At 33.1% G+C, this 121,896-nt stretch overlaps 1 protein-coding gene across 5 annotated transcripts; it reads right to left on the bottom strand.

Moving 5' to 3' along the window:
* Positions 1–40,913: 40,913 nt before the first annotated feature.
* Positions 40,914–117,458, bottom strand: LOC113176334 (transmembrane protein 182-like). Of its 5 annotated transcripts, XR_003300056.1 has the most exons (7): positions 117,224–117,458; positions 112,406–112,526; positions 89,725–89,823; positions 84,273–84,410; positions 69,543–69,625; positions 65,438–65,475; positions 40,914–42,781 (listed from the first exon to the last, which is right to left on the bottom strand). XR_003300056.1 is itself a non-coding variant. In XM_026380799.1 (6 exons), exons 1-6 carry the CDS (start codon positions 117,377–117,379, stop codon positions 41,988–41,990), a joined length of 633 nt encoding a protein of 210 aa, XP_026236584.1. In that variant the 5' UTR covers positions 117,380–117,458; the 3' UTR covers positions 40,914–41,987. The 5 variants fall into 5 exon arrangements, 4 of the variants coding, with proteins under 4 accessions (XP_026236584.1, XP_026236586.1, XP_026236583.1 ...); XM_026380799.1 differs by lacking the exons at positions 65,438–65,475; positions 69,543–69,625 and having other exon boundaries at positions 40,914–42,012; positions 42,688–42,781; XM_026380801.1 differs by lacking the exon at positions 65,438–65,475.
* Between the last annotated feature and the right edge of the window lie 4,438 nt (positions 117,459–121,896).

Raw genomic sequence — 121,896 nt, forward strand, 5'->3', positions numbered from 1 at the left:
CTAGAAGAGGTAATAGCTGCAACAGATGGAATGTCAGACAAAGAATTCAGGATATACATGCTTCAGATGATCTGGAGTCTCAAGGAAGACATGAGACAGCAAAATCAGACAATGAAAGATCACTTTGACAAGGAACTACATAAACAAATCCAGGAAGTAAAAGATCAATTTCACAGGGAGTTAGAGGTAATAAAAAACAAATAGAAATCCTAGAAATGCAGGAAGCAATAAACCAACTTAAAAACTCAATTGAGAATACTACCAGCAGAGTGGATCACTTAGAAGATAGAACATCAGACAATGAAGACAAAGTATTTCAACTTGAAAAGAACATAGACAGCTCAGCAAGTCTGCTAAGAAACCATGAGCAGAACATCCAAGAATTATGGGATAATATTAAAAGACCAAACTTAAGGGTCATTGGGATACAGGAAGGCACAGAGCTCCAAACCAAAGGAATAAACACCCTATTCAGTGAAATAATACGAGAAAACTTCCCAGACTTGAAGAATGAGACAGATTCCCAAATCCTAGAAGCCTACAGGACGCCGAACGTGCAAAACCATAAGAGATCCACACCTAGACACATTATAATGAAGATGCCCAACATAGAGAATAAGGAGAGAATTTTAAAACCTACAAGAGAAAGGAAGCAGATTACATTTAGGGGTAAACCAATCAGGATAACAGCTGATCTTTCAACACAGACTCTGAAAGCTAGAAGATCCTGGAATAACATATTTCAAACGCTAAAAGAAAATGGCTTCCAACCAAGAATCGTGTATCCAGCAAAACTAAGCTTCAGGATGGAGGATGAAATTAAAACCTTCCACGACAAACAAAAGTTAAAAGAATTTGCAGCTAGAAAACCATCTCTTCAAAAAATCCTTGGCAAAACAGTACAGGAAGAGGAAATGGAAAATAACAATGAAAACCAACAGTGGGAAGTAGGACAGTAAAGGGGGGAAAATAATCAAAGAGGAAAACAAATCAGGTTTAGTAACATTAATAAACAAATATGGCTGGAAGAACAAACCATATCTCAATAATAACCCTAAATGTTAATGGCTTAAACTCACCAATTAAGAGACACAGGCTAGTTGAATGGATCACAAAACAAGACCCAACAATATGCTGCCTACAGGAGACGCATTTGATAGGAAAAGATATACATAGACTGAAGGTGAAAGGTTGGGAAAAATCATACCACTCATATGGACTGCGGAAACAAGCAGGAGTGTCCATACTCATATCAAATAAAATAGATTTCAAGCCAAAGTTAATCAAAAGGGATAAAGAGGGACACTACATACTGCTCAAGGGAACCATACACCAACAAGACATAACAATCATAAATATATATGCCCCAATCAACGGTGCTGCTATGTTCATCAAGCAAACTCTTTTCAAGTTCAAGAGTCTAATAGACCACCACACAATAATCATGGGAGACTTCAACACACCTCTCTCACCACTGGGCAGATCTTCCAAACAAAAGTTGAATAAGGAAACTATAGAACTCAATAACACAATTTACAACCTAGACTTAATTGACATATATAGAATATACCACCCAGCATCAAGCAGTTACACTTTTTTCTCAGCAACACATGGATCCTTCTCAAAAATAGATCATATATTATGTCACAGGGAAACTCTTCGACAATATAAAGGAGTAGAGATAATACCATGCATCTTATCTGATCATAATGGAATGAAACTGAAAATCAACGATAAAAGAAGGAAGGAAAAATCAGGCATCACTTGGAGAATGAACAATAGGTTACTGAATGATCAATGGGTTTTAGAAGACATCAAGGAGGAAATTAAAAACTTCCTAGAGTTAAATGAAAACACAGACACAACATATCGGAATCTATGGGACACATTGAAAGCAGTTCTAAGAGGAAAATCCTACCGCTTGAGCCACATCCCCAGCCCAACAATCATTCTTAACAATGCCATTTGTGGAACCATTTATATGAAAGGGACACTATCGTGACTAATTTAATGTTTGAATGAAAACTTTTCATGAGATTTTTCTTTGTTTATATTCTCAGAATACCCAGAAGGTTATGGAAAGTACAAAGGCAGTCATAAAAAAACTGGAATGGGATTTTCTTAAATATACATGAATGTTCCATAATGCCAATAATTCAATAACAGATAATTTACAAGCTTAATTCATTATTAATAGCAAATTCCATTTTAGGAAGGTAAGAAAATAGGAATATAAGTCTTTCATGATGCTAAGTATTCCATACACCTAAAGGTGTGGTAATAAGAGGGGTGTAGTTCTCTTTATAGAAAAACTAGCTCAAAGAAGGAGATGAATTTCACCACGGTTACTGCAATCACTTTTTTGTCCCTTACCTCAAATATAAATACATTCTGACATCACATCGTGTCCTTGATGATAGAAATTTGAATACAATTTTATAATAACTTCCATGAATTATGCTGCAATCATATCTTCATTAACAAGAGAAGTGACATTTGAGGCCATTTAATGTCTAAAACAAATGATAGGCAAATTCAGATCAGACAAGTCTCTTGGAAGACCTACAGATGAAAGCTGTCCACTACCTCTTACATTTCATGAAATGGTCAATGTCTCTCTAAAGGGACAATTTTTGAAAAGAGGAGGAAAATAGGAAGATGGAGACTATTTGATAATGCCTGCACATTGTTGCAAAATTACAGTTATTGTTTTCCCCCACCCAACAAACACTTCACATAGCTTTATACAGTCCATGCCACAAAACATACCAAGCAAACAACTGACACATTAGTTAAAAGGCCTTCCATTTTACTTTGACAGTTCACAATAATGGAATTTAATTGTGGAAAAAACAGAATAATTTTAGCTGAATGTCATTTGGTTCATTCAAACTGGGAATCAGGGACATTTCTAACAAAGGTTTTGAAACTTCTTTTGAAATCAGGAAGCTGCTATGCACAGATAAGAGGAGAGGTTTGAGGATTCTCTATCAGAAATTTCAAGGTTTTTTCCATCTGCTTTTTCACATTAACTGGTAATTATCCAGAAAGGCACATAATAGTGCAGAAATGACAGAAGCCAACAAAGGTTTTCCTAAGATATGTAAATTGTCAGTGATCGGCAAGGTGCAACAGAAAGGCTTTCTACAGCACAATTATTTATGCCAGTTCAGTTTGCTTTTAGGTAACAGTGACGGCCTGCTATAGAGCAGCTCCTTATCACGGGTGCTGCATATTAGCTTCAACTGGTTACTAAGAAAATGTGGCAGAAAGGTTTCTTTAAAGGCTGGAAGTTGTTCCTTATTTAGGGATTGTTTATGAAAGAGATATTTTGATGATCAGGCTGTCACACTAAACAATAAAAATTCCTTTAATTTTCAAGCATGTCATATTTATTTTAGAATTCCCAAGTATGTGCATCCATGTATACGTGTGAGTATGAATGTGTGTGTGTGTGTGTGTGTGTGTGTGTGTGTGTGTATTTTCATCACTCTATCTATGTGGATCTTGTCAGGACCCTATAGATAATCAAACAATGTATGCTCAAGGGTAACTCATTCCGGTTTTATGGGACCTCCATAATGTATAACCCACTTTAACTTCTTTACAGAGCCTTTTCTGACCAATACAATGTTCTTAGAGTTCACAAAAGAAATATCTCAGTAAATCTGACCTATGTAGAGGTCTGACTTCTTTCAATTCATAAATGGTTTGGTCTCTTAATTAGGCTAAGTCTTAGTGTATGCATATATACAATATGTATGTATATATTTACTACACCCATGTGACCCCACTATACCAGTCCTCATGGACTTATGGACTGGTAGAGCAGGGTCATATGTGTGGTTCTATTCATAATTTTTGAGAAACTTCCATATTTGTTCCCCTAGTGTTGCACTAATTTACAATCTCAAAATCAGAGTATGCATATTCCTTGTATTTTTGCCAGCATGTACTTTTAATTGTATTCTCCTTTATATTATTTTATTGATACATTATAATTATAGATAATAATGAGATAAATTATGCCATATTCACCCATGCATATAGCATAATTTGATCAATTTCATTTCCCAGGACCTTCTCTTTGCCTTCCCTCCTGCTTCCCTTGATCTGCTTACTCTACTCTATGGATCACTTATTATTATTACTATTATCACTAATTTATGTAGTGATGATTGCCACTCTCATTGGAGTATTATAAAATCTCAGTATAGTTTTGATTACCATTTTCATGATTGTTAAATATACTGAATATTTTCTATATTTTTTTGGTTATTTGTATTTCTTCTTTTGAGAAGTATCTTTTTACTTCATATGCCCATTTATTGATTGGTTTATGTTTTTTACTGTTAAGTTTTCTGAACTCCTTAGGTATATGAAATATTAACCCTCTTTTGGAAGTGCAACTTGCCAAGCTTTTCTCCCATATGTAGGGTCTCTCTTTGCACTCTTGGTTGTTTCTTTTCTGTGCATAAGCATTTCGTTAGCTGCCATCTTATTTATTAATTCTGTTTTTTTCATGTTTTCATTGTTGCATTATACTTGTACATAAAGGTGGAATTTGTTGTTACATATTAGTACATATGGGCAATATTACAATATAATTTGGTCAATCTCTCTCCCCAGCGCTTCACCTCTCCCTCCCTTCCTCCCATCCACTGTTCTCTTTCCTAAATTCTACTCATCTCCCTGTGCTTTTCATGCAAATACTCCCAAAATTTAGTTTCTTTTTTTTATTCCTCTAACTTTCAAAAATGAGAGAAAACATAGAACCCTTGTCCTTCTGAGTTTTGCTTATTATGTTGAACAGAATTATCTCAAGTTCCATCCAGTTTCTTGTATCCCAATCTTTAGGAGTCCCATTGACAAAAAAAAAGGTTACCATCAACTATGTTTTGAAGTCTTGCCCTTATGTTTTCTTCTAACAATTAGAATAATTATAGTCTAATTTCTATATCTTGTGTTCATTTTGTCTTTACTTTTGTCCAGTGTGAGATATAGGGATCTAATTTCATTCTTACACATAAAATATGCAGTTTTCCAAGCACCATTTCTTGAAAAAGCTGTCTTTTCTCCAATATATATTTTTGGCATGTTATTCAAGGTTCAGATGACAGCATGAGTGTGGGTTTGTCTCTGTACTTTCTGTACTATTTCATTGGTTTATGTGTTTGTTTTTAAGCCAGTACCACACTATTTTTATTTCTATTACTCTAATAATATTTGAAATTAGTTCTTGTGATTAGTCCTTTATTCATCCATATGAATTTTATGGCCACTTTTTCTTGTATTGAGAAAATTGTAGTTGATATTTATTCCATTCTTTCCTTCACTCATTACGTTCCAGTAACACTGGTCAGCTTTCAATTTCTCATATGCTTAAAATTTCTTTCTCTTTTTTGAGACTTCTTATATGCCTGGAATATCACCTTTGTCCTCTCCTGACACCATCCCTTTCATAAGGTAATAACTACACAGAAATTGCACAAATAAAATAATGAGAGAACAATAACAGTACGATGGCAGACCAAGAGGGCCCAGCACTTCTTTCACTCAGAGAAACAACAACAAACAATAAACAATTATATGTACTAAAGAATACAGATACAGGAAAGTTCAGACTATTGCAAAGAAACACAAGAAACCCTGTGATGGACAAGAACAAAGGGTGTATAGAAAATAATATAAAGCAATGTATTTGTATCATCAAATCCCACACAATAAAGCATACTGGAACTCAGAGTGATCCCCAAAAAGAGATTTCCTACCTTATACATAAAAAGAACATGGTGACTTCAGGATTCTTCATCAGCTACCAAGATCTTCTACAGCTTTAACTCTCAATAACATGTGCAATCTTGATCATTTCTGTGATAAGCTGAAAAACATGTCTAGAATCCTTGATTCAGTGCTGTTTCTAGAGAATTAGCCACTGCTGTGTTCTCTGCTTGGGCTTGGAGCCAGTGAGCCTTCCACCCAGTAACCTGACATACTGCTATACACTTTCATAGTTCAAACCTCCACAGTCTATCACTACCTACAGTATTGGAACTACATCTTCCTAAATCCCATACCCTAGGTCAAAAATTTTGGCTGTGACCAACACTAGGATTATCTCATTCATCCTACCCTCTGGATACTTAACCATGGCATTGATCCATTAACAATAGGGCTGCACTGCCACTGCTCTCGGTTCCACTTCCAGGGTCCTGAGTGGTGGCATTGATTCATCATTTTAGGAGTCTTATTATCACTGCTTTATGCCAAACTTCCAGAATCTTGATTTATGGTTTTGCCCTGGGATATGCTGTTGCTGCTGCTCTGAGTTCCATCCTGGCATCTTGAGTTACATGTGTATAGCCAATGATCTGAACCCCACCCATCCATTTGTAATAAGTCGACCTTGGCATGTCAAAAATGAGCCATACTACTAATACTTTTTAATCTACTCCCTGTTGCCCAAGCTAGAGTCTGATCTTCAATGCCTGAGAGCTTAGGCCACTACTGCATCCTGCTGTTCAAAGGTTTGTGATGTCCATGCAGTGTTGAACAGGCTGACTTCATCATGGCATGACTTAAATACTTGGATCCTAACTCCACATGTGATCACCACATACCTAGGAATATGAAAATGGTGTGACTACAGCATCAAGTTTTTCCATACATCAGGACCCATGCACCATGAAAATACCTGCTAAGCTACTAAGCATTAAGTTTGCCTCCACTGCTGTTCTGAATGCCTGGACCCACAAACACTGGTAAAACTGCCATCACAGATGAATCTCTGCCCAAATTTCAACCCTGCTGCAGATATGTACAGGCAAGTCCACCATACAAAGAACCAAGAGGTGTATCCCTGACAAGAATTCACTTCATTATAGAAAAGGATAACAGAAGAATCCTAGTAACATTTACCACTAAAAAATCTCAACAGTTCTAACAGCCACTTCAGATTTGGGCACTAAAAACCCTGGCAGTCCTGTTTAACCATGTCATCACCTAACAAAACCAGATGGAACCATGTGGCTGAAAACTTCTGGAACCCAAAATGCTTAACATTACCCACACAGTGACTTAACTGCCATGTGGAGGTGAAAATATTTCCCAACTGAAACCAGTACAAAAGACTGGGAAAAATGACTCTTCCATCAAATGTGTAGACCTTAACACAAGACTACTACAAGTGCAGAAAGCAAAAAAAAAAAAAAATGTGCTTCCACCAAAGTAACACAATAATTTTCCAATAACTGACCTCTAAGAAATGAAGACATATTATTTACCTGAAAAAATATAAAATAAACATTTGAAGGAAACTCAGAGAGTTTCAGATAAACTACAGATAAACTACTGAATGAGTTCAGGAAAACAATGCATAAATAAAACAAAAACATTCAACCAAGAGGTGACAATAAGTAAAAAGAATCAAAATAAATTCCCAAGTTTAGGAATACCAGGAATTAAATTTTAAAAAAGCAATACCTTTAATAACAAACCAAATCTGCAACTTTGAAAACAGATGATTTGAAAGTATCCAACCAAAAGAGAGAAAGAAATAACCAAAAAAAGAGTGGTTAAAGTCTATTGAATATGTAGACATAGATAAATATCACATGAAAGTGAACCAGTTCATCCATTATGTATATTACAAAGGAAAATTAAATAAGGTAGAAAGATTATTTAAATAAATAATGACTGAGGACTTCCAAAATCTTGGAAGAGATATGAACAACCAGATACATGAAACTCAAAGGTCCACAGAACAAATTAAATTGAAGGAGGACTTTACTATGACACCCAATAATCAAACTGTGAAATGTCAGAAGCAAAGAAAATCTTTAGAAGCATTAGGAGAAAAGCAACTTAGCACATACAAGAGAGTGCTGATGAGACTTCCGGTGCTATTCTTATCAGAGACCTTGCAAGCAAGAACTGAATGGGATGGTATATTCAGATGCTGACAGAAAAGAAAAATGGAAACTAAAAATATTTTATGTGGAAAAGTTTTCTTTTAGAAAAGAAGATAAAACTTTACCAAACAAAATACTGAAGGAGTTAATTGAGATTCCATCTGCTTTATAAAAGGTGATAAAAGAAGGCAAGTCATGTGATGTACACCTACAATCCAAACTACTTGGGAGGCTGAGACAGCAAAAGCCCAAGTTCAAAACCAGCCTGGGAAACAGCCACAAATTTTCTCAAAATATTTTTTCTAATAAGTTTGGGACATCCCAAATTCAAACCCTACTACCACAAAAATAAGTAAATAAATAAATAAAAAGAAAAAATAATTATAAAATGATTTATTCAAGCATAAAAAAGATGTTAACATGGAAATATAAGACTCTTTGGTAAAGATATATCAACAGTATAAATTCTGTGCTGGGAGCATAAAAGAGTAGAATTTTGTATATAATCAAAGTTGTCAGCCAAAGTAAACATTTATAACTTTAAGACGTTATATGCAAGCCTCATGGTATCCAAAAATCAAAATCCTTTGGGAGATAAACAAAAGTTTTAAAAAGTCAAAGTATGACACTATCAAATTTTGTAAATTCACATGGGAATATTAAAAGTAAAGAAGAAAAAGTTTAAAACTACCAATAATTCAGAAAGCAATTAACAAAATGGTATAGAAAGTGTTATCTAATGTGGTGAGCCGTTTCTGTGAACTGTGGCCGCCATTACAAGATGGCGCTGGTTTCTGCTGTAGTCTGTGACAAACAACTCCTTATCAGAATGAGTTGGCGCGCTGTGACTTGGCACCCTATGAGAAAAGTCCACGTGGCAGTTGTGCATTGGGGCTTGATGTGCTTTATCAAGGCTGGGGCTCTCGGGTGAGGTAGTAGTAGTAGGAGTAGTAGTAGTAGTAGTAGTAGTAGTAGAAGCTAGAAGACATGTCAAAATAAAGGCCTGAATAAACTGCTGAAGGAAGAATCCTGTGTCGCGTCTTCCTTTGTCGGCTAGGGGTCGTGGCAATCTAACAATAATTATTTTAAATGTAAAGGTTTACATTTATCAATCAAAGACATAGGTAGATAAATGGGTAGAAAAAAGAGTAACTATTTACACATGTTAAATTTAAAGACACTAATAGACTGAACACAAAGAGATGGAAAGGTATATCCTAGCAAACAAAAAACAAGGAAATTCAGTGGAAGCTATAAATATATGAAAAAATTACATCTTGTGACAATAAAAATTGTCACAAGAGATAAAGAAAGTCATTAAATAATAATAAATGGGTCAATGAATAAAGGAGAAATACCAATTATAAATACATAAAAAACATCATTAAGGATATCTAAATATACAAATCAAATATTAAAAGAATGGAAGGAAGATATAGGAAAGAATACAATAATAGTATGGGTCTTTAGTACCTCCAATTTCAGCAATGGATGAATCATTCAGACAGAAAATCAGTAAAGTAACATTGGACCTGGAATATACTTATAGATCAGATGACTTGAAAGACATGAAAATATTTCAATTATCAGCAGAATAATGCACATTCTTTTTAAGAGCACAAAATATCTTCTCTAAATAAGACATATATTTGATCATAATGCATGTCTTATCAAAGTTAAGAGGGTAGAAATCATATTCATTATATTTTCTAATCATAATGTTATGAAACTCTGAGTAATAGGAGAAAAATTAGTAAACAAAAATATGTGAAAATTAGTCAATGTGTATCTTGAACAACAATTGAGATCAAAGAATAAAATGGTAAATTATAAAATATACTGAGACAAATAAAAATAGAAGCATAACATGTTAAAAACTTCTGGAATGCAGCTAAAACAGTTTTAAGAATGAGGAGGAAGAAGGTTCAAGGAATTAGAAAAGGAAGAATAAACTAAGCACAAAGTTATCAGAAGAAAGAAAACAATGATATCAGAGCAAAAATAAATGAAACTGTGACTAGAAAAACAATTTTAAACATCAATGAAAGTACTAGATACCTTTTGACAAAATAAACAAAAGTCATAAACGTCTATGTAAAGAAAAAAAAGATAATTCAAACAAAATTAGAAATGCAAGAGGATATATTACAACAGATTCCAAAAAAAAAAAAATACAGAGTAACTGGGCATGGTGGCACTCACCTATAATTCCAGTAACTAGGGAGACTGAGACAGGCAGATTACAAGTTCAAACTCAGCCTCAGCAATTTAGCAAGGCCCTAAGCAAATTAGTGATAACCTGAAAATTTAACAAAAATAAAAAGTGCTGGGGATGTGACTAAGGAGTAAAGCACAACTAAGTTATCCAATTTCTTCAGAGAAGTCTGTTCGGTTATTCTGGATTTGTTTTGATAGATAAATTCCTACAGGTATACAACTAACAAACACTAAATGAGGGAAAAAATAGAAAAGTAAAACAGACCAATGATTAGTAAGGAGATAGAATCCATAGTGGAAAAAAAATCCAAACCAAGAAAGACTACAGGACCATATGACTTTTCCGGCAAATTCTACAAAACATTTGAAGAATACTGAAATTTCCTAAACTTGTCCAAGAAATTGAAGAAAAAAAAAACACTTTCAAACTTACTTTTAAAAGGCCAGCATTACTTTGATAGGAAAGTAAAACAAAGACATTAAGAGAAGAGTTTATACACCAGTATCCATCAGAAATAGATATAAAAAGCACCAAAAATATTAGAATATTCATAGCAGATTACAAGGTCCATACAACATGATTAAGTGGGACTTATACCTGAGATATAACTATGGCCCAACATATGCAAATAAATAAATGTGATGCAATACATTAACATGAAACATTAAAATCATAATTCTCTCAACATTAGGAAAAATCATTCGGAAAAATTCAACACACATTCATATTAGAAACATTAAAATGATAAAAATTGAAGAAAATCTCATCATCATTAAAATCCAAAGGTAACATAACAATCAGTGATAAAAACTGAATGCTTTTCCCTTGACATTAGGAAAATTACAAGGATGCCCACTCCATATCCTTTGAACACTTAACGAAAGTCCAAGGCAGAGTAATTAAGTAAAAATAAATAGATAAAAAAGTAAAATAAGGATCTTTAAATTGAAACAAGTTTAATTGATGCTGATCGAAAGAACTATGATCACATATACAGAAAATCATAAATGCTTCGTCAAAAAAGCTGTCAGAAACAATAAATGAAATCAGTACAGTTGCAGAATTTTAAAAAATCAACCTCAAATATCAGTTGCTTTTATGTTTTACCGACAAGAAACTATTCAGAAAGGATATTAAGAAAATAATTTTATTAACAATATATAAATACGAATAAAATACAAATAAATAAATTTACCCAAAGCAGTGGCATTTCTGTAACACTAAGGACACTGATGAAAGCATTGAATCAGGTGACCAGAAGATGGCAGAGTGGAGCTAGGCAGCATCGGCGACCCTGCCACAGTGTGGAAAGAAGCAGTCAAAGCACAACTGACCAGAGAGAACATTACTACAATTTTATACCTGGATTAGAGTTACTTGATTGTAGTAAATGGGGTTTAATGTCTTCTCTCAAAATGGTGCTGATACCCATTCCCCACCCCACCCCCAAAAATGATGCTAATGTTGGAAAGCGAACAGAACATGTGTTACTTGAAAGTATCAGTATCTGGATATTTGCCCAGCATAGGACCCTTAACAGTATGAAAAAGTAAGGGGGGGAAAAAAAACACCTCAGCCTACAACACTTCAAAAACTGATCCCATTGACACCACAGTAGAGGGAATGTTGGAGAACTAATTTTGAATGACTACAGTTAAAATCTTAAATTAGGTAAAAGAAGAAGTAAGGAATAAACTTAGACCATAATTAGAGGTAAGACAATTTGGATCTCAACTAATTTCTCAACTCAGACCATAAAAGCCAGGAAAAGTGTGGAAAATATGTACCAAGGTATGAAAGAAACGATGTGTCAACCAAGTTTACTATATTCAGCAAAATGATCCTCATAATAGCATATAAAATAAAGTCTTCAGGATAAACATAAAATAAAAGAATTTATAACCAATAAGCCTGCACTACAAAACATTTTCAATGAAGCCCAGAATAACCAAAGCAATCCTCAGTGAGGCAGGAGGCATCACCATACCAGATCTTAAATTATACCACAGAACTATAGTAACAAAAATAGCATTGTATTGGCACCAAAACAGACATGAGGATCAATGGTACAAAATAGAAGAAACAGAGACAAACCCACGTAAATACAGTTACCTCATACTAGAAAAAGTTGCTATAAACATGCATTGGAGAAAACATAGCCTCTTCAACAGATGGTGTGGGGAAAACTAGAAATCCATATGTAGCAAAATGAAATTAAACCCCTATCTCTCACCATGCACAAAACTCAACTCAAGGTGGACCAAGAATTTAGAAACTAGGACTGGGATTGTGGCTCAGTGGTAGAGTGCTTGCCTTGCACAGGTGGGACCCAGGTTTGATCCTCAGCACCACATAAAAATAAAGGCATTCTGTTGTGTCCATCTATACCTAAAAAAATAAATATTTTTTAAAAAAAGAACTTAGGAATTAGATCAGAGATAAAATAGGCCCAGATGTCCATCCTGTCAGCCCAGGAACTGAATTCCTCAACAAGGCTCCTAAAGTACAAGAAGTAAAATCAAGAATCAATAAATGGGGGTAATAAAGACCAGAGTTACTATGAATATTCTTATTCATGTTTCCTAGTGTTCTTATGCACACGTATAAATGGAATTGTTAGATCATATAATATGCATATTTTCAGCATCTTCCAGATAGTGTCAAGCTGCTTTCCAAAGTGGCCATTCCCATTTCAAATACTATCATTAACTTATGAGAGTTCATTACATCACATTTAAACCAACATTTTATGTTTTCAACTTTAAAATTCTGCAAAGTTGTAAAGTGATATTTATGGTATTTTGTTGTGTTGCTGTTTTTACATTTTTAATTATTTTTCCACAACAGTTATATATTTGATTACATTTTCTACAATATTGGAAGTTTAAGTGATGGTAACACATAGCCTTCTATTTTCTCACCAACAAGGAAATGCTTCCTAGGTTTTACTTGTTAAATAAAAATCTTTCTATAAGTTTTCTGTAAGATATATTTTATTAAATTAAAATTCTTTTATTTTCCTAATAAAATAAATCAATAAATGAGATAGGATCAACTGAAAAAGCTTCTTTATAGTAAAGGAAACAAGAAAGAGAGATCCTTCACAAGGGGAGAAAATCTTTGCCAGCTGCACCTCAGATTAATCTCCAGAACATTAATCTCCAGGATATATGAAGAACTCCAAAAGCTTAACACCAAAAAAAAAGAAAGAAAAATAAAAAGAACACAATAAATAAATGAGCAAAGGAACTGAATAGACACTTCACAGAAGAACTATGAATGGTCAACAAATATATTAAATAATGTTCAACATCTCTGGCAATTAGAGAAATGAAAATTAAAAGTGCACTAAAAATTCATCTCAATATAGTCAGAATGGTAACTATCAAGAATACAAGCAAAAATAAATGTTGGCAAGGACATTACTGGTGAGACTGCAAATTGGTGTAACCACCATGCAAAACAATATGGAGATTTCTCAGAAAACTTGGAATGGAACCATTATTTGACCCAGCTATCCCACTCTTCAGTTTATACCCAAAGGACTTAAAATCAGCATACTACACCTAAATGACCACATCTATGTTTAGAGCAACTCAATTCACAATAGCTAAACTATTGTTCCAACCTAGATGCCTTCAACAGATGAATGGGTAAAGAAAATGTGATATGTACACACAATAGAATATTAGTCAGTCAAAAAGAAGAATGAAATTATGGCATTTATTTGTAAATTGATGGAACTGGAAACTATCCTGCTAAATGAAATAAGCCAAACCCCCAAATCCAAAGGCCAGATGTTATCTCTGATATGTGGATGCTAACACACAATACGGGATGGGGTTGGGAGAAGAGAAGTTCATTTGATTAGACAAAGGCAAATGAAGGGAAGGGAGGGGGACTGGGAATAGGAAGACAGTAGAATGAATCAGACATAACTTTTCTATGTTCATATATGAATATGCGACCAGTGTAACACTCCATCATGCACAACCACAAGAATGGGAAGTTATACTCCATTTGTGTATAATATGTCAAAATACAAATACATTCTACTCTCATGTAAAACTAAAAAAAAAACACATAAAAATTTTAATAAAGCAAAATATACCTAATTAAATATTTTTGCATAAAAAATAAAAATGAAAAGCAACATAGGACTGAATCTAGCTAAAGTAATAATCAGTTGAAGAAAAATCAAATCTGAGGGCTGTGGATGTGACTCAAGCGGTAGCGCGCTTGCCTGGCATGCGTGCGGCCCGGGTTCGATCCTCAGCACCACATACAAACAAAGATGTTGTGTCTGCCGAGAACTAAAAAATAAATATTAAAAATTCTCTCTCTCTCTCTCTCTCCTCTCTCACTCTCTTTAAAAAAAATAAAATCTGAAATAAGCATTAGAAATAAATCAAAATGGAAGCAAATAAAATTTTACTTTCTACAATATCCCTGAATGTAAATGGTTTAAACTCTTCAATAAAGATATAAGTTTGTAGATTGGATTAAAAAGCAAAGCCCAACCATACATTTTATACAAGAGACTCACCACACAGTCAAAGGCATTTGCACTGGAGATGAAAGAATTGAATTAGATATTCTACACAAATAGAGACCAAAAGCATGCAGGAATAGTCCTTTCTATTTTCTTAAGATCCATTTATTTATTTATTTTTTAAATTTTACAGTGAATTTTATAAAAGTGTTTTACAAAATTCTTTAAAAAATTGTACAATGAAGAAAGAAATGCATGCCATTTTCTCTTTCACAGTAACAATCATGAAAATTCAGGGACATAATCCAATCCCAATGTTCTCTTTGTGAGCACTTAAACCATCAAAATTTAGACATTCAGAAACTTCCCACATACCACCCTCACCTCTCTGATGTGAAAATTTATTAATCTTCAGCACAGCACTCTGGGGAATTTTTAAAAAGACATCTTTAACAAATGGATATGTAGTTAAATCTCTGTACTGAATATTCTAAAACAGAAGTATGACTCTTACTCATTTTTAATACATTTGACTTACTAATGTCAAATTAACAATGATTCAATATGCATTTACAGACCCTATTCTCTCTTTGATCAAAAAAGTATCTACCAAGTCATTCGAGATATGCAAGGCTTCAAAATTATTCATGTAAATGCAGCACTAGATAAAGGGAACATTTGATTTTTTATTCCTTAATTCTCTCTAGCTTCCACATAAGGGAGAGAAAATATGACCTATGATTTTCTGAGTTTGGCTTATTTCACTTAACATGATGTTCTCCAATTTCATCGCAAATTGTGCTACGGAGCTACAGTAACAAAAAAAAACCATCACATTTACACAAAAACAGAGATAAAAGAACAATAGAATACATGACACAGAGACCAGTCCAGCTGGATACAGTCATCTGATTCTTGGCAAAAGTGACAAGAATATATGCTGAAGAAAAGATAGCCTTTTAAACAAATGGTGCTAAGAAAAGTGGATAAACATATATAGAAGAATGAAAGTAAAATCCTATCTTTTTATCAACACAGAAATCAACTCAAAATGCACCAGACACCTAGGAATTAGACCAGAAAATTGCAAACTGTTAGAAGAAAATAAATTAAAAGACTTCTATACAGCAAATGAACAAGATCCTGAAGAAAAAAAACCTATAGAATGGAGAAAAAAAAACATTGCTATGCTTCAGACCAAGGATTAATATAAACCTCCTCCTAAAAAATAATAGCCCAAACAATAAATGGGCAAAAGATCTAAATAGACATTTCTCAGAAGAAGAAATAGAAATGGCCAACAAATACATGAAAAATATTAAATATATTTAGCAATCAGGGAAATAAAAGTCAAAACTACATTGAGCCAGGTGTGGTGGCATATTCCTGGCTGAGGCAATTTGGAGGTGAGCCTTAGAAAATTAGTGAGGACCTAAGCAATTTAGCAAGTACCTGTCTCAAAATAAATAATAAAAGATCTGGGTTGTTACTCAGTGGTTAAGCATCCCTAGGTTTCATCCCTGGTACCAAAAAAAAAAAAGAAGAAGAAGAAGAAGAAGAAATTTCATCTCATTAGAATTAGAATGACAACAATAGAAAAAAATAATTGTGAAGGTATGGAGTAAATAATGAACTCAATCTCTTTGTAAAACAGAATGGTGATCACTCAAAAGCTAGGAGTGGAATCACTATATGTCCTAGTTTTCCCACTTCTTGGTATTTATCCTAAAGGACTAAAATAGGTTCACCATAATGATATATATCAAAATATCATTATACTTCACATTATATATCAGTATATAACACTATTATGATATGTACTAATAAAATATATACCAATGTTTATAGTAATAGAATTCACAATGGCCAAGGTTCCCATTAACAGACAAATATGTAAATATAATCAGGTATGCTGATTATACACACACACACACACACACACACACACACACAAGAGTTTTATCTAATCATAATGAGGAATGAAATGATGGCATTTACTGGTAAATGAATTGATTTGTATTTCCCTGATGACTAGTGATGTTGAACATTTGTTTTTATGTCATTGTGTGCCATTTGATCTTCTTCAGGGAAGGATTTGTTTAGCTCATTTGCCAATTTAATGATTGGATTTTTGCTCTTTTAAGGTCGAAATATTTTTAATTCTTTATTCTGGATATTAACATTTGTTAGGGAAGTATCAAGGAAAGGTTTTTGTTTGTTTGTTTTCCAATTCTATCAGTTGTCTCTTCACTCTGTTGTCTCCTTTGCTGTGCAGAATCTTTTTGATTTGACACGATCTCATTTGTTGATTCGTGTTATTGTTTCCTATATTAGTGGAGCCCTGTTCAAGAAGTCATCATGTATGCCTATATCTTGAATTTATTTTACCATATTTTATTTCACTATTTTATTAGTATAAAACATTTTTTGTTGTATGTTGGCATTTATTTTCTTGGATTGTTGTCCATGCCAGACAGATAGTTTTCTTACTGTGTCAACAACAATGCATAACTATTAGAGGTAGGACTTGCTTTGTTGTGGAAATGAATGTGCCACTGAAGAATATTTACGTTCAACCAATAGAAGAATATATTACTGAAATTGTCATCTGACCAGAGTTTCCTTCTCTCAGCTTCTTATGAAAGTTGTTTGCAGCTTCATCTTCCTTCAGCCTCTCAGCTGACTCTGTGATTCTTCATACACTAGGTATGTTTACCTATATTAATCATTTCTTCTGATAAGAAGTTATATTTTCTGTTTTTAAATGTTGTTTTTGTTCAATTATGTAAGAAAAATAAAATAAAATAAAAAGAGGCTTTCACACTGCCACAAGTTCTAGGAGCAACCAGTACATTTAGATGCTTTCACAGGTGGTAGATTCTGTCCCTAATTGTCTTCACTGAGACACATATTTCCATTGAGTAATAATAAGGATTCTTGCAGTTCAATATCCCATTTGCCTTCATCTACTGCATTGACAGTTGATATGGCAAAAATCCTAGGCTGACTGAGGCATAACTACTAAACAGTGAAGGGGAAAACATATTCTGAAATCCTTTTTTTTTTCATTAATTTTATTTGTTTTTTTCCATTAATTTTATTTGTTTTTTTTTTATTGTTGGTCGTTCAAAACGTTACATAGTTCTTAATACATCATATTTCCCAGTTTGATTCAAGTGGGTTATGAACTCCCAATTTTACCCCGTATACAGATTGCTGTATCACATCAGTTACCCTTCCATTGATTTACATATTGCCTTTCTAGTGTCTGATGTATTCTGCTGTCTGTCCTATTCTCTACTATCCCCCCTCCCCTCCCCTCCCCTCCCCTCCCCTTTTCTCTCTCTACCCCTTCTACTGTAAATCATTTCTTCCATTTGTATTGTCTTGTCTTACCCCTCCTTTCCTCTTATATGCCATTTTGTATAACCCTGAATCTTCAAGACCCTAATTATTAAGTTTTCAATATATTAAAATGGACTTCATGTAAGGATTATTTCAAAAATAACAAGTAAAAATACATGTCCACAATCTTATTCATGGAATAGCCCCATGTGCAATGGCCTTTTTTCAATATAGAGACAAGAATGGAACTGAAGACTAAATATCCACTACCAAGGTGGTTTCTCAGCAAAATTTCAGCAGGCATGTCCAACCTTCTGGTAACTACATCATGTACCTACAAAAACAGGAAGCAAATAAAGTGCTCAAGTCCTACCTCCAAACATAAACATTTTAAACTTCCATGTACTAAAGTTCCAAATTGCCTATTTATTTTTTCTTTCTACACTCCCATCATTTTCCCTGTTATCTATATAAGTTTTCCTTACAGTATGCAGAAACACCAACTAATAGAATTCTTCTCAATTAAATCATATTTAATCATCTTCTACTCCTAATTTTCAGCAGAGTTTGACATTTTGTAGGAAAACTGAGCATGAACAAATCTCCCAACCTATTATTTCCATGTCTAAAAACATACCCTAGAGAAAATTCTGCATGGATATTCCTGGATCCATGAGCAATAATGTGTTATGACAGCTTTGTTCATAATAGAATATAAGTTCTATCATTTGTTAGACACATTCATTTTCTGCTTCATTCATTGTATATCCCTAGTGTATTTAAAAATATCCAGTATGTTAGGTATTCAGAAAATGTTTTTAAATAAATTATAGCCAGAAAAGTGTGAAAAGTCAAACTCTGACCAAAACATAACAATATGAAAATTTTCTTGTGTTCATATGACCTAATAATCTTAAGCAGCTAAAATGATTGAAATAAATCTCCACTGATAAATATCAGTGACTCTCAGAAACAAATGTTAACTAAAATTATCCTGACTCCAAAGAGGGCTAATAATTTAATTCAGTTAATATAGGTAAATAATAACTCATCTAAAGGATATATTAAATACATTGTGTATAACATAAAAACTGTAAAAATGGTAAAATAATACTTCTACATTAAACTCAAAATGGGAATTTGCTCAATGAGTAAGAACATGGAGACAAGTAAAGAGAGATACAGAAGATTCAGGAAATGTCAATGATATTCTACGAAAATGCTTTCTGTTTCTATGTTAACTACTAAATGCTTTTCGTTTCTATCAATTTTCCAATTAAGGACATTTTATATAAATAAAATTGTACAAAATTTGCAGGTATTTTTGTTCTGTCTACTTCTTGTTTTCAAGTTGATCTATATTATAACACACATCAAGCCTTCATTCTTTTCCATAGCTGAATAATATTCCATTTCATGAATACTGTATTATAATTATCTGTTTTTGTTGTTTTTGGAAGAATTATCAAGAAAGTATGCTAGAGTTTATCAAATGATTTTGTTGCAACTGATGATATTATAAGTTTTTTTTTCATTTTTTCTAATCTATTCTATTCTATTCTATTGATGTGGGGGATTAGATTGACTGATTTCATTATGTTGAGAAACTCTGCATTACTTAAATAATTTTTTATCATCATGTATAATCCTTTTAATATACCCCTGGATTCATATATAGCATGTTTTAATCAGAGAAGAATCAAGAAATTATTTTCGTTTTAAAAATTATAAGATTTGTTTTGTATTTTTATCTGTAGTTTATTTTGGGAAAAGTTCCATGTGCTAATTAAAATAGTGCACATTCTGCCCCTGTTGGATGTAATATTCAGGTCTGTTAAGTGCATATTTTAATGTAGTTTTGATGTTTCTTTGTTGACTTTTTCTGGATGATTTATCTATTGATGAAGATAAGATATTGGAATATTGAAGTTACCCACTATCATTTTATTGTGGCCTATTTTCCTGTTTATGTCTAGACATATTTGTATTTGTTTTATAAAGTTTGAATATTGCAATATATATATATATATATATATATATACACACACACACATTTGTTTTATTTTTCTGATGTTTCATTTCCTTGTATGAATATATAGTGAACTTCTTTGTTTCTTCAGATTTTGTCTTAAAATCTACTTTCTTAGATAAAAATAAAGGTACTTACTTTCTGATTCCATTTGCTTAAAATAATGTTTTCCATCCTTTAACTTTCCCTCTGGGTAAATATTTGCCACTGATACATGTTTCTTGTATGCATAATATTGTGGGGTTTTGTTTTATAATCCATTCAGTCAGTCTACTATGTAACGGGAGAATTAGAAACACATCCATTCAGAGTTATTATTGAAAGATGTGCAACACGGGGAAATGTACACCAATCAATACAAGGCCATTTCAGAGCTTGGAGTAGTAGCTGTCCTTGGAGTATGGGAAGAGATGGGCAAACTAACATCCTGCCCTGGTGGTGTGAAAAATCCACATGATCTGCATTAGGCAGTGTGGAGGGTGTTATGCTACATCAGTGTCCAGACATTCCAGAGAAAACCTTTACAAACAGGCTTCACCATCAAAAACAGTCACCAGATACTCAGGCATGGGATGAGCCACTTCCAACAAGCCCAAGTTGAGCAGCACAGATATTCAGTGACTTAGAGCAGTCAGCAAAATTCTTGTGCCCAGAACCCCCACACCCAAAAGAAACAGATGTCCCTGTCACAAAGCACATGTAAATCTGTGGGCTGATGCCCAAGAATTACTAACTGCTAGTGCAGAAACCACAGCAAACAGGACAGAGACTCTGGTGCCTTACATGCATAACACCTCTTGGAGGATCCACAGTCATGGGACTCATATCTGTGAGTAGACACCACATGGAGCACATTCAGACATGAACTCATGGAAGGTATTTCCCAGGGCCACCCAAAATCAGTGGAACCACCAACAGCCAGTGGAGAAACTTAAGCATAGGCAATGTAGCACAACTCACAAAATAATTCTATAGTGTAATATCCCGAAGATATCAGGCACCCCCCAGTGTACCCAGATACAAGACCACTGACTTGTACACTCCAGTGAGGCAGCAACCCTGCACCTCCCACAGGAACACCAACAGCATTTCAGCCACATTACTTCAACTCTACCTTAGACCACCACAACCCAAAACCTTTGAAATATGATGTGAGCCCACACATGTGTGAGCCCACACTCAACTGACAGCTCAGGGTGGCTGATGCTTTTCTTAAAGACAGTACACAAGACTAAATGCCAAAACAGGAAGAAACCTGACTGCCAGACAATTAAAAGCTCTTTCCTCAGATACATTTAAAAGCTAGTACGTGCCTAGCCATAACAAAGAATGGAGAGGACTTCCTAAAATATATCAGCGGTATTCTGATAAGATCACTTATACCCAAAGAAATTTAGAGAAATAGCTGAGAATATGTAAAGCTGAGGATGAGTGGACAATTGAAATTTGTAAACATATGAAATCCAAATCAGGAAGACACCAATAAAAAATCTCCTCAGTCCTCCACACGCCAGACTTGCCAGAGACCAGATAGGGATGCCCCATCATGCGCCACACCTTCTGGAGACCAGAGAGGGGCCACTGCTGTGCCCTCTCAGAGTGGACTGCACCACACTTTGATTCCCTATCAACCAACTCGTGGCTCCACCCAAAACACCTCCATCTTGGAACACTGCAACCACTCCATAGCCCACTCCATGTGGTAATCTCTACCTTGGGATAGGGACAGGGGTGAGAAGCAGCTGCCTGCTGCAGTACCACATGCTACAGTGCAGCATCACCAAAAAAAGCCACTCAATACCATCACACAGCCCATCCTTCCAGCCCCATCTCTGAAAGCAGTTGCTTCTATCTTGGGACACCTCCACCAGCATCTTGGGTTACCTTTGCTGCTGCCTCGTCCATCTTTAATTGGGGGAGCTTCCATCTTGGGACACTGACTGGGGCCTGGAATCCCAACATCAAGGTGCCTACAGGCTGGATGCTACTGTCACCACCAACTAGGGACATGGCCACTTCCATCTAGGGACAACATCCAGGAACTGGAAGACCATCACCAAGGTCCTTGTGGGCCCAATTGCACCAATTTGCTAAAAGTCGCCATCCTCTTGCAGAGGAAAAAAGGAGCCTTGCATGGTTCTCTTTCTTTTTTTTTCTCCTGCTAACAGCCAACTTCTTTTGCTTCCCCTTTCACTCTTCCTGTAATCTAATACCCCTATATTCTCACATCCTACCTTACAAACATCACATCCTACTCCCTACCCCCATCTCTCTCTGTCCATCATTAGAAATTGTAAACCCTTACGCAAACCTATTGGCTATATGGTAGATGATAACTGAATTCATAATTTCTGTTTATACTGACAAAACTGTAAATGTCTAAATATGATCTAATAGATTTTGGGTGGCATATTGTTTGCACTGGGTGCTGTAAACATTGATCTCCCTTTTAAATGTGAGGTATAGGTAACCTGCAGGGACAACACAAGATCATAGGGTAGAAACTGCAATACCTCAGATCTGCACTGCAAGAAAGGAAGACACATAAACAACATGAAAAAACAAGGGAAGAAAGTGCCCCAAACAAATCAAGATACTATAGTCATAGAATTAATTGATAGTGTAGTTGATGAAATGTCAGAGAAGGAGTTCAGAATATACATAGTTAAAATGATCTGGGAAATAAAGAATGACTTGTGTGAGCAGATACAGGCAAAAATCAATCACTCCAACAAAGAGATAAGAGAACAAATACAGAAAGAGAGATTCTGAAAAAAAATTCAGAATTCTATGAAACAAAGGAAACAGTAAACGAAATAAAAAAAAAACTCAATACAAAACATCATCAACAGATTAGACCACTTGGAAGACAGAACCTCAGATAATAAAGACAAAATATACAATCTTGAAAATAAAGTTAACCACACAGTGAAGATGGTAAGAAACCATAAAAAAGACATCAAAGAATTATAGCATAACATCAAAAGACCAAATCTAAGATTTATCAGGATAGAGGAAGGCACAGAGATGCAAACCAAAAGAATGCATAATCTCTTCAATGAAATAATATCAGAAAATTTCCCAAACATGAAGAAAGAATTGGAAAATCCAAAACAAGAGGTTTACAAGACACCAATTGTACAAAATTACACAGATCTACACCAAAATGCATTAAAATGAAAATGCCCAACATACAGAATACGGAAAGAATTTTAAAGGCTGCAAGAGAGAAGAATTAGATTACATATAGGAGAAGACCAACTTGGATCTTAGCAGACTTTTCAAGCCAGACCCTCAAAGCCACAGAATCCTGAAACAAAATATATCAAGCTCTGAAAGAAAATGGATGCCAACCAATGATCTTATACTCATCAAAATTAATCTTCACATTTGATGAGGAAATAAAAACCTTCCATGATAAACAAAAGTTAAAATAATTTACAGCAAGAAAGCCTGCACTACAGAACATGCCTAGCAAAATATTCCATGAGGAGGAAATGGAAAAGAACAATGAAGATCTGTAAAAGGTAAATTGTGGTATAAAGGTGTATTAAGAATTGCAATGCAAAACAATTATGAATGTAATGCACTCCTCTATTGTGATGTATGTAAGAAATAATGAAAACTAAATAAAAAATAGTTTTAATGCAAAAAAATGATGAATGTAATGCACTCCTCTATTGTGTAGTATGTAAGAAATAATTAAAAAATCAAAAAGTATATAAAAAACTTTAAAAAATCAGTAAAAGGAGGAACTACACTAAAGGAAAAGCCAATCAAAGGAGAACTGAAGTATAATTAAAAACCAAAAGTAAACCAAAATTACCTGGAATTCAAAACATATTTCAATAATAACCCTGAATGAAAATGAAATGAACTAATCAATACATAGACTGGCAGGTTGAATTAAAAAAATAATAACATGCTACCTTCAAGAGACTCATCTCACAGGAAAATACAACCACAGAATAAAGGCTAAAGGATGGGGAAAAAAACGTATCACTCACATGGACCATGTAAACAAGCAGGGGTTTCCTTTCTCATATAAGAAAAAGTGGATTTCAAACCAAAATTAGTGAAAAGGGATAAAGAAGAATATTTCATACTGCTTAAGGTGATCATACATCAACAACACATAACGACCATAAATATTTATGCCTCAAGCAATGGGGCATCTATGTATATCAAATAAACCCTTCTCAACTTCAAGAATCAAACAGACCACAACACAATAATACTGGGTAATGTTAACATACCTCTCTCATCATCTGATGATACATCTTCCAAACAAAAACTAAAAAAAACCATAGAACTCAATAAACCAATCCATAACTTAGACTTAAAAGACATATATAGAATATTCCACCCATCAACGAGTGAATAAACTTTTTTCTCAGAAGCACATGGATCCTTCTCCACAATAGATCATATGTTATGCCACAAAGCAAGTCTTAGCAAATACAGAAATAGAGAGAGACAATATCCAGCATTCTATCTGACCATAATTAAATGGAATTATAAATCATTGATAAAAAATAGAAGCTACTTCAATACCTGGAGGATAAATAATATGCTATTGAAAGATGCATGGATAACAGAAGATATCAGTGAGGAGATAAAAAATTTCTTAGAGGTAAATGAGAATTCTGCTACAACATATCAAAATATCTGTGACACTATGAAAGCAGTCCTAAGAGGAAAGTTCATTGCATTAAACTCACTCATTACAAGAATTAAAAGTAAATAAATGCACAACATATTATGATAGCTCAAAGCCCTAGAAAAGAAAAAACAAAAACCAAAAGTAGAAGGAAGGAAGTAATTAAACTCAGGGATGAAGTCAATGAAATTGTGACAAAAGAAACAATTTTTAAAAAATGACAAAACAAAAAGGTGGTCCTTTGGAAAAATAAATAAAATTGACAAACCCTTAACCACCTCAAGGAGAGAGAAAATGTAAATTACTAAAATTCATGATGTAGAAATATCACAACAGACACTAGTTAATTACAGAAGATAATTAGAAACTCTTTTGAAAATGTATTCTCCAGTAAAATAAAAAATCTTGAAGACATGGACATACTTCTAGAGACATATGGTCTACCCAAACTGAATCAGGAAGACATACACAATTTAAACAGATTAATTTTAAGCAAAGAAAGAGAGGACACCATAAAAAGCTTACCGACCAAGAAAAGCCCCAGACCAGACAGATTCACAGCCAAGTACTATGAGACCTACAAAGAAGAATTAATACCAATAACCTCAAATTATTCCATGAAAAAGAAGAGGAGGGAATTCTTCTAAACTCATTTTATGTGGTTAGTATCATCCTGATACCAAAACCAAGAAAAAGACAAATCAAGGAAAAAAATTTTTCAGGCCAATATCCTTGATAAACATAGATGCAAAATTTCTCAAAACCAACATGGCAAATCACATAAAAAAACATACTTAAAAAATAGTGCACCATTATCAAGTGAGGTTCATTTCAGATATGCAAGTTTGGTTCAACATATGGAAATCAATAAACATAATTCATCACATCAATAGAATTAAAGATAAAAATTATATGATTATACCAGTTGATGCAGAAAAAGCATTTGAAAAAATACAACACCTTTTCATTCTCAAAACACTAGAAAAACTAGAGATAGTAGGAACATACTTCAACATTGAAAAAGCTATCTTTGGATTAGATAACTGTGAATGAAGAAAAGGGAGGGAGAATGGGAATATGAAAAATAGTTGAATGAATCTTACATTACTATCTTATGTGCATATATGATTACACAACCAATGTAATTCTACATCTTGTACAACCAGAATAGTGAGAAGTTATACTCAATATATGTATAATATATGAAAATACATTTTACTATCGTATACACTTAATTGGAACAAATAAAAAAAAATTAAAGTACATCAAGAAAACTATTCCTAAGAATGTCTTAATTCATTATTCTTTGATCTTTTTCTGTAGCATACATTTGGAATAAGATTAACTCCAAATGAATACCCTTCTATGAATCTGATTGCAATAATTAACCCTATAGAACTAATAATATTTTTTTCTTTTTTATTGAGATTATAAAAAGACTTTCTTGTAGCACAGAACATCATAGGTCCTATATATCTATAGAGGTTTGAAAGATTTGGAGAATCAAAGAAAAGATATGACCATGGATGGTAATATCCCACAAGTTTTATTGGCCATTGTTTGGGCAAGGATGCATGAGATGGGAAGTCCTTCATAGTATGTGACCATCCAAAATTTTATATGTATGCACATTTTATAAAGAAATTTGTGGTATTGTTCAGATACTAATTTCTTTAATATTTTAATAGAAAGTTCTCAAATGTAAATAAGAAAATAAATAAATGTATCAGGTTCTTTAATATAAGTAGATTCCTATCTGGAAAAAGAATAAATAAAACATTATTAATCACAAATTTGAATATATAAAAGATCATATTCTACACATTATGTATTAGAAAAAATTAATAAGCTAATAAATTAATTCAATAAATTGAATACAATAAGCATATAAAATCATGACTTCTAATTCCTAGAGATAAACAAGTATAAAATAAAACTTCAAAAGATAATACTTAGAATTACATAAAATACATTATATTTTATTTTCTGTTATACCACAACTTAAAACTTCCAAAATTTTTTGAAAATTAATGATCTCCATAAGGTTTCCTTTTATTTTCTATTGTTGTTATCACTGATATAATTAGTTTGCATCATTTTAAAACTACATAAGACTTCTTGCAGAGTGGCAGAGCTTATAATCCCAGTGACACATGAGGCTGAGTCAGGAGGACTGCAGGTTCAAAACTAGCCTTAGCATCTTAACAAGGCCCTAAGCAACTTAGGGTGAACCTACCTCAAAAATAAAAGAATAAAAATGGGCTAGGGATGTGGCTCATTGGATAAGCATCCCTGGGTTTAATCTAAAGAAAGAAAGAAAGAGAATGAGAAAGGAATAAAGGAAGGAAGGAACAAATGAATGAACAAATGAAGAAAGAAAGAAAGCTAAAGGAAAGGAAAGGAAGGAAGAAAGGAAAGGAAGAAAAGAAAAACCCTACATGCAAAACAGGAAACAAATATAATCAAATCAAATAGTTCCTAGGCTATACTTAAAGTAATATAGTTTAGTTGATCCTTCATAGATATTGAAGGATATAGCTTGATGTTAGAGTGATTTCCTACTATGATCAAAGCCATGGTTTGTACCTCAGTATTACCAATAGCAGTGATAACAAATATAATAATAATAGAAGAAATAAATAATGTGATTCTATTCATGCATTTGCTTATGGACCATTAAATTAGAAAATATTATTATACTGAAATACTTTTAAACAGGAAAAGCTAGTAACTAATGTAATTAAAAAGTGTGAAATTCTAATATGTATTCAAAATTATACTTCATTACTGAAATAAATGAAAGAAAATCAATATAAATGGAAGAACATATCATGGTCATGGATTTGAAGTTTCAATATTATAAAGATGTTAATTAATTAAGCTACAGATTGAGTGTAATTCCCCATCTATTATACCAGCATGTTTTTATAATAATTAATAAACTTAACATAAAGTTTGGATTAAATGCAAAGAGCCAAAAATCGGCAACATAATCTTGAAGAATATGTATCAGTTATTCTAAGTGACTATAATTAAAATTATAAGATACTGGTCCAAGAAAATACAGTTACATAAACTAATGGAAAATAACAGTGGGCCCAGAAAAAAGGCAAGAATTTGAAGTCCCTTGTAATTAAATTGTGCCTTCTACTTATTGTTTCTCCCCAGAGAAGGCTAGTCTCACCACTTTCCTCATTTCTTTCTTTCAAATGTTATTTTCTTAGAGATAATTTCAAAAGACATTATATATTTTATATTCCCCAACAATTCATCTTTTCTCAACTTTATTTCCTTTCTTGTTGTATAATAACATTTCCTTTCTTATTATATAACATTTACTTTCTTGTTATATAACATTATGTTTTAATGATGTCTGTGTGTATTTTATGGCCCACACACTTTTCTACCCCCCCATACTTTGCTTTTGTTGAAGCTGGCTTTGAACTCACCATTCTCCTGCCTCAGCCACCTAAGCCGCTGGGATTACAGGAGTGCACCACTGTGCCCAGCGAGAAATGAGCTCTTAATCTTATTAAAGCATTTCATTTACTTGACATATTAAATACTCTGAGTAAAAGAGCACCTAAAAGGAGATATAACAGATATATATATATATATATATATATATATATATATATATATATATATATATATTCTGTTCCTGGAATCTCCATCCATCAACAATTGTAGTACTAAACAGAACCAGCAGTATGATCTGGTGGGGGCAGTACTGATAGGCAAGATGCAACAGTAAGAACTGAAGTGATGGAATAGGAAAACATTCTTTAAAATGAAAGTACATACTGTTATAATATCTGAACATATGAGATACATATCTCTCCAAAGTCTGTGACTGAATTCATGACTTCAAGAAAAAAGTGAGGCCCTAAAATATAACAAGATAAAGCTGTCTGAGAAAAAAAAAAGCTCAAACACTATATTTGAGCTCTTAGTATAGCTCTTATTTTTAAACATGAGTTATCTAATTTAATCTTCACAATAACCTCTCATCACTTTCCTCATATGCATAGACATGCATATGCCATTTTACATGTGAGAAAACTTACCAATGGTAGTGTCATAGCTAAAATTTCAACCTGTGTGGACTGACACTAAATTATCTCAGCTTAACCTTTATTCCCTAGTGTAATAATTATTTAGAGCCATCCCTTTTTTCAGTTATGTGTATTTTGACAGATGTGAGGACAATCTCTACTCCTTAATCCAGGATTGAGAAAATACTAAGGTAATGGTAGCTGGAATTTCAGAAATATCACTTACACCTTGAACTTCATCCTGCCTTGAAATTTCAGAATGACCATAGGCACATGGTAAGATTAGGCCAGACACAAATACATCTCCTCCATTTGTGGTATGACATCCTATATATCCTTTCATACAATAAGTATGTGTTACTGCTCCTATAAGATCTATGTTGTGTGCTTAAATACTCTTAAAATTACTAGAATTCTTCAAGAGATAATGAGTTTAGGAAAAGGGATACAACTTGAGTCTAGGAATGCAGGTATTATGGTTGGTAGTATCATTTATTTATTTTTTACCCCAGGCTAGTGTTGCTTTCTAATTGCAACAAAAAATTGGACCCCAATGTTATTAGATCTGAGAGTCTCTATTTTGCCCAAGAAGTGAGCTTCAATTTATGGAACAGATTCCTCAGACTAAAATCAGACTTTTTTCCCCATCTATACATCTATGCATGTATACCTATATACCTATACACATCATCTCCTTATGAATCTTTTTTCACACATTCTTACTATTACATTGTTGATTGTTAAGGTATTTCCAAGCTTATATATGTGACTAACATAAACTTATTAATCTAAAAATCTTGCATTGTATCCCTGTAAGCAAATATTTGGCAGCAAGATATGTAGATTGTTGAGTCTTGGATAAGTTGTATATGCCTATTCAAAATATCTGTGACTGGAACATGAAGGATACATAGAATTTATACACATTGTCCCTTTGTGAGGAGACAAAGAATGGTAACTATCTGACCTCACTGCCTGCATGATAGCATAAGGGTATTAAACCATGGTAGTGAAGCTATAGAACAATAATTTGATAGTATCACCAGTATCTCATTTTTTCTAATTTTTTGTACAATACACATATTTAATTTATCATTAAATACACATATATAGAGTATAATTTAAAAATGGCATATCTTAAAAGGTGAAACAAGTGAATTGAAAATTTTGAACGCTTACACAGGATCTCCCGTGCCCCAAAGAATGCATATTCACTTTCTTCTAGTGTTTTGAATTTTTTGTTCTGCTTTGTTTTGTTTTTTGGTACCATCAATTGAACCCAAGGGCACTTGACCACTGAGCCACATCCCAGCCCTATTTTGTATTTTATTTAGAGACAGGGTCTCACTGAGTTGCTTAGCACTTAGCTTTTGTTGAAGCTGGCTTTGAACTCACCATCCTCCTGCCTCAGCCACCCAAGCCGCTGGGATTACAGGAGTGCACCACCGTGCCTATTATCCTTTTTAACTATTTTATAAACAAAACCTGACACTGGAAATCTTCAATGTAATGTAAAAGAGATACATATAATACAAATCCATGGTAAATATCATAGTGAGAATGAGTTCCACTTCCTAAAACAAAACAGAATTTTCCAAGTTGTCCTTTCTTAAAATTTCCAGGAATTTTATGGAGCAGTGACACATGTCTTTAATACAAGAAACTTGAATAGCTGAGACAGAAGGATTGCAAGTTTGAGGCCAGCCTCAGGAACTTAGCAACAACTTGTCTCAAGATTAAAAAAAATGTGAAAAATGATAAATTTAAAAAACTGGTAATATAGCTCAGTGGTAGGTATGATCTGTGTTCAAACCTTCTAGGAAATTATTAAAGGTTTTTTAGCCAGATCTTTGTGATCTAAAGACATGACAAGAACAAATTTAGAGGAAGAAACATTTATTTGTCTCTCACAATTTCAGATGTCTCAGTTCAGTGAAAGCCAACTCCATTGCTTCAGGCCTGAGTTTAGACTGAATATCTTGACTTAAGAGTGTGGCGGAGGAAAGCATCTCAGGACATGATGACAGGAAGCAAAGAAGACAGAGTTTCCCCCATCACTGATAAAATATAAACCCCAAATGCACACCCCAGTAACCTCCCCTTCTCAGCCACAGTCAACCTGCCTTCAGTTACCATTCAGTTAATCCCCATCAGGGGATTAATGCACTGATTAGGTTAACACTCTCATAACCCAGTCATTTCACAACTAAACTTTCTTGCATTGTCTCACAAATGAGTTTTGGGGGACGTCTAATATCTAAACCATAAAAGAAGTGTATGCAACTGACAAATCCCTAAACAAGTTTGGAGCATCTCACTACATACAATGTTTTCAAGTAGAAAGTTAGTATCTTCATGGATAGAAGAAATTTCCCTATCTCTTCTTGGAATCTGATACCTCAAATGGAGGTATCTTTGGGGCAGAGACAAATTGATGCATTTTATTATAATAATGTATATAAGATATATTACTAGGGCATTAGTCTTTACAGTAATATGTGCTGGAGTATTAGATATTTTATTTAAATGGTAGACCTCTATTATAATAGCTTTTCTTACTACAAAACCCTAGGATCTAAGACTTCCTTTATTTATAACAAGCAACAAATTGTGTAAAATAAAATATTCATGAGTTTATACTGAACTTTGGCATAAAAGATTAGAATTTTAAATGAAAGAATGGGAATTACAAGAAGCACTGGGAAAGAGAGAAGGAAAGGGAGAGAGTGAAAGAAAATGGGACTGGGGAAGAGATATGCCATTTAAAGACATGCTCCCAGTGACCTACATGCTGCAACAAGTTCTAAATTCCTGAAGTTTCTACCACCTCCCAATAGCCCATTTTATGCATCAATCAATGGTTAATTCATTGGTGGTTTTAGAACCTTTGAGAGTTGATTACCTTCTAAATGTCCCAACTCTGCACACAACAGCAGTGGAAACAGGCTTTTTGCACATAAGATTTGGGAGGACATGTCAGATCCAAACCATAACAAGTGGGACAAATGCCCAATTGTTCAATACCCACATGACATTGCACACCAATAAGCATCAGATGGTTTCAGCAAAACATGATGCCACGTTGTATTCAATATAAAGTAATGTCTCCAAAATTGACCAGGCAATAATCATTATGGAAGAGCTCTCAGAATGAAAATTTTAACAGCTGCTTAAGGAAACTCACTAAACTTGAAGAACATACAGACAAATATGTCCATACTAAACAGAGAAATTTAACACAGAGAAAGAAGCAAATAAAAAGTTAAACAGAAATTCTTGAGGTGAAAAATATACTAAGTGGAATTAAAAATGTGATAGCATCAATAACAAAACATATCAAAAAGAAGAAAGAATTAATAAGTGCAAAGAAAGGCTTTTTGAAAAGCCATAGTTCTATAATAAAAAGGAAAACTAATAAAGAAAAATAAAGAAAGTGACAAGAAATTTGGGACAGTATTAGAGAGAAAATATTTTGATTATTGGTATATAAGAAGGACTTGAGAATGCCTAAAAGGCAGAAAATATACTCAAATAAATAATAGCAGGAAACTTCCAGATTTAAAGAAAAATACAAGTAACCAGGTACAGAAAATTCAAAGGTCATTAGTCAAATTTAAATTAACTGACAGGTATCCCAAAACATCTTACAATCAAGCTCTAACAGGTGAAAGATAATGAGCATATTGTTGCAGCCACAAGAAAAAGGAAACAACACATAAGTTGTCTCATGTCAACTAATAGGGAGTTTCTCAGATGAAACATTACAGGCCCGGGAAAAGTGACATGATATTTTCCGACTATTAAGAGAGATGAGCCATCAGAGAGAGAGAAAAAAGAGACCTTTGCCAGATGGAGACCTGGATCAATGAACACAAACAGCCATATCAGTCTTTTTATATGAATAAAACTTCCAATCTATGGTTGTACCAGATGAACTAGAACAAAATATAATGAGTTGAAATGTCACCATATTCAAATACGTACACAATGTGCCCACAAATAATCAATGGTTAGATAGCTTAATCAATAAGAAACATTCCAAACTCCAAATATCAAATAATTGGCATGGGATTTGCTATTCACAAAAGCTTGCATGAGAAGCTGCACTTTTCTTACCAGGAAAATTCCACATATAGTCAAAGAGCTCAACCCTGTATGTATCACTCTTCTCTGAGAGGCAAGGAACCTTTGCACCCTGCCTTAAACCCCTCTCAGGTAACAGTAAGAAGAAAAAAAAATGATTAACTAAGAATATTGTACCCAGAAAAGCTATAATTTTAGAAATGAAGGAGGGATAAAGACATTTCCAGAAACAAAAATATTTAAGAGAACAGTATTTCTCTCAGAACTGTTCTACAAGGGATCCTTAAGGAAGTTCTTCAAATTTAAAGAAATGCACATGATTAAGAGGAAAATGGGCTGGATATAGTGGCACATACTTCTAAACCCAGGGACTCTGGAAGCTGAAGCAGGAGAAAAACAAGTGTTAGTTCAGTCTTAGCAATGTAGCTGGATTCTGCCTCAAAAATAAAAATTAAAAAGGACTGGGAGTATAGTTTATTGGTAGAGCACCCATGGTGTAAATCCCTAGTAATACACTAGCGTGCACGTAGACACACACACACACACACACACACACACACACACACACACACATAAAAAGACAGGAAGGTATATATCTTACTGCCAAGAGTAACTATAAAGATATATTGAGAATTCTGTATTATTATTAACATAACACAAACAATTCATCTCTTCTGTATGGATATGAAACACAAAACAATAAGTGCATTGATATGTTAGGTTATTGGGAACATAGATGTAAAAATGGGATATCAAAAAATTAAAATGTGGGAAGGAATAGAATGCAGCTGTAAATATTTTTGGTAATTTTTTTCTCTTTTGCTTTTATTTATTTCTATTTTTATTATAAGGTTAAGTTGATGCTATTTCAAAATAATTGCTATAATCAAAAGATGTTTTGAAAGCTTCATGGTAACTGAAATAAAATTAATAATAGACAAGCCAAAATAATAGTCAATGGATGAGAACCCAATACTATGGTAGTTCATGTAAACACTAAGGAAGAATATAAGAGAGGGTAGAAGAAAGGAAGGAAGGAAAATAAAACTAGAAGACAAGTTATAAATAACTATAGTAGCCTTATCTTTCAGTGCTTACCTTCAATACAATTGAGTTAAATTGCATTAAATTTTAAATTTAAAATACATACAGTGAAAAGATAAAGAGAAAATATTCAAGTATATGTTGCTTACAACAAACTTACTTCATTACAAAGAACATACATAAATTGAAAGTGAACATACATATATATACAATATATACATATATGTGTATATATAAAATATATATGCACTTATAATGTGTATACATATATGTATATATAAAATATATATGCACACATATAGTAGATATCTGGTCTTTCATTTATATTATAATTGTATATACATATATTATATATAATACTTCAGGGCATGCAACGTTCAAGAATGGTTATGGTTTGTACATATGGTGTTCTCCAAAAGCTTATATGTAAGGCAATACAGGAATAAGCAGAAGTGAAATGATTAGATTATGAGAGTTGTAACCTAACAGTGCACTATTGTATTTTATAGATTAATAATTTGAAAAGACTATTGTACTTGTGGGAACTGTAGGAAGGTGAGAAATGGCTGGAGAAACTTAGGTCTTGGGGATATGCCCTAGGAATTATATATTGTCCCCCTGACTCCGCCTCCTCTCTCTCTTTTCCTCTCTCTCCCTGTCTCTAATGACCTGAGTAGCTGTTATCCACCCCACCCTTTTCCCATGATGTTCCACCTCACCTTGATCCAGAGCAATTGAGTCTGCTGACCACTGATCATGGGCCAAAGCTCTGAAACTGTGACAAAATAAATTTCTTTCTCTAAGTTGTTTTTGTCAGGTTTTTTTTCACAGTGATAAAATACTAATACAATATATAACCAAAAATCAAATTTAGAAAAACTCAAATTATATTAAAATATCTTTTATTGGTAAGGATTTTTCTGTTTTTTATTTTTATTGATGCATATTAATTAATACCAATATTTGGATTCATTGTGGCATATTAATATATGCATAAAGCATGATATGATCAATATAACTGTCCTGTACATCCCCATGCCCTTCCTTCCTTTTTTTTTTAAGAGATAGATGAGAGAGAGAGAGAGAGAGAGAGAGAGAGAGAGAGAGAGAGGAGAGAGAGAGAGAAAGAGAGAGAGAGAGAATTTTTAACATTTATTTTTTAGTTCTCGGCGGACACAACATCTTTGTTGGTATGTGGTGCTGAGGATCGAACCCGGGCCGCACGCATGCCAGGCGAGCGCGCTACCGCTTGAGCCACATCCCCAGCCCCCCTTCCTTCCTTTTTGACCCTGACCCCCTGAATCTACTAATGATCTTCTTCATATTTCTTTGAGATCCTCTTTTTACATATTTTTTTCTCACTCCCACTTAGAATACTTATGATGCTTGTCTTTCTGAGTTTGGCTTGGTTCACTTAATATAATGCTTTACAATTCAATTGATTTTCCTGCAAATTACATAATTTTATACTTGTTTATGGGTGAATAAAACTCCATTGTGTATATATATCAAACGTTCTTTAACCATCTATTGATAGACACCTAAGCTGGACCGTAATGTGCCTACTGTGAATTGCACTGCTATAAGTGTGAGATGCATGCAATTCTAGAGTGTGCTGTTTTTAATTATTTTGGATAAATACCAAGGAGTGGTTTAGCCTGGTCATATGGTTGTCCCCTTTTCAGTTTTTGAAGAACCTCCCTACTGATTCCTATACTGGTTGCACTAAGTTACACTCCCAGAAACAGTATGTAAGGATTTCATTATTCCAGTATCATTGCCAGCATTTAGTTTCATTTGTGTTCTGGATTGCTTTGTGTTCTGATTGAAGTGAGGTGGAATCTCAGTGTAGTTTTGATTTCTGTCTTCTGAATTATTAATGACATTGAAAATGTTTTCATGTAATCATTGGCCATTTATTTTCAGAAGCATCTGTCTAGTTCATTTATTAAATAGGTTTTTTTGTGTTAAATTTTTGAGTTCTTTATATATTCTGGATATTAAACCTCTGTCAAAAAAAAGAAGCTGTGTAAGATTTTCTCCCATTCTCTAAGCACTCTTTCACATAGTTAATTGTTTCATTTGATGTGTGGAAGGGTTTTAAATTTGATGCAATATTATTTATTGTTTTTCAATATTCTTTCCTGAGCTACAGGAGTTCTGTTCAGAAAGATATCACCTGCACCCACAAGTTGAACCATTTTCCCTATGTTTTCTTCTATCAGTTGCAGTGTTTCTGATCTTATTTCAATATCTTTGATCCGTATTGATTTGACATTTGTGCAGGGTCAAAGACAAAATATTAGCTTCATTCTTTTACATATAGAAGTTAATTTTTCCCAATAGTATTTATTAAAGAGGCTATATGTTCTTGAAATTTTCTTTTTGGCACCTTTGTCATAAATCAGCTGACTCGGGGTTTATAGGTAGAGCACTTGCCTAGCACATGTGAGGCCCTGGGTTTGAATCTTTGGACCACATATCAATAAACAAAGGCATGCTGTCCATCTACAACTACAAAAAAATTAAAAAGAACTAAATCAAACTGGCAAAGTTAAAAAAAATCAGTTGACTCTTTGTGTGTTTCCTTTCATGACTTCTATTTAATTACATTGTTCTACATGTCTGTTTTATTAAAGTACCATTTTTTTTGCTATACTTCTTTAGCATAATTTGAAATCAGCTATTATTATGGGTACAGCATTGTTCTTTTTTGGTAAGAACAAATTTGACTATTCTGGGCTTTTGGCCATCTGCATTAATTCTATAATTTTTCCTAATTCTGTGAATAATGCATTGAATCAATATATTGCTTTTAGTAATATGGTCATTTTAATGATATTTATTATGCCTATCTATGAACATAAGAGATCTTTACATTTTTATGGTGTCTTCTTCTATTTCCTTATTTAATGTTCTGTAATTTTCTGTGTAAAACCTTTTACTTGTTTTGTTAAAATTTTCCTATTTATTTTTAGGTTTTTGAGACCTGTTTTACTGATTTTACTGTATGGACCTGTTTTACTGATTTCTTTCTCAGAGGAATCATTGTTTGTGTGTAGAAAAATATATTGATGTTTGTATATTGATTTTGTATCCTGACACTTAGGTATGCTTATCAGATCTAGAAGTCTTCTGTTAGATACTTTAGTGTCTTCTAAACATAGGATTATATCATCTTCTAATTGTAATAATTTGACTTCTTCCTATCCCGTTTTTGCTTTTTTTATTTCTTTCACTTGCCTAATTATTTTGACTGAAATTTCAAGTACTATATCAACTAGGAATGGGGAAAGTGGACATAGTTTTTTTTCCCTTAATTAGGAGAAAATTCTTTCAGATTTTACTCATTCAGTATGATGTGGCCTTTATGTTTGTCATGAATGACCTTTATTATGTTCAGGTAAATTCATTCTATCTGCAGTTTTCTCAGGTTTTTGTTTTATTTTGTTTTGTCTTTTATTTGGTTGGGTTTGCTTTGTTTGTTTTTGTCATGAAGTAGTGTTGAATTTTCTCAAAGTCTTTTCCTACATCTACTGAAATGATTATGTATTTTTATACCTGATTCTATTAACATGGTGTATTGTGTTTATTGATTTGAGAATATGGAACCATTCTTGCACCACTGAGTTATACCAACCTGATCATGATATATGATGCTTTGTTGTGTGACTGAATTGCATTGATGAGAAATTTGTTAGGAGTTTTCATCTATGAACATCAAGAGTATAGTTGATCTTAATTTTATTTTCATCATATGTTCTTATCTGGTTTGGGTATCAAGGTGAAACTGACTTTGGAGAATAAGATTCAAAGTTTCCCCTCCCTTTGTATTTAATATAATGATTGGATGTGCATAGGTATTAGCTTTCATTAAAGATCTGATAAAATTTAACTGTGAATCTATTGATCCATGTGATCTTGGGGTCTTCTTTGTTTGGAGGCCTCTTATTAATTATTCAGCCTCATTGCTTGCTATTTTTATTTGTTCTTTTTATATATACATGACAGCAGAGGGTATTTTGACATATTATACATACGTGGAGTGTAAAATATTCTAACTAGGATCCCTTTCTTGTGGTTTTACATGATGTGAAGATTCTCTGGTCATGTATTCATATATAAAAATAGTGAAGTTTATGTCTAATTAATTCTACTTCCCTCCCTATTTATATCCCCCTTCTCCCCCCTCATTCTCCTTTGTCTAGTCCATATAAATTTCTGTTCTTCCCTTCCCTCCCTTATTGTGTATCAGTATCCACATATCAGAGAGAACATTTGGCTTTTGTTTTGTTTTGTTTTGTTTTGTTTTGAGGATTAGCTTATTTCACTCAGCATGATAGTCTCCAGTTCCATTCATTTACCAGAAAATGCCATAATTTAGTTTTCTTTATGGTTGAGTAATATTCTATTGTGTATATATACCACATTTTCTTTATCCATGCATCTGTTTCAGAGAACCTAGGTTGGTTTCATAGCCAAATCATCGTTCATTGCTTAGTATTCGTCTGTTTAATTTTTCTATATTTACTTTTGTCAATTTTAGTAAATCAGATGTATCTATAAATTCACCTATTTCTGATATTTAAATTTTGCATACTCACTTTAATGCCACTTGTTCTGTATCTTCATGTTATTTCATGATGTACTTCTATCCGAAAATATGGTATTCAATCTTTATGTGTTTGTATGTTTCTGTAGACTTTCTTGCTTTTAATTTCTAATTTCATTCCATTATGATCCAATGTGATCTGAAAAGTTATTTCAAACTTTTTTTGTTTTGCTAAGACTTGCTTTTTGTTCTTAATTATGATCTGTTTTGGAGAAAGTTCCACAAGAAGCTAAAAATGTGGATTCATATTTTGCTGAAAGAAATATTATATAAATGTCTACTAAGCCCATTTCATATAGTATGTTTAAATCTGTAGCTACTTATGCTTGGTTCCAGATCCTATTTGAACAAAATATCATTTTCTATAGTTTCACTGTCTTTTTGTGAATGTCTTTGCCAATGAAATGTAATGTATTTCAGGCAACATCTAGTTGAGTGTTGCTTTTGAATCCAATCTTTCAATCTATGTCTTTTATTTGGACAATTTTAATTCTGTGTTATTATAGAAAGATTTGTATTACTTCATGATTTTTTTATACTTAATATTTGATTTGATCTTAATTCTCACTTGTCTATCATTACTCTTTTAATGATATTTGTTGCTTCCTAAAGTTTCTTATTGTTTATATCTTCTTCTGTGTTTAGAATTTCTTTAAGTATCTTCCAAAGTGATGGTTTTGTGAACATGAATGCTTTTGTTTTATGCATATTTTGTTATTTGGTATTTGTTTTATTATACTTATTTATTTTTTTCTTTTAATATCTAGTTTCCACATATTAGAAAAAACATTTATAATACCTGACATTCTGAGTCTGCCTTATTTCACTCAATGTGATGTTATCTAGTTTCTTCCATTTACCAGTAGATTAGATAATTTTGTTCTTCTTTATAGTTGAAGAAAATTCCATTGTGTATATATGTTACATTTTCTTTATCTATTTACCTACCTTTGAAAGACACCTTGTTTGGTTCCATAACATGGCTCTGATGAATTGGGCTTCTATATACATGAGTATGCATACATCACTAAAGTATGCTGATTTTAATTAATTTGTATAAATACTGAGGAATGATATAAATGGGTCTCATAGACCTTTTACTTCTAGTCTGTTGTGGAATCACCATTATAATCTTCATAGTGGTTTTACTAATTTAAATTTCCCCCACATCCTCACCAGTTTTTACTTTTACTTGTATTTTTTGTACTGCAAAATGAACACAAGGATGCTTTATCACAGTGATATATCCCTAATCCATTTTTTAAAAGACAGTCTTACTATTTTGCTGAAGGTCTCACTATATTGCTGAGGCTGTCCTTGAATTTGCAATCTTCTTGTCTCAGCCTCATGAGTCATTGGGATTACAGTCATGCACCATCATGCCAGCTTGTTACTTGTAATCTTTATATTTGGCATGCTAACTGGAGTGAAAGAAATCTCAGTGTAGTTCTAATTTGCATTTTCCTGTTTGTGAAGAATGCTGAATATTTTTTATAAACTTTTGGGTCATTTGAATTTCTTCTTTTAAGAATTTTCTATTTATTTCATTTGTGATGTGCTATTAGTATTTTTGGTGTTGACATTCTGAGTTCTTTATATATACTGGATATTAATTCTATATCAAAAGAGTAGCTGGCAAAGATGTTCTCCCATTATGTAGGCTCTCTCTTCAGGATCTTTTATACTTTGTTGTGCAGAAACCTCCTAATATGATGCCATCACATCTATTGATTCTTGGGATTATTTCTTAAGCATTAGGAGTCACATTGAGAAAGTCAATACAAGAGCATATATATTGAAATATTGACCATAGATTTTCTTCTGTCAGTTACTAAGTTTCCTAGTTTTTTTATCCACTTTGATTTGACTTTGTGTAGGGTGAGAAACAGGCATTTACTTTTCATTCCTCATAGGAAATCCAGTTTTCCAAAGATTGTTTGTTAAAAAGACTGTCTTTTCTTCAATGTAGTTTCTGGTACCTTTTTCAAAGCTTATATGATTGTATCTGTGTGGTTTTAGATGAGGAATACATTTAAACAAGTGCCAGATGACTCCTTAAAATGAAATAATCCCTAAAGTTATCACAAAACAAACTCTGACATTTAGACTTGGTGTTCTAGGTACTGTGTAGTCATCAATATATTAATTAAGATACAAGCCAAGTGACATTCCAAACTTCAATAGAGAGTAGAACAGGAGTCCCTGTTTTGATATATCTCTATATTTCATCTCTCAAGGCATAGCATATTTATACATAATATCAAGAGGTCAAGACTATTTGGTAATCTCCAAGAACTTTGAACAAGTTACATTTTTAGTTCCCTTTCAGAATTTCTATTTTACATATTTTAAAAGATCACATATGTGCAACAAATATATCAACTGATACAAGGGTTTATAATTTAACATGTTTTATTGTTAAGATTTTAAACTTCACAAATCCAATAAGATAAAAAGGTATCATTTGTTACAGATCATTGGACAATTCTAAAGTTAAATTTATAGTATTTTCATCACACTAAAATATTCATGTTAATTGGATGTAATTATAACTGAATAGGCACTAATAGCCATAGCATGGAAGGACAATTAGCAGTTACTGAATTTTTTATTCGGTGAGCATAATTATACCAAGATATTGTCTGAATATGAGTCACCAAAAATATATCTTTGACTTATAGAAAATTTAAACATACCTATGATATATCTTCATTTATTAATTGTGACTAGTCTAATAGTTCCAGTTAGGGGGTTGACATACTTACCAGAGCATATACAAATCCTCAGAAGGAACAACACTTCAGCTTTTACCTTATTGGTGATTTCAATATGATGGTCTATATTTTTATTTTTGATTCTGCTACAAATTAATAATTCATATATATTTCCCCATAAATGTTACATTAAATTATCCTCAGATATTTCATTATTTCTTATTAGTATCTTTAAGATAAGATAATATTTTAAAGAATAGATAGATGTGGTCTAAATAATTAAAGACATACAGTTGACAATACAGGAGTAAACAAAATATTCTTACTATATTAGCCATTCTTCCTAAGTAATAACATTTAACAGGGCTAGGGTTGTAGCATTTGCCTAGTTTATGTGACGTACTGGGTTCAATTCTCAGCACCACATATACATAAATAAAAATAAAGGTTTATCAACAACTAAAAAATAGTAAAAAAAAATGAAAAAAGAAAATTAACATAGTTGACTATCAAAGGACAAGGAATATTTTCCCAAAAATAGATGTAAACGTTCCCATCCTTCAGGCCAGAACTACCCATCTCTGTATATATCTTGTCCCATGTCCCTTTATTAAGATGAACTATTTTATTTTGAATTTTGACCTATAACTGATTTTTGTTGAAGTATAGCATTCTATTTTTTAACATATTATCAATCTCATGCTCAAGTACAGATCTTTCTGTGCTGGAAGGATACACAATCTGGGATATGAAAATATACTTTTCAGATGTAACTTCAGATGTAACTGTTTCCTATTTATTCCATTAAATCCTGCATGTATTAATTCAATTCTCACTTTGCAATATCTGTCTGTTTAGGGAATCAAGAAGAAATATTTTTATGTTTCCTGTTATATCTCTAAAACCTTGAAATTAAGAACCAATATTTTCTGTCTGATATGTTACTGATGGGCAATTGATTATTTCAAAAGTAAAACTCACTTCTTCATAAACAGGAAACAGATTACTTCAAATCCAGTCAATTTTGGAAACACTGAAAATTAAATCATGGTGCCAGTGTTTGAAATTATACTCTTCCTATTTTTAAATTAATTCAGAAAACCAGAGCCAGTCTTTTGATTTATTCAACCTAAGACTAAGTTAAAACTCACTGTAGTCCCCTTAAAAATGATGTACTTTAAATCTTACTCTTTCAGCATCACCCTGAAAATTCCATTCACTTGTTAATGTCATGTAAGGAATATATATATAATACATATACATATATATGATAATTAATGTTCTCAGTGCTTGGCTAAGACCAAAATCTGAATTTTTTTTCAACTTCGTTCAACCATTAATCAGAATTCTACCCAGATATCACTGTGGTCTTTTGCCATTTTATTTCATTCACTTCTGAAACTCAAGCCCCTGGCCAATAAAATGGAACATAATCCCTGACATGCATACAAAGGGAGTTCCAAAGGCAGCAAATATGAATGACCATCCATATTGCACATCAATGATGACATTTTCTGGGACACACCTGTTGCTCCTTTCTATAGATATGTACTTTGGAAAATCAACAGCATATTCCTTCCATAATACAAACAGGCTGAGTATCAGGCTAAATAGGGCCCCTGTAGAGGAAAAGGGAAAAAAAAACATTTATTTCTAATTTAAAGACAGAAAATATGTTTGACAGTACATTAACCTGGATTTTTTATTTTTGGAAGAACTTTTTATAATTACCCCTGAGGTCAGTAAAATTATTAACATCACATGTGAAATGTTATCCTTGTGGGCAACGTCAACTAATACTTTGAAATAAAAAAAAAGTAAACTAGGGAGTTTTCTTTGTTCCCATACTAACGTTTTTATGGCTATTACTACCCTAATTGGAACAAGACTTAAGGCTCTATCAAATCTAGAAGCAGTGAAATAGACAATCAATCTATGTCTTTTGTATTCTCCCTTTTTTTACTTAGTTTTCCAAATGCACATAATTCACTAAATGTTTACATTTATAAAATTCTTATTCTAAAAATAGTATGCATTTTAATATAAATAACTCAGTAGTGAAACTAGCTAACATTTTCTTCAAATCTTCAAAAAATTAGATTCACTATAAAGATATGTTATAGGGAGTTATAGCTGCCATACACATTTGTTTGCTGCCATTTACTGCTGAGGTAATCCAAATCCCAGTATGATTGCACAGACCTGCAGCATAGCCTAACAGTACCCTACATTGCATAATTGCTTTAAAATATCTAATGACCTCAAATGAATTTGTATTATTTTTAATTTTCATAGGGAGAGATTATCCCTACAAACTTTAAAACCACTGAAATAAGGCAGTAAACACTGTCCGATAAATTTCAATCTTTGTATTGTGTCAGAATTATCAAGCATATAAGTACCCTTCCAGATTAATTTTATTGAATTTAAGAGGACATTATACAGATGATGATTATAAACCAACAGATTGCACTCTTAAGAAGAGAACACTAGACATTTGTGTAGTACTCTTTTACTCGTGGATTGCATAAGAAACTAACAAATAGAAAACCTCAAAAATAATTTGAGACAAATTTCTATTTAATATTATATTTGAGACAAATATATATTTTTAATTGATATATTAATATACAATAATTAATATATTATTGAATAATAATATATTATATAGTATATTTGAGAAAAATTACATATGGCTCTAGTTAAGGTTTCATGGATGCTTATTGACAAAAATATATGCTAAGTCATCTACAACTTCTGTAATTCCAGGTTAACAGTATTTGTCTCATCAGATAGATATGTAACATTCTAAGCCTGACACTTTTAGAAGTCCCTTTTCACTCATCAATTACTAGATTATGATTTAGTGAGGTAGCCACGACTTAAAAGCCATTTTTGCTCTGACTTAATATCCTTTTATATTTCTTGAGTACCTATAATATTTACCTAATTGATTACCTATTGTTGTTCATTGTAGTTTATTTCAAAATTACTAAGAGTATATTTTAGAGTATCATACCACAAAAATGATAGTTATATAAGCTGATAGATTTGCTAATTGACCTGATTTAATCATTCCACATGATAAACATATATCAAAATGCTACATCATACCTCATAAGTACACACAATTGTGTATGAATTATGACAAATAAAAAAGAAAATATTTAATAGTTTTCTATTAATATCAAGACAGTATATGTGAAGATAGAGTGAAAAATATTAATCATAATACAAGGTGATATTATATTAATATTAATGAAATAATAAAAATATCACTAAGAACATAAATGTATAAAAATTAAATAAAATATAAAGAGATATTGAATATATTAAAGTGCCTTGAAGTTCTAGGACTGTATTCATCATTCAATAAGTGATAGCTATCATAAGTATAATTTCATACATCAACAAAATAAGTAAATAGACATTTTTCTGGTACCTAGGATTGGATTTAGCCCCTCTGCTGATTAGGCAAGCACTATACCACTGAGCTACATCACCAGATAGGATGTCACGTTATCCAGGCTGGCCTTGAATTTGCCATCCCCCTGCCTCAGTCTCCTGAGTAGCTGGGGTTACAGGAAGGTTTCATTAGGCCCAGCTTATAAATAGAATCAAGTAGGTATTGTAAAGTTAAATGGTGCCCTTTGGAAATATTTTCATGCAATCTAATATAACACTTGGATAATTTACTAGAATTCACATAATTTGAACAAGTTCCTTCCTCTTAAACATTGTAGAACTATATATGCATTTAGAATAGGAGGATTACAATTTTAAGGCCAGCCTGGGTATCATATAATTCATTGTTATTTGTCTGAAATGGGATATTTGTAATATTCTACATAATTAGATAGGCATTTCTATGTGCTAGAGTAGAAGGGCTTAAACAGTTTAAGTGGATTATTAAATTACTGTGAGAAATATCTGCTCCATCATGGAAACAACACATAATATTTAGACTCTAAAAGCATGATTTCATTTGGCATATATAATATACCTAAAACTTATTTATTTACTAGAAATCCTTGATAACATTTCTTTGGAAATCAAAATAAAGTTACAAAAAATATAAAGAGGAATTTCCTTAAATATGAACTCACCAGTTTTCATTAAGCATGAGGTTGGCATTTTGGCATTTTTCCAAAATCTAAAAATAGCTTCAATTTATGTTTAGTGTTAAAAGTTATACAAAGTTTAATAAAAAATGTTGTAATTGTACTTACATATCTTTTATTATTCTTTTATTATTTTTATAGAAATTATTCTCCACACTTTGGCTCAGCTACTGACTTCCATGTTTTATCATGAACATACTTTTTATGAAGGCTTACATTCTTATTCTAAGATATATATTTCTATAGTATTTAACATGGTACTGGAGAGAGAAAGCTGAAAAAATATTTATTTTATGGGAAATAATTAAATTCATCAAAAACACGAATCTTGCTATCTGTTCATTTTCAATGTAAAAAATATAGAGAGTAATGAAACTTTCCTCAACACAAATAATAAATCGCCAAGCTGTTTAAATGCCTGAAATTTTTTCTCTGGCTTATTCTTTATGTTTAAAATCAATAAGCAAATAACTATTTTTTCTTGATCTCAAAATGGCATAGGTGTATACAGTGTCATAAATTAAACAGAAAGCTCTAGAAATCAAAATTATTAAACTTTGGTGTCTACTTTCAAATTCCAAATAAGCAACATCTAACTCAGGTAAATTGTCAAGTATTTCTTTAATAATTATGCTCCTGTTGCAATATCATTCTAATAACAAAAGAACAATCAGTAGATATTTGTTCAAAGTGACTTGAGGAACAATATGTGTTATGGTTTGAAACTAAAATGCCCCTATAAGCTCATATGTTAGAAGCATGGTCCCCAATAGAACAAATTTAGAGGAGGGGCTCTTAGGCAATGACTAGGATTCTAAATGCATCAGTGACTTACTTCATTTGAAGGATTAGTCCATTGAGAGTTCAATAGAATATTCTATAGTAATTGTAGGCAAGTGAGTTGTAGGTGGAAGAAGTAGGTCACTGGGGGAATGACCTTGGACTATATCTGTCCCTGGCTTCACACTGTCACTGTCTGAATCCCAGCTGCCAGGAGCTTAACAGTTTCCCTCTGCCTTGCCCTTCTACCATGATGTTCTGCATTAACTTGGGCCCCAAGCAATACAATCAGTGAAACATGAACTGAACACCTGAAGTGATTAGTTCTAAATAAACTTCTTATTCTGAGTTTTCCTTGTCAGGTATTTTTCAAAGTGACAAAAAGATTAACACAGTGTAGTAGTGACAGAGAAAAGAACTAAACTTGGAATCAGATAATTGGGTATAAAGCCTAACCCTTTCACTCACTGACTGCATGATATTGATCAAATCATTTCATTGCTTCAAGATTAAATGAGAGTTTCCCCAGCTATTATGAGAAATATTTATTTACATTATAAAAGTAAAAGTGATATGCATCAGATAATAAATTTTTCTTGATATCTAGGGGATAAATAGTTTTATTGATGTTTCTACACATGTGTGTAAAAAAAAGTCAACTTATCAACAGATACAAGGCAATAAGCAAGTTTTATGTTTTGGATTTGATCACCAAGAACAAACTTAATAAAATTGTCTACATAAAAAGAATCTTTCCTTTTAGAAATTGACAGTGTTACAATAATCAATACAAGATAATTTAGATAGTATTTAAATAATTTTACAACATTCGAGTTGCTCGAGGCCACTAGAAACAAAGAAATAGGAGTCTTAAATCTTCAGAATTCAACAGTTTTAATGTCCCACACATTATCACAACAAACATTGGGAATTTTTCACATGTATTAATAATAAAATAAACAAAAATTTTCAAAATATAAAACAATTTTTATCAAATTTTCTAAATTGATGCTTGGGCAAACAGTTTCATTGGTGAAATTTTTAAAATTGACACATACTATTTGAACATATTTATTATATGTTTACAAAGCATAATGATTAAGTCATGGTAATTAGCCTTCTATCCTGTTAAATATTTTTAATTTGTGTCAATATATAATTATATATTTCATTAATAACTAAAAGAAACATTAAAAAGAACAGTCATGGATTTTTCATTAATTTGCTTCAGGAAAAAATTAATAAAATTTCTGTCATAAATAGATTGATTGAAAAAATACTAACTGCTTTGATGGAGGTAGCAAATGAAAGTAAAAGAATTGAATTTGGACCAATTGTTGAACAATAGATTTGAGTTAAGTTTAACATTTGGGTTGGCTTTGGTTGAAAGGAAAGGATTACCCAGTATTAGAAGAGCATCACATCATTCAGAAATTTCTTTGGTCAAAAGAACACTTTAAGCAACATTACCTGGAATAAATGTATAAAAAAGTCATTGGGAGAATGGGGAATTATTTTCTTACATTTGTGCAGTTATACTGAAAAATACTAGATAACTAGGAGGCTAGGGAAACACTCATATACCAAAAGAAGATCATAATGAATTAGGATTTGAATGATGACAATTAAAATAGTAAAATAAAGAACATTTCCAAAAGAAACTATACAAGCTGGGTGCAGTGGTACATGCCTGTAATCCCACCAGCAGTAGTCTGAGGCAGGAAGATTGCAAGTTCAAAGCCAGCCTCAGCAATTTAGTGAGACCTAAGCAACTTATTGAGATCCTTTCTCAAAATAAAAAAAATAAAAATGACCGGGGATGTGGCTCAGAGGTTAAGAACGCCTGGATTCAATTCTTGATAACCCCCCCCCCCCCAAAAAAAAAGGAAGAATACAAAATTAGTTGTTTCAAACTCACACAATGGATTGAGTCCGTTGCTTTAAGCAATTGAAACCAAAATATAGTTAGATAGGAGAAATAAGTTCCAAACGTTCTAGAGCACAGGAGGGTGAATATAATTTACAATAATCTATTATATATTTCATAGAAAACTAGGAGAAAAGATGAATGAATAATGAATAATGAATCAAACATTTCCCTGAACATTCATCAAACAGTTTTTCAAGATAAACAGAGTAACTATAATTTGAGAAAATCCGACATTGCTATAATTGGTTGATATCTCATGAGAAAATTTCAATTCACATTCTCTAAAGATGAATCTTGAACTAATAGAATTAATAATACTTATTCATGCTTAATAAGAACTAATCTTAAGGAAAGTTCATTATATGTAAGACCTATTATTACAAAAAAGCATTCTACTTAGTTTTCATAATACATTTGTATGACAGTTTTCTTACCCCATTTTAAAAATTAGGATATTAAGTGAAACTATGGTTAATATAATTTCCAGGATAAATCAAAAATTTTGATGCTTGGAATATAACCAGGATATAGCTACTTTGAGATAATTCCTTCACCCTGGTGGACCACATGAATCTTATCTATTTCTCTACATTTCATTTATAAAATGATATAAATGAGTTTTGATTATTTAAATTTTTATCTACTTCCTTCTAATATATTTAAAGTCCATTAAATGTGTTCATAGCACACCTTTTGTCTTTCCACCACTCCACCTGCAATAGAATCTAAGATATGCATAAGCACTTTGCAAGTGCTCAGTACATAACATCAGGTCTGATCTCTTTAATACATTTCTATGAAGATAAATTTTAAAAACTACTTTTTAAGTTTAAATGAGTATTAAATGAGAAAGGCTGATTCCAGCAAATATTCAGTAGTATGTCTGTTTATTTACCTTCTTCTCAGTAAGAAAAAATAGACTGAAATATGTGAAATAATAGTCTGAAATATATGAAAAAATGTTTATGAGTACACCTAGCAATAGGAGGGAAGAACAGCATTTTTAAGAGAGAGTAAACAAATGAAGTGAACATTACATTTATTCTACCTTATTGCCTTGAAAGTTTTCAGGCCATAATGCAGGAGGGAGAACTGATGAGGAATCTGGTGAACTTCCTGAGTTAAAGATATAGAGCAGAGCTGTGTGCCATAGCACATGCCTATAATTTCAGTGGCTTGGGAGGCTGAGGCAGTAGGATCACAAGTTTAAAGGCAGCTTCAGCAAAAGTGAGGTGCTAAGCAACTCATTGAGAACCTGTCTCTAATTAAAATACAAAATAGGGTGAGGTTGTGGCTCAGTGGTCAAGTGCCCCTGGGTTCAATCCCTGGTACTGTCCCCACAAAAACAAAAAGATATAGAGCAGAGAGTCAGAAAAAAACTAAAACAAGAAGCATTCACACAACGAAGTGCTAGAGTGTATAGAAATCTTCACAAAGAACAAAACAATATATCCATAGACGATCCAAATATATAACATATTTTTTTTGTGTAGCTCTTGAACTTTAATTTGTATTACACATTGATTTTCTAAAGAAGAGAGGATGGTCTGTATTTATAATTAACATGTTTTTAACAAGGTTCTTTTGTCTTTACAGCATCTGGAAAACTTCCCTAAGAGCATTGTGGTAGAATATTTCCTATATTACCAACAGAGTCTTCAGCTGCCTTGAAAAATTGTCTGATTTATTCTTTGGTCATAGCTAACACAAGAAAGAAAGTTATTATCAAAAATGCAGTTATACTCAAAAGATTTTTACTTTCCTGAATAAAAAGTAATACATAGTGCTTGACAGTACACCTATAATTTTACACTTCAGTGATTTTAATATAATGAATAACAGATATGTAATTTCAACTTTCAACTCTAATAAGAGATGGGTTTGTCTCTGCAACTTGGAATTTAGATTCATTTTTATTAGCTCTTATGAGGGACTTCCAATTCAACAGTATGCCAGTCATCAAAATGTTCAAATTTGTATGTGATTATTTTGCTATTTTTCATTTTTAATTTGTTTTAATTTGTTATACATGACAGTAGAATGCCTTTTGACATTTCATACACAAATGGAATATAACATCTCATTATTCTGGTTGTACTTGATGTGGGATTACACCAGTCATGTAATCATATATGCACATAGGGTAATAATGTCCAATTAAATGTACTATTCTTCCTACCATCATACCTGCTCCCATTCCTTCCCTCCACTCTGCCTAATCCAAAATACCTCTATTCTTCCTTAGCTTCCATCCATTTTTGTGGATTAGTCAGATGAAAGAATTTAAAAGAGATACAAATAAGAAAAAAAACCTCAACTATCAATATTTGCTAATGACATTATTGTATATTTAGAAGATCCAAAAAATTCAACCAAAAAACTTCTAAACTAATAAATAAATTCAGCAAAGAGGCAAGATATAAAATCAACACCCACAAAACAAATTAATTTCTATACATCAGTAATAAATTCACTGTAAAAGAAATTAAGAGAACTGTCCCATTCACAATAGCCTCAAAAAAAAATAAAATGCATGGGAATCAACCTAACAAAAGAGTTGAAATATTTCTGCAATGAATATTACAGAATACTAAAGAAATAAATTGAAGAAAACTTCAAAAGATGGAAAGATTTCCCATGCTCCTGAATAGGCAGAATTATTATTGTCAAAATGGTCATACTATGAAAAGTGGAATGCATATTTAAAGCAATTCCTTATTAAATTTCCAATGACATTCTTCATATGAATAGAAAAGGCAATCATGAAATTTATTTGAAAAATAAGAGACCCAAAATACCTAAAATAATCCTTAACAAGAAAAGTGAAACAAGATCATCACAATACCAAACCTTAAAATACACTACAAAGCCATAGTAACAAAACTGGCATGGTATTGGCACCCAAACAGAAATGAAGACAAATGGTATAGAACAGAAGACAAAGAAACAAACCCACGTAAATACAGTTATCTCACACAAGACAAAGATTCCAAAAATATATATTAGAAAAAATTTAGCCTCTTCAACAAATGGTACTGGGAAAACTGGAAACCCATATAGCAAAATGAACTTAAATCCCACCTCTCATCCTTCATGAAACTCAACTCACAGTGGATCAAAGACTTAGACATTATACCACAGACCTTGCTCCTACTAGAAGAAAAAGCACTCCCATCTTCACCATGACAGCTTAGGAAGTGACTTCCTTAACAAAATTCCTAAAGCACAAGAAGTAAAATCAATAAAGAAAGAATCAATAAATGGGGGCTGGAGTTGTGCTCAGTGGTAGAGCGCTTGCCTTGTACATGTGAGGCACTGGTTTCTATCATCAGCACCACATGAAAAAATAAATAAAATAAAGTTATTATGCCCATCTACAAATAAAATAATATATTTTTAAAAATAATCAATAAGTGGGATGGATTAAAACTAAAAATCTTTTTCTCAGCAGAGGAAACAATCAATCATATGAAGAGAAAACCTACACAATGGAAGAAAATCATTACCACATACATCTCAGAGCATTAATCTCCAGAATATATATTCAATACCAAACAATTCATTACCAAAAAACAAAAACAACCCAATCAATAAATGGGCTAAGGAACTGAACAGAGGTTTCACAGAAGAAATACAATCAATCAAACAAATATATTAAAAAATGTTCATCATCTCTGGTAATTAGAGAAATGCAAATCAAAACTGCTCTAAAATTTCATCTCACTCTAGTCAGAATGTCTATTATCAAGAATACAAGCAATAATAAATGTTTGAAAGGATGTAGGGAACAAGGTATGCTCATACATTGCTGTTGTGACTGGAAATTGTTGCAAGCACTGTGCAAGCAATATGGAAATTCCTCAGAAAACTTGGAATGGAACCACCATTTGATCCAGCTATCATACTCATCAATTTATACTCAAAAAAACTTAAAATCAGCATGCTACAGTGATGTGGCCACATCAATTTTTACAGCAGCTTAATTCACGATAGCTAAGCTATGGAACCAATCTAGGTGCCCTTCAATAGATGAATGGATTAAGAAAATGAGGTATTTGTACCTAATGGAATATTACTTAGCCATAAAAAGAATAAAATTATGGCATGTGCAGGTAAATGGATGGAGCTTGAGGATATCATGCTAAGTGAAAAAAAGCCAATGCCCCCAAACCAAAGATCTAATATTTTGTCTGATATGCAGATGCTAATTCACAATAAGTGGAGGGGGTTAGGGAAGAATAGAAATACAGCATGATATTTATCAAAGCATAAATGGATAATAATTAAGGCTGGAGAAAGTGATATCTGAAAGTATTTGAATGACAAGTGTCCAATGTTGAAACAGGTTCAGAAATAGAACCCATTTACACCATCCATAGTGAAGAAACTACTTATTCTCAGCGCATGTGACAGGATACTCAAAAGGATCTTTTCATGAAGTGGTAAAAAACTAGTACTAGCCTTAACATGGCTCTGGTCTCACATCATTTTTTAACTTCAGGAGTAAAATGGAGCTAAAAGTTTATAAATATCTTCACTTTTTACCCGAACAAAGCTTAATAATAGTTATATGACCAAAATTCATTGAGCTTTCAAAAGAATAATACTCACAATATCTGGCATCCAGTAAAAACTACAATGTGACACATATAGTGGATTATAAATTCTCCAGAGAAAAATCTCCATAGAAAAACCTAGCAAGTAAAAAAAGGGCTTTCTTAGAGTTCTAGAAAATCAGTCAGGGATCTGCTAAAACACATAAAGGTCCAGTTCAGAAAAAGCCACAGTCAAAACAATAGAAAACATGACATTGTTGACCCCATCATCTCTCCATTATTGCATGGTCTGCACAGAGGATTCTGACCAATCCTTGTCATTCTCAGAGTGGAATGCAAAGAAATAAACCTGATATTTAATGATATATCTTGTTTGTAAGGGGTATATTTTATCTTATTTGAGTTGGAGATCTAACAAGTGGCATAGTTGAATATCAGGATGGAGGATGCTGAAGGTAGTAGTGAGTAGGACAGAACATGACAATTATAGGATGACTAAAGACCTGAAGGTGTCTCAAGGAAGATTATGGAAATTAACATATGTAAAATAAACCATTTAGACAGGGAAGTTGAGGCATAAATATGAAAAGTCTCAATGAGAACACATGTCCCAAAAACTGCTTAAAAGATCTCAGCTATCCAAGAAAGCTGATTATTGAATAAATTTTTCTGCGAAGAACCAATTTACAAAGACTAAGAGAAACAGATATTTTTTAATACACAGTTTTCAACAAAATACAGATAAGTGTGTGAAGAAACTGGCAATATAAACTATCCAAAGGAAGAAAGTAAAGTTACAGAAACTATTCTCAAATAAACACAGGCATCACTAGACAAAAACATTAAGATGACCTTATAAATATATACATATATATTTATACATAGAGAGACATATAGATATAGATATATTAGTTGTAGATTTCCTTTAGTCTTTTAAATCAATTTTCCTTTAGATTTTTGTCCAAATTTAAAATTCATCCTGAGCTGGGGGTTTGGCCTAGCGGTAGAGCACTCACCTAGCATGTGCAAGGCCCTGTGTTTGATCCTCAGCACCACATAAAAATAAATAATTAAAATAAAGGAGCCAATAATTTCTCATGTGAATATTCTTTTATTAACCCAGACATGAGTTTTTGGGGAAAACCTCATAGCTAAAGCATAAAAAGAACTAAGAAACATTATCAATCAAATGGACGTAACAGACATCTTTAGAATATTTCATATATGAAATACTGAATTTCTTCTCAGATGCACATGCAAACTTCACTAAAGTAAGCTATATTTTAGGACACAAAACAAGTCTCATAAAATACCAAAAAATGGAGGTGATCCTTTTGTATTTTATCAAATAACATTAAAATGAACTTAGAAATAAAAAAATAAAAAATTCAAAAATCTGGAGGTTGGTGCTGAAATATTGCAGATTAGAAAAAAGTACACTCCCCAGCAGTTCTTACACTCAAAATTTAAACAGTTGGAAAATGAGTCCTCAGTAAGCTGGATAACTATTTAATTTCACTGAAATTCAATTTTCATAAACTTCATAAAATAATCATAAAGACAGAAAAAGTCAGAAATATTGAATATAAAATAAGGAATAATCCTTGAGACATTACAGCTTGACTGCTGGTGAGGTCACTGCCAGTAACCCATTAGAGAAAGGAGGGACACACATAAAGTGAAAGAGAAGAAAAAGCATGGCAAATAAAATTAGCTTGAGTAATACTATGGAACAGAAAGGGAGGCAGATTTTAACTTACCCAATAATGGTGGGGGAAGTTGTGAGTGAAAATACGTTCAAATCCCTCATCCAATTGGAAGAGAGTCTGGTGGGAACAAGTTACCTGGAATCATTTTCATGTGACCACAAAGCAAGTAGCAGAGTCTGGAGACTGGAAACTCATAAAGGAAGTTTCTAGCCTGACCCAACAGTCACCTATTGTAGAGTCCAGAATGTGCCTTGACCAACATTATTGAAACAAATGCAGAGAGGAATATAATTAGGGTGATCCAGGCTGGGAATACCAAGGAGAGAGAGAGCCTCTTGTGCTGGTAATGTCTCATACAAGCAACTGGGAAGACACCAGCAACTGCTCAGACAGATTTGTCTGCCCTCCATTAAGGATCCTGGGTAATTCACATACCTGGTGGTGGAATATGTGAACCCTGTGGAGGTTTGGATTCCTTACCCTAAAAGTGGAATTTTGGGAAAGAACCTAAGACCCAGATGTCTAGGAGAGATAAGTGTCTCTTCAACAACAGGGGGTGTGGATCAAATCTCAGATATCCACTAACAGTTTCAAAGATCATCCAAGGCTAATCCTCCCACACTGTTAGAACTGCCACTTTAGAATTCTGTCCCACCCTCTCTATAGGAGTGTATCATTTGTCAGTCTACCCTATACTATACTGTGAGACAGGAGAACAAGAACTACTACAACCACCTATTGTATGATTTCACACAGTTAACATTTTTGTGGTGAGAATAGTTAACATTCACATTCCTTTCATTATTCAAGAATACAATAACCATTAACTGCATTAATCTTGCTTTATAATATACCTAGTTTATTCTGCAATTAAAATTGTAGTTATGCATACATTGGTCAACTACCCTCATCTCTCCCCCTCTGTCTCCAACTTTTGATAACTGGTGATCTACTTACTTCAGTAGTCCTTCTTTATCCACAGTAGATATGTTCCAAGAACACCCAATGGACAAATAAAACCACTGTAGTAGAAAAATTTACATATACTGTGTTTTCACCAATTAAGTGACTAAGGGGAAGATAAAATATAAAGGTGGATACACTGGAAAAAGTGATTATTCACTTTTGAGGAGAGACAAAGCTGGACAGAGAGAGGTTTCATCATACTTCTCGGGACAGTGGGTAGTTGAAACTCATGAATTGATTCACTGGAATTTTCCATTAGTATTTCTACAATATCATTGACTACAACTAACTGATAGCATGGAAAGAAAAATGGTAGACAAATGAGAAAAATGTACTTTTCTCAAATCAATTTTTAGATTCCACATATCAGTGAGATAATGAAATATTTGTGTTTATTTGCCCAGCTTATTTCACTTAACAATAAGCCCTCCATGTTTATTCATATTGTTACAAATAAGAGAATTTCCTTAGAATTTTAATTAAATTTATTTTAAATGGAACATAAAATTGCATGTATTAATAGGGTAACAAGATGTGTATGTATGTATGTATATGTATGTATGTATATATATATATATATATATATATATATATATATATATGTGTGTGTGTGTGTGTGTGTGTGTGTATTTTTTGGTCATATATATGTATGTTATGTATTTCTTAATTCCATATATCAATGAGAGCATGCAGTACTCTTTCTGTGCCTGGCTTATTTCATTAAATTAATGATCTCCAATTCCATAAGTATAAAAAATGAAAAAGCATTTTATGCTTTTTATGGGTGAATAGTATTCCATTTGACATAATTATCACATTCTCCTTATTAATTAATCAGGTAATGGACACTCAGATTATTTTCATTTCTTGGATATTCTTAATAGCAGTGCAATAGGCATAAGGATGCAAATTTATCTTCTACATATGGATTTCCTTCCTTTGAATATATATACTCAGTAGTGGAATTGCTGGATCAACGTTAGTTCAACTTTTAATTTCTGGAGGAATCTCCATACTGTTTTCCATGATTGTTATGCAAATACATATTCCCAAAAAGAGTGTATAAGTGTATTCTTTTGTCTGTCACCAGTTCTGGTAATGTTTTATCATTTTTATAATAGCCATATCCACTGAGATGATGTGATAGCACTTTTTGGTTTTGATATATATTTTCCTGATTATTAGTGATGCTGATCATCTTTTCATACACCCATTTTTAGTTTGGAGGTTTTATTTTGACAAATGGCTACTTAATTCTACAGTTTTTAATTGGGTAATTTGGTTTGATTTTGTTTTGTTTTCACTTTTGTTATTTTGTGTTTTTAATTGAAAGTTTATGAAGTTCCTTACATAATCTAGATATTAACCTCTTGTCAGGTGCATAGTTTGCAAATATTTTCTTCCTTTTTGTAGATTGAATTTTCATTCTATTGATTGTATCCATTGCTGTTCAGGATCTTTTAACTTTGACACAATTCCACTCACCCATTTTTTTTATTTGCTTACTGTTATTTTGGGGGTCTTCAAAAAAGTTTTGTACATTACAATGTATACAAAAAACACCAGAATGGAACAATACTCTAAACCAAACAAATCTAACAGACATACACAAAGCATTTAATTCAATAGCAGCAGAATAAATATTATTACCAGATATATAGGGAACATTCACCAGCATAGATCAGATATTAGGCAATAAAAGGATTCTTAATAACTTAAGATTTAAAATATGCAAATAAATTTTTTACCACATAGAAAAAAAACTAGTAATTGCTAACAGAACATATCTGGAAAACTTACAAACATGCAGAAACTAAAGAAAACACTCTTGAAGAACCAATGTATCAAAGAAAATTTGGGAATTTAGAAAATACCTTAATCAAATAGAAATAAAAACAAAATATGTGAAAACTTATGGAAAACAAGAAGATTAGTATTATGGTGAAAGTTTTTAAGTGCGTGTATTAAGCAAGAGGAATTATCTCTAATAATCAAAATATAACTTAACATTTTAAGAAACTTGGAAAAGCCTGGCACCATGGCACACTTCTGTAATCCCAGCAGCTCTGGAGGCTGAAGCAGGAGGATCAACATTTCAAAGCCATATTCAGGAACCCTGAGGCACTAAGCAACTCAGTGAGATCCTGTCTCTAAATAAAATACAAAATAGGGCTGGGGATGTGGTTCAGTGATTAAGTGCCCCTGAGTTTAATCCCTGGTACTAAAAAAAACAAAAAGAAAAGAAACAAAAAGGAAGGAAGGTGGGTAGGAAGGAAAGATGGAAGAAAAGAAACAAACAAACAAACCTGGAAAAAGGAAAAGAATGAACTAAACCCCAAAAGTTAAGGAAAAGAGGGAAATAATAAAGATTAAAGCCAAAATGAAAAAAAAAAAAGAGAACAGAGTCAAAAGTAAAAATAAACAAAATTGTGTTGTTTTTTTAAAATCAAAAATATTGACAAACCATTGACTAGACAAAAAAGAAATGCCTCAAACAAATTAAAAATGAGAGAGATACATTAAAATTGATTCTGAAGATAAAATTGTCGTTTTAGACTATTAAGAACAATTCATTGCACAATTGTAAATTGAATAATCTAGAAAAAAATAATAAATTCTTAAAATACACATATAAAAATGAATACACTCATAAAAACATACAAAACTTTAAGAATGAATCATGAAAAAATAGAAAAATTTTACCAACCAATAATAGAAAGGAAATTTTACTAATAGTCAAAAATAATCCAACAGAAACAACAAAGAAAGCCTAGGAGTAGAAGACTTCAGTATTAGATTCTACCACACATTTTAAAAGAAAAATTAATATCAAATCTTCTTTATTCATCCTTAATGAGGTATATTTAACAAATTAAAATTATTAATATTCAAATAAATATTTTACATTTTACAATGTGTACACATACATTAATTAATGGAAAATGGAGGAGGAAAATTCTAATATAAATACACATTTTAAAGTGATTACTTCAATGAAGATAATAACATATCCATCACCTTAGTTACTTGTGTTTTGGTAAGAATATTTAAGATCTAATTTCAGAACGTTACATGCACATTGTAAGAATATGAACTATAATCACTATGCTATGTACTAGGTCTCCAGAATGTATTCATCTCATAACAGTAAATTTTAACTTTTGACCAATGTCTCCTAAATTCCCCTCAACCACAAACGTGGTAAACCACCTACCTACTCTGTTTTAATTAATCTAATGTTTTAAATTTCAGTGAGATTATGCAGAATTTTTCCTTCTATGTTTGGGTTTTATTCTTTTTTATATAAACTCTACAAGTTCATACTTTTTAAAATAAAAACATGATTTTCTTTATTCTTGAGGTTACATGATATTCCATTACATACACACACACCTTCTTATTCTTCATCCATCAATGGACACTTTGGTAGTTTTCAATCTTGGATGTATGAATATTACTGCAATGAACATGGAAGCATAGGTATTTTCTGTGATATACTAAGTTCATTTCTTTCCAGTATAAACAGAAATATTTCTGGGTCATATGGTAATTTTATTTCTATCTTTTGTAGATACTATTCCTACCTTTTTTAGATACTATTCTTTAGATACTATTGTCTGAGATAATTTTCCACTGTGGGTTTTGATTTGCATAATAATGTCCAAAACGTTCTTGTATATCTGTTGCCATTTTTATAACTTCCTTGAAAAAATATCTATGAAATTTTTTTCACCCATAATTAATTACTCCATTAGATTTTCTTCTCCCAAGTTGTATGATTTCTTTGTTTATGCACCCCTTAATTAGATGTATGGGTTTGCAAATATTTGCATCCACTTTATGGGCTTTCTTTTTATTTTGTGGACTATCTCCTTTGCTAAAGAGAAACTTTTTTAGCTTGATGTTGTTCCACTTGTTATTATTTATTTATTTATTTATTTATTTATTTATTTTTGTATTTGCTGTTGCTTTTTGCTTTTCTTTCTCGTGCTTTTGATGTCCAGTCCAAATGATCCATGACCTGAAGTTTTTATCCTGTTTTCTTCAGGGACTTTTATGGTTTCAACATTCACTTACGACTGAATGTGCATCCAGTTTCAAGTTCATTTTTTTGTATTGTATCAGAAATTGATTCAAATTTCATTTTATCCTTCTGAATATTGGCTTTTGCCTGCACTATTTTTTTAAAGACATTATCATTCTCCCTTTACATACTATTGACAATTTAGGAAATACTTAGCCATTATGGTATTTTCTTAAATAAATATTTCCTGATTTCCTCTCTCTTCTCCCTCTCCCTGCCCCTTCTTTGGCCTCCTTGTGAGAAAAGTAAGGGGAAAATGAAGGAGGAAAATTCTAATTGAGTTGCTTGGAAAGGTGAGAAATCGTAAAGATTGTGCACAATAGATGGTTCCTGTAGTCAGGAGGAGATAACTGAATCAGGAAGAAAGAACTTCAGTGAAAAAAGAGAAAAATCTCAATAGAGAAAGAACAATATATCTAAAGTGCCCCTTAATTTAAATTTTTGTCGATCTGAGGGAAATCACCCTATCAGATGTAATTGACAATTTGCTATATAATATTCTAAAATCTAGGAAACTTGTGATGTGGCTCTTGCTCACAAATGACAGTTTGGTGTAAAAGTTGAGATATAACTACAAATACACAATGAATGAATATTGTATGTGGGGAGCTATCTGATACTGAGGTACATTTAATCTCAGTTTGCTATAGTCTATTAATTGGACTGAGCCATGCTACAAAATAATCAACATTTACAAGAGTAATAAAAGGAACTAAAGCAAAAGTGAAATATTTTTATTTGTCAGTTTCCTAAAATGATGAGGGGAGATCCAAATTCAGTTCAACATTCATCTCTTTAACATCTTAAAGTCTGTAAAATCATTCATTGCAAGAATAATCTATGATGAAATAAAAAAACAATCATGTTGAGAATACAAAGCCCTAGAAAGGAGTTTAGAAAATTCTTGAACATTTTATTTAGTGTGAGAAAAAGTACATAGTTTTTCTTCACTTAAATTTTTCCATCAACCACAATAAATAGTCTTCTGAATCATATTTTTATTCTATATCTGGTGACGAATCATGGTAATAACTGTTACATAGTCATTCGAGTGAGATGTATATTAGCTGAAAGAATCAAACTCAATTTTCCTTTAGATGCCATTGTCAGATTTTATGTCACACATGTTGCTATCAAATTTTAAAAGATTTAACATTATTAAATGACTTTGAGGAGACTCTTATGTTACAACATGGATTAATCAGAACACTTATGAGTTCTATTTTTTGGCTTAATTCAAACTTTTCTGTTGAAAACATTTCTAAAATTATAGCCTGAAAGATTTGGAAGAAAGTTTGTAGGTTATAGAGTACAGTGGTTTAAAAGCCCAGGCATAATTTCAAATCACTAGGAGAACTTGTTTAACACTAAGAAAATCAGATTGCAGTCTGCAGAAATAATCATTCAGATGATTGGGTTATAGTTTGAGAATATGCATATTTTTTAATTTTTTAAGCTGCAGATGAATATAATATCTTTACTTATTCATTTATTTTTTTAATGTGGTGCTGAGGATCAAACCCAGTGCCTCATTTGTGTGAGGGAAGTGCTCTACTACTGAGCCATAGCCCCAGCCCCAATCTGCATGTTTTTTAAAGGTTGAGTGAAATAAATTCCTAACCATAATAGGAAACTTTTCTATAACATCCTTGATAGGTATATGATTATGCATCTTGAAAGCAAAATGTTGTATACCTTCAAATGGAAAAATTATCCTTTTCTAATAAAGAAATAAAGTGTGCAGTACTTGTATAGAGATCTCCAAAATCATTTCTTAAATATAATGGATGTTCCCTATTTGAACTTTTTTATGGTATGAATTAGAAAATAATTTACATTTTAAAGAAAAGTACCAGAATTTAAAAACATTACTGTGAGTGACAGTCTACTTCAGGTTAAGCCCTCAGGACACCCAAAAGAATTCTTATTCCCTTCTGTTTTTAGGTATACTTTAGTGGGGAAAAAATGATTAAAATTTGTTGATAGGAAAGGTATCAGTCTAAAATTTCCAAAAAATGGTACCCAATTTTATTTCAAGGCCCATCTATTATCATTATAGGAAATTAAATGTATAGTTCCTGTTTAAGTGGGTAGAGTAAATGACTTTTCCTTTGCTTAAGTGAGTATTGTACAGAAACTGAATCATCTTTAAATTTGTTAATTGCCAGCATTTAGTCTTTGATACTAAGTAATAGATACTATATGACATTTTTTCTAGTACATAAGGAGATCTTTTACTCAATACCTAAGATATGTAACCAACCTAAGCATACTTTAACAGATGAATGGATAAAGAAAATGTGGTATATATACACAATGGAATATGACTCAACCATAAAGAAAAAAAGTTCAGGCATTTGCCAGTAAATATATGGAACTGGAGAATATCATGTGCAGTGAAATAAACCAATCCCCCCAAAACAAAGGTGGAATGTTCTCTTTGATATGTGGACACAAAGCACAATAATGGGGGAGCGAAGAATAGAAATTAATTGGATTAGACAAAAGGGAATGAAGGGAATGGAGGGAGAATGGGATTAGGAAAGATAGTACAATGAATTGGATATAATTTTCCTATGTTCATACATTAATACACGACCAGTGTAATTCCATATCATGTATGACCACAAGAATGGGATCCTAATTAGAAAAAAGTTATATCCCATATGTATGTTAAAATCCACTCTACTCTTAATTATTTCTAAAAAAGAAAATAAAATTAAAAGGAAGATTTTTTTTTCTCATGGGAAAAAGAAGGAAGAAAGGAAAAACGGGAGGAAGGAAGGAACAGCCTCAGTAACCACTTCCAAGTTTAATACAAAAAAATCCCATTAATAATATATCTAACAAGTAGACATTTGATTTTTTTGAATATAATCATTCGCAAGGAGATTATTACCTTGAAAAGGATAAAAAGTTGTTTGCTACAAAGCATTAATGATTAGAACATAATAGTGGTACACCTCATGCTGTGAATATAGCCCATGCTGCTCTGTCCATTTTAATGTGAACCTATTTTCTTTTCCTATTCTCTCTCTCCCTCTTCCTTACCATGGAAGGAAAAGATTACCTTATCCCTATTCTAGGCTTAGATACAGGAACCAAGCCTGTACAGCAAAACAACAACAAAACCAATGGCAGACAACCAGAAAGGATCCCCAAAACGATGGATGATAAATGGGAACCTTTAAAACAGACGGACCAGATAGGGAGGAAATACCCAAAGATCCCTATTATACCCATTTAACCATGATTTCTATACCAGCAGCTCCACAGATGCCCTCACAAAGAACCAGGCAGGGCTCCACTCATAGGTCCCCTTGCCAAATGAGGCATCCTGTCAGATCTTAAAAGGGGAGACCATTTTGACCCCAGGTTCTAATCCAACAGTGCTGGAATCTATTGTCATATTCTTTATGATTGGCAGCCTTCACAGACTTCAAGGATGGAGCCAGAAGATCTTAGAAATGGCTGTCTTCCAAATTAACAAGTGAATCACATTCCCCTCCCCAGGGAACAACTGGAATGAATCATCTTTTTGAAAACGCTCTGTGGTCCCTGATAGATAGAATCACAGCCTTTGGGACAAAAATCTCCTGTGTTTCTCCTCTTCTTGCAAAGCAATAAAGCTTCTTTTAACTTTTTCTCAAAACAATGTCCTTATTTTTGAATCAGCCTTGGGAATAAGGTAACACATTGGTATCCCACTGTGGACCCTAGAGCAACCCCCACTCTGGCTTTCTGGAGCAGACCTGGCACTCCAAGCAACCCCACTTACATGCTGAGGAGGAAAGCTGTCAAAATTGTTGAGAGCCAACTACTGGAGAGTTAAGTTACAGATATATTTACTTCAGGTCAAACTAGAGGAGTTATGTCTATGAGGAAAGAGAAGGACTGAGGAACTGTTCCATCAGCTGCCAATGCCCCTTTTGCTTTGGTAATTTCTGCCTTCTCTCCCTGAATGATACAGATTCCTCCAACTTAGTCTAAATAGAAAAAAAAGAAACCAAACATAGTGAAGTTATATCACCTTGGCCATCTGGTAAGCTCCCACAATGGGCACCCACAGACCCTGAAATCTATACATCTGGTTCCCATTTGTAGGAACATCTGGTTCTTTGTGAGGTCATCTGTGGAGCTGCTGGTATAGAAATCTTGGTTAAATAGGAATGGGGATCTTTGGGTATTTCCCCCCTATCTGGTCCATCTGTTTTAAAGGTTCCCATTTATCATCCATGGTTTTGGAGATCCTTTCTAGTTGTCTGCCATTGGTTTTGCTGTTGTTGTTTGTTTGTTTGTTTGTATCTGTTACTGATCCTTTTAAGACACAGGCAATACTGCATTTATCCTATAAGTGGTCTGTTGGGAAGAAAGATCTCTGCTGAATGGGCCACCTATAGATATAACCCTGTCCAAGAGAAAGATGTTTTACTATAACACAATCTGGCCTTTGAATGATTTTCTGGATGGTTACACAATATTCTAGTTGGAGTTGATCTTTCAGAGGCAAGTAAATGGAAGAAATTCTGTATGTACAGGCATTTAAGCATTTGCATGATAAAGAGTTTGAAAAAATCAGAAATCAAGTTGAGGGTGCAAAAACAATGCACTTCATCTCGTGTGTAAGGATAAAAGAACACTGTAAGAAATAAGTCCTTTCAACCCAGTGCTGACAGTTCCAGCATGGTTTGTCAGCCTGGACCCAGACAGCCACAGATCACCTTGCTACGTGTCAGAGACACCAGCCCTGGGCTGGGGGGAGAAATCCCAGGAAAACTGCCTAGGCTATAGGAAATTAGCAAAGAGGATCTCATATTTACCCTGCCATTCAGTTTCTTTTATCCCATGGGAATAAAACCAGAGTTTGAGAACGAGAACAGGGCTCAGTTTTCTATTTCTGCTAGTGGGTGAAGTCTGTGTAGGTTTCAGGCATTGCTGATTTCTTTCTAGATTCTTGTCTCATGGGTTCAAAGAATAAAATTCACACATGGTGGCAGAGCACCAAGTGAAAGTAATAAGATTTGTTTGAATGATAGGAGAAAAGATGGAGTTCCTGTCAGGAAAGGGGATGTACCAGCCTGTGGACTTATGTGACTGCTAGGTAAGGGCATTGATTGGAGTCCATGCTGAACAGATAACTAAAAGAGTGTTTGAGCTAATGTTTGGAATTCATATTATACAGGAACTGGGAGGGTACCAAAGCTATTTGGATTATTCTATAAGTTTCTAAATGACTATGCCTTTTTAGCCCTTAAGTCTGAATTTTTTCTGTAACCTACATTTGGGTCTACCTCTGCTTCTATTTTCATGCTTTTCTGGAACAATGAAGTTAACTGGAATATTTAAGGGGACAGAGGAGATTTTATATTTGAATTAAAATTAATTGGGGCCCGTTATCTTAATTTCCTGATGATTAACTATCCTATCTTATTTAGGGGATAAAGGCTGCCAATAACAAAGGACATGACAATGGATTCCAGCACCGTTGGATTAGAACCTGGGGTCAAAATGGTCTCCCCTTTTGAGATCTGACAGGATGCCTCATTTGGCAAGGGGACCTCTGAGTAGAGCCCTGCCTGTTACTGCCGCAGTCCCCATGTATGAAGGTATCTATATAGTCAACATGACCTTCAATTTAATTGGGTGCTCTGAACAACAGAATTAAATAAGAAAACCCATCTAAGAGATCTTCAAGGAAGCCTAATAAAAAGGATGAAAAGAGCCTACTCAATTGAATATCAATACACCTACTGTAAAAAAGCCCCATCTCCCCTCCCGAAAAAAAAAAAAGAAGATTTTAGGTAAAATTGACAAATTGACAGTGGGAAACTTGCTTGAAATTGATGGCATTGTGATAATGATAAGGGAGGTGAGGCAAGCTCAACAATATCCTGTCCTCCAATATCTTGAATTAAATCTGGGAGGAAAAAAATAGATTAAGGCACAGATTTTTTTTTAAATTTGTTGTGGAAATTAAATGTGCTAATAACATTCTCACCCCAAAAGTAATGACTTCATTTGTAAGTGCCTCACAGGAAAAATAAACAAAGCCTGCTCTGCTAGAGGTATACTAAAAGACAGTAATGCTATTTGGGCCAAAGGGACCCTGAGAAAGTTGGTCAATGTTACCTTAACTGAGGTTTTTCTTAGGAGGAAATAACTTGCCCCTGGAAGAAAAAAAAATACCACCTTAAGAGATAGGTATTAATGGGGATCCATTCTCTTTGTGCAAAATTCTGAAACATGAATTGAGTCAGCTTTCCTATATACTCTACAGATTGCCTGGTTCCATAAAGATGGGGACATCTATGCTGCTTTCTTCTATGAAGAAAGTTCACACTGATGAGTACCAATTTGTGCAAGTCTTTAGAGCTATAAAATGTTTAAATTATAATGTCCCACTGGTTTTAGGATTTTGTTTGGCAGAGAAAAAGATTACTTAAATTTTGAGTAGGCTTGGTTTTCATGAATAACCTAAAGTTAACAGTTATAAATTAGTAAATTATATTTAACATAAATGGGATTAACCTTCATAAATATTAGAGTAGACATCTGATTAATTTGCAAATTAAAATACCGAAATATCAACTACTAAATATAAATTCATGTACTTTTGGCCTCTTGAGACCTATAAGGTAACATATATATGGGTATGCTAAATATGGTTTTGTAAATGGGTAAATGAAAAAAAGAAACAGTTGAGAAGCTTTGTTCCTGTGATTGCTTTGCTTCTAGGTCTTAAAAAAACAACTCATAGGGGCTGGGGTTGTGGCTCAGTGGTAGAGCACTCACCTAGCATGTGCAAGGCCCTGGGTTTGATCCTCAGCACCTCATAAAGATAAATAAAATAAAGACATTGTGTCCAAATACAACTAAAAAATAAATATTAAAAAGCAAGGTTATTGAGTTACAATTCCAACAGGTGTGATTATTTATGCAAAGTGTTCAAAAATTTCAGCTGTGCTTCAATTAAAGTATTGTTAAAAAAGTGTAAAGTATTTCATCTTATTAAAAAAATAATTTGCCTCAATTCAGAAATTTCATAAAGATTGTTACAAAATATGTATTTAAGAAAGAGTAAAAGAAACCTTGAATATAAGAAAGTTATATTCTACATACAGAGAGTATATAGAAATATAAGATAGAAAAAATGAAAAGAAAAATGTTTCTGGATGTGAAAGTATTCTGTATGGTAAAAATATATTCTGATTCCAATATCCAAAATGAAGAATCAAAACTAAGGCTATAAAAAGTTGTAGAATGTCTAAGTAAATCTCAGAAGTTTTATGGAAGGTAAATCTCAAAAAGGTTGTGTAAGTGATTAAGTTGGCTATAATTAGTACAGTTAATAAAAATTATTACTGGAGTTCCTAAGGTCAAATTTTAATCCACTAATAAGAAACAGTCTAAAACATTGATGTGCCCTTTTATATCAATATAAATCATTGGGGCTATGGTTGTAGCTTAGTGGTAGAGCACCTGCCTAACACATATGAGGCACTGGAGTCAATCCTTAGCACAATATAAAAAAATAAATAAAATAAAATACAACTAAAAATATTGGGAGTGAGTATACCAGGGATTTAACTCAGGGACACTCAACCACTGAGCCACATCCCCAGCCCTATTTTGTATTTTATTTAGAGACAGGGTCTCACTGAGTTGTTTCGTGCCTTGTCATTGCTGAAGCTGGCTTTGAACTCACAATCCTCCAGACTCAGTCTCCCAAGCTGCTGGGATTACAGGTGTATTTGTTTTTATGCCAATTTGTTTTGTCTGTTAGGTTTTATTACTGAAGGAAAGAAATTCTTAAAGGAATTATGATTTGTAACTGTTGTAAACTCTTTTAAATGGCAACTTTGTAGCTAGTTATATAAACAACTGTTATTTTAAGTTATTACAATATATTTGACACCAAAAATATATGTGAATGAGATATATAGATGTCTGAGAACTTTAGAGAGCACTTTACCAAGCTGGTGTTCTCCAAACTAAAGTTGTCTGTAGTGATAATCTCTTTCAGACTTTATACAAAAATAGCAAATTTAATTGGGGATCTGCACTGGGGACAAGGACAGAGCTTTTGGTAAGAAATTTGGTGACCCAGATTTGTCCCAAATTCAGACCTCACTCTAGCTTTCTTGGTAGACCTGACTCTCCAAGCAACCCACTTTCATGCAGAGGATGCAGAGTGGCTGGCAAATTTGTTGAGTGCCAACTGCTTGAGAGTTAGCAGATGGAGATGGGAGAGTTTCCCTGAGGTGGATCAGGAAAAGCTATTTCTATAAGTAAAGGTAGGGATTAAGGAGCTGTCCCACTGAGGCTCCTTTTGCTTCAGGAAACTCCTGTCTTTAAACAGGATAGGTTGCTTCAGCTTAGTCCCCTTTGAGAAAAAGGAAACTGAACTCAGTAGGCCATGACACTTTGTCATCTGGTAAATGTGTATGCACACTGAGACCCTTAATTTTACATATCTGGTTGTTCTTTATGGGAACTTCTGGTTCCATAAAGATGGGGACATCTATGCTGCTAGTATAGGAGTCATGGTTAAGCAGGGCTCAAGAACCTAGGGATGTTTACTCTCTTCTAATCCTTCTAGTTTCTCATCTGTTTGTTGGCCTTGGGTTTGGGGATGCCCAGATTGTCTGTTTGTTTTTGTTTGTATCTGTTTACTGCCTCTTTTAAGACATGGGCAATGCTATATTGATCTTATAGGTTGTCTCTTGGGAAAGATTGTGGCTGAGAGAGAGAGAGCCACATACAGGTATAAGCCTAAGAAAAAGATGAGGTTTTACAATAACAAACTGGCTTTTAAATGACTTTCTGCATTATAAGTCATGCTGTTAGAGTTGGTCTGTCAGAGTTTTAAAGTAAGTATAATTTTTTGTATATGCAGATCTGTCTTAAAGTTTCCCATCTTGGCCACAGTTTTAGGGATCCTCTCTAGCTGTCTGTTTCTTTTTTTGTGTGTATATCTGGCCCTTTAAGACATGGGCAATGCTGAATTCATCCTATAGATAGTCTCTTGGAAATATCTTGGTTAAATGGGTTACCTATAGGTATAAGCCTAAGAGAAAGATGTTTTACTGTAACATAATCTAACATTTGAATGGTTTTCTGGATTACTATACAATCTTGCATTTGGAGTTGGTCTGTCATATATAAAGTAAATGGAAGAAATTCTAAATGTACAGGCATTTATGCATTTGCATTATAAGTAGTTTGAACAGCCAGAAACCAAGTTGAGAGTGCAAAAAGGCACTACCTCTGAAGTGCAAGGATAGCCAGACACCAGAAAAAAGGGTTAAAAATTTATTTCAATACTTTCAACTCAGTGCTGGAAAGCACTCAGCCTGGCTTCAGGCAGCCACAGATTATCTTTCTGTGGATCAGAGCCAGCAATCCTGAATAGGAAAAAGAAATCCATGAAATCTGTGTGGACTGTAGAAAATGGGAAAAGAGGACCTGGACTCTGCCCTGCCTTCAAGCCCCTTTGGCCCAATGGAGGGAGTATGTTACTGGCCACAAAGAACTTGGCAGTAGGTTTTAGCATCATTAGTTATGACCTGGGAACAGGATTAATCTTCTCTTTTAAAATCTGACAGTATATCCAATTAGACCATAGGATATCTGTCACCGCAGCAGAGTAATTCTTACTGATACTATCTCATCAAACTAAACTGGCAGATTAAATAACTGCACCCAGAAAAGAAAAAAAATAGAGAATCTAAAGCCAACCCAATTTTTGGCAACCTCTGCCAAGGGATCTCCATGGAAAACTAAAGAAAAGGATAGATTCAGTCACTGGGGAAACTGAGGCAAGAGGATCACGAGTTCAAAGCCAGCCTCAGAAACTTAGTGAGGCACAACTTACTGAGACACTGACTCTAAATAAAAAGGGCTGGAGATATGGCTCCAGTGGTTAAGCACCCTTGGGTTCAATCCCTGGGAAAGAAAGAAAGAAAGAAAGAAAGAAAGAAAGAAAGAAAGAAAGAAAGAAAGAAAGAAAGAAAGAAAGAAAGAAAGAAAGAAAGAAAGAAAGAAAGAAAGAAAGAAAGAAAGAAAGGAAAGGAAAGGAAAGGAAAGGAAGGAAGGAAGGAAGGAAGGAAGGAAGGAAGGAAGGAAGGAAGGAAGGAAGGAAAATAAAGGGCCTCCTCCACTGAATGTAAGTATGCCTAGTATAAGAAAAATGCCCATAGGGGCCTCTGCATAAAATAGACAGTTGGGAACTCACTTAAAGTTGATGGCATTGTGATAATTATAAGAGAGACAGGTCAGACTCAAAGATCTCCTGTGCTGCATCCCCTTGAATGCAACCTGGAAGAAAAAAAAATTAAGGCACAGTTTTTTCATATGCCAAATTGTCTAATTCCTGTCCTGAGTCAAAATACATTTTATAAACTTAGTGCATTGATAACATTCATAAAGATTGTTTCAGAATATGAATTTAAGAAAGGGTTTTATACTAGAAAAGAGTTTTAGAAAGTTATAGGTATGGAAATATACTTTATTATGTAAAGTTAGAAGTAAAAAAATTGTTTCTGTATGAGAAAACATTTTTATGGAAAATAATATTCTGTACTAAGGTCCAAGATGAAAGAGAGGACAAAACTAAGGATGTAAACAGGCTGTAGAATATCTAAATAAGTTGCAGAAGTTTTATGGAAGGTAAGTCTCAGAAAGTATGTGTACATAATTAAACCAACTATGATCACCACAGTCAAAATTATTAAATTTTAATGTAGTAACATGAAGCAATGTCTGAAACGTTGCTTTGCTCTTATCCATCAAGATAATTTTCTTGTGTCTATTAGGTTTTGTTCCTTAAGAAAACTAAGTCTTAAAGGATCACGGTTTATACTTGTTTTAAACTCTTTTAAATGATTACTTTGTAAGTAGTTAAATAAATAACTGTATATTAGATTATTACAGTATAGTTAATACCCTAAATATATGCAACTAGAGATATGTATACATTTGAAAACTATGTATGTCTGAGCCTTGTCTAAGTGTTATGTAAAATTTGTAAAATGGAAATCTATGTACATTTATTGGAAAGGTACCCAATAAGTGCAGTCTTTTATACATTTTACTTGACACAGAGAGCCACACTGCCATTTGATGACCTGACTTATATATGTGCCCTTTGATTAAGTAATTTCTGATTATTAACACTGTTTTCTAAATATATAAGATCTATATATAAGATCTAAGGTTATCCTTTGATATTTTTCTAGTACTGCTAAATAATGCAGACATGTGATTATTTTACCATACACCATATATTCTATATTTTACTTTAAAAGTTTAACGTAGTTAATTTAAGGACATCTATGGAATTGTGACACTAAATATTACTGGATTCTTTGTATATTAAATGCATTTATGTTCCTCAAGCATACAAGCCCTTTAAAATATAAAACTTGTGAGAGTACAAAGTTATTGTTCTCCAAACTAAAATTGTATCAATAGTCTCTTTCAGATTTATATAAAAATAACATATTTGGTTGGTATTTATTTATGTCATATAATGTTTTATAACTGGATAAAGGTAACTTGTCAATAAGTTGTATAAAAATGCTGCATTACTCCTTATAATGAGATGTGAATGTAAATGTATTTTTGGAAAGTAATAAGGCGAGCCTGATTTTCTTGAAGGTTGACAATTGAAGTGTGGTTTGCCACTTTTTCCATGAGTAGGAAGTTTGGAACTCTCTTGTCTTTCTGTTTGATTCATGTTTCAGATGTAATGTCATATTATGTTAACTGATATTCAATAGACTCAGAAAACTATATGTGAGAATTTTGTAGAATGATATTTCTTAAAAAGGCAAAGATCAGCTTTAGAAACAAAACACTTTAAATTTTGTGAAGTGGCTAGCTTCACCTGAGTCAGATCTCTGCCGCTCATCCTTTTCCATGTTATAATAGCTCAAAAGTAGGCTAGAATTAAGCATATTTAAAGTTATGTTGAAATGATAGATTTTTGTTGTTGTTATAAATATTACTATGATCTCAAAATAAATAGGGGATATAATGCAAAACTTGAGTAAAAGTTGAGGAAAATTTTAAAAGCTATTTAGATTTGTAAAAAAGTTTTAAGATAAGGTAAAACTTGTATGTAAATGTGGGGCTTTGTAGAGGATAGATAGATACCAAAGATGCTTTAATGTTTGTGTTTTATTTTCTTTGTAAAATTTTATAACTGTTGCTAGTTGGTACTTTTGCAGAAGTACTACTTTTAATAGAAAAACTTGAGCTAATTTAAGACAATAAACCATCACGATAGAATATAATGCTACATCCTAGTATTAATACTGATTCAAATTAAATGGAAGAGGCAACTGTAAAATTATAGATGCTGGAGTTATAATCCATTATTTCCACTTTAAGACTCCTGAAAGTGGCCTGCCACATGTTTAAAACAAAAACAACAAAATTGTGGAGAACAATTCAAGGAAGTAAAAGGGCCACTGAAAAGCAGCCAATATTTTGGCCTTTGCACTCTAAGGTCAACCAGGACACTGAGAATGACAGGAATCTTTTAAGGGTCCTGCAACTCCAGTGAGTCACCACCTGATCAGGGAGATTGAGAGCACCCTAGAGAACAAGAAGCCAATCAGCTCATTCTTTAAAAAGGAGTGTCACTTCCAAAGGAAGCCACATATGGTCAGCAAGATCCTGACTCATCCTGAAGATGACACAACTGGTATAGGAAAGCTAAAGGAGCTAAAAGGCTTCTCATGCTTTACCAAGAGTGATCTCTGAAGCATCTCAGTTGATGCTAAGGGTAAACAAGAACAAGGTCAGTTTTGACCAACTTGATCTTAAGCACCTGGCAGGAGAATATGACCAAAGCACAGTCATACATAGACATTTAAAAGGAAAGACAATATATTCTTTCTTTATGTAATTTTAAGATGTGCACTTGTGTCAACTCTACCAAAAGTAAGTAAAGCTAGAGGATATAAAGCAATGATTCTTATGTGGGAGTACCTGTCAATAACTATCACAAAGGACTCTAGCATCACAAGTTTGACCTGAGTCAATTTGAGCCTGATTTTGAGAGGGGGCAAAAGGATAGTCAGTGTATATAATGAATGATTGGGTCCAGAAGACAGATGCTGGTTCAACAGGAAATAAAATACTAATACCCCCAGGACACTTCCTCTCATCAGCTATATGTGAGAATTTTTTAGAAATTTTGCCAAAGTCACCTGCCTCCAGGGAATTGTTCCTCCAAGACAAAGCATTGTTAATGACTACTTCCTGGGTGACTCTCTTCCTGCCTTTCTGAGCTGATATGGAAAATAGAGAGAGGTACCCCCTGGGCAACTCATCCCAGGCTTTTGGTTGTCTAGGCAAGAAAAGATGGGGAGGGGACATGAGAAGAAAGTAAACCTAAAATCTGTAAAAGGTGCAAGACATCCACTGCCTGGGGCACCAGCTCAGGACCCCCTCTTCTCTAGAAGAGTCTTTCTCTCCCTTGACCTTCTTTCCTTTAAATAAAACTTTATTACACTTGCCTCAGTGATTCTCAGGTGTTCAGTCTTCAATAGCAGGGGAACAAAGACCTGAAACTTATTTTCAAGACTGGTTTCAATTTCATAGACATACAATTCTTACTAAACTCCTCACAGAAAAACTTGATCTGTTTTTCACTGGTGTGATTATGAGTTACTGTCTTCATGGTTTTCAGAGCCTGGCTGAAATACTGAGAAGTGTTTGTGCAAATTGGTGTACAACAAAGTATTACTTTGCTGTCTACTATATTGCCAACCTAGCCTTGTATAGTCACCTGCCAACTACCCCCATGGACCACTGAACTGCCTTGATGTAACAGTGATCTATCTCATTCTTTGAATATAGCTACTGAGGCTTGTTTTAAAGTGGACAGGCTTTTCTTTTTCTCTTCTTCCTCTCCTATGCCCTAACCTTGGGAAAAACAGGATTACATTTTCCTCATCCCAGGTTCACTTATCTGTCTTTGACCAAACAACCAACAAGACAAACAAGTATTTTGGACCTTAGTGATGGAACTAACTAGAAGATCTAGGAAATGGCTACCTCCTAAATTTACAAGTGAATCACAGTCTCCCACCCACCAGGGAACATCTGGAATGAATCAAAACCTTCTGTTCTCACTGAAGGGTTGAATCTCAGCCTCTGGGACAGTAATCTCCTATGTTTCTAATTTGCTAGAAAAAAAAAAAAACACAAAACCTTCTTTTTCTGTTTTCTCAAAACCATGTCCTCATTATTAGATAGGCATCAGGGACAAGGACTAAGCTTTTGGTAAAAAAAAAAAAAAAAAAAATGCTTTCTTAATTTGTGTGAGATTGTCTTCTTTATTAACTTCCACATAAGTCTTATGTCTGACCTCTAAAGGTAAATAAAGCATATTAGCAAGATATTACATTCAAGAGATAGAGGGGGATGCAGTATATTCAGTAAAATACATTTAGAATATGATATGTTCTTCACCTCCAACCTTAGTGATTCAAGGTAACCAGTATATCAAACTGTTAGAAATCATATGGTCAAAGATACCAATTTAACTTTTTGCTTTTCTTTTGAGAGAGAGAGAGAGAGAGAATTTTTAATATTTATTTTTTAGTTTTCGGCGGACACAACATCTTTATTTGTATGTGGTGCTGAGGATCTAACCCGGGCCGCACACATGCCAGGTGAGCGCGCTGCTGCTTGAGCCATATCCCCAGCCCCAATTTAACTTTTTTTAACCTATCATTTTCAAAACTTAACTTACAATGAAATATTTTTATTAAAGAAATTTATGTTAACTCAGTTTTATAATTGTAGCTCCTAGTAACCACTGAGAAATTCTGGTGAACAAATAATGCAGAACACATGCATGTGTAAATTTCAGCATTTTAAATAATGATTATGACTCTGAAAAGATTTCTTTTCCCTCTTAATTATATGATATAGATCTAGTATTCCAGTAGCATGGTTTAAGCCAAACAATAGTCCTTTTCTTTCATTCCAGTTTCTCTATCTACCTCTTAAAAGAAGATATCCTCAATTTCCAACATTTTTGAAAAGTGATTTGTTTTGTAATTAGCAAAGATTTTTCTCTTTTCTATTGCTTATTAGTATAATTTTTGGGAAAGTATATCTTTAAATCTCAGTAAATAAAATAATTTGTTCAATATACTTATTCATTTGGCAAATACTTACTATATATCGGGAATTTATCTAGGTTCTTAGATTATAGAATTGAACAAAATATCCCTTGTCTTTATGGGGCTTGGATTCTAGCAATAGGAGGTGAAAGATAAATAATAAATAAAGCCAATTAGAAGCTGAAAATACTATATTAATTGGGAAAATATATTATATTATAAGGTATTATAGCACTGGTAAGTGTAAGTGTTGTGATGTTTAAATAACTTGATCAGGATAGAACATACCATTAAAAAACTCAGAGAAGTCATATTATTAAACCACACAGAGTACTGAGGAGAGTATTCAGGAAGAGATTGCATCCAAGTTCAAGAAACAGCAAGAAGACCACTATGGTTGAGTCTGAGTGAGCAAGGAGTAGTTGTACAAAACAAGGATAAAATGGTAAATGGCAGAAGATTAGTAGACAACAGACCATTCAGGACCGTGTAGCTCATTGTAAATACATGAATCTTTCCTCTAAGTCAAGTGGAAGCCTTTTCATCATTAAACATGAAAGTGATATGATTCAAATGCATTATAACAGTATACTATGTAGAGACACCAAGTTAGCTACTGGATATCTATGTCTGGAGTTCACAGGGGTACTACATAGACATAGGTTTGGGAATCTTCAGCATATAGATAATATTTAAGTCCATGAGTCAGAGATGAGTTTATAAAGGGAATGAGTGATCTAGGGAAGGGGACTAAGGATGAATATTGAGGCATACCAATAATGTAGATGTTGGAGAGATGAAGAGAATTTTTAAAAGGCAGGATAAATCATCTGTCTTTACTATTTTTCAAGTAAAACATGTAGGGTGAAAAATCATATTACAAAACATGTGTTGTGGGGACAAACAAGGCAAGGCATCGAAGATAGCAGGAAACAGTATTATTTGGCTGCAGCCAGGTTCAGAAGGCACAGCATTTGCTATAATCAATCAATCCCCTGAACCCCAAGTTCAGATAGTTTCAGAATTTTATACCCAGCATGTAAAGGGAGGGGCTGCAGAATTTTACATAAAAGCTGCTTTTTCTCTCATTGTTTTGGGCAATTTAACCCTTCAAGGACAACACCTGAGAAGGGTAGAGCTTCTTCTCCCCTTACATTTCTTCCCCCTGCCAGCTGTTACCATGGAGAACAATTGGTATCTTCTCTACTCTTAGAAATATAGACATCTTGTGAAGCCCAGCTCAAGGCCAGAGGCCTTGTTTGTACATTTCTACAAACTTCTATACTGGATACGTTTGTGAAAAACTAGTAAGGAGGTGTCCAGCACCTGGAGTGTTGATATCTTCCCGGCCAGTGGCCAAGTAAAATAGGGCAGCATAAAAATAGGAAGTTTACCTTCATTGAACTCTTTTGAAGAGACTCTTTTTCTGACAGTCCCAAAATCAGCCATGGTGAAGATTTCTGGAGAAGCCCAGTTAAGACTTTTCTGTGGAGACAGGGGCTGCCACTACACTTGAACACAGTCTTCTGCTCCAAAGAATGGCAATATATATATATATATATATATATATATATATATATATATATATATATATATATATATATTACAGTGAAATGTGTGACATAGATTATGTCTTCATCTTACCCTATCCTTATCAATATCTAGTCTCCAACTTGATAAATATAGATTTTTCATTTCAATATGACTTTTTTTCTAGTGAGTTGCTACTTTTCATGGAGCACAGCACTACATGCTAAAGGAGTGAATCACCTTTAGGTGTATATCAGAAAACTAAAGAAGACAAGCTTTTTAAAAAAATGTTTTAAAAAACCACATTAAATGTTTTCCTATTCTGTGTGTGCAAAGGCTCAATCTATATGAACATATCTGTGTAGGAAGTAAAGTTTTCATTTGCACTCCATCAATTTAGAATTCATGAAAAACACCACAGGTACCACAGGTAAATAATTTATTGTGTAGAGACTTTGTCTGAGCTATGATCCCCAAAATCTGAACCAGTCATAATAAAGTCCTTCCTGAGCCAAGAGGGAAAATAAAAAGTGGGTGTGACAGCACAGATCTAATTGAAGAAAACCTCACAAAATAAGATACTATTAAAAATATTAAGTCTGAAAGGGTAATGAAGGGCAAGAAGTGAATCCAAAAGAAAGGAGAAGCAATATTGGCTAGTCTAGAGAAAAATCAATGTAAGGATTGTTGTTTTTCTATGTTCTGCATATAAAAATAGGCCACATTAAGCAAACTTCATGGGATACTAAGGCATTGCCAACCTTCTTAGAGAACATTTACTTATGGCCCTTTTTTGTGGCAAATAGCTAGCATTCTAATTATACATTTTTCTGTTCACTAAAGCAGTTTTCCTACTTTGAAATGCTATGTTGCTCATTAATACAGTGTGTAAAACTATTTCTTTTTTAAAAATTCTTCCATTCAGTCCTGCATTTCTCAAAAATTACTTTAAATTAATGAGGTTTTAGTGTAAATCCAACTTAGAGAGAAAAGTGCGTAATTATGGAAGAACAGAATTGAAACTCTCCTGGGAAACTAAATTTATTTCACATAATTTGCTAATAATAGAAATATGGATGATTGGTTATTAGGTACTCATTTCCCTTTGAAACATATCGCTTGTTACAGACATTAACACTAAGAAAATATAATAATGATCTTCAGTATCATCACATACATGGTTCTTATGGATAATTTGCATCAAAGAAAAGAAAATTTTTCTATAGATAATGTAATTGCATGGTGACTTCTCATTATGGCCATAAAGTAAAAAGTCTGTAGTTGTGATTCCTTTTGTTATATTTGTATATTTTACTCTAATTTTCTCCTATATTCTTTGTAATTTTCTTCATAAAGACATAACTAAACATCAGTTATTTCTTTTATAACACTGCTAGAATAAGAGCTTGGGACTTGGTTAGATTTATGGGAAATCTATTTTTCACCAAAGAATTATGGACTTAAAAAAATCCTGTCTCTCCCCTCTCTCTCTCTCTCTCTCTCTCTCTCTCCTTCCCTCCCTCTCTCCCAATAATTTTTCAATTCTACTCAAATTGAAGGCATGATTAACACTTAAATAAAGGTTAAGACTGATTTATATGCTAGTAATTTTTAACCTCTATTGGCAAAATGATTTCAAAGGATACAGGAGATGACCTAGTACCCCACAGCTGTGAAGAACCCGGGAAGTGAAGAATGAGGGTGGGGTGAGTTGTTCAAGACAACAACTATCTAAATGTAAAACACCCAAAATTAAAGCAGCACAAAGTCCAGGAATATCTGAATTGCAATCTTGACCATTGTTTAGAAAGGCTGCCTCCAACTTTTTTTTTAAGAGAGAGAGAGAGAGAGGGAGAATTTTTTAATATTTATTTTTCAGTTTTCGGTGGACACATCTTTATTTTTTTTAAATTTTTTATGTGGTGCTGAGGATCAAACCCAGCGCCCCGCACATGGCAGGCAAGCGCGTTACCACTTGAGCCACATCCCCAGCCCCTGCCTCCAACTTTTAAGACCCCTGTCACATCAACCTAGTTCATTTGCTCCTGAAATTCACATTACATTGGAAAATTGATTCAAAGTTAATGAGGTTTATTTTAAGGCATACCCTTGAGCTTGAGGTGGTTGGCATCACATGAGTGAAAATAATTAAAAAAAAAAGTGTTTCCTCCAGAAAACACTGTTGACTCTTCCTGTTAACTATAAATGCACAGAAGTGTGCCAAAATAAATTATATACAAATGTAAATATCAATCTCAACATCACCACATTATTTCATGTAATTATTTTATCTGGCATAGAGCTGTTTCTAGCTGTCTCTAGGTTTTAGGTCTAGTTTAACCTAAAACTCTTCAAAATATCTGTCTACAAAAACTCCTGTCTTTCATTCCCAAAACTATAGTAAAGTTCAATATGTTATTTCTACATAACTCTCTTTGGCTATAAATCTTTCTTTTTTTTTTTACCCTGACTTACCCTCCCTAAATACTGGGATTATGGTGGTGTACCAGCACAACCTGCTTGTTTAGTACTTTTTCCCCAGCAAACATCTTTATTTATTTATTTAATTTGTTCTTTTTAGTTATATATGACAGTAGAATGTATTTTTAAAATTTATATATGAAAGTGAATGTATTACAATTCTTTTTATATAGAGAGAGCACAATTTTTCATATCTCTGGTTGTATACATAGTATATTCACAACAATTCATGTCTTTATACCTGTACTTTGGATAATAATGATCATTAAATTCCACCATAATTAATTACCCCATGCCCCCTCCCTTCCCCTCCAACTCCTCTGCCCTCTCTAGAGTTAATCTATTCCTCCCATGCTCCTTCTCCCTATCCCACTATGAATCAGCCTCCTTATATAAAAGAAAACATCTGACATTTGGTTATTGAGATTGGCTAACTTCACTTAGCATTATCTTCTCTAACTCCATCCATTTACCTGCAAATGCCATGATTTTATTTTCTTTTATTGCTGAGTAATATTCCATTATGTATATATGCCACGTTTTTTTTATCCATTCATCCACTGAAGGGCATCTAGGTTGGTTCCACACTTTAGCTATTGAGAATTGTGCTGCTATAAACATTGATGTGGGACTACAAATTGGTGCAGCCAATATGGAAAGCAGTATGGAGAATCCTTGGAAAATTGGGATGGAACCACCATATGACACAGCTATCCCTCTCTTCAGTCTATACTCAAATGACTTAATAACAGAATACTACAGGGACACAGCCACATCAATATTTGTATAAATCTTACTAGAAAAAAGTTGTGGAAGCATTTTTAATTTTCTTTCAAGTGCTTCTACATTACCACCTGTGAAACACAAGCCTTCCTGCCTGTAGAATACTCTCTCACCTTACCATGTACCTCAATCATCTTGAAAATGTCTCACCTCCACCACTGTTGAGAGCCACAGCCGAAGGGGTCCCAGCAAACTTCCAGCTGCCAGCAAACTTCCAGCTGCCAGCTGATGATTGGCTCACAGCGGCCAACTGATTGGCTCCTCTGCGGTGATGCTCATTGGGCTGTTTCCCCTCCCTTTCAGACCACGGAGCTGCTCATTGGGGGACTTTTTTGACTCCGCCCATGCGACCCAGCCAATCAGCCTCAAGAGCAGGAGGAGTGGGGGAGGTAGAGAGGTTTGTGGGAAGCCAGTGGTGGCAGTTGGGCTCTGAGGGTTTTTCCTGAGGAGCTGTGTGGTGTGGTGTGTGTGTTCTAAAAATAAAGTTCGTTTCTTTTGACAAGTAGCTCCTGAATTGTGCCCAGCCAGACTGAGGCACACCACAGTGATTTTGCTACCCATCTTCACTCACAATGATCTCTCACTCCACTAATATCTCATGGTATTTCTATCCTTACCCATCATGTTCTTACACATCAATAAATTACTGTTATTGTTATCAGTGTTTTTAGATAATTAACCATAACATTATATAATTTGGCATATACCATATAATTAAAAATTTAATTGTTAGAGAAATGGAAGTTAAAACTACAGATATTTCATCTCAATCCAGTCAGAATGGCAATTATCAAGAATACAAATAACAATAAATGTTGGCAAGGAAGTGGGGAAAATGACATACTCACACATTGCTGATGGGACTGCAAATTGGTGCAACCACTCTGGAAAGCAGTATGGGGTTCTTCATAAAACGTGGAATGAAACCAGTTATCTCACTCCTTAGCATATACCCTAAGGATTTAAAATCAACATACCATAGTGGCATGGCCCTATCAATGCTCATAGATGTTCAACTTACAATAGCTAAACTATGGATCAAACCTAGGTGACCTTCAATAGATGAATGCATAAAGAAATATGGAACACATACACAATGAAATATTACTCAATCATAAAGAAGAATGAAATTATGGCATTGGCTGATAAATGGATGGAACTGGAAACTATCATGTTAAGTGAAACAAGCCAATCCCCAAAACCAAAGACTGAATGTTCTCTCTGCTATATGGATGTTGATTCATAATAGGTGGGGTGGAGAGAGAGGAATGGAGGTTCACCAGAGTAGACAGGGGGAATGGGGGTAAGGGAAGGGGCATGGGAATGGTAAAGATAGTATAATTAATTGGACATGACTTTCCTATCTTCATATATGAATACACAACCAGTGTAACTCCACATCATGTACAACCACAAAAAAGACAAGTTATACTCCATGTATGTAAGATATGTCAAAATACACTTCTACTTTCATGCATAAAAGAACAAATAAAAATATCAAAAATACAAAAATAGAAATTAAAAAAATAATTGTTCATTATAGAACTTTTCTGGGTATATGTCTCTAAGAACAAGCATTAATAAATTGTAAGGTCTCATTTCATTATTTCATGGGACCACCATTGTATTATAAGCCATGAATTCAAAGAAACCAAATTTCAACAAGACAATAACTAATCAGTTAATGTATTTTATACTCAGTGTTGAATTAGACAGTATAGCAGATAGATAACATAACACCAGACTTCCATCCTAAAGGAAATTAAAATATTGTGGAGATAAGACTTCATGAGGGAAGGTTAGATGTACTTTGAAACTTGAGAAATACACACAATTTTGTAAATGCATAGAGAAGAGAGAAGATTGTATTAGCAGGCTATTATGTATTAAATATGGAAAAAACTGAAAATTAATTCACATATACATGTATATAAATTATCTACTATTATTTTGGGACATTAGTAGCATAATAAATTAATGATTTAAATGTCAAGATTTCAGAAAACATCATATATACATTATGAGATAAATATATTATCACATAAGTTTGGTGAGACAATTAGATAGTAAGAACCTTAACATATACATTTTCTTTCACTAAACTTGTAATATAAAATAATCAGTGATGTACACAAAAATTGTACTCTCTCATGAACCTATGTCTTCCCTCATCTCATTTGTATCTCACAAGTCCTATTGGTTCCAATATGTGTATGTGTATATATGATTCATAATGTTCACCTAAAATTTAAATATATCTTAAAATTATTTACTTCTCTATTGCCACTCTCTACTCCATGCCACTATAACCTTTATATCAGATCATTCTAATGGTTTTTTGTTGTTTTTTTCAACTATTTAATCACAAAGCAGCAGGAATGATATTTTACAGGAAAATCAAAATATATTCCTCTTCTGATTAAACTATTTAATGACTTTTCATGGAAATAGAGAAAAAATGAAAAATCCTGACCATGATCTGTAAAAAAGCACTGTTTATCTACCTTTTGATGACTCTGTGAAATTTATTTCATGGTACTCTACCCACTTACACCTAAACTCTATATATACTGAATATCTTCGAGTTTTTCTTCACCACCTTAAGGTCTCCCCATAATTCTGCTTGTTTCTTCTAGCACTCTCCACACAATGTGCACTGTGTTCCATGCCTCCAAGTACACAGACACACACACACACACACACACACACACAGAGAGAGAGAGAGAGAGAGAGAGAGAGAGAGAGAGAGAGAGACTTTGTCCCCATGTCTGTCCCATTCCAACATTCAGCTTGAATGTAAATATTACCTCCTCATAAATACCTGCCCTATCTATCTCATCCAAAATAGTACCTCTTATCAATATTTTGGTCTCCATAATCTTATTATTTTCTCTTCATCGAACTTATTAAAATTTTAATTACACATTTATTTACTTATTTTTGTCTATCTCTTGACCAGATTCTAAATTCCATGCAGCAGGGACTTTACCTGATTTTTCAATCAATATTTATCCTATAGCTTTCACAGCATCATTTACCTAGTAAGTGCTTAATAAGAACTTGTTTCATGAAACAGTATACAGGGACATTTATTATTGCAAATACAATAGCAATGAACGGAAACAAATCAAATCTCCAAAAAAGAGGTAAATGTAAGATGAATTATGATAGAACTAGGTGTGATAATGCATGTCTGTAATTTTGGCACTTCAGAAGACTAAGGAGGATTACAAGTTCAAGGCCAGTGTGGATAACTTAGTGAGATTCTGCCTCAAAAAATAAAAAAATAAAAGGGCGTGGAATGTAACCCAGTGGTAAATCTCTCCTGAGTTCTATCAACAGTACCAGAAAATAAAATAAATTATGATAAGAATAAATGGTAGAATATTATGCTGCTATAAAAGATCATGTTACAAAGATTAATGATAATATTAGACACAACTGATGTTTAACTACTAATATTTGGCATAATCCCCACAATATTTTAACAAAATAAATATATATAAGAAATATATTCAATTAGCACACATTAAAATATTAATATTGGTTATCTGTAGATTGTGAGTTTATGGGTGGCCTTTGCTTTCCAATTTTTCATAGTTTTCTATATTTACAAATAAAAATAAAATGATTAAAGTTAAAACACCAAAGTTTCATCAATACAAGGAAAGCAAATATGAATATAGTAAAAAATAAAATGCTTCCTAACATTTTGAGGAGTTTTTTTTGGCTAAATATTAGAAGTTTAATTTATGTCAAATTTATTTGTATGTAAAGCACTCTTTTCTTAATTGTATAATCAATGTATAAGATAGTTCATTTTAGTCATATGAAAGGAAGCATGTAGGAGAGTATATCGCTCTATTAAGGAGTCAGAATACACTGTATATTTTTCTGTTTAAAAAATATTATTTAGTGGGCTGGAGTTGTGGATCAGAGGTAGAGTGCTTGCCTAGTGTAGGAGGCACTGGGTTCGGTTCAGCACCACATAAAAATAAATAAATAAATAAAGGTATAAAATATTATTTAGTTATAGTTGGACACAATATCTTTATTTTGTTTATTTATTTTATGTGGTGCTGAGGATTGAACCCAGGGCCTCACACAAGTGGGACAAGCACTGTTCGACTGAGCCACAACACCCCTGTATATTTTTCTTTATATAACATGTTTTATTTTCCAAAAATTCTATTTTTACCCATAATAAAGTCATCTTAAAATCTATCTTATACACTGAATAGTGCCGCGTCCCCTCGCCAGCAAAGGAAACACGACACAGGATTCTTCCTTCAGCAGTTTATTCAGGCCTTTTTTTGACATGTCTTCTAGCTTCTACTACTACTCCTACTACTACTTCTACTGCTATTCCTACTACTACTCCTACTCCTACTCCTACTACTACTACTCCTGCTACGTGCCCCAGCCCTAATAAAGCAGATAAAGCCCCAATGCACAACTGCCACGTGGATCTTTCTCATAGGGTGTTTTACAGCTACGTGCCAACTCTCGCAAAATAAGGAGTTGTTTATCACAGGCCACGGCGCTTATCAGCGCCATCTTGTAATGGCGGCCACAGTACACAGAAACGGCTCACTACAGAATAGTACTGCCAATAAATAAATAATTGGAGGAGGCTCTAAATGTTTCAATATGTCACCTGTTTAGAGGGGGGAACCAAAAATCAGGATTTTAGAAATAGGTAAATAAGTTGTTAAACATGATATTTCTCACCAACACTAAGTAAAATTTCACATATGTTGGAAAAAAAACAACAAATTTTTATGCACAGTTTATATTAGGGCACATATCAAACTCATCAGCATTTATTCATTTACATTTTATTTCTTATTAGTATAGTTTCTATTCATGCAAAAGTTATATAAAGACAAACATGCATACATGCACATGTGCACTCTCTGTCACATGCACATGCACGTGCGCTGTGTGTGTGTGTGTGCACACACACACACACACACATACACAAAGAGTTTTCTGGTTATTAATTTGTCCTCATAGTTACTACATACCTGATATCATCAGAAAGCCACCTCCAATTTTGTAACATCCAGCATTGGCAAAGGGCATACCACACACCAGCAGAAATCCTCCAGCCAGACCAGAACCAATACCCAGTATAATAAAGATCGTCCAGAAGCCTCTGTACACTAGAGAGTGAGAAGAAAAATACAAATATTAGAGTATTCTGTAAATTATGACTAAACCGTGAAAATGAACTATCACTTGGTGGAATGTGATGGATATCATTATCCAAAATACATGTATGAAGACACGAATTGGTGTGAACATATTTTATATACAGCCAGAGATATGAAAAATTGTGCTCTATATGTGTAATAAGAATTGTAATGCAGTCCGTTCTCATTTATTTTTGAAAAAATCAATAAAAAGTACACCAATTATACTTCTGTACTAGAGGAATGGAGCTTCAAAATGCAGATTATTTTAAGTGATAGGAAGTAAAATTATATTTTTGTAACCTCAAAAAACTATCACTAATTATCAGTATTAAGTTTGTTTGAGTTTCTAGCTTCATAGTTATTTGTGTAAAAATTCTTTACCTAACTTTCTATACATCTTTAAAAACACAATGCAGATTATTCTTCTTACTAGATGTCTTCTCTTACTGATATGGTTTTGGTTAGAGGCTCCTCTGATGTGTGACCATAACACCCTTTCACTTACCTTTTTAAAGAAATATATCATACTAGACTGTAATTCTCTGTTTTCTTTCTTGTATCTTTCAATAAGCTAAGAGTTCTTTGATGGGAAAAATTCTATTTTATTTATTTCCAGTGCCTGCAAATTCCTGGTGCATAGCAAAGCTTAAAAAAAAAATACTTGTTAAACTGAATCATATGCCTTGTCTCAGTTTCAATTCTGCAAGGATGAAAGGATAAGCACAGGATTATTTTTATTTATAGCGGGCTCCCTAACTCTAAATTCTCAGATGACAACTATTCTATAAACTCGTGACTTTGATTCCCATGTATAGAAAATAAACCTTAAACAATACTTCAAATTGAGGGATTAGAAAACAGCAGTACCTGATTCCTGATCCTTTGACCATGCCTATGCTTCCCTTCCTTCTTACACAAAATTTACCTGTTCTTTCAGTGTCTTTTAAACTTTGTTGATTTTCTAAACAATCCACCCTCCTGGTGACATGCAATTGTTCCTGTCCTTCCACTAGCCTTTCTGAGTAGATGAAGACCTATGGCAGGAGGGATATGTGAGCAGACTGAATTTTCCCCAAAACTATTCCATATAAATATATTTTAAATACAAATGAATTTCCAAAAAAACTAAAGCAAAGAAATGTGGAAATCAAGAGAGCATTTATCTTATCATTTTTATGATGTTCCAATTGCCATTTTGAGGGAAATTAATACATAATATAAAGTGAAGTGGACAAGTGAAGATGATTCTCTGGGCTGTGAAATGAAGTAAATAATTTTTGAAGGATCTATATCATTCAGGAAAGATTTAAAATTCTTCAGTATTCCTAAATTCCCCAGAATAAAATTCAGTACTTTGTTTACATTTTAGTTGCAATGAAAAAATACATATTCTTCTGTATCATTGCTTTGAATTTTTCTCTCTACAACTGAAACAAGTTTCAGATATTCTCTTTTATCCCTACAAATTCTAATATCTGGGAGGTTAGAAATTTAAATCAAGAGCTGCCAAACTGGGAGAATTAATTTGGGACAGATTGGGAAGTGAAATTGACATATAACAATTGACAATATTCTCTCTAATTTGCACATATTGACAATCTTTAAACTCTTTTAGAGAATTAGCACAGTCCAGCATCCATCCACTATTTTTTTTTTCTGATCAAGATTGGCCTTTGGGTAAAATCCATTAGCCATATCTTGATTTGTTTTGTTTTTATTAGAGCTTTATAGTTATACATAATATTAGGGTGCATCCCAACAAAGTCATACATACATGGAAATTGATTTCAGTTCCTGATCCCCTCTTTTCCCTCCTGCCCTCCCTCCTGTTTCCCTTCTCATTCCTCTTCTAGACTTCCTTTCAGCACTCTATTAATTTACATTTGATTGGTTCTTTGTTATCCTATCCTTCTCTCCCCCTTTCCTTTAATTTACTCTTGCTTCCACATAGAGAGAAATCATTCAATCTGTGAGTTTCAGAATTTGTTTAGTTTTTCTTAACATGATATTCTCTATTTCCATCCATTCACTGGCAAATGCCATAATTGCATTTATTCTGAAAACATCCACTCTTTGAAAGAGTTTCTTTGAGGTAGGTATCTGATACTGAGAAACTCAGGACAATTAAAAAGACTACATTTAGCTATTTTATTGATTGTAAGTGACAGTAACCTATTTTGAATAATGCAGGTATCTCTGAGATAGAAATATCATCAGAAACAGGAAGGGACAGGGAAGAGGATTCAGACAATATTCCCTCAAATTTTGTGACAAAAATCATGATATTTTTTCATTTCATGAGAATATGGTGTTAATACTTAATTCAAAGGTGAACATGTTTGCTTATTCATCTTTCTAGTGTTCCCAGAACAAAAGCCAATTTCAATTCTTCAATGAATAAGAAATAAACAATCACTTCTGTTATCAGTTCCAAAAAGGAAACAGTGGAGAAAAGCAAATGCAACGTAAAATGCCTCATATATGGGAATGTAATCCACAAAACTATTAACACTTGTTGTTTTTATTGGTGGCCATGGTGCATTTTTTTTTTAATTGTTTAATGTGTATCTGAAAGTGTAATCTCTACAAAAGCTGGGCAATCTGTAATAAATTATTGGTCTGGCTGAATCTCAGTTTTACCAGAAGTAAAATGGTTATACAGAGTAATTGTGATAATGGAATAAGTTTTATGTAGACACATAGTGTTTAATAAATAATAACTAATTGATGTTATTATTATCAGTATTATTTCAACCAAACTGCCATTTTATTGCATTTCTTTTGGGACTTAAAACCGTAAAGCTCTCATGGAAACAAGGGGAAACTGAATTGTTCTTTTTTGTTTTTTCTTTAACTTGTATGCTAAGGGAATAGAACAGTGGAAAGAGCAATTTGCCAGGAATCAGTAGAGTTGCTTGCATGCATATGTTGGTTCTGTCTGTCTTGCTTGTGGCCCTGAAAAAAAAAAAATTCATTGCTGCTATTTTCCTTCATTTTTCACTCTCTGTCAGAATGTAAATGATAAATTTTGTTTATCCCTACCTCTCATCCTCTCAGGGCACAGTAGGACAATTTGGTGTTGATGGTTCCATGGACATGTTTTTTCAGAATGAGTATTGAATGAGGATACACGCCCACACCCACATACTCACACACACAGATATATATATATATATATATATATATATATATATATATAAAATTATGTATATTATATTAATAGCATTATGTATAATAATTATAAAATAATAATATTATGAATATTATATGTATATATATATATATATATCATACATATAATATTCATAATACTAACTCAATGCCTGTACCATACTAGGTACTCAATAAGTATTTATTATCATTATCATCTTTGGTTGGTTCATTTTTACTTAGAATGTTGATAATTTTGATTCATCTAAAATTATAATACCAAAATAAATAATTAATATTTTTTATTACTATAGCTGAGATAAAGGAATGGGGGTTTATTCAAAAAGTAAAACTGTATGTTTTGAACCTTACTTAGAAAAAATTATAGATGAACTGCATTGTTTGTACTTTAGTCCATGTAATAATGCTGTAGGACAAAAATAGCATATAAACAGATAACCTAAGTTATCCTTATTAAAATGGTCCTATCAAAATCTCATATATTGACCAAAGTTTTATTTTTTTATACCAGGTTATTTAACCTAGGGGTGCCCAACCACTAACTTTTATTCATAGGCCTTTTTTTTTTAAGAGAGAGTGAGAGAGGAGAGAGAGAGAGAGAGAGAGAGAGAGAGAGAATTTTTAATATTTATTTATTTTTTAGTTCTCGGCGGACACAACATCTTTGTTGGTATGTGGTGCTGAGGATCGAACCCAGGCCGCACACATGCCAGGCGAGCGCGCTACTGCTTGAGCCACATCCCCAGCCCCTATTCATAGGCCTTTCTAAAAAATTTTTTATTCTGAATTAGGATCTCAATAATTTGCTTAGGTCCTCACTAAATTGTTTGAGAGTATCTTTGAACTTGTGTTACTCCTGCCTCAGCCTCCTAAGATGCTAGGACTACAGGTATTCACTTTTTTGCCATTAATTATGATGATAAAATGAGGTAATGGATGTGAAAATCCTGTGTGAAATTGTAATTAATGCTAGAAAGTATATTCTATGTGCTTCTTGATTACTTTTTAGTTGGTTTTAATGTAAAGTAACTATAGTATATTGTAGGTAATATAATGTGTAATCTTGGATACAATATAAGTATAACCAAACAGAGGGGAAAGGAATTTATTAAATAAGATTTTTAAATACTGATTATTTTTAGTCTGTTTGCTGAATATATGCAAATTTATACTTTAACTTATAAAGGAATTCTCTCTTTTTTCCTGTTCAAATATGGTCAGCTTTGTGTATCTGTGTGTTCCATATTTACATATTAAAGTAATCACAAATTGAAAATAGATGAAGAAAAACTGCATGCGTGCTAACCAGGCACAGATTTTTTTCTGTCATTATTAATTTAAAATACAGCACTGTTTGCATAGCTTTCTTCATTTTATTAGGTATTGTACATAATCAAGAGATGATTTAAGTCTATAAGAATATGCATAGATTACATGCAAACGTTGCTCCATCTTATATAAGTGATGTGAAAATCTTGTATTTTGGTGTCCTTGAGGAATTAGAATCAATGCCTTGTTAATTTATAAATTAAGTGTTAAAAATTCAAATTTGTGATATTCTGATAGAAATATGATTCCATCTAATCTCCAAATCTAGGGAATGGAAGTAGAGCAAGTTTCTGAATATTGTAAGAACAGGTATTAAAGAGAAATTTGAATTCCCTTCCTCAATTCTATTTTGGATCAGAGTAGCATTAAGAGCAACAATCTAGGTTTTAGAATAAAAATTACTTAACACTTACTTTGGGTTCCACCACTTTGAACGTTTCTGAATATCAGTTTCCTCATTTATTAAATGGTTCTATTAGTATCTAATGTAGTTCCTGTGAGTAGATAATTATATCATATTTTTACTTATCTTCACACTTACTAGATTTTTTAATTTTGTTCTCTTTTCTTTTTTATTTTAACTTACATAGAATACCTGCTATAGGATAATTGTTCAGATGAAATCTATTTTGTAACTGGACTCCAGAAGCAAAGATAACAAACTTAGTCCAAAATCTAGCATGAATCATTGATTTAATCAAAACTATATAAACTCTTAATAGTCATATATCTTTGTAATATACAACATTTATCCCAGTAATATTTAAAAAAAAAAACTCACCTGTAGTTGCATCAAAAGAAGGATGTGGGAAAGGCCCAACAGCAATTGGCATAGGAAAGAGATACCCAGGAATACAGCGCTTGGGGTGAGGCTGGTTCACTGCCAGAGAAAAAGTAAACCCTATTTTTAATTATAAGATTTTGAAAATTAAATTCTAATCCCTTATACACCTTTCAATTCAACAAAGTATTTGAAGAACTGAATAAATAATAAGTAGAAGTACTTCATTTTGTAGCTAATACTGGTGGAATACAAAGAAGAGAAATGAAACGCCCAAGGTCATTTAAAGAAAGGTAGATATTGGGATACAAATATCATAGGTCTCATTTAATGTCTTATAAAATCTTGTCTCCTATGATATTTTGTGTGCTTTCAATTAAAGTCATTAAAATTTAATCAGCTTTTAGTATGTTCTTAAAACAACTAAGATAGATGTCGTGTGGACTATTAAGTCTCCAGCTTTATACAGATTACAACCTAATGATAGAAATAGAAACACATATCCAGGGTGGTGTAAATAATTATAGTCTGTCTTAAATGACATAAAATGTATCAAGGCTATTATTTTTGGTTTGTAAGAGGAGAAAGAGATTAATTTTAATTGAGAGTTTCAAAGAAAGAATTACAAAAGTTGTAGAATTTCACTTTGGCCTTGGAGGATGAGAATGCATTCATCAAGTGAAAGCAGAAAAAGGAAATTCTAGATAAAATATAGGGCACAAGCATAGGAAGTGACCCAACAAAGTAGCAAGCAAATTTGTTGTGGAAAGCCTAAATTTTGACAATAGAAGTGAAATAAAGCTATTTCTAGTTTTAAAAAGTGCATTGAGCATTTCAGAAACAAACAACAGCTACATATTTGTCCAAATAGCATAGATAAAATACCCATTTTATTTTCTAAGAGACAATTCAAATTAATGGAAGTTTTAGATATCTACCTAAAAATTAAAATATACAATATGATACAGGTCAAACATTGTGGAAGTAAGTTAACTGTTTGTATGTCAGGTACCATGATAATCATGTAATAGATGACAAAATCCGTGTGTCCAAAAGGTCACAAGGATGAGTTAAAACTAGCACAGTGAAATTTATTGTAAAGTCATGCTCTTAATTTCTAAAAGCTACTTGCATTCTATATGGTAAGAAACACATGGATAAAGAAAATAATGTAAAATTAATATAGATACTCTACAAAATTCACTATAAACTAAATATGGCTTAATTGTCAATTACATTAAACAAAAAGTTAATGCCATTTGAGTCTGCATGAATTGAGATAGAGTGACTTATCACTATAAATAAAGGAGATAAGTCACATCTGGGGCACATTGCTAATGATAGGTGCCACATTTTTAAAGGGACATGAGCAAATTAGAGTACAAAGAAGAGTGAATAGACCGGCTACAGAATGAGAATATTATTCTGTTAGAAACAATAGAATAAAATTAGAATATTTAAGAACAGAAATACATGGTTGAGATGAAAATGAAAAGAGATGAATAATAATGCTCATTAATCACTTGAGGAGCTACTGTGGATAGAAGTGACTGACTTGTTCTTGTGGCTCCAAGTGGCAGAATGAAATTCCATGGTCATAGATTTCAGAAAGACTGATTTTTGTTTAATAATAAAAGACACATGCTGTAATTATAGCTGTCAAACATTACAATAGTGGATTTAATGAAAGAAGCTAAGCACCCTTCAATGAAGGTAATGAAGAATAGACTTGATGGCTACTTGTCAACATGTTAGAGAAAAGATTCATGCATCATTCAGGTTGGGAGTTGGACTAGATAACCTGTAGGGTATCATATAACAGTAATGATCTCTGATTCTAGAAGCCCATGAAAAAACATGTCATCATAATAGAAGTGGATTATATCAATATTAATAACAGTATCTTATCATGATTAATGATATACTGAGAATGTTAGATGCATTAATACAGTGTCTACTGATTTTAAAGTGTTTTATTGTTAGCACTAGCACTTCAAAATAAATGGACATTTTCTCCACTTATATTACTAAAGAATTCCCATTGAATTGATTATTGCTACACCCTGAATATTAAATTAATTTTCTATAATAAATGATTTTAAGATGTATCCCAGGGGCTGGGGATGTGGCTCAAGCGGTAGCGCACTCGCCTGGCATGTGTGCGGCCCGGGTTCAATCCTCAGCACCACATACCAACAAAGATGTTGTGTCTGCCGAGAATTAAAAAATAAATATTAAAAATTCTCTCTCTCTCTCTCTCTCTCTCTCTCTCTCTCTCTCTCTCTCCTCTCTCACTCTCTCTTTAATAAAAAAGAAAAAAAATGTATCCCAAAGGAAAGATTTAAATAAAAGGTAGGTTATTAATTATAAGAAACCATCACTGTATCCCTTCATATGTGTACATCAACTATATTTGACATACATTTCCTCACTAAGTTTAAGACTTAGGTCTGACATGTCAAGCCTGTAAATCAAACTTATGTATCAAAATATATAGAAAAAGGAAGATAGTGGCTCAAAGGAAACCCCAATGCTGCAGCAGCTCTCCAAGAATGATTTAAAGCAGTAGTTCTGCAGCAACAAACTGAAGTAGGGAAATGAGTATTGGCAGGAGCATAATATGGTGGCAACTTGGTGATCTAGTATTCAGAAGAAAACCAAAAGTATTGGTCCCAAGAATAGGAAAATAATAAATAAAGGTAACAGATGGTTGCAGTGTCAGGCACACTGTATCAAAGTGAGAGAGGGGAAAGCTCTCCTTCTCCAAGAAGAAAGTCACTTCCCTAATGAACTTAAGTAAAATAGATTCTAATGAACATGTCTGCAACTGGAGAGCATGAATTCAGAAAAGTTTGGGTTGTGTTTATTGGGGACAAAACATAGGAGTCTTTGGCTGAACACAGAACTTGTTATCTCCAACAGAGTTACCTTGAAACATCCAAAACCAGTTACATAGGCTATACTTTTCACTGGATCATTGGTGCCCAAACCTAGAAATATTCTGAGCATAGAAGAGGAAATTTTACCTTGCTGGGGCTCTGCAAAGTGAATTACAAGGGTGTTTTCTTTATAAAGGGGCACACTCACTAGAGTGATAAATGGTGTGGATGTCAGGGGGTTATGGGTTTGAGTCTAAGAAAGATTAGAGGGAAAGTCTCAGGCTTACACCCATGTCATACCACATGGACAGGAACAGTGCCTGCTTAGGAACCAATTTCCTCAACAAGACTCCCAAAGCACAAAAAGTAAAATCAAGAATCAATAAATTGGATGATATGAAACTAAGTATTTCTTCACAGCAAAGGAAACAATTAAGAACATGGAGACCCTAGAGAAGGGGAGAAAATCTTTGCTACATGCACCTCAGATAGAGTGTTAATCTTCAGGACATATTAAGAACTCAAAAACTTTAACAACAAAAACCCAAATAACCCAATCAATAAATGGGCAAAGGAACTGACTAGGCACTTCACAGAAGAAGAAATAAGAATGGTTTAAAAATATATGAAAGGGCTGGGGATGTGGCTCAAGCGGTAGCGCGCTCGCCTGGCATGCGTGCGGCCCGGGTTCGATCCTCATCACCACATACCAACAAAGATGTTGTGTCCGCCAAGGGCTAAAAAATAAATATTAAAAAATTCTCTTTCTCTCTCTCTCTCTCTCTCTCTCTCTCTCTCTCTCTCTCTCTCTCTCTCTCTCCTCTCTCACTCTCTCTTTAAATAAATAAATAAAAATATATGAAAAAATATTCAACATCTCTAGTAATTAGAGAAATCAAATCAAAACTACACTGAGATTCCATCTCACTCCAATCAGAATGGCAAATATCAAGAATACAAATAATAATAAATGTCCGAAAGAATGTAGAGAAAAAGATACATTCATTCATTGTTGGTGGGACTGCAAATTGTGCAACCACTCTGGAAAGTAGTATGGCAATTCCCCAAAAAGCATACAATGGAACCACAATTTGACCCAATTATCCAACACCTTGTTATATACCCAAAAGACTTAATATCAGCATACTACAGTGATGCAGCCACATCAATGTTTATAGCAGCTCAATTCTCAATAACTAAGCCATTGAAACAATCTACATGCCCTTCAACTGGTGAATGAATAAAGAAAATGTGGTATAAAAAAACAATGGCATGTGGGCTGGGGTGTAGGTCAGTGGTAGAGTGCTTGCCTTGCATGTGTGAGGCCCTGGGTTTGATCCTCAGCACCACAAAAAATAAACAAATTAAAAAAAAAGATATTGTGTCCATCAACAACTATATATATATATATATATATATATATATATATATATATATATAAACAATGGCATGTTACTCAGCCATAAAGAAGAATTAAACTATGGCATTTGTCAGTAAGTGAATGGAACTGGAGGCTATCATGCTAAGTAAAATACGCCAGTCCCCCCAAGAAAACAAACACCAAAAGTTCTCCCTGATATGCAAAGAGAAACACACAATAAGGAGGGAGAGGGAAAAATAGTAATTCAGTGGATTAGACAAAGGGGAATGGAAGAAAGGGAGTGAATGGGAATAGAAAACACATTAGAGTTAATTGGGCATAACTTTCCTATGTTCATATATGAATACAAGTTTAACTCCACATCATGTATAAACACAAAAATGGGATTTTAATTATAATAAGTTAGACTCCATGTGGTTATAATATGTCAAAATATACTCTACTGTCATGTACCTCTAAAAGGAGCAAATTATTAAAAATTTAAAAATTACTTTTGTGGTTAAAGAAGTTCTAATGAACAAATTAAGAGAACAAATATAAAAGGTTAAAGACCATTTCAATAAAGAGAGATTTTGATAATCACAAAATCAGAATTCCTGGAAATGGAGGACCCAATAATTTAAAAAAATCATTTGAAAGTGTCATCACCAATGGATTAGATTACATAAAAAGCAGAATTTTACTGCTTGAAAACAAGGTATATAAACTTTTCCACTCAGTAAAAGTTAAAGGAATAAAGTAAAAGTCCAGGGCTGGGGTTGTGGCTCAGCATGTACAAGGCACTGGGTTCAATCCACAACACCACATAAAAATAAATAAATAAATAATGATATTGTGTCCATTTGCAACTAAAAATTTTTAAAAAGTAAAAAGTAAAAGGCTATAATCACAATATACAGATCTCTAAAAATACCTTAAGAGACAAAATTTAAGATTTATTGATCTTCAAGGTGAAATGGTGATACAGTCTATTGGCATTAAGAAACTTTTCAGTGACATAGTAGCACAAAAATTCCAAACCTAAAGAATGACATGGATGTCCACATATAGGATAGATACATAACATAAAAATACAGGTTCAGAAAAGAATTTCTCTTTACTCAGTAGTAAGGACAAAACCTCAACGAGCTGTGTTTGCCAAGGGGAACACTTCTATAGTAAAGATAACTTATGGAGGGCTGAGCGTGTAGCTCAAAGGTAGAGTGCTTGCCTAGTACTTGTGCGGCACTGGGTTCAATCCTCAGGACTGCATAAGTACTATAAAATAAAGGTGTTTTGTCCATATACAACTCAAACATTTTAAAATAGATAAACCATGGAGAATCCATAAACACAGGACCTGAGCTTGTATACAGCCACAAGGTTCTATTCCACTTTGAAAAGGATTCATTAGAAGGAAGACAATTTGTAATAACTCATGACAATCACAATGACAGCCCAGAGCTCTGTATCCTGAATGCCAATACACAATAGAAACAACCAACAGTACAACACAACACCTCACCTCACCTCACCTGAGCTGTCAGATTCAATCCTATGAGCTGATAACCAAAATGATTTTAGGAAGTCCATAGCAAATAGGAAAGTGGATCCTGTACCCCAGCACCTCTGAAGGGATCCAAAGCCAAATAATACTAGACATCTTCTAAATGTCCCAAATCATAATGAAATACCAAAACTCTAAAATCAAAGTTGATCATATACGTACGTCTCTCTTTATCTTGATTTACTAGTTGTTGTCTTCATATCCAACATTGTGTTCTAAACAACACCTTCCATGTAACAGATTCACAGTAACACATTTCCCTACCACCAACCCCATAGGCAATTACCAGATGCAAGCCATTGCTTCCTGATAGGAGCACAACAAGCAAACACATCTCAGAAACTGATGTCATCTCATATGAAGTCTTCACTCCCTCCCATCAGAGTTAAGTCACCCTCTGTCTGCCTCTGAACTTGGTATATACTGCCTAATATATCAATTATTCTGTCTCCCCACTAATGAGTGGCAAGCCACTAATTTACCTCTGTATTGCCAGTGCCCAGGATGTAGTAGTTGCTAAGAAATATTGATCTGATGAATTAAAATGTATTCCTAAGAATGGTCTGGCTTTGGTTTTCTGTGGAATATTCCTGAAATCATTTGTTTGTTTTTTTTTAACTAACTAGGTTTCCTTTAAAAAAATTTTATTTGTTAGTTGTAATGGAATAATTCCCTCTATCTTTGCTTTCCTAGTTCTGGTTTATACTTGCTCCTCTTTACCCTCTTATCACTGTGACACTATGTGCTTCTGCCTCAAATCCATCCATCAATGTTTTTTCTACATTTTATCTTGGTGTGTACTATTCTTTTTTATCTTTTCTTTCTTGTCACTTTTACTCTATCTTAAGTGAAACATTTCTTTCTTCCCCTTTTAGTCTTCATATAATATTATAGCAATTTTACAATATTTGGTAACTAAGTTTTCAACATATTTTAGAACTTTGCTACAAGTTTATACTTTTAATTGAGAAACTGTAGAAAATAGAATCAACATTTTGCACTTTTCATAATGTTAAGTAGTATGTGGTTTGGCTCTGAAGTGCTTAGTAAATAGATCAGTGTCTTCCCTCAAAGTGGTGCTCTCAAAAGAAAGAAGCTCACAAAATAGTCTATTGCTGAGGGAGGGGAAAAGAGGGGGCTTGGGTGTAGGAAAGATGATGAAATGAGATGAAAATCATTACTCAAGGTACATGACATTGCTGAGAGCCACAGCCGAGTCTGTATGGCCCCTGGCATTTTGCCAATAGTATTGATTGACAGGCAAGGCGTTAATATCCGCCTCTGCCGCTACTTTTGAGTTCTAGCGCTAATTTTGAGTTCTCGCGCTATTTTTAGTTCTCACAGGGATTCCCCGGGAGTTCCCATTGGTTGGCGAAGTGCAGGAGGAGGGTTTTCCCGGGGAGATATTTCCGGCTGGGGGTTGCTGGAGGAGCCTCGTGGCTTTTCGGGAGGATTCCCCAGGAGCGTGTGTGAGGTTTTTTCTTGCAGTAGAAAAAATAAAATTTGTTCCTGCTTTAGTGGCTCGTGATTTGTGCCCAGCCAGACTGCGGCATTTGGTGGTCCGTACGTGGGATGTCTGAAGCTTGGGGGTAAGTGAATTTGCTCGCTCCTGAAGGAGAGCAAAAAAAATGGGTGACCATTTCAAAAAACAATGTGTTCTTGTTGTGATTTATTTTGTTTTTATTTCAAGTTGCCTGTTCCTAGAACTTTCTCAGGCAAACTGGGGAAAATGGTTGACTCAAGGTTTGAATTTGTTCGCCTCTGAGGAAGACAAATTGTTAGAGAAAGGAGGCACCCCAGTAAGACCAAGAACAGCTAGGGCATATGTTGATACAATACAAAAATGTAGCCCATGGCTTTTTACAGACGAGTTATTAAGTCTATCAATGGGACCATCATGGTATCCTGTAGAAGGATTTTTCTTCAACAAGAAAGAGATGGCTAGTTCTGTTTACTACATTTGTCTAAGATCTTGGTTTTTACAGACATCTGATTAATTACCAAGCTAAAGTGTTAAAATATCAACCACTAAATATAAAATCAAGTACTCTTTACTTATTAAGTTCCATAAGGTAATATATTTAAACATTATGTGTGTTTTCATAAATTGGTAAATGGGAAAAAAAAGGTTTAATATTGCTTTGGTCTGTGTCTTTGCTAAAACAATACTAAGAGTTAAGATTCTATCATGTGTAATTTATATACAGAGAGTATAAGAAGTTTCAGTTGGGTTTCAATTACAGTATAATAGTACCTTAGAAAACATGAAAATATTTCATCTTATTAAAGTGGAGTAATTTGTCTAAATCAGAAATTTTATAAGGGTTGTTTTAGAATGTGAATTTATAAAAAGGGTTAATGGTTAAAAAAGAGATAAAAAGATTCAAGATGTGGAAATATATTTTAATATAAAAGGTTAAAGGAAAAAGAAATGTTTCTAGATGAGATAATCTCTGTGTGGTAAAGTAAAAAGTTGTAAAATGCCATTTAAAAAGATTTTGAGGAAACTAGACTTACTTTAAAAGCTTAAGAAAGGAAGAAAGAAGAAAAAAGGTATTTGTACATGGCAGATTGAGACAAAGCTTCTTAATGGAGTAAAAAAAAGAGCCTTTGGTTGAAGGGCAGCCATGTAAACTAACATTTAGCGATTTAAACAGAATATAAGCCTCATTTAAAAGAGTAAAGCTGTAGGTGGTGAAAAAGTACATTTAAAAGTACAGTATACATGATAAATGAAAGGCTTTAAAAGGTTAAATTGAAGGTGGTCGAGATACCTTCTTGGCGGAAAAAAAGATTGCTTTGCTCATCAAACTATTAAAACGTACTTATTAAAGCAAAAAGAGGGAATTGGAAAGGGGTATATATCCCCCAAAGATAAACTTAAAATAACCCTTTTTACTCTAAACTTTCTAAATTTGGATTCATCAGGACTTAGTGCTGCGGAAAGACATATGTATCCGAAAAATGTACATAAGCCTAAGGTACTTTGGAAAGATATTCTAACAGGACAATGGAAAGGTCCCGACCCAGTTATTGTCTGGAGTCGGGGTTCCGTTTGTGTGTTCCCACAGGGAGAACAGCAGCCGATTTGGATTCCAGAGAGGTTAACCAAAACAATTTCTACAGAAAAAGAAGATGATTTGACTGAAATCCATAACAGCTGATATCCAGAGCTCCAGCTTGGCTATTCTTACATCTGCGACAGTGATTAACCACGGTGCCTTTTTTCAATATCTATTTTATTATTGCATTTTTCCCACATCATAAAGTTCTATTTTATTTTTTGAGCTCATACAAACCTAGGTTAATGTTTTTCTGATCAGTTTTGTTTTTTGACTGTGTTTTATTTTTTGACTGTGGAGTTTTTAAACATTGCAATGGAGATTTCACCTAGGTAAAGCTACAAGGCCTTTATTATTGTCTTATATGTTGTATGTTATGTGCGCACACTTCTGTTTTGTGTTGTATGTCTGTATGTGTGTATGTCCATATATCTTATATGAGGAGCGCTCATGAATAAATGGATCCGAATTTTTTTTTTATTCACGTGATTTTAATGGTTTAATTTAGATTGGGTAAACAGCTGTTGAAAATTGTTTTAATATGTGAACAAATAAGGAGGTTAACAGATCTGTTTGTTTGCTTTCACCTTTCCTTCTCATTATATTTAATAATTCTGTTCAGGATAATGTAAATTGTTCAAAAAATTGTTTTCTTAATGCCTGTTGGAATGTTACATAATTTTTTTCCTAGCATCATTGCCAGAATTCCTATCTTCATCCCAGTGCCGGTGAAGACAAAGATAAAACCAAACTACAGCTTCTTCGGTAGCTATCAACAAACTGTATAAACTGATGCATCAGTGAATAATAACTCAACAAGTAATGCTCAATCAAGGAGTAGATTTACTTTGGGAGGAAATGGACATATTGACAGATTCCTCTACTTTGAACTGCTTGCACAACTTGCCTGGACTATGTATCACTTGTATGCATTGTGAACTATCTGTTGGTGCAGCGAATTGTGGTAATGCTGGCATCTTTGCTGATGGTGTCACCGGTGGTACAATTTTTCAAAGGAGCCATCAATTGGCTTAGTGTCGTGGCATTTATTATATCCTCCTCCCTTCAGCTAGTGATGGTCTAAAATTTGGGGGCCAACAGAGGTGAGGCAAAGAACCTCACCCCCCCATTGGCACCAAGGACAAGTTTGGGGGCCAACAGAGGTGAGGCAAAGAACCTCACCCCCCCCCACTGGTGCAAAGGCCTATCCACAAGTATGGCTGTATGCTGGACCGGTAGTCAGTGACGGGTATGATCCGATTGCAGTGGTACCAACCTAAGACAGGAGGCTGACGCCTAGAGGTCAGTTCATCCGATGACGGGTAAGGACCATATGTTGAATTGGACTACCTAACAGGCACGGTCCCTAAGCCACATTACTTGTTGTTTAATTAAACAGAAGGGGGGAGATGCTGAGAGCCACAGCCGAGTCTGTATGGCCCCTGGCATTTTGCCAATAGTATTGATTGACAGGCAAGGCGTTAATATCCGCCTCTGCCGCTACTTTTGAGTTCTAGCGCTAATTTTGAGTTCTCGCGCTATTTTTAGTTCTCACGGGGATTCCCCGGGAGTTCCCATTGGTTGGCGAAGTGCAGGAGGAGGGTTTTCCCGGGGAGATATTTCCGGCTGGGGGTTGCTGGAGGAGCCTCGTGGCTTTTCGGGAGGATTCCCCAGGAGCGTGTGTGAGGTTTTTTCTTGCAGTAGAAAAAATAAAATTTGTTCCTGCTTTAGTGGCTCGTGATTTGTGCCCAGCCAGACTGCGGCATGACATGAATGGTGTGACTCTACTTGGTGTACAACCAGAAAAATTAGAAATTGGGCTCCATTTGTGTACTATTAATCAAAATGCATTCTGCTGTCATGTATAACTAATTAGAACAGATAATTTTTAAAATAATTCATTGCTTTAAAGAAGAAATTGTAAATATCATAAAAATGATAAGGCACACAAACAATATGAAAAAAAAGGGAAGCAATCAAAAAATCCCTAACACTTCACCAAATGAATCCACTGACACCACAGTAGAGAAAATTTCAGGAAATAATTTAGAAAGTTTATAGTTAAAATATTCAACAAGCTAAAAGAAGACATAAGACTAAACTTAGATATAAAATATAGAAAGTGAAAGATCACTTCAATAAAGAGATGGGAATTCTGGGAAAAAATAGACATCCTGGAAATTAAAAAAAAAAAAAACTAAAAACAAAATTCAATGAAAAGCATCACCAATAGATTAGACCACAGCCAAGATAGATTTTCAGGCCTTGAAGACAAAGTATACAATCTAGAAAATACAGTTAACCATAAAAAAATATGTTAATAGACCATGAGCAGAATGATTAAAAAATCACTGGCATAACATAAAGAGACCAAATATAAAAATGATTGAAGTAGATGAATTTTCCAAAATACAAATTAATGGAATATGCAACATTTTCAGTAAAATAATTTTAGATAATATTCCAAACCTTAGGAATGAGATGGAAATTCAAATACAAGAGCCATATAGAACTCCAAATATATGAAACACCAATAGATCCTCTCCAATAAACATTAAATGAAAATAACCAATATAGAGAAAAAGGATATAATTTTAAATGTGGCAAGAGGAAAAATAGCAGGTCACATTTAGAGGCAAATCAATTCAGATTTGAACTCCTTTCTCAACCTTGACCCTAAAATCCAGGAGGGCTCAGAAAGAAGTGCATGACAACCAAGATTACCACATCCAGCAAAATTATCTTTCAAAATAGATAAAATAAAATCTTACCTGATAAGTAGAAACTAAAATAATTAATACCCACAAAGTCTGTCCTATAAAACATACTGAAGGAAATATTTAATGTAAAAGAAATGAAAAATAAAAAACTAGCATAAGGATAAATTGTACTAGATTAGCAAATTAAAGGATAATCACATTTATCTTAAAATTAGAAATAAGTCAAGATGAGAGGAAATAAATTTTATCACTCTATAACACCAATGAATGTAAAAGGTCTAAATTCTTCAACCAAAATATTTCCCCAGGCAATTATCATTTTAAAGAGAGAAAAAAATAAAAGCATTCCCTTTAAAAACTGGAACAAGACAGGGATGCCCTCTTTCACCACTTCTGTTTAACATAGTTCTTGAAACTCTAGCCAGAACAATTAGACAAAATAAATTAAATGGCTACAAATAGGAAAAGTAGAACTCAAATTATCACTATTTGTTAATGAAATGATTCTATACCTAGAAGACCCAAAGAATTCCACCAGAAAATTTCTAGAACTAGTAAATAAATTCAAGAAAGTAGCAGGATACAAAATCAACACCCATAAATCAAAGGCACTTCTGTACATCAGTGACAAATCCTCAGAAAGAGAAACAAGGAAATCCACCCCATTTACCTTGGGAATCACTGAAAGAGGTGAAAGACCTCTACAATGAAAACTACAGAATGCTAAAGAAATGAATTAAAGAAGACTTTAGAAGATGGAAAGATCTACCTTGTTCTTGGATAGGCAGAATTAATATTGTCAAAATGACCATACTACCAAAAGCACTATACAGATTAAATTCAATCTCAATCAAAATCCCAATGACATTCCTCATATAAATAGAAAAATCAGTCATAAAATTCATCTGGAAAAATAAGACCCAGAATAGGCAAAGCTAATGCTTAGCAAGAAGAGTGAAGCTGATAGCATCACTATACCAGACCTTAAACTATACTACAGAGCAATAGCAACAAAAATGGCATGGTATTGGCACCAAAATAGACCTGTAGACCAATGATACAGAATAGAGGACACAGATACAAACACACATAATTACAGTTCTTTCATATTAGACAAAGGTGCCAAAAACATATATTGGAGAAAAGGTAGCCTTTTCAACAAATGGTGCTGGGAAAACTAGGAATCCATATGTAACAAAATGAAATTAAACCACTGTCTCTAACCATGCACAAAACTCCACTCAACATGGATAAAGTACCTAGGAATTAAAACAGAGATCTTGCACCTAATGGAAAAAAAAATTAAGGAGCAAATCTCCATCATGTTGGAATAGGCCCCAACTTCCTCAATAAGACTCCTATAGCACAAGAATTAAAACCGAGAATCAAAAAATGGGATGGATTCAAATTAAAAAGCTTCTTCTCTGCAAAAGAAATAACCAGTGAGATGAAGAGAGAGCCTACAGAATGGGACCAAATCTTCACCGCAAACACATGAGATTGAGCACTAATCCCTAGGATATAAAAAGCAATCAAAAACATAACACCAAAAAAACCAAATAACTCTATTAATAAATGGGCCAATCAACTGAACAGAGACTTCTCAGAAGAGGATATACAATCAATCAACAAATATATGAAAAAAATTAAATATCATTATCAAATCAAAACCACTCTAAGATTTCATCTCACTCCAGTCAGAATGGCAGCTATCAAGAATACAAACAACAATAAGTGTTGGTGAGAATGTGGGGGAAAGGGCACACTCATACATTGCTAGTGGAACTACAAATTGGTGTAGCCAAATCTGGAAAGCAGTATAGAAATTCCTTGGAAAACCGGGAATGGAACCACCATTTGACCCAGCTAGCCCACTCCTCGGTTTATACCCAAAGGACTTAAAAACAGCATACCACAGGGAAAAAGGCACATCAATGTTTGTAGCAGCACAATTCACAATAGCTAAATTGTGGAACCAACCCAGATGTCTTTCAGTAGATGAATGAATAGGGAAACTTTCGTATATATACACAATGGAATATTACTCAGCATTAAAAGAGAATAAAATCATGGCATTTGCAGGTAAATGGATGGAGTTGGAGAATATAGTGCTAAGTGCATTAAACCAATCCCCCCCCCAAAAAAGGCCAAATGTTTTCTTTGATATGAGAGAATGGTGGGGGAAGGGATGGAGGGATGGAGGAACTTTAGATAGGGCAAAGCGGGGGGAGGAGAAAGGAGGGGTAGGAAAGACGGGTAGGAATGTTTTAGACATCATTACCCTAAGTACATGCGTGAAGACATGAATGATGTGAAAATACTTCGTGTACAGCCAGAGACTTGAAAGATTGTTCTCCATATGTATAATATGAAATGAATTGCATTCTGCCATCATATGTAACAAATTAAAATAAATAATTTATTTTTTAAAGCCTAGCTATATGTTCACTAAACCTATTTTTTTTCATGCACAGAGAAGCATATATTCCCCAGCTACTCATGCAGATTAAGTGGGAAAATTTTAATAGGATCTGGCCACTGTGTTATAGCAGAAGTGATGATACTACTCCCAGCTCTGATAATCAAATTATTATGTGGCCCTCTATTCTCTCTCCAGCATAATGAATGAAGGAAAATTGAAGAGTATATTAGCATAAAATAAGAGGAGTCTTATTCATGTAGCACTGCACTGAGAACAACAACCAAATATAGACACCAACCATTAATGGGTTGTGATATGAAACCGAAATAAACTTCACTCTGTTAAGAACTGAAATTTAAGGATTTGCCATAATTAATTGCAAAGACTACCACCATTAATATATGGTTAAAAAATTAATATTTCAAGTTGACTTTCTCCTGAAAACTACTACTCACTCCTTTAATAGTAATTCATTTATTCTTCACATGATTCAAGCAGTTTTCATGAACTCTGCTCAGTTAAGCATCCCCATTTGTCTAAATCCCTTAAAGTCCCCCTTGCTCCACTTGTGTGACCTATATTTTGTCAGGGATTTGAACTTAATTTTGTTAGTAGTCTAATCTAACCCATTATGTTGTCATTCTATTAGACTTATCAAGTCAAAATGATGAATATTTTCACAATTTCTTTTTCTCTGTTGATGTTCTCATACAATTATACTATTTTTAATCTACTCTCAATTCAAGCTCTTAAATCTCAAAATTTCATCTTTTGGAGACATTTAAACCACCATTGTATTTAAACAACAACAACTCTAAACATTTCCCAGGTTTACAACTCATCCTTAATTTTCTTGGTCTCAGCAAGGAAACCCTCTTTTTAAATTGGGGTAAATACCTATGTGGTCAATATTTCAATATTTCTTCAGTCTCTAAACTCTTGTTAACTTTAATTCATGTTCTCTTTGCTCTCCATTTCATCTTGGAAACATGAGTCTAAACTTAGTTTTATAAGCAGGTTTGCATCCCAATTTTTGATATTACACCTCTCAAATTCCCCTAGGAAGTTATTCCCTTTATTATTATAGCAAACATACTTCTCTCTTTAATGTTTTTTTGTCAACCTAGAATCATTGCCAATGTTCATGTTAATCTTTTCTGAAGCCTCATTAAATATTTAAGACATCATTTCCAAGTTTGTCTACTCTAAATATAATTCTATACCAAACACTGTTTTCTTTACGTCCCACTCTTTTTCAATACTCACTTGAGAATACACTGCTTAACGACATTGATAAAATTTCTTAATTACAAAATTCTATATTGTCTCAGTTTCCCTAATTTATGTGCATCATTTGGCAATGAATTTCTATTATCTAGTTAGACTTATACTTTGATTGTTTAAGGCAAAGCAATATAGGCATCACTTTTTTGTAAGTTTTTGTCTATTCCCTCTGTTTATTTTGCTTTTAAAAAGCATATTCATGATTATCATAAACAGTAGCACTCAAGTCAATAAATGATTATAATACAAAGGGGGAAAAGAGAATTTCCTAAAATTGTAAGAAATCTTGAAAATATTTTTGCCAACTGAATTAGTATGTTATCTTGTGGTATAATTATTTTGAAAGAATATTCATATTATAATAAAATGAAAACATTCTAAAAATACATAAACCAATGTCTATTCTATTGACAGATATTTTTCTTTCAATTTCTTGCCTTTTTATATTAATTTAGATCACCTGCAGTCTTGTTCTAATTGGTAGTAAATAACATTAGGTGGTATTTTGACATAATTATGAACACATAGAGTATAGTTTACTCGAATTAAGTACCAGTTTTTAACGTTACATTCTCCTTTCATCCACTGCCTATACCCTTTCCCTTTCTACTTATCATTATATTTATTTATGTTTTAAAATTAGATTCTTCTTGAAATACATAATTGTGGGATTCCCTGTAGTATATTCATATATTTACATTGAAAGGTTAGGATAGATTCATTCTACTGTTTTTCCATTACCATATTCCTCTTCCCTCACCCTCAATGCCCTTATTCTACTCCTTTATTCTTTCTTTAATTTTGATGACATTCATTCTCTTTATTATTTCTTTTTAAAAATAATTTAATCTTTATTTTATTTGTTTTTATGTGGTGCTGAGTATTGATCAAATGCCTCACCAATGTTAAGCATGGTATTGTGATGACTACAGCATCATTCTTTTTGCTGAAGATTGCTTTGGCTACTCTAGGTCTCTTATTATTCTAAATAAATTTTAGTACTGCTTCTTAAATAATGTCATTAGTATTTTCATGGGGATTGCATTAAATCTGTATAACAATTTTGATAGTATGGTCGTTTTGACAAAATTAATTTTGCCCATCCATGGATATGGGATATCTTTCTATCTTCTAAGTTCTACTTCAATTTCTTTTTAATGTTCTATAGTTTTCATTGTAAAGGTCCTTAACAGGGTTCATTAGATATTTTACTGAGGTTGTTGTAAAAGTGATAGTTCTCCCAATTCCTTTTACAGCAGATTCATTATTGGAGTATAGGAAAACAATTGATTTATGCATATTGATCTTGTATCCTACTGCTTTTACTAAATTTGTTTATCAGATCTATCAGTATTTTGGTGGAGTTTGGGGGGTTCTAAATATAGGATTATATTATCAGCAAACAGGGATATTTTGACCTCTTTTCCTATTTTTGTTCCTTTAATTTTCTTCCCTTGTCTTATTGCTTTTACTAATTTTACAAGGACTATCTTGAATAGGAGTGGTGAGAATGGGCATCCTTGTTTTATTACTGCTTTTTAATGAAATGCTTTCTGTTTTTCTCTACTCAGTATGATATTGGCCTTGGGATTTTCATATATAGCCTTTAGAATGTTGAGATAATTTCCTTCTTTTTTAAAAATATTTATTTTTAGGTGTAGATGGACACAACACAATGCCTTTATTTTTATGTGGTGCTGAGGATTGAACCCAGGTCCTGCCTGCGCTAGGCGAGAGCTCTACCACTTAGCCACAATCCCAGCCCCAAGATAATTTCCTTCTATCCTTAGTTTCTCTAGTGTTTTAGACATAAATGGGTGCTGTATTTTAACAAACTTAAATAAATATTATTTGACATAAATAATAACATGACTAAAATGACCTTTACATATTTGTAAATAATATTTCATCCAAGAACACCTGAATTTACTTTCTTCTAGGAGCTTGTGAAATCTTCTCCAAAACAGATAATGGTTTAGGTCACAAAGCCAATCCTAGCAAATTAAAACAATTAGTATAGTACGTTGCATCTTTCACATTGTAATGGAATAAAATTAGAAATCAGCAGGAAAAATTATAGAAACCACATAAACACACAGAGATCAAACTATAATACTCTTTGAACATGGAATGGATCCTAGAATAAATGAAAGGAGCCATTTTTCAAACAAAAATAGTGATTTACCACAATATCAGGGACACTGTAAAGATAATTATACAAGGAAAGTAATTATCTGAAAATGTTTATTTAAGTCATTTGTACATTTTTTAATTAGATTACTTGAACATTGATGATTTTAGTAGTTCTCCATATATTCTGGATTGAAGTTACCCCATATTGCCAGCATTTTCTCACATTGTTTTAGTTGTTTTAAAATACTATTAATTTTAGTTGACAAATATTATCATATGAAACTATTTCACAGAGACATATATACATACCCACACGTATACATACACACATATATACATACACATTTATATGGTACAATGTTTTTTGATATATGTATACAATATGGAATAAATTGATATATATAAAAATATACATCAGTTCACATTCTTAATAAATGGGGTGGCATCAAATTAAAGAACTCCTGCCCAACAAAGGAAACAATTAGGAATGTGAAGAGAGAACATGCAGAATGGAAGAAAATCTTTGCTAAGTACTCTTCTGACAGAAGACTAATATCTAGACTATATAAAGAACTCAAAAAAACTTTACACCAAAAGTCAAATAACCCAGTTTAAAAATGAACAAATAAATTAAACAGACACTTCTCAAAAGAAGAAATACAAATGTCCAACAAATACATGAAAAATAATTCAATATCACTAGCAATTAAGGAAATGCTAATCAATACTACACTGAGATTTAATCTCACACCAGTCAGAAATGCAGTCAACAAGAATACAAATAATAATAAAAGCTGGAGGCAATGTGGGGGAAAAGGAGCACTTGTACATGATTGGTGGGACTGTAAATTAGTACAACCACTATGAAAATTAGTATGAAATTCCTTAAAAGACTAGGCATGTAACCACCATATGACCCAGCTATACAACTCCTCTATATTTATCCTAAGATATTAAAATCATCAGACTATAGTGATACATGCATACTCATTTTTATAGAAACAAAATTCACAATAGCTAAACTATAGAATCAGCCTGAGGGTACATAAATGGTTGAACAGATAAAGAAAATGCAGAGGGCTGGGGATGTGGCTCAATTGGTAGCACGCTCGCCTGGCATGCATGAGGCCCAGGTTCAAGCCTCAGCACCACATACAAAGAAAGATGTCGTGTCCGCCAATAACTAAAAAATAAATATTAAAATTCTCTCTCTCTCTCTCTCTCTCTCTCTCTCTCTCTCTCTCTCTCTCTTTCTCTCTCTCTTTAAAATAAAGAAAAGAAAATGCAGAGTATATACATAATGGAGATTTATTCAGCCATAACAAAAATGAAATTATGTCATTTTGAGGGAAACAGATGGAATTAGAGACTATCATTTTAGTTGAAATAAGTCAAACAGAATGTCAAGAATTATGTTTTTTCCCTCATATGTGGAAGCTAGCAAGATAAAAGGAGAAGAAAGGTAAGAAGTTTGGGGATTTTATTAAATTCAAAGGACATCAGTAGAAGATAGGGAGCAAGGGGTCAGAGGTGGGGAGTGAGGGGGATAGTTTTGAGGAGTGATAATAAAAAATTTATATTATTATAGCATATGCATGTTTGAATATGTAACAACAAATCCCATCATTATGTACAAATATAATGCACTAAAAATGTGAGAAAACAATTTTACTTGGCCATGGTATATTATAAATCAAAAACAAAAGGAAATATAAAATATACCCTTTAAGTTCTTAAGAGTTATACTGATCAATATTATTGACTATAGTCACTTTACTGTACAATAGATTATATGTCTTGTCTAACAGAAACTTTATACCTTTCAACCAACAACACTTTCCCATACCTGGTAACCTCCATTCTATACTTCATTTCTGTGAGTTTGACTTTTTTATTACCACTTATAAGATCATGTGTTATTCATCTTCGTCTGAATGGGCTATTTCACTTATTAACAAAATATTATCCAGGATCATTGATGTTGTCACAAATGACATGATGCAACAAGATCAATTTTGAAAATATATCTAAATAAAATGAAACTAATATATCAGAAGGATTTTTTCACTCCCATGCTCACTGTGGCGTTGTTTATGATAGCTAAGATATGGAATCCATCAATGGATTAATGAATAAAATGTGGTATATATACAGAATATATTAGTACTCAAACTTTAAAAAAGGGTCATCTGTTTGTATATTTTTGTTTTCTTAGTGGTTTCATTTGCAGTACAAAGGCTGTGGGTTGTTTTTGTTTTTCTAGTTTTAGTGAAGCACAATCTATTGTTTTCTTTTCAAACATGTGCTTTTGAAGTAACAAATTAAAAACACTATTTCCTACCCCAAAGACAAAAAGATTTTCTCTTATTCTTCATCATAAGAATGTTATAGTTTTAAAATAGGCCTATGATCTATTTTGAGTTAATTTTTGTGTATTATGTGAGGTTGCTACATCGATGTTCATAGCAGCACAATTCACAATAGCAAGACTGTGGAACCAACCTAGATGCCCTTCAATAGACGAATGGATAAAAAAAATGTGGCATTTATATACAATGGAGTATTATGCAGCACTAAGAAATGACAAAATCATAGAATTTGCAGGGAAATGGATGGCATTAGAGCAGATTACGCTAAGTGAAGCTAGCCAATCCCTAAAAAACAAATGCCAAATGTTTTCTTTGATATAAGGAGAGTAACTAAGAACAGAGTTGGGAGGAAGAGCATGAGAAGAAGATTAACATTAAACAGGGGTGAGAGGTGGGAGGGAAAAGAAGAGAGAAGGGAAATTGCATGGTAATGGAAGGAGACCCTCATGGTTATACAAAATTACATACAAAGGGAAGTGAGGGGAAAGGGAAAAAAAACAAGGGAGAGAAATGAATTACAGTAAATGGGGTAGAGAGAGAATAAGGGAGGGGAGGGGATGGGGGATAGTAGAGGATAGGAAAGGTAGCAGAGTACAACAGTCACTAATATGGCATTATGTAAAAATGTGGATGTGTAACCGATGTGATGCTGCAATCTGTATACAGGGTAAAAATGGAAGTTCATAACCCACTTGAATCAAAATGTGAAATATGATATGTCAAGAGCTATGTAATGTTTTGAACAACCAACAATAAAAATTAAAAAAAAAAGCTTCAGAGGAGGTTTTGCAATGTATTAAATAAAGATACTCGTATGAAGGCATTGTATATCCCAATTTCTGATTTCCTATTTATAATTTGTGTCTGTTCAATTTGTTTCCAGTCTACCTTCATACATGAGCTCCCACTACACCTCTCCATGAACCTTTCATGACACTCAAAGCGATGTACCTACTCATGATGAGAACAGCATGAATTTGTGGCATTTGAGCCATGTCACACTCCATTACACCTTCCTAAACAGCTTTCTTGAGAATATTTTCCTACCTCTATATCTTTATTCATGGTACTCATGCACTGTGCCTTTATTAGTACACTATAGTTATACATAATAGTTGAGTTCATTTTGACAAAATCATACATGCATGGGATTTTATTTACTCAATTTCAGTCTCCAGTGTCCTCATTATCCTCTACTCTTTCCCCTATTTTTCTTCCTCTACACTACTGGTCTTCCTTTCATTCTCCTATATATTTATTTCTGATAGATACATATACATAAAGGTATTCACTATTGTATGTTTATACATACACATAGCATAATTTTATTAAAATCATTCTGCATTTCCTCCATGTCAGTAACTATAAGCCTAAATCCTTCTAACACTTCTCAATTTAATTCAATTTCTTTATCCAACAAAAAAACCATCCATGGACATCTTTTTTTCTTATTAAGTTACCTCTTTGCTCTGACCTTTTAAAGATTTAATGCATAGGAATACTCATGATGTATAGGATGTACTACCTTGCTAAATTGCACCTTTGCCTTTTTTTTCTTCTATTTTTTGAAATGTGTTTATATCTTGTACCCAATTAAGCTATTGAAGGACATGTTTTGTTTTGTTTTGTTTTGTTTTTTAATTGCTTAGGACCTCACTAATTTTCTTGGGCTGGCTTTGAACTTGTGATCCTCTGGCCTCAGCCTCCCAAGTTGCTGGGAATATAGTATGTGCAACCATGCTCGATTTCCAATGTCTTCTTTATGAGTATCATCATTAAGTACGTAACATAAATATATGATATATCTAGTAACTATTGAGTAAATCTTCTCCATGGTGAGTCCTGAAATATGATTCTATTTATATTGACACTATAATTATTGTGCTCATTAATATGAGCAAATTGGATTATTGGATTACTTAGAACAAATAGTAGTTACCTATCTAGCATTACAGCAATGACAAAACATGCCTAAGAAGTAGAGTATGAGAGCTCTTAATCATACCCTTTATTCTTACTAGAATTCTTTTTATTTTTCCATATCATATTTTAAGAATCATAATGTAATAAAAGTAGTGATAGATATGAATTGACCATGTTTGAACATTTTTAATTTACCTTAAATCTAAATCAATTTATTGCCATTAATTTGAATTGCAGATTGATGGAAGAGAATATCTAGAAAAATATTGAAAATCCAGGGACTAATTTTATAATAAACTTTTTAGTGTTTCATATTAAATTAACAATGATAAACATATTGTCAACAGTCATGATGAAGTGATATCTAAAGAGAAGCTATGACATATCCCTATCATAATCCAAAAAGTGACAAAGCCAGGATGAGAATCACTTTCGCTAGTGTGTAAATTTATTTCAGCAGGTAGGTAAAATTCCAGTCAGTTCTTAAAAAAATATGATTCCTAAATAATTAATCATAGATTAAGTAAATACTATAAAATTTAAACATTTTGTGGCCTTATTGATTTAATTTTACTATAGCAAAGCAAAAGTAGCCACCAAAGTCCACTATCTTATCTTGAAAAAAATATGGATGATTTTCAGTATGATTCTAAGGCAATATGATCTTATTCATATGGCTACAAAATAGCCAGTTATTACTAGGAAGTACAGCTCTGTGGTAAAGTGCTTGCCTAGCATGTGCAATGTTCTGGGTATACTGCCAAACACTGAGGGGGAAAAAAGCCAGTTGACTTCTAGGTCAAGCACATGAAAAGATAAAGTGTTACCTTCTCTTGGAATTTCATATATCAACTGTGATATATTTATTGATAAATGTCCCTTGAAATTCCCATATAGTTATATTTGAACATGAACATGAGAATATTCCTCTAAAATGTGATATAATAACATTCCATACTCACTAAACCAGTATCTCCAGACTGAAGTTTGTGGATCATCTCCGAAAAACCAACAACGCCAGAAGAAGCCTTCATGATGGTATATAACAGACATTTCCTCATAGTCCCTTATATCTTCATCATTCTATGAATTAAAACATTCAAAATTTCAAACTGTTATTCCACAAATGAAATGCCATTTTCAGGGAATTCTATAAAATACTGAGATAATATTTATCTACAGGGTAGAAAATACCTTTTATATGTATACTGTCTGACAGTTTGTTTATATATGAGTGCTTCTTAAATTTTAAGGTGAACAACTAGGGATATTGTTTGAACATATGCTCTGATTCATTAGTTCTGTAGAGAACCTAAAAATATTCATTTCTTAGAAGTTGCTAAGTGATACCATTGTTGTTAATTTGTGGACAGCAATTTGAGTGCAAAGGTTTTATATGTCTCAAACAAAAAAGAAGGAGGAAAATGTTGATTTGTTAAAATTTGGTGGTGTGTAGATGGGTGATCATTATACTTTTCCTTCTATTATTGTGTATGGTTTAATGATTTTACATAAAAAATAAATATCAAAAAGTTTAAAATGAAGAATAAATACATAGTATTTGACTTACATTAGGCTCAACATATGCCTTTGACTGATTGGCCGCCTAATTAACAGCAACTTAATTAGTTGATAGCTTAAGTTTTACACACTTCAGAATTTTATCATGATCCAAGGGAAACTTTTTTGATTTTTTGCCACATGACTCATTAGTATTCTAAAAATAATATCAGTTAAACAATTGCCCCTTGAAGTATATATAAATGTTACATATTTCTTCTACAATTCCCCTAGAGTATAACTTACAGAATAATTTTACTGTAGCAAATGGGCTTTTCCTATTCTCACAGTGAGCTGAGGCATAGAAGTGGTGTCATTTATGTTTCATATTTAGATTAGTACAACTGAACAAGATGAAAAAAAAACATTGCTCAGAATTACTTTGGCTATTCTGAGTCATTCATTCTTGCAAATAAATTTTAGAACTGTGAAGAATGTTATTGGTATTTTGATGGGGAATGCAATGGATACATATAAAACTTTTTGTAGTATAGTCATTTTGGTGATATCAATTCTCCCTTATAGAAAATAGGAAGTTTTGCATCTTCTAAGTTCTTCAATTTATTCCTTCAGTGTTTTATAGATTACATTGTAGAGTTATTTCACCTCCTTTGATATATTTATTCCCAATATTTTGAGATTATTTTGAATGGATAATTTTACTAATTTCTTTTTCAGAAGATTTATTATTGGAGTATAGGAAAACTATTTATTTATTAGTGTTGTTCTTTTATTTTGCTACTTCATTGAATTTATTCATCAGCTCTAGAATTCTGGTGGAATAATTTTCACCTTCTATATAAAGGATATGTAATCAGCAAACAGAGACAATTTTATTTCTTCTTTTACTTTTATGGTTTATATCCTTTTATTTCCCTTATTTATCTTATTGCTCTGGCTAGTTTCAAGAACTATGTCAAATAAGAGTGGTTAAAAATGGGCTTTTTTGACTTGTTTCTGATTTTAGAGGAAAATATTTTAGTTTTTTTCATTCAATGTGATGTTGGTCTTGGGTTTGTCATACCTCATTGTTGAGGTCAGATCCTTCAATCTCTATTTTCTCCAGAATTTTTAACATGAATGAGGTGGTGGATTCAAGAATGGGAATGGGGGAAAATCTAAAAAATATGATTTTTGGATCAATTGTGGATCAACTTTCTTCTTTTTCTATCTCATTGTCTCAATTTATTCTTGCTTAACAAGAGTGTATTATATGTACAAAGGCAAAAACTGGTATGCACAACTTCTTGGCCTCATATTTTTCTTTTTTTCCTCCACATAAGTGTAACACTAACTTCTCAAACTATGTAATTCCACATTAGAAAACATATATAAGTGCTCTAAACTCCAATAATTTGATATTTGTGATTCATTATTTTATTTATGCTCTTTTTATCTAGAAAGTGCTATTTTAAATATTATTTTAATAGTTTTAGTTGCAGATGGACACAATACCTTTATTTTATTTATTTTATTTTTATGTGGTGCTGAGGATTGAACCCAGTGCCACTAAACTACAACTCCAGCCCTTAAATTTTATTATTTTTTAAAAGAAATAATAAAACTAATTTTATTATGTAATATAAGATGAAATACACTGAATAGTTATTAACATGGTATATTATTCTGCTATTTTGATTTTTATAATTCTTATAGAATTTATCATACTTACAAAACAATGTTTTGTTTTCATCCACCTTACCTCTTAAAAGAAATAATGATGACAACATAATTTAAAATTCCAGAAATAATACAATTAAAATAGCAAAAAAGGGGGCTGAGTATGTGGCTCAAGTGGTAGTGTGCTCACCTGGCGTGCGCGGGGCACTAGGTTCGATCCTCAAAACCACATTTTAAAAAGTTTAAAAAAAGATATTGTGTCTACCTAAAAATAAAAAAATAAAATAAAAAACCAGCAAAAATACATACAAATTTTAAAAGATCCAAGCAAAATAAACTTTCTTCTAGAATGAATAAAGCATAAAGGTACGAGTACACATATACCTGCAAATAGTATGTACATCTACAATGTGTTCTACAGTTTAAATAAGTGGAGTATATTTATATCTTAATTATTATTCTTAATAGGGAAGCAATACATGGAGAGTATAGAGTAATAATCACCACCATCATCAATAAAGTTCTTTTTAACCATCCTTTTTTAAAACATTTACTGACATATAGAATTTTAATCCCATGATGACAACTAGACATTAGAAATTATTGAATCATGCCAGGAATTGCAGAGAATGTGAAATTCAGAAATGCAAACTCATTTTCTCTCTTACTGACAAGCATATATACATTTGATGATCTAGAGATGTTTGTACTCTAACAACTGTATTATTACAGGGATAACAGAGTATTAAATGATTTGCTAATAATCATTTCCTACTTATAGCACAGTATGTTTAGATCAGATTTTTTCCTTACATGCATCTGACAAATGAAGTAATGAAATGATCCGGAAATAGAAGATAGAACACTGGATTTAGAAATAGGGAATCCTACATTTTGGTTGCTACTCAGTCATTAATTCTATGAGCTTAAGTTATTCACATGCCACTTTTGAACATCAATTTCTTGATCTGTAAAATTCATTCAGTAATACTAAGAACCAACTATGTTCTAGTCAATGTACTTGTCACTATATATGCATAATAGATTTTTATAACCAATACAATCAACTTAATGTGCTAAAAATAGCACTAGATGAGGAATGAGATAACTGATACTTACAAAAGCTCAGACTAGATCATTTCTAAGATGACTTCCAGTTCTAACATTCTAGCATTCCATTTGTTGTCTGAAAATGCTGTTCAAACATGTCAAGTACTAATCCCTGGGGAGGACTGACAGTTCTTATCTGACACTTGTAACCAATCATGGATGAAAATGAAATAGATGGCATCCTAAATTGTATGCTATCAGAGATTACAGAAATGTGTATCACCTTAGACAATTTTTCTCTATCCAAAATTAATGAAGCATTAATCCATCAATAGTAATGCATTCCTTTGATCTCTTTGCATGGCAAATATCTCTAGGAGTGGGAGCACTTTAACCCAACATCAATAGGTTTACCAGTGTACTAGAGCTTTACCCTGCAGAAGGGTTTTAATAAGATCAGTTTTAATGTGAAAATCATGGACTAGTTAGGAACTGTAAATATGGAAGCCACTCTGAAAGGGAGAATAACATTTTTAAAAACTAGAGAATGATAGCATGAGAAGAAACTTTAGTCAAACTTTGGATGATCTGAGAAAAAATACTTCAGTATTCCCAAATCATCAGTCAGAACAATTCAAAGCATTTTAGTTTGACATGCCACTTCTTCTGTAGTATTGACTTTTGTTAAGTGGTATAATAGTTATTATTTATATGAGAATCACTGCATAAAGAAAATGTGTTTTACATGCAAAATTACAAGAACAATAATGATCATTTAATAGTACTGTTTTGTAACATGATTATATTTGAATGACCTGAAATTGAGAAAAGTTTGTAGTTCAATAGTGAACTATTTTATAAAATACACATTCTTACTGGAATAAAGTTGTAACAAAAAAAAATCAAGAAACTTTCATTAGTCCTGAAAGAAAATAATGTTCCAAATTTATTCAATAATCCGATTTAAAATATTTGCTTTTGGTTTCTCCCTCAGTCTCTACTTTTAATCATTCTTTTTTTATATTTTTAATTGTCAATGGATTTTTTTTTTGCTTTATTTATATGTGGTGCTGAAGATCAGACTTAGGGCCTCACACATGCCAGGCAAGCACCCTACCACTGAGCTATAACTCCAGCCCTAATCATCCCTTTTAAAATATTAAAATGACTAAAAAAATCACAACAAAGTAAATATTTTGCAAACTAATAAATCAAATTAACAAGTTTTAGTGTGAGAATAGCATTGTTGGTCTATAAACTTGTAATAATACCCATTCATAAGCCTGCAACAATATCAATTTAGTCTGTTTGCATTATTTTGTTTTATACACCATTGTTTCCTATTAGCATCTTCCCATGTTCCATATCTCCAATCAATAAATTAAATCTGAAAAGCAATTACTAAAATTTATAGGAAAATTTACTAAAATTAAAAGCCCAACTTTCATTCTATTACCACATCAATTTTTATAAAAGATTTCCTTCATAGACGTTTGTTTCTTTTGTTTGAAATCCCTGCTTTCTAAAGTACACATTCGATTTCTGTTTACCTCTTCTTCAGTGTCCAAAGTCCCATTGTTACAATCAAAACTTTCACAGGTCTCTGTTGCAAGTAGCCAATATTCTGTTCCAAATGCTACCAGAAACAGAATTATGCCAATAGCACCAATAATTCCTGCAATGAGAGCAGCAATTCCAATCTTCATGATAGAACTGTTAGTCTTGTGAAAATTGCATGTAAAAGAAGTATTGAAATGACCAGTTGCTAGAGCACAGCTTGTGGGTCTCAACAGAAGACACTATTTTAAGACTAGGATTGACATCTTTTTGTGACTGGTCTAGGTTTCACTAGGCTATATGAGAAGAGCTATTAAAAGCAGATGACCTGGTTCAATTAAGCCATTGGGCTATCTACCACAAACATGTTCCAAAATTATTTCCTACAGAAAAAAAGCACCCTGTTCCACAACCTCCATATATCTCTCCCTCTTTCTCTCTTTCTCTCCCTGTCTCTCCTTCTCCCTCCATTCTCCCTGCCTCATATCTTACATCAATTTCAGGCAAAATTTCTCTAAAAACAGAAGGAGGAAAACTACAATAGCAGCTCTGGCTTCCATGAAAGTGGAGTTAATGATATCTATAATGTAAGTAAGTACACAGACTAAAGATCACAGATTATTCTAATTATTACTTAGTATTTTTCAATAGCTATAACTTAGTAGTAAGTGTGTGCAAAATTTTCCACAAAACCTAACACTAACCCCAGTATTTGCAAACTGGTTTTAAAGACTCAGCAGAGAGGGTGTCATCACACCTTTATTTGTAGGACATAAAACTAATTTTTCACAATTAAAAAAAGAGATTGGATAGTAATACTTCTGTCATATGTATAATGCTTTAACTATAGTTTGGTACAAGAATTAGAATGTACTGACATCAAGGAAGGTAAATATACCAAAAATATCATTAATTTAATCAAATTTTTACTATAATTACAAAAAAGAACTTCATTGAAAGCCACTAAGATTAGAGGTGAGTTGATTAAATGAAAGTGAAAAAGTGAGTGGCACTATATTATTTAGTTCAAATAATAATGTTTATAGTTAGCTTGGGTTTGAGTACAACATTCTGCTTGCTAGCTTATGGCCTTGGACAAGTGTCTAAACTTCAGTTTATAAACTATCAAAATGAAAATAATTATAATATCTAATTTATTAATTTTTAAGATGTAACACCCAGAAAGCATTTAATACCTGACACATCATAAGCAAAAAATAAATCATTTTGAGCATCTTCTTTGGAAATTTTTCCATGTAAGATCTTTAGATATAAGAGGAAGCATGGGATATGTTTGCCCTTATGGAATATACTACTGATTAGGAAAATAACTTGTATGCATATGAGTTAAATAAAAATATATATTTCAGTACTAAAATTATTAGTTGCAAGAAAAGATAGATTATCGCATACTTTCTACTAAGTATTGTGTGATTTTTGGGGGGAGTAAACTTATGTAAGATCCATTCATTCTTGATATTTGAAGTGACTATTTCAGAAAGAGAGATAAAGAAAGAGAATGAAATTGATACATGATTCAAAGAACGTTGCAGTGGCTCAAAGAATAAGAATGATGAAGGATTTGGACAGGTGGCCTTAATAGGGGTGACAAGTTGAGGGATTTTGAGTGGCTATCCAAGAAGATAGACTATGTACAACTGCTCTTGCAGACTTTCTACCCAGCTTGGAATGTAAACCCTCCCTTAAACCTTCAGCTTTGTTGGCTGAATGCATTATTCTTTTTTTCCCTTTAATTTTTATTGTTGGTTGTTCAAAACATTACATAGTTCTTGACATATCATATTTCACACTTTGATTCAAGTGGGTTATGAACTGCCATTTTTACCCCGTATACAGATTGCAGCATCACATAAGTTACACATCCACTCTTTTACATATTGCTATACTAGTGTCTGTTGTATTCTGCTGCCTTTCCTGTCCTCTACTATCCCCCATCCCCTCCCCTCCCCTCTTCTCTCTCTACCCCATTTACTGTAATTCATTTCTCCCCCTTGTTTTTTTCCCCTTTCCCCTCACTTCCTCTTGTATGTAATTTTGTATAACCATGAGGGTCTCCTTCCATTTCCATGCAATTTCCCTTCTCTTTCCTTTTCCCTCCCACCTCTCACCCCTGTTTAATGTTAATCTTCTTCTCATGCTCTTCCTCCCAACTCTGTTCTTAGTTACTCTCCTTATATCAAAGAAAACATTTGGCATTTGTTTTTTAGGGATTGGATAGCTTCAATTAGCATAATCTGTTCTAATGCCATCCATTTCCCTGCAAATTCTATGATTTTGTCATTTTTTAATTCAGAGTAGTACTCTATTGTGTATAAATGCCACATTTTTTTTATCCATTCGTCTATTGAAGGGCATCTAGGTTTGTTCCACAGTCTTGCTATTGTGAATTGTGCTGCTATGAACATCGATGTAGCAGTGTCCCTGTAGCATGCTCTTTTTAGGTCTTTATGGAATAGACCGAGAAGGGGAATAGCTGGGTCAAATGGTGGTTCCATTCCCAGCTTTCCAAGAAATCTCCATACTGCTTTCCAAATTGGCTGCACCAATTAGCAGTCCCACCAGCAATGTACAAGTGTACCCTTTTCCCCACATCCTCGCCAGCACTTGTTGTTTGACTTCATAATGGCTGCCAATTTTACTGGAGTGAGATGGTATCTTAGGGTGGTTTTGATTTGCATTTCTCTGACTGCTAGCGATGGTGAGCATTTTTTCATGTACTTGTTGATTGATTGTATGTCCTCCTCTGAGAAGTGTCTGTTCAGGTCCTTGGCCCATTTATTGATTGGGTTATTTGTTGTCTTATAGTTTAATTTTTTGAGTTATTTGTATACTCTGGATATTAGGACTCTATCTGAAGTGTGAGGAGTAAAGATTTGTTCCCAGGATGTAGGCTCCCTATTTACCTCTCTTATTGTTTCTTTTGCTGACAAAAAAACTTTTTAGTTTGAGTAAGTCCCATTTGTTGATTCTAGTGATTAACTCTTGTGCTATGGGTGTCCTATTGAGGAATTTGGAGCCCGACACCACAGTATGTAGATCGTAGCCAACTTTTTCTTGTATCAGACACCGTGTCTCTGATTTGATATCAAGCTCCTTGATCCATTTTGAGTTAACTTTTCTTTAAGTGAGTGACACACAGCTGGAAAAGCTACACAAATAAAAGAATACAAATATCCTTCACTTGGCAAAACTCCTGCTGATATCACGCCAAAAGTACATGTTGGGTTGAAACTTTGTTGCTTATTTTTCAAGGAAGTAATTATTGTCAATGTTAAATAAAAGACTCCTATAAAATATTCCTCAAATGAATATTAATATCATCTTTGTTTCTGAGAGTATTTTCAAGCTTAAAGTTTAAGTAGCCTTTAATAAGGCTGATGTACATAAGCTTTAAAAAGGTTCACAAATCAACTGAGAACTAGAATCTTGTGCAGGTGATTATATGTCGCCACATGAAAGTTACTCATCAGCTTTTATAAAAAGAACTTGCATCCATGACAAAGAGCTGGTAAGTAAATTAAGAAACCAAGGAGTAATTGATAGTATGTGAAGAATTATATAGTGAGGTTGTGAAGAATTATATAGTGAGATGTTATTTCTCTGAACTTTTAAAAGCCAAGGACTATGCTCATTATTAAATTAACACAGTAACAGTTATTTTGACCACTAAGTTTTTAGAAACATAAGTGCATATCTAAACCACTGATTCCACATTCTGGTGCTTGTTTATCTATAGCAAAAGGAATAATTTGTTTTTATCAAAATTCATTTTATAACCAATTGTCTCCCTTAATTGTCATATATCTTTGAAATTGGTAATATGGCATGAAGATTTCCTCATGTAGAGGACACTATCAATCTTTAAACAAACATAAGACAGAATTCTGTCTAATGAGACAGCCCAATATTGCAAATGAATGATTTCTTAAGATTAAGTGCAATCCTGTAACTTATTAACTACATGTAAAACATATGGTTATTAAACAATGGTTTGAAAAAATCATTTTTACTACTGCAGTTCAATTAATGTCTCTGATGTGCTTTAGAAAAATAATTATTTTTAACTTTGTTATCATTTTGACATCTTTAAAAGATATAAATATCAAATAATATATTATCACTTTATTGGCATTTTCTAAGTGGAAAATAATAGAACTGAACAAAATGTAAAGCTGAATTCATGTAAATTTTATGAGGTATCCAAAATTAGAGTGATCTTTTTTCTTTATTATAAAATTAAAATCAGTTTAAAACTGTTTCGCATGCATATTTTTTGTTCAATTTAAAAAACTATCAAAAACAGCTTCTTATATTAAAGTTATATCCCAATGTTTGATTCATTGTTGGTAAGAATGAATGATACTTAAATTGATTTGTCATAAATTATATTCTTATATGCTCTAAAGTATTCAATTTAAAACAACATGCTCCTAAATTTACAAGGGAGAAAAGATTAGGTATTCTGTTCATTTTAGACACAGAATATGCATAATTTCAGTCAATATTTGGAATGACTCTATTTATTTTTACATTATGTCATACATATTTTCAAAATGCTGGAAAATCACTCTTGCAATTTTATTATCTTCTGAGCAAGGTAATGGTGTGGATGCAGAAAAAAATACTAGACAGGCAACTTCAAAAT

The sequence above is a fragment of the Urocitellus parryii genome, chromosome X (assembly GCF_045843805.1).
Source record: "Urocitellus parryii isolate mUroPar1 chromosome X, mUroPar1.hap1, whole genome shotgun sequence".
NCBI classification, from domain to species: domain Eukaryota; kingdom Metazoa; phylum Chordata; class Mammalia; order Rodentia; family Sciuridae; genus Urocitellus; species Urocitellus parryii.

Coding starts and splice junctions, on each gene's coding strand:
- LOC113176334 (XM_026380798.1), bottom strand. CDS start 117,379: ATGAAGATTGGAATTGCTGCTCTCATTGCAGGAATTATTGGTGCTATT. Junction 112,527..117,223: donor CTTTGGACACTGAAGAAGAG/GTAAACAGAAAT, acceptor TTTAATTCATAG/AATGATGAAGATATAAGGGA. Junction 84,411..89,724: donor TTCTTTTGATGCAACTACAG/GTGAGTTTTTTT, acceptor CTCACTCTCTAG/TGTACAGAGGCTTCTGGACG.